At 41.1% G+C, this 144,179-nt stretch overlaps 1 protein-coding gene across 4 annotated transcripts; it reads right to left on the reverse strand.

Moving 5' to 3' along the window:
- Positions 1-70,534: 70,534 nt before the first annotated feature.
- PCGF3 (polycomb group ring finger 3) lies at positions 70,535-120,565 on the reverse strand. Of its 4 annotated transcripts, XM_027745166.2 has the most exons (11): positions 120,396-120,456; positions 94,693-94,735; positions 91,396-91,523; positions 87,589-87,706; positions 83,282-83,378; positions 78,383-78,438; positions 77,335-77,445; positions 76,728-76,816; positions 74,855-74,992; positions 72,979-73,059; positions 70,535-71,220 (listed from the first exon to the last, which is right to left on the reverse strand). In XM_027745166.2, the coding sequence occupies exons 4-11, from the start codon at positions 87,695-87,697 to the stop codon at positions 71,173-71,175; spliced, it is 729 nt and encodes a 242-aa protein (XP_027600967.1). In that variant the 5' UTR covers positions 87,698-87,706; positions 91,396-91,523; positions 94,693-94,735; positions 120,396-120,456; the 3' UTR covers positions 70,535-71,172. The 4 variants fall into 4 exon arrangements, with proteins under 4 accessions (XP_027600967.1, XP_039236866.1, XP_027600968.1 ...); XM_039380932.1 differs by lacking the exon at positions 94,693-94,735 and having other exon boundaries at positions 120,396-120,475; XM_027745167.2 differs by lacking the exon at positions 91,396-91,523.
- Positions 120,566-144,179: the final 23,614 nt, after the last annotated feature.

Below are 144,179 nucleotides of genomic sequence, written 5' to 3' on the forward strand. Positions count from 1 at the left end.
ATAAACAAAGGCAGCCAGATAATTCTAGACCAGGCTCGCATGCATTAGGATATTAAATGTGACTTTCCTAATGCCCTCTGGATCCAAGACTGAAGTCCTAGGACTTTAACAGTTTCTCAGCACTGAGGACTCCTGGAATAATGATGCTAGCAACGCTGAATAGCTAAACATGTTAGATTGACATAAAGAGTTCCTCCACTCTTTTTAAAGAGACGTAGATTAAAGAATAATGAAAATAACACAGTTTTCCCAACAAACAGACAAAATGAGATTTTAATTCCAGTTTAATTTCTAAATGGAGGGCTCAGGTGAGACCAAAGAGAAAAAGAAAGCAAACCTTTACAGCTTTCCCTTTCCTTAAATGTGAAAGGGTCCTATGATACAACTACTTGTCATATCTCTTTGGTACTGATAAATTGCACTTGCAGACTGTTTGACCTGCTGTACAAAATTGCTTGCTTATTATATTAAAATGATGGGAAAACCAAATTAAAACCTCTCTCCAATTTCATCTCTTTGCTGAAGAGCTTCCTGCCATTATGGAAATTTGTCTTCCCAACAGATCAAGCAAGGTTTTTAGGGTCATTTGTCTGCCTAACTGATGGTGATGGACCAGAGAATAACCCATATATGAACTCACAGCACAATTTTTTTTCTACTCCAAAGGAAAGAGAGCAGTGATTAGAGACAAAAACACTAGGAATGGTTGCACATGAAATCCAGTTCAGTCAGTGACAGAAGTTGATAGCCAAGTATAAAATAGCGAGTTCTGAACAACTAAAATTATAATTGATCTATCTTCCTTCTCAGTTAAAAAAAAAAAAAAAACAAACACACAAACACTCCCAAAAAACAACAAAAAACCAACCAAACAAAAAAAAACCCAACCAAACACCAAAAACACAACAATACAAAACCAAACCAAACCAAACCTCCCCAAAAAACAACTCCGACATATCATTTGGGGATCAGAGTCCTTTCTTATTAATGAAAGCCTCTTAAATTATGGTCCATATTGCACTACGTCAGCTACAACAACCTAGAAGAGACCTTAAACTGTTTATGTCAGGCATAAGGAGCACACATCAACACTGCTTGTTTGGCTACTGCTGTCTTTCACTCCACACAGGCAGTACATCTCTCTCGTACTCTGAGGCCCCATCATCACAAAGAACAATGCTTACCCAGTACAAATAGGACACTGAAAACCAAACTGAAACTAGAAAAAATATATCTGTTTTTGCACATGTTAAAATGTATGTCATTAAGTCCTCCATATTAGAATTAAATTGGTTGCAATTTTAAAGTTAAAGCCAAAAAACTGCATCTTTCCATTTTCTCAGCCATTGCTGATAAGACTCTCACTGTTTCAGCTTGCAGAAAATTTAATTTTTGAACCACAATCCCACAGAATGAAGGAAATATATCCTATCCTCAAAACCTTATGATATGTTGTTACAAACAAGCTATGAATAGCAGCAGTCAAATAATGCAGAAGAAAACATGAATTTCCGTGACAAATGGCTTACAAAACACTTGCAGCTTATTCCAGATAGCAAGATTTGCGTGCAGCTTAACAAGGGTGAATGTTCAAGTAAAGCTGTTTAAATGAAAATTGAGAAAGGTTTTTAGACATTGTCAAGGTATTCTTTCTCCACCCCAGAGCAAAACCAGACAGGATAAAGCTGATGGCTAAACTGAAAATCTGTCTATGGAGGGTGGTGCTGTCGATGAAATGGAGGCCAATATAACCTTTCAATATTTAATACGTAGGCATATGCCTTCACAGGCATTGAGGAGTGTGTCAATACTCAATAAATGCACTACAAAGAAATCAGACCCATTCCAGGAAGATAAATATGATTCTATGATGCACAGAGATACGGCGTAATCAAAGCATGGGATTGAGTATGTGACGGTCACAGCAGAGTCAAGCATTTGGAACTTTTCCTCAAAAAGTCTCCAAAATACTCCCACAATACACTGACCGTTATCTGCCTCTCATTTTCTCCTGCTATACCCGATACAGAGAGAGTGTGGCCTGTTAAAAAGTTAAAAGAGGGAGCTGCATTCCACAACTGAATTGAAGACCCCACTACCTTAATGTAGCTTACGTGACAGGTATCATGCAGCAACCAGGACAGAGTGTGTCACTTACCTGGGTTTTAGACACTTGACGACTTGAGATTTTTGATTGCATAAGTCTCATTTCGCATTAACATGTAAACCCTGAAAGAATTGAACTTCTATAAATTTATCAGCTCAGCAGGAGAAGCAACTGTGTTAAAAATAGCTTGGGAGAGCTGGCTCCAGGCTCCACCCAGGCTGTCAGAGCTTTCAGAAAGCAAACCTGGACATCAGCGTATGAAGTCTTCGGTGATAGCACATTGGATTAAAATCATATACCTAATGTCATTAAGGTCAAGTCACAGTTTGATAAGTAATTGAAAAGATCTGTTGGTGAATCTGGTAGTGCTTTTAAGGCCCTTAAGCTATTTGTACTGTCAAACCTGGTGCATGTGCACCTGTCACAGCAAAATTGCTCCCTCTTGTCTTGCTTATTCCTAAACTAAAGTGGGTTGTAAAGGTTAATAATCACACACAACCTCATGCATTACAAACCACTGTTCACCTCTGAAACACCCACTCATGCCTCACTAAAGTCAGTGAAAACCTTTTTGTATAGGCTTGAGATAATTCACTCATTAATTTCCAGTGTATAACAAGTGTCAACCATCAGCTGATTAAAGATATGCTCTTAATTCATGATTGTACACTATCCAAAAGGTTACAACAGCAGTTTGAGCTTGTTTCTGCCAGGCAGTAGGGTGCATTGTCTTGTTATCTAGACCATAAGAGCTCCACCATGACCTTCCTTGTGAAAAACAGAACTTGTTTTCAGATATCACGAGTGTTGCTCCCCAGCAGATCTTATTCTATTTCAACAAACTGAACTGGGTATTACATGTTTTCCTTATCTGGTTTCATAGTTCTTTTGAATTTAAGAGAACATGATAACATAACTGTAGAACTACAAATCTCTCGTGCCTTTCAAATTGCCAGTCTTAGAGATGAAGACTTTTCCTTCAGTAGTAGCTGGTTGCTAATAAATATCTATATTATATGCGGAGGTTTTTAGCTTGGTTTTCTTTTTGGGGGGGAGAGCTGTTTGCTTTGGTTTTGGTTTTGTGGTTTTTTGTGGGTTTTTTTGGGTTGTTTGTTTGGTTTTTTGTTGTTGTTGGTTTCATTTAGTTTCTTAATTGACAGTATTCTTTCTGACTTTATTTCTTTTCCTCTTACAGGTCCTCTGGGTTTTCTTTCGAGTCTCCTGTCTTGTTTCCTTTTCTAATGATGCTTTGGAAAAAAGCTCTATGGAATCTAGAGATTATTAATTATGATTTATTCCCTTTTGTCATGGATTACCACAGAGCTTTCTGTAATTCAAATGGCCCTCACTCCAGGCCATTTGCACAATAAGGAATCATATTTCATTTAAGCCTTAGAAGCTGGCATGTCAATTTTCATTAAAATACATTTATATTTATAGCTCCAATTTCAGAAATACTGTATTCTTATAATCAATGGTTGTGCCATATTAATGAATTTCATCAACTTGATAGTGGAACAGGAAGCTGAATAGCCAAAGTAAGGATATAATTTAATTACTTGTCATAGTGTCAGCCTGGATTGATTTAAGTGATCGATTTAAGCATTTTCAGGCAAACCAGCTCAAATTCCAAAGTGAAATTTACTCTTCAGTCTTTGGTCATTTGTTCAAAATGGCCAAAAATGGCTGATAATCTGTTCAGGTTCTCTAAAGGACAGTTTCTCTCCAATAAAGGGTAGCAATTAAAACCAGCTGAAAATACCAATATTTTTACAGTTTGCTGATAAAATTATGGCCTCTTACCAAGTCATGGATTTAGATATATTATGGAAAACTGTCAGCAAGACAATGCAGTTTGAAAACATTTAAAACATTATGACAGTGCAACAGTGAACAACTTGCCTCAAATTACTTAAGATACAGAACATATTGGAAATACAGCTTATACTTATCCCCGGCTCTTTAAGTCATACAACCTAAAGAGCCAGGGAAGACTGGCATAGCTGAATGCTAAAGCATATACAACTCATTATATGATCTGGCCCATGGTCTTAAAAGGTTATCAGCAGTGCTTACATCTCTTCTGCAGACCTGTGAGACCCCTTTTCCATTTTACACTACTATAATACAGAATGAGCCAGGCACAATTACTGAGGGCCTATGTGCTGCAGGCAGGCTCACAAAACTCAGAAAACAACATAGGCAGTGCAGACACTCTCACCAAAAAAGACATTGATCCCCAGGAGACAACAGGTATATATCTCTTCTCCTAGTTGGATGTGGATATTTCACATGGAACAGGGGCCCGGGCAGCAATTCTGCCCCTGGCTCCCACTGAAAGAAAAAACTACTGACTTCATTTCAGCACCTCTCATTCTTTCAGTCAGACTTACCCAACCCTTCCTAGAAATATGGCTGAGTCTCCTTAATACTTTGGGACACCACACTGAAGACAACACATTTGCACAGTGCTAATGAAGTCAGATTTTGCTTCACACCAGTCTCAGGACTGTTTCATCTCCTCCAGAATGTCCTCGCTCCTTGGTTAAAGAAGATTGATCAGTGAATTTCACCACAATATAAGAAAGATATTAAGCTCTTAGAGACATCCAAAGGACAGCCAGGAAGATGGTGAAGGGTCTACAGTGGAAGCCATACGAGGAGAGGCCAAGGTCACTTGATTTATTAATCTTGAAGAAGAGGAAACTGAGGTGAGACTTCATGCCAGTCTACAGTTTCCTCACGAGGGGAAGCAGAGGGACAGGCACTGATCTCTCCTCTCTGGTGACCAGTGGCAGGACCCAAGGCAACAGCATGAAGCTGTGCCAATAGATTTAGGTTGGATATTAAGAAAAGGTTCTTCATCTAGAGAGTGGTTGGGCACTGGAAAAAATTCCTCATGGCACCAAGCCTGAGAGCTTTCAAGAAGCATTTGGAAAATGCTCTCAGGCACTGAGTGCTCTCAGGAGTGGAGTAATTCTTGGGGTGGTCCTGTGCAGGACCAGGAGTTGGACAGAATTGTCTCTGTGGATCTCTTTCTACTCAGGATATACTTTGATTCTGTGTCCCTAGCATTTTCAACGTTGCTACCCAACTGGGAAACTCCAATATGGTGAGAGTAAGATGCGCACAAAGATCTGAAAAGACCTATCATTTTTCAGCTTGGTAAATACTCTTCCTGTCCTTGAAGAGGCAATAATTACACAGGAGTTCTAATTCCTACCCTACCTGCAAGCTCCCTTCTCAGCAAAACAGTAGTTCTGCTTGCATCCTTACTTCCACCCAAAGTCAACAAACTGAAGGCTGGGCAGAATTGTGCATGAGAAACAGAAATGTTCTTGGCACTTCATGGATTCTGGTTCAAAACCAATAATCACAGCATCAAACCTAAAAACCAGTTCTTCCAAGACTTCATCCAGGAGAGCTGAGAACTGCAAAAATGAGGTTTCTCTGCATCGAGGCTGGGCAGAACTCATCAGAAAGGGAAGCTACAGTGCAGGGAATTGTGACTGACCAATAAGCCCGTATAATGGGAGAATGCTCAGATGAGATGGATATGGGTGATGTGCTTATGAAGCTCAGAGAAAAACATGTAGTGTGATTGACCATGGATGTTGCAAAGAAAATCGACATCTTCTCCACACAAAAGGGACTCAAGAACAGCCTTTGCTTTAGAAAAACATCTTCGTTACCAAGATATAAACTTAACAACCAACAAAAGAATTTCAAAGAGAGCAATGGATTAAATCTGGCTTCAACCTATGTGTACCTTCTTGGTGAGACTGAGAACACCCAGCATCATGGTGGTGAGCATATTCTAGAGAAGGGTAATTGGAATCACATCGGTGTTTTGATAGAACTATGTATTGCAACTACTATATTTTGCTAACTTTAACTTACATTTTATTCTGATTTCAATATATTTTGTACCGCTTTCTAAATCAAAGTTCCAATATAATATCACCTTTCTTCAAATAAGCAAATTTGTTGTTAAATATTACGCCCTCCACGCATGGACTATCCAGAAGAACCTGGTCATCTTTTATAGTTGTATTTGTGTAATTCATAGTCTGTGTATCCAGAGACCTAAGATTCCAGACATAAAGGGCAGCACAGTGGAAAGAAAAAACCTTTCCTCAAGATGTGTAAAAAGCAGTTCAGACACGAAACAAACAAACGAAAAAAACTCACACACCAAAACCCCCCCAAAAACCACTCTTAGTCATCTGTTTGCTGAGAAACAGACAAAGGACAAGGACAGCTGCAAAATGAAAGAATGTGTGCTTGCATATTTCAGATTTCTGATGTAATTTTCAGTGGAGACTACCGTTCTTCCTTTTTGGGCGAGAAGTGAATTTAAACCTAAGTTTAGCACAAACTGTTTCTTGAGCCCTAGGGAAAGAATTTACAAAGGAAAAATAGAGAAGAAAAAAGGTTTTACATTTTTCACCAGGGTCAAAATGCTCAGAATTCATTTTAGGCATCTATTTTCCACGGATATGTGGGTAGTGTGCCACACAGCGTGGACATCCCAACAAAAGATTGCATTCTGTTTGCTTGATTCAATCATGCGAACAAAAGGCATGGAAAAAAACTCCACAATTGCAGCACTATGAAGGGCAGAGGGGATGCTTCTACACAGATTGAAAAATAACAGCAGCATCCATAGCTGTTCTGCCAGTAAATATATGGCATGCATTACTTTAAACAGTGAAATTACATAACCTTGAGATCTGGGACTGAAATATGGAAAAGGAAATGACCAAATATTGCTGAGGGCTTTGCAGTAGGAAATTGGAGGAAGGGAATGTTATCTACACAGGCATTAGAGAAATGCAACCAAAAGAGGCGTGGAAGGTAAAATGAAAGCTAAGAGAAGAGTAACACTGAAAGAACAACACAAATATTGACCATTTCCCTGCTGCCAGATAGGGGCCATTTAGACCAGACTTTTCATCCATAAACTCAGAATTAGGTGAAGTAGACTGAAGATCCAGGTTGCTTAAGCTGGGAAACCAGCAATGTGGCTGTCACAGTTCTTTTCTGCCCTGTTTTTTTTTTTTCCACCAGACTCAGATAGAGTGCAGGAGTGATCTTCCAGGGAAAAGGCTCTAAAGACAGACTGAATTGTTATAAAACAGCAGCTGGGATTATGGGAGCCGGTACATGGCTCTCTCACTCTGAACTGTAGCACCAAGAAAGGCGGTGCTTTGACCCACCTAGATGCTTTTGCTAATGAATTACTGACACAGGGATTGTCCCTCATTCTCCCATTCTTCTTGCAGGCATCACATATACACCAGAAACAGGTGAGGAAGTGCTGAATGGCAACTTGTTGGTAAATGGGCAGACAAAGAGGTCCAGTTCAGCAGAAGACAGGAATACAGCCACGAACAGTCACTGCTGGCAGAAGGACCAAAGGAAATATGCTTGAAAGTGTGAGTAGCTGGTAGCCCCTTCCCTAGGCAGGAATGCCAATTTGCAGTTACTGTAGATGTCATGCCCAGCATCCTGTTTGATGTGACTGCACTCAGACATGGAAACAGGTAGCTCTGCTCTTCCCTGATGCACAGTGGCAGAGCACAAGAGGGACATTTCTCCCCTAGTGATGAGGAGCTCTCAGGCTGCATCAACAGATGCTATTGGTTGTCTCCACTTTGTGTACAAGCAGGAGGCTTATTATTCTAAAATCCTGCAACGTTCCCTTCCAACTCAGCATATTCTGTGAAACACGATTTTGTCTGCAGGAATTTCACTCACATTTGCTAAATGAGTAACTGAAACAGATAAACAGGAAAAAAAAATATATGTGTGTATCCTTAAAAAAATGGCAATTTGCAGATCCATTCTAGCAGATCCATGGTTTTTCCTGGGATTACTCCAATCCTTGATTTTGAGCACAAAGGATAACTCCCTAACAGGCGCCCAGTCTTGCTAGGGTTATTGCATAATCTTCTGGTGTGTGCCCAAAAATGAGAACACTACAGCACTTATGAAAGCTTCAATGACTTTACTTCCATGATAGAGCTCTGTAGCCCAGCCAGATTTCCGTATGACTACCTGCAGACTTGACATTGAGGGATACCCCCTGAGTCAGTGTGTTGAGAAAGTACTTGGAAGCACCTGCTACAGATTGCATTACCCTTCAATTAATGAAATGCAGCAGGCAGAGGAGAGCAATAATCCTGCTGGAAAGGGTAGACTAATGGCCACTGAAAAGAGAGGGAATCTCATCCAGGATCACAGATCTTGCTTTAAGCATAATCCATCTTGGCTTTGCAAAAGTCAGCTTCCATCCTCACAATACCTGCAAAGCTCTGGATCTGCCCTAACTTTGGGGAAATTGCTTGGGAAGAGGGTTTGGTTGGTTTAAAGATGTACTAGGAATAGACAGCTTTTGAATTTCTATCTTTACCGCTTGGTGATTTGTTGTTTAATAAATCATCTTCAGACTTGAATGGTAAAAACTTCAGAGAGTAACGTCTTGATGTGCTTGATGTCAGCACTGGTTTATTGCAAAGAAAGAGATGTTTGTGCAGTGTCTGGGAAGGAGCATGCATGGGAATCACCACAGTGTCACCTTGAAATCTTTCCCGTTCCTTAACGGCAACTAAGTGATCACTGGATGCATGTAATCAAGGAAGCTAACAGAGATTGAGAGGAGCCAGACAGAGTGCGTGTGGCTGTTTGTGTGTTGATTATGAATATGGGCGAGTGCTGCACTTCTTTATGACACTGCAGAAGTAACACTCGGCTCCTCCCCTCTGCTCTGTCCCACGGCAGACAAATTTGAGTAACTACCCTCTCAAATAGCCTGGAAATAAAGTGCCCGTAGAGATTTAAGAACGCATTTAAGCCTATTCACACTGACATTTAGTACAGGAAGGCATGAAAAAGCATTGTGTTTTTATTTACCCTTCTACAGCATGGGGACCAAACAGAGTACTAGAAGCATGACACAACTTTAAAAATACTTTAATTAAGCAGAAGCCCTCATGAAATCCACAACCTTGTATAGTCCAATTTAAAACTGCTGACACTTCTTTTCCTTACTTTCATTCCTGTTTTGAGAGATAGAAATACTCTGCTTCTCTTAATCTGACAAATTATTTAAGCTCTGAGTTGTACTCTATGAAATAAAAATAGAATAAAGCTGACACAGTGAAAGGGCTAATCAAAATAAAACTGTGGAGGAGAAGCACTTCAAAGCAGATGTTTCAGGAAGATGACACCATTCTCAGACCCAGAAAATTTCTGCATGTTGTCAAACCCTGTTGAACTGTTCCTGGCTCTCTGTGGCCTGAAAACTGCTTTCCAAATTTCCAGATTTCTGATGTTTGTGCAAAGCCTGCCTCAATCAACATAAACCAACACATAAGTGAATTGCTTTCACCAAAGTGGCCACATGGTATCGCTTTGCTATACAGAGAAAGGGAAGGGGGAGCAGCAGACAGGAGTGACTGTGGGTCTTCTGCCCTTTGAGCATGTCATGCTCATTCTCTCACATGAGCCATGCTCATTCTCTCACACCAGCCAGGGGGAGGGCAGCAGTCATTTTCTTACCCTGAAGTACTTACAGAAAAACAGGTAAATTTAGGCCCTCTGCATCTCTGAGTACATTGTTTTCAGTCTGTCACTGCTCTACATTGACTGCAGTTAATCCCATCCATGGACAGAGATGAGGTTCTGATGATAAAGGCATTGGCTAACTATCAGAAAGAGGCCCTGAAATCACCTGCTTTGATTAGCAGAGCAACTTCGTTTAAAAATACTTCATTTTAAGGTACAGTCTGATCCTCTGTCTTTACAGCTTGGGATCTTTTGAATTCCTCAGGGCTCAGCTGATGGAGAGCCAATTGCTAAAGAGAAAAGGAGCGGAGGGCAGACACAGGAGCTGACAGGCTGTTACTTCTCAGGTAGAAATTGGGAGATATCTTCCCTGAGTAGTGTACAACTGACTACAGAAAGACTTCCTTGTTTGTTCTCCTTTGGAGATAGTGTGCAGCCAAAAGAAAACAGGCTGCCTGTCTGTTGGGGGCATCTACTGGAGCCCTGCTCGGGGCCCTGCAGCCCTGGGCCCTTGCCCAGGCTGAGGAATGTGGCTGCTGCTTTCCCGTTTTCAGGTTCAGCCAGTGTCAAAGCCGAGCACTCATCCCGGAGACACATGCACAGAGGACACTGACATGAAGCCGCAGACAAAGCGCTGCTTTCACAGCACCCACATAACAGGACTCACATAAACAGGGGCACAGACAACCAAGTCCCCTCCTCCTCATGAGCTGACTCGTCCCACAGGCACCCCACAATCATAGGTCCCCCCCAGACACCAGCCCATCCCTGAGGTCTCTCTGTTTGCCAGCTGGTTGAGCTTGAAGATTGTCAATTAATTGCACCACACAGACACACGCACAGGCACACAGACAGACACACACACACACATGCACACACATACACAGTTGTGGGAAAAGTAAAAACACTCCCCCCCTTCAGCAGCTGGCAGTAGGTATACGGGCTGTGACCTGTGGTCCCGCTCTAGTCAGTGGTACTCTGCCCTTCATTCATACTGGTTCCCTCAGTAGCTGGTTTTCGGGACAAAGGAGTTTCCTCTGACCTCGTTGAGAGTGGAGGGCCCTGGCACGGAAACTTCTGGGTCCTCCTGTGGCTCTTCTTGTTGCCCACAAGGGGGACTGGGGTGGAGAGGAGGCTGACAGGACCCACAGGGGCAGCAGCTGTGATGATGGGGCACTCCACACTGCTGCATCCAGCAGGGCTGATGGAGAGGGTTGGACTGGGGGCAGAAGAACTGCTTCGGGAATCTGCAGGGCTGGGGGCAGCTACAAGGCTGCCTTCCCACCCCCCAGCTGCACGGGTGTCCCACTGGCCCACCGTGTGCAGTGAGCTGGTGCAGGAACATTGCTGTGCGGCTTCAGAGGGAAACCCCTGCAGCTGACCCAGCAGAATTTTGTCCAGCCCAAAGGGGCACAACATGGATGTGATGGTGTGCTTCACCATGACTGCATCTGAACGATTGGCACCAGAGAGCTACCTCAGCTTCCTGCACAGCCAGGGCAGCTGGGTCCAGAGAAAAGCTGGGAACAAATGTTGAAGGGGTTGTACAGACATAAGGATCGAAGTTGCACACTAGATGCCCTGGCACCAGTTCTGCAGCTGATGACCAGGATAGTGCAGGTTGATGACATCTGTGGGTGACTAAGTGGCCAAAATCTTCCTCTTCTCGGCAGAAAATGTCTGACAATTCCACAAGTGATCTGAAGATGTCAAAATTGTCATCCCGCTGCACTGAGTGCAGGATGGATGTCACCCTCCTCTTGCAGAGGAGACACTCAGGCTTCGTCTCAGCCCACCACAGGATGCACACATAGCAGAAATGGTGGAGGCCTGGCAGCGAGTAGCTGGCCTCCTCCCAGCTCTGCAGGCAGATGGGACAGCAGTTGTCCAGCTCTGTGGCCATGCTCTCCATGTGCTGTGGGGTCTTGGGATGTCTGGTAGTCTTGAGCTGCCCCCTCTCACTGGTGCTGCAGCAGTGGGTGACATGCTAGAAGAGTTCAGGCCCCACAGCACTCGAATCAGGGAAAGGGGTATAGCATGTCCATGGTGCCAGGTTACATGGCACTTTCATCAGGGCATCTGGCCATCCAGGTCTTGGCCCCCCACAGCAACAGTTGTCCTGCTATGGAGGCTCTGGTTATGCAGCAAAAGAGAACACCAGCAGGTTCCTTCCTGGCTCTTTCCCCTTTTTCTGGCAAGCTTTTCTATTCTGCTCTTCATTGCTTTACCCAGCACTGGTCATGGATGGAGGTCACCTCCTTGGAGGTGGGGGAGAAGCAGACAACCTCAAACAGCCTGCCTCAGTCATTTACCCCTTGCAATGCCCTGAGAGGGATTTGCCTGTCTCCCCTTGGAGGTCTGCACACTATTCTCTCTCAAACACAGCATGGCCCAGTGGGACATCATGGGGGACATGACCATGTCATCCTTGACCAGGCAGAAGTTAGCTGACTTAGGGCTACTCAGCAGCTTCTGTGATTAGCCTCACCTGCACGATTTGCTTCTCTTTATATCCCCTTTCCCCTCTTCCTCTTTTTAACAAGTTTTTCTTTTTAACATCTTCATCCCTTTTCAAATAAGCAGTCGACCAAGCTGGCTCACTCCCTGGAGGCCCTGTGTTTTCTGTACCTTTGCTTGATCCTTATGATATGGTCGTCTTCTTAACACCCATCATTTGCCAGCAGCTCCTTTAAACTAGTACTCTCCTTTTTGGTGTTTCTCATTTCAGCCATTTTTCATGTTTCTGTCTTCTTAGTAGGTCAGGGCTGCCTATTTGCATGTACAGATACGTTGATATGTCATATATACAGACCTTCCAGCACCTTCTACTACCACTCTTCTCCCCGAACCTTGCTCTTCAGCGGAACAATTTCTCTCATGTTGCAACAAGGCTGGGCCATCCTGTGTAGAGTTCCGTGGATATGACCATGCCTTCTGCAGGGCGGTACATAGCCTATTCACAGGGCGTTTCAATGAGGGAAGGGAAGAAAAGAAAGAGGAGATCAAAGACATAAAATTCTGCAGTGTCTAGGCTGTAGGAGTTCAGCGGCAATCCCATCTAAGAAGAAAGGCAGAAACATTTCAGAGAACTGTCAGCCCAGAAGTACTTGGATTTTTCAACAAACCTCATTATTTTCTTTGTGGTAAAGAACAGGGGTAAAATTAAAATATTGAGAATTTCCAAAAAGCTGGAAGTGCCATTTGAAGGTCCACGTACTCTAGGACAGATGGATATGGTTCCGCGCAAACAAGACTTCTGTGCTTATCTGTATGTGCATGCTACTTTCCTAGGGTGCCTGTCCATCCTCCTTTTTACTTAGCTGATTCCACTAGCTGCAGTGAGCCCCTGGTGACCCAGCCATCCCCACCCTCCCAATGCTTACTGAAAGATGTGTACAGTGCAGGCAGTGTACCACAGACAAGGTGACTGAACAAAGGGTGCATGGAACCTGTGGTGATGCAAAGGGCAGAACACAGGTTCCCTGTGTTCCCCTCTCTCCATGCAGAACTCCCCAAACAGAAGTGTTCTCAATCTGCCTTCAGGAGCAATCAGGCATTTCAAAGCGGGGTGTTAAGAAAATTGTCTTCCTCCTCTGGCTCAGCCTGGACAGCAGGACATGCTGGTTAAATGGAATTTTGACCTGAACCTGTCTTCAGGCTCTCTAGCACCTCGCACCCAGTGCCATCAGAGCAAGGGTATTTCCAGCACAAAGCTGATCCAATACTGTTGATCTTTCTCCCTCCTGTGTAACTGTGTAATCCTCTTTCACAACATTGCCATTGCATAAGCTGTGTAAGCAATGTGCAAGACCTGTGCACTGAGACCTCTCAGGTTTGCCCTCTCTGAGCTTTCCTTGACCTGCTGTAGATTTGTTTTCCTTCTCTTAGCTCTGACAGCAATTTCTCCAGCTGAACAGGTGCCTGTGCCTGATCTATTTTACTTCTGTTTCTGCTTGTGAGATACAACATAGTTTTGCATAGACAGCAGTGACAAGCTGCTACTCCATGTGTAATGAGACATACAATAGCAACATGATGACAAAGTGCTGACCTGGCAGGACAGCAGAGGTCTTGGGAAGCTGGGCAACAGGACATGGCACAGAGGAGCACAGCAGCAAACAGCTTGCCCACTATCAGCTACAGAGTGAACCTGGAGCTGGACAAACTGAGTTTAGGGGTAATAAAGAGAACAAAGGGATAACATATTGAAATGGCACCAGGTATAGTAAATTTGGATGTAAAATGGAGCCGCAGACCAGTGGAGAAAGAGAGCAATAAATCAGCAAATGTATAAAAGTTATCCCAAGTAGTCCTAGAAGGACAAAGAAGAATATGAACAAATATCAACATGAACATCATGTTCTTGGTGAAGGACTCTGGATGCTGACAGCTCCCAGTAACATCCCCCATGACCTCCACCAGTGTGAAACCTCTAGGACACAGGGGAGCAGTGAAAGGATGAGCATAGAATCAAGGAAAAGGGGTTAAATGAAGGAGAAAGTGTGTGTGGCTGTGTGCATGTGCGTGACCATTTCACAGCAGTACTCTCACTGCATTGCTATTACTTCATTTTTGAAACAACTGGAGCTGGATTAAAATGGTCTCTCAATATTTCAATTATACTAACAATAGATTTCTAGTTTTACTTCTTCCTTGATATATTTCCTTCTTGACCATAAACAATATTTTCTGTATAACAACAGACAACAGGAAGTTCAGAATGTCTTTGTTTCATGCCCATGCACCATGAATTACAAGAGACAATGTGTGCTCCATCACCTTTTTTTTTTAGCAATGGAGAAATACAGGAGGTCTTTTTTTTTGTGTCATACTAATCCCACTGTTATCAATGCATTCTTCACTCCTAAATATCAACACATATGGAGATAATTCTGTTTCCTATTTTATGTTTTTCTTCCACATCCTTTTCGAAAAACACAAAAAGCCAGGGGGAAAAAAAAAGATGGAGAGAGGGCTTTGCAATATCAAGGGAGTAACTGCTTAGCTATCTGCATGATCCACAAGGAGAAATAGTTGGGCTTTTTTAAATTTGTCAATTACTTTCAATGTATGTGCTAGAATGCCTGTCCATAGGTTTTCAGACCCTTTTTCAATGGCAACGGATGCCCTCAGAGAGTAAGCACCAGCTAAAGATGCACTTAATGTTACAGTCACAAGAATGGTTTCAAGCTTCTTTTCCTTCCAGTATTGCACTGGTACTGGTACTTGAACTGCTCACAGCCCTACAGTGAACATCAGCTCTACACAGAACAATCTGTCTGCCCAGATGTGTCACTAAATAGATAGCAGTCCCTGTTGCCCTGTCAGAAAGACTCCTCTGTGAAATGTGCTGTCAGGGAAAGTGTTCCAAAAGCCCTGAGAATAATGTCCCTTCTCGATGTGTCTTTAAAAATGCTGGCAGATGGCTGAGTTTCTCCACCTTCCTTCCCTCCTTCCCACGTTTAGCTCAGAAAAGTCCTGCCTACATGAATCCAAAGCACACTGTGAAATGTTCTTCGACTAATCATTTGTGTTTCTGCTAGGAGGAAGCCAAAAACAGTGATACCAGAATGCCAAAGGGCTTCCTACCAACTGTGTGAGCCTCCCTCAACTAGTGCAGCTATATACGTGTCCCAGTGTTTCCTTACTATCCCTCAGGGTTTAGAAGGTTTGTGACTTTGCACCACACCTCCAGGAAACTTCCAAGGAAAACGTAAGATTGCAAGAAGTTTAATAGTCAATGAAGAGTCACTGTAACAGAAGAGGGAAGGGGATTTTTCTCTAGACCTCCTGCAACTCTGATATGTCTCCCCCACAAGAAAATATGCTGACACTGGGGAAGAATAAGTAAGCTAAGAGTTCAACGCAGACCATAGCGCTCACGTTCCCAGAGGCAGGCTATCAGCCCTGGGTGCAGAAGTGAGGTAAGGGAAGGGAGAGAAGTGAGAACTTCCTACTCTCTTATAAATTTCAGAAATTCCCCCAAAAGAGAGCAAGCATTAGTATCTCCATAAGGGATTGCACACACTAGGTTGGTAGTAACCCACCTGACAAAAAAAAAAAAAAGAAAAAATCCCTCGAAACCACAGCTTAGACTTTTTTGTTTTACCCTGCACTTTGCATTGCACTGTTAGCTTTCTGACTGCCAGCAGAGAATATAGGAGTTTTTTGAGTTCCATCAAAAGTATGATGAGAATAAACTTACTTAAGAGGCACACTGTTTATAGGCTGATAGAATTACCCTTCATATCCCTTTTGCTTCACAGTCACGCACAGGAAGCAGTACTGAGACAGCACAGCTGAAATACTGTAGGAATAAAAGAAGGCAACAGAAATTCTTCTCTAAAGTGGTACTGTCATTTTATTAGGATATCAGCAAAATTTCCACCTAGGGTTTTCAATTTCATCTCATGGAATAAAGTCATACTTGGGCACCAATTTGTTCATTTAGTTCTTCCTTCAATAAAACACAGGAAAGTGCTGACATGCCTTAGTTCATGAATCCCTCTATAAATCTCTGTGAATTACATTTACATCATCTCATGTCCCACTTGTGGTGTGCACTGTTGTTACATAACTTTTATGTCACATCTTATAGCATCACAGACACTGATGGTGCAGCATGAACCAATGTTGTGCCAGTGGTGAATTTTTGCTAATAAACTAAGCTGCCATCTGGGCAGCAAATAAAGCACACAGTCCACTTCTGCGGACAAATCTGACAGACACATAATTTTGTCTGGACAATGTCACAGACTTCTCATGTAAACAAATGATCTATGGACGAGATTTTCATGGAGGTAAAATTATTCCGCCCCTCATTCCATATTTCTGCATCTGTCTGATGTTGTCTTCCTTCTGCCAGTGTGTGTGTGTGTATGTGTGTATATATGTATGTGTATATATATGTGTGTGTATACATATATTTATATGTATGTGTGTGTATGTGTGTGTATAGATATGTGTATATATATACATATATATAGGCTCTGTCTATAGCAGTGGTGATCAAATAGAAATTGCTCCAGATGACATGGCTAGAATAAACAAAAGACAAACACAGGTTGCCACTACAGTAGATCATGCTATGATTTCTCTGAGGAAATCCAGTGTCTGCTATGTGACATGCACCACGGTCTAAAGCAGTATTTATAACAGCTGAAAGTCAAAGTAAAGTGAAAACAAAAGGAGCTTTTGCTAGAGAAAATTAAGAAAAGAAAAAAAAAAAAGAAAGAGCCATTCTGGCAGCCCTGCCTGGTTCTCACATCACATGGCTGGGCAATGTCACCTTCTATCACAATTGACAGCATCCTAGCAGTTATAAAACCAGGCAAACAAACAGTTGTGAGAGGTCATGTTTGAAAATAAATACCCCCAGGACTATATATTTGGCCATCTCTATGTACCTTAATCATCAGATGAATTCCATAAATGTTGTTATATCAACAACTTCTGCTATAATCAGGCCATTCTTTCTCCCTCTATATATGTATATGTGTGTGTATGAAGGCTTATATATCAGCCTTCCTATCTACAGTTATTTGTTTACTTGCATTTAAACACAGATATGCTAAAGATGAAACTTTCCTGATTTTAGTTTTGTCCTGCAGAAACTTGTTCAAGGTCCTTTGAAACTGTTGCTGCAGCACTGAGGAGGACACTGTGGAAATGATAAATGGCAAATAAATTATAAAAAAGAAATATAAGCCTAAGAACAGCCAGCAGCAGATAGTGTCCCTTACTTGACAATAAAACTCACATCACTCATGAGATTTTTTTTCACTTGAAGTAACCATGCAAAAACTCTTCTGTGTCATTCCTCATCAAAACCTGTTCTTACAAACAGAAGTAAAAAGCCATTCTAAGGTGACCATCCTTGTTTTCTTACAGTCAGCACTACTGATGTGGCATGCTATGCCCATGTGCCACGGAGGCTGTGGGGTGTAAGGGTCATCAATGTCCTTTACTATCAGATTGGCTGCTCAGCACAGGGCCCCTGTAACAATGCCAATTTATTGGAGCCAGGAATAGGCTCCTTTACTCCAGCCTGCAGAGAAGCATGAAGTGACTCACAGCTGGGAAAGTAATGGTAAGGTCTAGCTCTCCAAGTACAGTGCCACCTGCCAAAAGCAGGTTCTTGAAAAGCAATAAAGTACCAACTTTACTACTTACACATCCTACTCTCTTCACCCAGTGATGAAGAGCATTACTAGACTGGCGTTGAGTTTAATTAGAAGAGATGCTTCAAACAAGCTATATTAAATCCATAAAAATATGTGCAGGTGTGTATATGTATAAATACATATATTTGCATCTGCATTCAAGAAGAATGGATCAAAACTGCAATAAACAGCGATGATGTACCCTCGAACATTCATCTCTTAGTTATACGCCAACATTAATTTTTAAACTTTCCAGGCTTTGTTGGACTGTTCTTGCTCTATCATTATGCTGCAAATGCAGAGTGGTGAAAGGGACATAACAGACACCCTGCAGGGCAAATAAAAACAACATGCACAGCAGGACTCTCATGTTACACCAGGGCGTAAAGAGGTTTACTTATTTTGATTGTACCATTTTCTAGAATGTACTCTGAGAAAAAAAAAAAAATGAAATCAGCTACCGGAACAAGTTGCTCCTGCCACTTATCATTACTCAAGCTGAAATACTGTCTTGGATCAGTACAAAAATACCTGTATGTCGGCCATGGTTTAACCCCAGCTGCTGAGCACCACGCGCTCACTCTCAACCAGTGGGCTGTGGGAGAGTAAAGGTGAGAAAACTCAGGGGCTGAGATAAAGGCAGTTTAACAGGGAAAGCAAAAGCCATGCTCACACACACAGCAAAACAAGAATTAATTCACTGCTTCCCACATGCAGGCAGGTGTTCACCCATCTCCAGGAGAGCAGGGACCCATCACAGGTAACGCTTACTGGGAAGACAAATGCCATCACTTCAAACATCCTCCCCTTCCTCATTCTTCCCCCCACTTTATATACTGAGAATGATGTCACATGGTCTGAAATATCCCTGTGGTCAGTTGGAGTCACCTGTCCCAGCTGTGTCCTCTCCCAGCATCCCATGCACCCCCAGCTTCCTCAGCAGTGTGACAGCACAAAAACCAGAAAAAGCCTTGACTCTGTGTAAGCCCTGCTCAGCAATAACAAATACATCTCTATGTTACCAATACTGTTTTTAACACATATCCAAAACACAGCCCCATGCTAGACACTGTGAAGAAAATTAACTCTGTCCCAGCCAAAACCAGCACAAAGTCTCAGGCAACATGTGTCAGAGCAAGAGTTCTGCTTATGGGAGTGGATAAGGATAGTGGAATTCAAAAAATGTAGGGGGAAAGACACAGTGGAATTCAAAACATATAGGGGGAAAGATGCAGAAAGAATTGTTACCGTCTTCAAAATTCAGACCTGCTGTCATCACAAAAGTATTTTCAGCGCAAAAGCAAAGAAAAGGAAGAAATTTTCACTGTGGTGATGACTTGTCCCTCAGATGTCCCTTTGTGTGATTTTGAAAACCACAGACAAAACTCCCGGCCACGCTTCTGCTTTTCCAGGAGTCTTTTTGATATGTTCCACACACAGGTACCAAGCTGGTTTGGAAACAGTCTGTTTGGAAAACTTGAGGGGGATTATCTAAAAGTCATAGTTTATTCTTTGTGATTTGGCCATTTGTTCATAGAAGAAACACTTCCAACACATGCTGCCTGGTCACAACAGCAATGCCAGCTTTCATAGTTGCTTCTGTTTCTCAACACAGGCTGTTCCATGTGTCTCTTCCTATCCCAGCACACTGATGTAAAGCAGCAGCTACGGATAGGAGAGAGGATGCAGCAACCCTCGGAACAGCAGCAGGAAATGCACAGCAGGCACAACCAACAACTGTCCTACAGGCACATGGTAGTAAGAGGAAAGAGCTGAGTCTAAGAGAGCAGTTTTGAGAGCACTGGGGCAGTCAAATAACAGGAGTGAGAGGAAAAAAGAACAGATCCTGACACTCCAGGCAGAGACCAGTGGTTTTAAAACAAACAGGAAGAGGTGGAAGAATGCTAACACCAGAAAGTTGCTGCAGCATACCACGTTGCTTGACATTGACAGTCCTTGGTCTCCTCTGGTAAAAATATTGCAGCAGATCCCTTTTCTCAATCTAATGTTTGCACTCAACCTGATACACCATCTCTCCAGCCTCTGTATCTCCTCTGATATAATATCTCTGTTTCTGTGGCTAAGCTACAACTGTGTGCCTACAGTCAAAAGGCACCTATTTATCCCTGACCTGAATAGTTATAGAAACAGCAGCAGAAATTATATTCCTGTATGTGTATCTATTACATTTCACTTTTTCCTTTATTAAAGAATACCATAGTGCAATGTTGCTTGCTCCAAGGATCCAGAACACTTCTACATATCTTGACAGTTCACATGCAATTATGGGATTCTTCAAACTTTCTGGATGACTTTGCTCCACAGTCTTCAACCTGTGCTGTAATCCTAAGCCAAGAGTACTCACCAAAACTAAAGTGACCAGGAAAAAGTCAAGGCAGAGGTGAAACAGAGTAGAGAAGTGATATAGTTGGTCCAACAGAGATGCACACAAAAAGGAGATTTGCTCTTGACTAGAGATACAGAAGACAGAGCATACATTCCCTCACCATGCAGCCAAAGCAACACCTTTGGCAAGGTCTTCTCTCCTCTCTGTCTTGCTAGTCCTAACAGTAGTTGAGTCTCTTTATCTATAGAGGTACCACACAAGTTCTTGAAATGCGTCTCCACGTCACAGTAAAATACTAAAATAAGGCTCTGATTGTATCACAGGACAGCAGTGAAGATACAATGACCATGTCCTGAAAACTGAATTGTGTGCACCCATCATCCCTATTCCTTCTAGGGGTCATCCCAGCTTTAAGTCTAGCATCGATGTTCACAGAGGTCTTTTCCAGCCTTTATGATTCTGTGATTCATGATCTCTGAAAAAACAGCCTCCAAGTAGAGGGCAGCTCAGGCCTCTGGTATGTACAAGCTCACACAAAACTACTCACTCTACTAAACATAATTTCCTGACAGATTCTGTTTGCCCTTGACTCTTCTGAGAGAGGGGAGAGAAGCCTGGCACCCATCTTCACTACAAAGCAAATCAACTCAGCTTCCATCAACAAATGCAGCCTCATTTTACCCCAACTCTGTTCTAACATGTATCTACCCAAGAGACATACAGGAGAGAGTCTAATACAATTCACCCAGAAAGGCCAGTACTGAGGAGCATTTTGAACACTTACAATATTCCCTCAGAAGTATGAGAGTGAAACTTTGCAATCAAGCATTCGGGAAAGAAAACTTAGCTATGAACAGCTTTTATCAGTGATTGGTACCTTGACTACAGCACAAACTAAAGCTTTTCCCGTGATTGTTAGGTCCCACCTGAAAACATCTGGCTCCATGCCAAAGCAAGAGCAAAGCCACTCTGTTTCTGTGGTCCTGAACTGCCAATGCAGAGAGGGAGAAACAGCAGGAAAGCTGTTTACCAAGAGCACAGCACAACACAGCATTTCTTTTATTCTTCTACCAGTCACGTATCGCTTCCCAGGCGAAGCAGATCAGATCAAAATGTGAGTGAATGTTCTCTATCTTGAACTGCTATTATGCAGTAAAACATTAAAAGGTAAGAGACTGAGCTGGAAACACTGCAGTAAATCTGTTTTTACGAGGAAGGCTTGCCTCATCTCCAGTGCCAGATCAGCCATGCTCAGATTTCAAGCCTTCTTCAGAGCTCCTTCCACAATTCAGTCACATCCTAGTCAAACAATGTTGATTTCAGGACTTGCTTGGCTGTTGTTGTATTGAAGTAATGACTCACAGGTGGTTAAAATATTATTATGTTTTATACAGATTACATACTAGCCATTCATTAAAATATGGTTCAGTATTTTTTAAATGTCTGAGAAACAATTTAAGAACAGATTTAAAATAGAATATCCTTGCAGAAGATCTGAGAAATACTCACCTCTTTAAATATATATAAAATACAATTCCACATCTTATTTCCAACAGCTGACTACACCTTGGTTTTTGTAAATAGATGCTTGGCAACTGAACTGCTGACATCCATTGAGCTTATTTATAATGAAGAACTGAGTTTGAGACACTGTCTCATAACAAAAAAACATGAAATCATAGAATCTTTTAGGTTGGAAAAGAGCCTTAAGATCACTGAGTCCAAATGGGCATCACGGGATCCTCATTCAGGTTTCCTAAAGTGCTATCATTTTTGATAGGCATTGCTAAGTTACAAATATCCAGGCTTCTGTGGAAAATCTGAGAGAAGCAGTTTGTCTGGTAAGTGAATGTGCCAGAGAAGAGAAAGGACTGGGATTGAGAGAAATAACCAGTAGAATACTGTCTGGCTAAATTAACATTTTGTAAAGGAGACTGTTTGCTTGTTAGCATCGACAAAAAAACAGAGTGCCACTGACACTGGTAGTTGGTAGTTTGCATTAACACCTGTGGCACTGGAAGGCATCTGATTTAACTGGGGACACCAAAAAGCTCTCTGAGAATGAAGTCATCCATATCTGAGAAGACACTACCTATATCTGGCAGTAATGACTCATCTATTCTGCTGCATTCAGAAGCAATGGTATGGCTGCTTTCAGGGTTGAGAAGGGAAGCGGAAAAAGGGATTTTGGCTCTTCTCTAGCCTGCTTGTATTTTTCAATAATTGTAAGAATGGAAACAGCTGAAAAGGGCTGATGCAGAAATACAGCACTAATAGACATGCTAATGAGCTCTATTAATAGAGGATAATGCTAATAAAGGGAAATTAAGCAAATCTGCACAGTGTAGAGGAGAGCTTCAGGTGCAGATGAACATATCAGCAACTCTGGGATGAGGTCAGACAGGAAAAACCATGCTGCAGAAATCGATCAGTGGCTGGCTCTCTGGCTGTCACTTCCTGTAACTACCAAAAATTCCCTAAGAAAGAAACATCTCCAGAGTGGAGACTTTGGGAACAAATTGGAAAGGCATCTTGAAGGAACAATCTCTCCATATTTCTGTTTCTTTCCGTAAGTCTCTGCAGCCAATGTTTGAAAGAACAACTAACAGACCTCCAGGCTAACCTGGAATGGACTCTTTATCAGAACCATTGCCTTCCAGGTGCAGTGTTTTTACAGAGTTTTTAAGTGTTGTTTCTGATAACAGATAGAAACCCTGCTGCCTCTTCTCCTGACTTCTAAAAGAATCTTTTACATAAACCTATCAAATCAGGAGCTCTACTGAAAGACTGAAGTATAGCAATACTGCACAAAGGAAAAGGAAAATACCCAGTCTGTCATCTGGCCCATAATCAAGCCAACAGTAGACATGCCTTAGAGCAAAGATAGGAGCACTTCTAAAGGGGAAGAAGAAACAATGAACAATTTGTGTTTTTAATCACAGATACTCTATGACTGAACTGGTGTCTTTCCTTAATCACTTATTTTCTAGACAAAGGAAATGCATTAGTGTTCCCTTGTCTGGATTTCAATGAAGCATTGAGCAGCTGCCAGATATTCCACTTAGGATGGAGAGAACAAAAATTACCCAAAGAAGCTTCAGAAGTCCAAGAGACAACTGGCAAAAATAAGGATAGGCACAAATAACACCCAAAGAAGTGAGCTTGAAAGATATGCAAGACCTGAATCAACTCCAGGGAAATTACATTCACCACACTGATGCTGCTGTGTGGCACAAGGTTTCCAACATGAACAAGTTTGTTCCACGGCTGGAAAAAAATGGGGAGGGGATGACAACTTTCTTGAGTGGATTTCTGGTGCCCAGTTCAAGGGCTGAGAGTAAATATTTTTTTTTCTATTGGTAGTGACTCAGATTTGAGTCTCTTGCTTTCGTCTAACTGAGAGAGACATTTTGTTAAAAGTTGAAAGTAATCTTTCTTTGAAAGCTCTGTCCTCTTACAAACTTGGCTGAAATCAGCTGAAAAGTTCAAAATTTTCGTTTTTATGCACATTCCCATACATTATTTGATGGCCTTTTTCCTCTAGAAAGCCTGGTGTAAAATATTCATCTGTATATAAATAATGTACTAAATTATATCTAATGTAGCACATTTAATTATAATTAAATATTAATATGATATTAAAAAGAAGCACATTAAAAAGAGCATCTGAATCATTGGAGGTGTAAAGGCTGCTACATTCTCTGTTGCTACTAGATGTTCAGAGCTCTGATATATTAGCCCTCTCTGTTTGCAAGCCTTTCCTTTGATACTAAATTTGGGAACTCCTTTTGCAAAAGGAAAATGGGAGAGAAGACCAGGTGAGCTGGCCTGGATACCTTCTCTGTTTTGTTTCTTACAATGTTGACTCTATCTTCCTCGAAGATAGAACAAACAAAGACATAAAGGACAGAAGAAGGCCCACGTACCATTGAAAGTACAGCTTCTCTGGCTTAGCACCAAGTGTCCAGCCTTGCAGAACCCCTGTGCTGGTGGAGGGCACAACCAACACCCGTACTGATTGTCTCAAGTTTTGCATAAGATTGCTATCCTCACACACAGAGCCTTAAAAATAATTAAATTACCTACAAACTTACCTATGCACAAGCTCTGTTGACTGCACAGCCTCTGTCAAGCAGAGGACAGATATTAAATAGTGTTTTGCTGGCTGCAGTAAACCCTCTGTACCTGTACTCCGTGGGAGATAGAGAACAGCTTTTATCATGTCGAATCACTGCAAATCTAAGCCCAAATCAATATGGTCTACAGCAGGGTCCACCACCTACAACTTAGGTACCACCGAGAATAAAGAGGGAAAATGGAGGTAGAGAGAAAGGTAGTGAAGCCAGGCAGCCACAACTAACCTCTCCCTTTCCCAGGTTACTAGTCCAGGGTATATAACATACTGCATCCTCTCTAGTCAGAAATCATTATTTTTTTTTGGGGGGGGGAGATATAAAACAATGGTTGTCTTTCTTCTGCTGAGAGATTAGACTCCTAACAGCAAATTCTGTAACCCAGAGATTCAGCAGTTTCCCTGGCTCAGTGAGTTAATCAGAGGACCTCATTGTTCAGCTGAGGTCAAGGGCACAGTACTCAGTTAAAATGTGTCATCAGTTTGGTAAAACATTTTCGCAAGGATGAAATTGTACTTATTGTGGGGACCTGTCTTTCTTTTGGAACAACCAACAATATGATCACATACAAAGGAAATAGACACCTTGTAGGGCTTTCAGCTTCACCTACAGACTTTGTGTTCCTGGTCTACTCACATACTCACTTGGTAGATATTCTCCCTCATCCTACAATCCTTCTCCCATCCTGTTCCTTTTCAAAAGAGGAACTAGTTTTTAAACATACAATCAACAGATTCATACAATGGTTTGGAGACCTTACAGATCATTTCCCATTCCAGCAACATGGGCAGGGTTGCAACCCACCAGGTCAGGTTGGTCAGGGCTCCATCCAACCTGGTCTTGAACGCTTCCAGGGATGGGGTATTCACAGCTCTTCTGGGCAACCTGTTCCTGTGTCTCTCCACCCTCACAGTAAAGAATTTCTTCCTAACATTTAATCTAAACCTCTCCTCTTTCCATTTAAAACCATTGTCCCTTGTCCTGTTACTACATGCCCTTGTGAAAAGTCCCCCTACATTTTATTACCTCCATTTAGATACTAAAAGGCCACGAGGTCCCCCTAGAGTCTTACTTTCTCTGGGCTGAACAAATCACTCTCTCAGCCTGTCTACATAGGAGAGGTGTTCCACCCCTCTGATCATCTTCATGGTGCTCCTCTGGACCTCCTCCAACAGGTCCATGTCTTTTCTATGCTGAGAACCACAGACTTGGATGCAGTACTCTAGGTGGGGTCTCATGAGGGCAGAGTAGAGGGGCAGAATCACCTTCCTCAGCCTGCTGGCCATGCTGCTTTTCATCCAGCCCAGGATACTGGCTGCCCAGCATTCTGGGCTATGAGGGCACATTCCTGTGTCATGTCCAGCTTTTCATCCACAACAGCATCCAAGTCCTTCTCTGCAGTGCTGGTCTCAATAAGTTCATCTCCCAGACTGTAATTATGTCTGGGATTGCCCTGACTCTGATGCAGCACCTGGCACTTGGACATGTTGACCCTCATGAGGTTGTCATGGACCTGCTTCCCAAGTTTGTACAGTCCCTCTGGATGGCATCCCTGCCTTCTGTTGTGTCAGCTGCAGTGCTCAGCTTTGTGTCTCTGCACACTTGCTGAGGGTGCACTCGGTCCCATTGTCTGTGTCACTGATGAAGTCATTGAAGAGCACCAGTCCCAAGACAGAGCTTGGGGCCACCAAGTGAGGGCCACCACTTGTCACCAGCTTCCACCTGGATATAGAGCCATTGACCACAACTCTCTGGCTGCATCCATGCAATCAAATCCTTATTCACTGAGTAGTCGACCCATCAAATCCTTGTATCTCCTTTTTGGACATAAGGATGTCGTGTGGGACTGTGTCAAAGGCTTTACAGAAATCTGGGTAGGTGACACCTCTACCTCTTCTCTTGTCAACCATTGCTGCCACTCCGTCACAGAAAGTCACCAGATTGGTCAGGCACAATTTGCCCTTAGTAAAGCCGTGCTGGCTGTCTCAGATCATGCCCCTGTCTTGCACGTGCCTTAACGTCGCTTCCATGAGGATCTGCTCTGTGGTCTTCCCAGGCACAGAGGTGAGGCTCATCGGTCTGTAGTTCCATGGATCTTCCCTTTTCCCCTTTATAAAAATAATAGTGATTTTTCCCTTTATCCCATCACTGGGGACTTTGCCTGAATGCCATGACTTTTCAGATCTGTTGTGGAATGTCTTGGCAGCAGCATCAGCCAGTTCCCTCAGGACTCTGGGATGTATGTTGTCCAGCTCCATAGACCCGTTTCATAGACCAGTTTCATCAAGTGGTCTCAAACCTGCTCTTTGCTTTCAGTGGGAAGGACTTCACACCCCAACCTCCACCTGAAGGTTGAGGGACTTGAGAGACATGGGAAGCCTGACTGCTAGGGCAGACTGAGGCGCAGAACTCGTTGAGCCCTCGGCCTTCTCACCGTCCTTTGTCACTTGTTCTCCCTTCTCATTTTTCAGGAGGTACATTTTCCTTGGCCTTGCTTTTCTGACCTATTTGCCTATAGAAACTCTTCTTGTTATTCTTCACATCCATTGCCAAGTTCCATTGCATCTGTGTCTTAGCTTTGCTGATCCCATCCCTACACATCTGAACTGTGTCCTCGTACTCTCCCTAGGCCATATGTCCCTCTTCCACTCCTGCATTTCCAGCTCAATGGAATCCTCTTCTTAATAAGAACTTCTAGGGACTTGGATAAAGTCAATAATTAATACTTGAATAAAGCCAATAATTAATAAATAATAATTATGCACGCAGCACAGGACCATGGTGGCAGGGTTCACATTAACATTTCCCAGCTTTCAAGTGCCCAACCATGCAACATTTATACCCTTTTAACACAGGTTTTCTGGGGGAGTTTGAAATTGTTTATGAAGCACCTTGCACATGAAAAGTCCCTGTTGAAATGGCATATATTTATTATTAATGGTAATAATGCAGATGCAGCAGCAGGCAAGCACAATTGCCTTTTTGAGGATCACAACAAGAACAAAAAAGCTTTTAAAGTTCAACAGTAATAAACATAAGCCCTTTGATAGCAAATTCTTGGTTTAACACTAAATAAAGTATGAGGAAGCCAGAGTGGAGGAGATGCTGGCTAATGTCCTGTACATTTGGGATACTTGGTGATCCATGATAATGAAAGTCTTATGGTACTTAAATGGGAAGCAGAGTTTCTGGGTCCCTGTGCACTGTGAAATTAAGACTCTGGAATAGTGTGTTATTTCAGCTGACACAAATAAAAGTAGAAAAAAAGAAACAGCAAGAGATTCTCTAGCACAAACTAACAAGCAGCATGTCAGTCCCTGGCCCATTAATCCAGTCAACATCTCCACTTCTCCCCTTAGTCCCAGGAAGCAACATGTGAGAGGTGCCTATACTAGAGACTCATCAACAAGGTCTCCCTCCTCTTATTCTGCTCAACAGGGAAAATTGTGTAATATCCTACACTTTTCATCCTGTCCTTCCCCTTAGCCCCAACCATCTGCTGAAGACAGGCAGATAAAGAAGAGTCAATGTATTTATACATCACCTCACCCCATGGTCAAGTGAAGGGCAAAGCTGGCTTCTGCTCTCCTTCCTGGTCCTCATATCACATCCAAGTAACCTTCGGAAAAATAACACAAAGACAGCAAATATCCTCAGTGCTTGACTGCTAGGCAAGGCAAAGACATAAATCCCTTATTTGAAGAGTCTGGAAGTAAAGGAGCAGGGACCACCACGTGCCACACAGCTGCTGGAGCAGCAGGCCAGCTAGGAGGTTATGGCTCAGGGCTAGGACAGAACCACAGGATCACTCAGTTAGATGCATTACTGGTCACTTGGCACTAGATAGTTTCCTCCCCTTCCTGGGGGCTAGAGATCAAATCATCTTTTAATGGTTTCATTTAGCAAGCCACAACTACACAAGCTCTGAAAGACTAGAGGGGGGCTTGTGCCGCTCTACTTTCAAGCCCTGTTCTGTCCTGGCGTACTACCCTCCTTCAGAAACAAAAGCTCTCCCTCCAGACTCCACATGGTTAGTTCCTGAAGACAATGGAGGGAATACTAAACAGTGTTCATCCCTGGAGCTTCTAATTAGTTTTCTTCACCTGTGCTTCTTTAAATCAGTCTTCAAATCAGAGAAAATATTCATATTTTCTTGCTTTTCTTTCCCCTGAATATCTAATTCAGCCTCATGAACAGATCTCAACTCTTTTGTGCATTGGTAAAGACACCAACATGACTGCTGATGGGTGACAAGTTGCATAGTACATCTACATATGCCTCAAGCCAAAAATCACCAGCAATGTTGTTATGGCTCCAGACTGCTGTGGGGTGCCAAGTTAGAAACTAACTGGTATCTGTAAACAAATGCATGACAAAACTCCTTCCAGGGCTTTGGATAACAGCTTCTGCTGGTGCCCTAGCAGGAAAAGCTAGCCAACAACCACACTTGAGAAGGACTCAGGGCAGGAATGTGGACCAGGTTATGCATCATGTCTCACCTGCTCTGTACTCTGAAGCTCCATGGGGATATAAAGGAGTAAAAAAGATCCAAAGCTATTTCCACGATCCAGGTGGGTACAGGAGATACTGTAATAGGCTGGTGAAAGATACATGAACACTTAACAGTCTTGTGTTGATTACTTACACGGGATTCAGAGACTCGCTGGGGAACAATCACAGACCACCGCAGGCATTAATAGTGAAGACAGAGTATCAGAGGCCTAATTGCAAAAACTCCAACCCCAAGCTCAAAGTTAGACAGATTTTTTCTGATGACTTCCACACACGGAAATTTTAAAGAACCATTCTGATCTCTGTTTTGGAAACAGACTTAGCTACAGCTAACTGTGTAACAGCTATATAGCTACTACTTGAATTGTTATCAGCTGTTGGCTGTACTAAGTTCTGATGTATTCTTTCTGCAGGTGGACTTCAGGGATGAAGCTTCTTTCTGGTTTTGGAAACAAACCCTGTAATTATCTTACACAAGAGTGTTAACTCAGATCATCTTAGTTGTCAACACTGTTGCATAAATTTCAGCAACACGAAGGGATTCAGCATACAAAGGGCAGTGTTAAACAGCAGTGTATTAAGTTAAGCAGTAATATTTCCCAAAAGAACCAGATTGTAGTTCAGATATCTTCTAGCATTTTATTAATGAGCTGGAAGATTAGGGTCAACAGTGTGCTATTTAAAAAACTGAATTTGGAAGTGTTAACACCATCTCTGGGGCCTCAGAAGTGGTATGGAACACAAACAGGAAAAAGAAATGCATGGTTCACTTGGAAAGTACCATATTCCTATGTTGAAAAAAAGATCCAGCTCTTCTGTGGGGAGACAGTATTTCCTTGGGGGCACATAACAAGCAATACTTACTCTCCTCTACAAACTGAGCTTTGGTGGGGTTTGAACATGATTGTTGTGCTTAATTCACACTTTGAGAAACACTTAGACGTTTGTCCTGATTTCAGCTGAGATAGAGGTAATTTTCTTCTTAGAAGCTGACCCTATCGTTGTGAATGAGTGTCTAAGGTCACTGGAGAGTCGTGGGCAAAGGTATTGGCAAAAGCAGGTTTAATATAAAAGTGAAAGCACAAAAAGTTCATCGGTAAGCTTCACTCAACTACACACTAGATGGTTAAAGCACACAGAGAGAAAACAAACTAAAACCAAAAATCAATCAATTTAAAACTAAAATCAACGACAAAAAAATCATCTGTGTGGAGGCTGGGGATGGGAAAAGGGCAAAGATAGGAAAGGGTAAGGATAAAAAAGAATAAAGTAAACCCTCCAATTGAGTCACAAGGTTCAGAGTGGACCCCTATGTCAAACTTGGCCCAGGACTGGAACAGTGGTTTAGGCCTGAAGTTTCAACAACTATTAACAGCAGTTAATCAATAGCCTAATTTAGACACTTTAACAACGATTCTGTAGAATTTACTATAAGCACAACTGTTACTCACAGGCCTAACTTACTTACCAGTCTAATGTACTTAAAAATCTAGGAGAACTCTTGCTTAACTCCTCTTCTCTGTTCAAAACCATCTCCTGTCTCTCCTGCTGTCTCTCCTGTCATGTTCGAGGCTCTGGTACTCCTTACGACCGAGGTAGAGAATTGTTACTTCTCATCAGTGTTGCCCACTGAATGACTTGCTCAGTAGCTGTCCATGCCTGTTGCCTTCCTGAGGAGACTGAAGCCTGCACACACATCCCAAGTTATCTACTGTCAAATTTCCTACATTCTCTAAATGCAGAATGAGGAGTAGGTACATTAAGAGGAAGGACTTGCCCAGGTCAGCACTAAGTCAGAAAAAAAATCACATGCAAACTGATTCCCAGCCCCTTTCTCTGCTTGCATTCAAAGTGCTCACATTACAGGTTCAAAGTGAATGCAGAGTTCAACTGCACGCATTAAGTAGTTTAATGCAGATCATCCCCCTTTTGATTCATCATGTACAGAGCTGTTCTATGCTCTTTAAAGTTTTGTTTGTTTTCCTATTGGAGTCCTAAAAGCATTGAGAAATTTTTACCTGCACTCACATTTCCCACTCTTTTTTGTTTTTCAGTTCCTCCAGAGGCTTTACTTTTGTATACCTGTTTGCAATCAGAACCACTTCACAGTAATGTTTCCACTTCAGTGTAATACCCTCATCTTCATTAAAAGCACCTACAGCTCCCTGAAAAACTTTATCATTTATTTCAAGAAGGGAAACAATCAGCATAAGAGTATTATTAATCTCATTGTATTTTCAGTCACAGTGGATTTATGACTTACTATGGTCTCCTTAGAGTTTGATGTGCTTTTTGTTCCACAGCATGGTCAACCTGAAGACAGCAAAGGGAAATATGACCAAATACTTAGAAAAGCAGAACCATTCAATGGAACCTGCATTTAAATCAAAAATAAATGGGTTTTACAGAACACTGGATCCAACAAAGGAAGTATAACCTGATTCTTATCTCATCTCCTCTCCCTCCAGTAGGTTCATTGAGATTACCCTTTTTTGCCTTCTCATTTGTTTCCTAAGAAGTAATATTTATAATGGATATTAGTGGGCTTGAAAGGGTATCGGTTACAGATATAAAAATAAATTGAAGCAAGTAAAGCTACTAAAATTCTGATCAGGCATCATCCTTGGATAATCAAACTTGTCTGCACTAGAGTCATTAAAATGGGATACTCAGAACACTTTCCATCCATGCACAAGAAATGTCCTGGGTTCTAGGAGAAGTTTTACACACAGGCTGTTATACTTGATATGGGATAACTTTGTTTTGGATGGAAAAGCGTTTTATTAAAATCACCTATGGTGCTCTGGGTGTACTGTCTGGCTTGAAATTTCTCCCAGCATGCCCATGTTACAGGACTGCAGCTGCAAATGCAAATGACAAGTACTCAAGGGGTAAGTAAGAATGATTCTGTAAGCAAGACCACCCGGCCAAACAGTGCTGATCTGAGTGTGGTGCTCAGAAGGTGGCAAAGAAGATCTGTTCTCCATTATCAGCTGAAGCATCATCTCTTAGCATTGTTATATTTTCTGGCCTAGTAGAAGTGAAATTCTTGCACATCTTGGGAACAAAAATTATTTTACAGCATATCACCCTGCCTAGACTGTGAATGGTCATCCCCAGGGTGTCATATTTTAAAACTAATGATGCCTGTTCCCTCTGAAAACTGGTTGTAGTTTCTTACTGGAATACATTTGCCCACTGCAGACAAACCCTGGTCTCCTCCAGGCACACCCTGACCTGGAAGCTACATCCGTGATGTGTATTCCAGTTTGGGCTCTTGCAAATATGGTCCTCCCTGTCGTCCCTTCACCTAGAGTGCCCTGAAGGCAGAGTGACAGCACCTAGACCAGAAACAGAAAGCTCCTCTCCACTCCTCACAGGCACGAGAGGCATGATGAGGACATGGGCAAAGCAGAGAGGCTGAAGAAAGATGAAAGCCTAGACAAACTTTCTGGAAGAAAAGGAGGAAGAGGAAAGAAAAATGGAGGAAATAATTAAAATAAAAGGACCAAAGACAGCATCAGAGATGCCTTCCTTCCTTCTCCTTTAGGTCCTCCAGAAGTCTTACTGACTTCTGTTCAAAAATAGCTGTTGGCACCTCCAAACTTTAGAGAGAGAAGCTAATGATGATAAGGACAAGTCATTCCCTATATGTGAGCTTTGGCACAAGAATAAGCAGAACAAGTACTTTATGGCAGCCAATAGCTCAAAGTATGAACGGCAAAGGAGGTTAAGTCACTGCTTATTTTAATTTTTTTTCTGCAGTATATTAGTGAAATTTCAAGGTCTCTGGATCTTTTTCCACTGAAAACCCATGATTTTCTTACTAAGAATCAGTCTCAGTGAGTAAAACAGAGAATCTTCCAATCTTTCATTATGATACACAAAAAAACTATTTAAAGGCATTTGAAAATAAATGATTGGGAGAATTAAATAAGCACTGCCATTTTTCAGACTGGCTCCTCAAATCAAAAAGCTAGCCTACAGACCTGTGTTTCATCTCTTTATTATTCAATGGAATTCAAATCAAATAAAGCCATCAGAAATTAGAGTGGGTTCCTCATATTAAAATTATCACTCAAGTGTTAAATTTTAGTGCTGATTATATTGTATAACTTTTCAGGTTTCCTAACTGATGCAATACAAAGTCACAGAACTGGTGAAATGCCAAGAATAACACATTATCTGAGAACAAGTTCCAGGCTCTGAATGCAAAATAGCTGTAACCAGGAGCTGAAGCTTTAGATCTGTCATTTGGTGCAGAGGTTTCCACAGGTCATAGAGTACTTTTGGATCAAATCACTCTTTCAACGACAGATAAACATGCAAATTCCTTCAAATCCAACCAATTAATTTGATTTAAGCCAAGAGATTTAAGATCCTGTTTTATTTTCTGGTGCATTTTCCCATTGTTTTATTTATATACTGTTCCTCCTCAGGTCTTCATATCGGCAGTTCAACAAATCAGACAGGTCCTGCTGATAGAAAGATGGTTTGGATACGTCATTCAACCAGGTGGTAAAGTAAAAACAAATACTTCCTTTCTTCTTCTTTACAAATGTGCCGCTTTTCCAGAGGGTGTTACATACCACTTGTTCTTGGAATTAACTGTTGATTTCATAAATACAAAACTATTTACTTTGTTAACCTGAGAGAGGATGTGTACAACTGTATCAACACTTGATTAATATGCAAAAATAAAGTTGGTCACTGTAGAGGTCTATTTTCCACTTTCCACCTCAATTTGTTCTTCGCAGCTCTGCCAGTGGCATTGCCCCAGCTACAAACAACTGCAAAAGTCAGGAATTGCACATGAAGAAGACTTCCTATGCAGTACTGCAATGAGATCACAATGATCAAGGGAGACGTAATGCCCAGTCTGAAACTGACTAGGACAGTGGGATCATTATATTCTTAAGAGACCTAGAATGGCTGCTTAGATCTTCCCACAAAATTGTCCAGAGGCAAATGAAAAATATCTTTCCTGAGGAAACACCCACAGCATGTAAGAGCAGGTCTTACAAACTAAAAAGCACTGCATCTGCAGAGCCATTGAGCCGGAGCAGTCAGGTAGGCAGAGCAGGTTGGGTTAACTGAGGTGCGCCTGAAACCTTCACTGCATCCGTTCTCATGAGCTCGCTCTGATCGGTGCTTGCTCAGAGCATCAGTTCACTGTGTTTCTAGAATGCAGGAGAGAGGAACAAGTCTAGATACACAGCAGGCACTAAATATGTTGCCAGAGGCCTGTCCTAGTATTCCCAGCAAACCTCCAGCTTCAGCTCTGGCGCCTGAAGTGTCTCCTCCCACTTCTTCTGCACTGATCTCGGTGTCTGAATAGTCATTCCTCTCTCATGTCCTCACTTCTCTCTTCCCTGGCTGCAATTGCTTCTTTGCAGTAACTTTTTTTTCCTGCTTAAATATGTTACCACAGAGGCACTACTGTTGTTCTCTCTTTGGCTCAGATTTGGCCAGTGGGTCTGTCCTGGAGCCGGCTGGCATTGACTCTGTCAGACATTGGGGAAGCTTCTGGAAGCTCCTGTAGCTCCTCTCCCCCCCCACACCACCACCCACCACTGCCGCTACTAAAACCTGGCCACACAAACCAAATGCAGCATTTAATTTCCTCAGCGAAGTGGATAAAATAGAAATAATAAGACAACCTATGAAAGGGGTTTAAAAACAACAAATACATCTTACCGGATAAAAAGAATGTTCTGCAAACTGTCGGGCCTACTTGCTGCTCTTCACCTTCGTGGCTTTAATTGTACCATGAAAGGCTGGATCCCACATAGAAAATCAGGAAAAAGCAGAATTGATTCACTGAACTGCTGAATAAGTTACAGTTTTCACAGTTGTGTAGAGCCAGTGAGAGAACAGGTGAAGCAAGCTGGTAGGGTAAGGCAGACATAAATGTCTCATTCACAGCCTACAGCTTTGGCAAGCCAGCTGTGGAAAGACTGCCTTCAAGAAATTTGCTGAGCTTCTTTATATGAGTATCTGGACTCACAAAGAGAGATAGAAAATGACTGGTGAATGTGCTCCATTCCAAGCCAATGCACAGGCATAATTTTTCTGAGAGTGTATTTCCCAACTAAGGATTCTGCTCCCCAAACAGCAATACCCTAGGATGTTGCCCTGCAGTGAGCCAGACCCACCATCTGAATGCTTATGTTTCCAAATGGCTCCCATCATTGACTATTCCCCAAAAATTCTTGTATGTCATGGCAAAACAACTTTCCAAGGCCCATCAAAAAGGTGGTTCTGACATCAAATTGGAGAGGTTGGATAGGTTACCCACAATTCATAGTTTTAAGTGGGTTAGCTCAGATGTTTCTGTAGAACCCTTCTCTCCAATTATCAACTCCCAATCCACAAAGGATTCCTCAGGATCACTGTTCTGAAAAACAGCTCAAACTGCCAGAACACTTCTGAAGACAAAGCTTTTTGCTAGAAACAGCTCTATACTGGTGCAGAGCCAGATTTTCTGTGTCTTTCTTATTAATCCACAGTTTCATTATATAAAGTTACAAAGTATAAATACATCCAATTACAGAATTTCAAATTCCATCCAGAAATAGGAAGGGAGCAAGCACACAATTAACAAAGTCCTTAATGCAGTTTCATAAAGCCCATAGCAATTAAGTTGCAAAGTACCATAATTTACATGATCAAACAAAAACAGGAGTGGGAGTAGGAATGTTTGCTTCATAAACAAATGTCACAAACAGCTTTAATACAAGACTGTACAATAAGCAACAGCAGGGACAACATTGCTTTGTGATTCTGACTACTGCCTGCAGAGATTCAGGTTACGTCCAGATGGACAAGGATTAGTGAAAGAGAGGCTGAAAAAGGATGGACTGTTTCTATCAGAGGTTCCATGGCAGAGACAACAGCTAAAATATGCCAAGATCCACATAAGTGCCTGGCCACAGAAAGCGTATCAAAGAAACATAATGCAAATTGGGAACATCACATCACATTTTAGTGATACCCTGTGCCTATACCCCTGAAACGTCGACAGGAATGTTTAAAATCTCAGCATTTTCACACTTTACTGGATATGAAATCATTACAATTTCCTATGGGAAAGGGTTCCCGCAGGATACCTATAAATGCCAGCCTTCTGCCCTCCTTGCCGTCATGGTAAGAATTATCTGGGCTCCATAAGAGTGGGAAGCATAAATCCCTCTCTGAAGACCTATTTGAGGAACAGCAGTCCCTAACTTCGTTGGGAAAAGTTACTCTGCACCTTCATCAAGTGTCATCAGTCAGTGTTGTGGCTGCTCAAGACAATGGGACCAGTTAATCTCAAAGCTGCCTCGCAGCCTTTGGGCCATGCTGTACAATTTGTGTGTGTAGGGTAGGGTTTAGCCCAAGTTTTCCTATGAAAACTAGTCTTTCAGGAGCTAAAGAGAACATGCCAGTCCTCCAGACTGTCTCTCAGCTAAGTGCCTGACAGGTAAGGGCTCTGGGACTTCCAGCTTACTTCAGGCAGGCTGCTAAAAACTAGGAGAAACTTGACTCAAAGCCATGTTTCATAAACTGCAAGAGAAATGCGTCATTTCTCCTCTGCATAAGTGTGAAAATTATGTGAAAATGTCACAAAATCCCCACAGGAGAGAAATCTGAATTTTAAACAGCTCACCTCTGAAATTAATCAGCATTCTGATACACTTGATGCCACACCAGACAAAACAAGCATAGCTCATCTTTTCCATCTGTGCACACAAACTACAATAACCAAGGTTGCAGAGAGGAGTTATCTAGTGCCTCAATATCCTATCCCTTCACTGTTCCCTCATTAAAGTTGAGCAGATAGAGTACAATATCATCAGCTACAAGGAAGGTTTTTACTGGTGAAAAAGCGTAAATAATGGTGTTCAAGAATAGCAAATGGCCCTTGGAAGCATTAAATTCCCCAGCAATTTCACAGCTTAAAAATTGTAACAAAATCAGTTCTGCTAAAGTTCTGTAAATGTGACATCAGCAATTTAAGAAAATGTTTTCCAGCTGTTTTCCTCGCAGAACTGTAAATATCCTATATTTTAAGTAACACTAAGCATTCAAAGGCCTGGAGCACTTGCAGATGTCATGCTTCCCTAAAAGGGTCAAAATATTCCAGTAAAATGCTTTTGTTATTTCTAGGTCCTGTATAATGCCTCAACAGTTTTCAAAAACATGCATTGTGAAAGATGAATGACAAAAAACGTGCCTGAAATGCTTCCCCACTTTGCTGGTGCCATAAATTTCACACCAGAATCCTCCACCACTGCATGAGCCCTTCTATGAGGAGCACAAGGCATGGCAGTGTTGCCCAGAAAATTGGATTTATTACCAGCTGTTCTACAAGCCAATAATTACATACTGGAGAGAGGCATTGATTATTTCTTCCACATTTGTGCTAGCCTGTGTGCACGGAGGTTTTCCACAAGTGAAGAGCAACAGTAGGACCTTCTGCACCCTCATTTATGCTCAGAAATTCAGAGTTAGCAACTTCGCAAGTACAGCACTTTGATTACAATTGGTTAGTAGTCTCCATACAAGTCAGGTAATCCCATCTAACTTCTATGCATGCCCAAGGGAAAGGTTTTCACCTGGGCATGGGTCTTTTTGGCTCACAGGCATGATTTTCAGTATTATAATAAAGATAGTTCCATTAAGAGATACATGGACCTTGAGTCTTTTGACAAGTTGGCAGTGTATTCTCAGATGTACAACATCTTGATTTACTACATTCTTGTAGCTTATTAGTTCCAGGATGTCCTTGACTAAGGAATGCTAACTGTTTGTTCCACTAATTAAGAGTCCTTTCTTGCAAATTAGGAAAGTTTTAATTAGCCAACTTAAAGTATATAAAGAACATACCAACCTAAGATAATTTTGACATATTCCACATTCTGCAATGTTGATACTGAGGAAAACTGTCACTTTTCACACCCACAAATCAGTCCTGCTGCTTCAGTCTAGAATAAAAAAGGGGCTCTACTGTAAATTACAGATAATCTTTAAGGTAATATCAAGAAAAGACAAGAAAATTTGTCAAGACGTTTGAAGTTCAGTGTCTTCTCTGTGCTTAATTTTGCTGCTACGCTGTGCAGAGAGATTGGATGTATACATGAGTATAGTATTTGTGCTTGCATCCAGAGCCAGGAATATCTATGACACGTGCATGCTAATACCCACCTCCTGTGATCATTAAATTCTACTAAAAACCTTTCAGCTGTGAAAAAGGTTCCTTTCTAGAAATGTGGGTGCCCTGTTCAGTCCCCCTGGGTTTGCAAGAGAAATGAAAACTTTCTTCATACTTTGTAACTGGAAGACCATTGCTTTAGGCTTCCCACCAGTGCTGGTCCCGCAGGGATAGTTTGGCCAGGGGCTGAATACTGGATCCACAGTATAATTGGAGGTGACTGGACCATAGGAGACACTTGTGACAGCATGGTTAAAAAACTCCAAATGCACACATACACACTTCTTCAGTCTCCTAGAAGGGAATGGTGGGAATCACCTGTATGTGTCACTCACAGCTTCTTCTGGAGGAGACTAAGAGTAGTGAATACAAAAACCTGCTTTGCTGAGTCTAAATCTGTCAGATCATCAGAACTCTTTTTTTTAATTCCCTTGCCTCAGCCTTTGTGACAGGCACATCTGACGCCCTACTTTGTAAAAGCCAGCAACAATCAAGTTCCTCCCTCCCTGCCTCGCTGGTGCAGTTCCTAATCTGCTGTGGGTCAGGACAAACTCACCTTTACAGAGCCATCATTGCATTCTTAACCAAATCAGACACAAATCAACCACGTATCTTTTCCCCACCTCAGGTAGCTGTGCAGTTCTGCTCCTGTGACACACCAGGTGACTATCCAAGGAGTCATTGGCCAGGCAATCTCTACACCAACAAAACTTATCCTACTGGGTTCCCCACGGCATGTTCAATATGTTTCCAGCTGTTCTGTGTTTGTTAGCCACAGTCAGTGTGCAGGTGTTGCCTCTGTGTTGAGTCATCAGGCCAAGGACATGGGTGGTGCCTGTCCTCGAGGGGCATATCCAGCCATCACCATCCTGGCTGCATGAGATTCACCTCAGCCATCTGCTGCACCCTCAAGGCTGAGGACTAACATAGGATCCTACTCCCAGACCCTTCTGGGAGCACCCAAGACCTGATCCCAAAGGGGAGTTTGCTTGGTAACTCACTTCTCTGGAAGACAGCCAGCAACTAGAAAGCTAGAAGCCACTGGGAATCTGGTTGTAGGTGGCTCCCTCACAGCTCTTCACCTATCAACATCTGCGTACAACCTGTCAGAGAGAGAATTGGGTCATGGCTGACATTAAGAGGCACAAATTTCCATCCTGTCTCCTTCACTACCACCTGCCGAGTAGAAGACCCACGTCAGCACGTGCCAACCCACCTCAGCCCCAACCAAAACCAAAGTGCCAATACGGATATTATAATGCTAGTAAAGGTCAAAATCATCTAGAAGTAATTAAAAACTTAGAGCTGACTACAAACCCTGTGCTCATGGTCTGACATATCTGGCAGAAAGCACAGCTGTGGAATCACAGCTGTACTGGCCACGGCAACAAGTGGAGGCTGAAACAAATATTTGGAACTTTTATCTTTAAAATGCTTCACAAATGTTAAAACAGTCCCGGGCAGGCCTGTATCTTTTTACTATGTAGTCAGAGCAAATTCAGTGAGAAAAGAAAACTGACCTCCTCCCTGGTTAGCAATTTGACTCCTCATGAGAGACAGAACTCCTGCCAACTTAAGCAGCGGACAGATCTTGCTGTAGGATTTGATTTGAGAATGGCATAGATTGAGTAATCATATCCACTACAACTTTTAATCAGTTCTGCTGTATCTGAACCTCCTGCAGGATTTCACACATTTGCTGGGTGTGGCAGCTCGAAAGACACTCCACAGAACCTTCTACAGACAAATCAGCTGTGTTCACGCCTGATGCCTGTGTTTCTCAGTTTGGATTATAAGTTTTTTAAACTAGACATGCTAGGCTTGTGAAGATTCATAGCCCTCAAAGGACTGAGTAACTACAGCTTCAAATATGACCTTGGCACTGCACTACTGTCAGGCTGTTACCTCCTTGTCAGCAAGCTTCCTATTTATGGAAACTTTTCTTTGGCACAAATCACACAAGAGGCTACTAAAACTTTCACAGTCTTTAAAAACCTGGTTACAGATGAATGCAGGAGTTCATACACTATAGCCATCCCGCTGTACTGGTTAATTTGAGTTATTTGAGAATTTTGTTTTGCATTTAATCCCAGGATTTGAGATTGGGCAATGCTGCATTTCAATTACTAGACCACATGCTGGTTTGACTGGAATTTTTTAAAGTCTTTAATTTATTTGGGCTGAAATTTTCTGTGACTCATTTCATTCCCAAGGTGGTGTGAGAAAAGAAATCTGCTCATAGTTGTTTCTGAATTCTACTTCCATATAAGCTATAGCATTTCTTAACATGTTTCAACTGCAAACTGGTAACTCAATAGCTAAACATTTACTGTTTACTTTTTAGTTCTCCTGTATCTTGTGGAGCTGAGACCACTCCACTAAATGCTGGGGGTTATATGAAGGGAATTCACATAATTAATATGCTTTTCACTATTTGCAATTTACTGAACAGAAGGTTTGCTAAACTACACCTGTTCATACCCTGTCTGGCTCCAATAACAACACTATTCTATGAAAACATTGGGGTCTGAGTTGCTCTTTCACCTCCATCTCTCTCTGACTGTGGATTCCATGGTCCTTAGGATACACTGGAAAGTCTGTGGCAGCTCAGCTGGGGACTTGGGGCTCCATGGGTGTGAGAGTCCTCAGCTATGAATGATTATGCTTCACCAAGTAAGGAAGGAAAGACTTTACAGACTCCTATTTCTATTACTTTTAGGGAATTTTTATCCAAAAAACTTCTCTGAATTACTTTATTAAATCCAGAGTCTGAAAAATAAGGAAATGCATCATTAGATGACAAAGATTTTGATTAAATCAACACATCTACAACTTTCTTTATTAACTGCCTCAAGATTTGGCAAGGATCTTCAGAAAGAAGATAAAGATAAGGTTTCACAGTCCTGAGGCTGCTGGATTTAACAGAAATTCTCTTCTAATGTCTTTGAAATAGAATCTGTGCCTTCACACACAATAAAAGACCAATGAAGAACAAAGCCACAAGGCAAAGTTTTTGTTTTTCCACTCCAGTGTACTTTCAGATAAAAGGAAATCAATAGTAGCTGTGAGATTCACATCAGAAAGATCATCTTATTTAGGTATAAGCACAGCTCCCCGACCCCCTGAGGATGTTTGTGCCATTCCTAGGAGTAGGTCAGCCTGGCTAGAGGGCAAGAAAAGCCCATGAGAGAGTACTCAGCAGTGACATGAGCCTTTAGTTCAGCAGGGAAACATTTTGTTATTTGCTATGGTTGCGGAACCTATTTTTAATTTCCTCTCTGTGCAGCAAAACTCAGAGAAGATTTCCTTTTTTTTTTTTTTTTCCCCCAGCTTTTTTTATTCTCTAAAATACATTTTTCTGCTTAGAGAAGTTTTCCTCCTCACAGCAGAATGGGATTATCTTCCTTAGGAGATATGTCAAAATGTGTGTATATACAGCAAGCAGCAGACTTTGATTCTGTTTACCAAGGTAGTCTAAATTGTTGACTGACAAATATTTTTATTCTGTCCCATACTGAAGACCCAAAGAAGAGACCAGGTCTTTGCAGCAGACACCAGCAGCTTTAGCCCCTTCTGACATGTGGATCTTACCCATAGAGTTTCTCCATGGACAGAGCCATGGAGACACTCACCAGCAGGCTGAGCCTGGGAATCAGGAGATTGCTTATCAGACTTTGAGAAGCTACCCTGTTCTTCACAAGACTGCACCAAATTGTAGAGGTAAGGAACTGGGACACACCTTGCTCAACCAAGAGACAGAGGCACAAATACTGGTCACATAGTGGGTACCACACTAGAACTATCCTTTCTCAAAGATTTGACTGCTTAGAAGAATATTTTACATTGTGAAGTTAGACCACTCATTTTAGTGCTGTGAGCAATTGCCAGAAGCTCTTCCTTGTCATATTTCTGGATTAAAAAAAAACTTCAATTCACTTCAAAAATCTATTTTCAGATTGAAATTTATTATGAATCCAAGCTCAACTCCATCTCTGATCCACACATACCAAATGCTGTCTAAGATACTTGGCAAACAAAACCAGAAGACTGAACTGGAGGAAGACTGATCTTCTCATCTTCCAGATTGCCAGAATTGCATTTCAGAAAAGGAAGTATTTTCCTTTTTACAACAGAATCATTCATGACAGAGCATGAAACACCTGGGCAGGGCTTCGAACAGAGTACACATATCCATTAACATCTGTTAATTTTTGTCTTCCTTCAGTTTCCAGAGTTCTCTCCCTGAACATCTGGTGCTCATCCTGAAGACACTCTCTTCATGATCCCTTTAGCTTTGATGATAGTGTTGGTTCTGACAAGATTTGTTACATTTCATTTGAAAATTTATGAGCTAAATCTCTCAGACTGTAAAGTTATGAGCACAAGCACTTACAGAAGTTTACAACTTCTGTAAGTTTGCAACATAATTCAGATTGCATAAGAAGTAAACAAAGTTTAAGTATCAGATGAGAGACACAAATCAGCATTAAAGCACACTAGCTGCACTGATAAGCACTTCAATAAGCAATAGACAACATAATTATGTTTACCAATGTACTCTGAATTACTGAAATCTTCCCTGACTGTCTATAAAATGTTGTAGCCTTTAGGTTATAGCAAATCTCATCTAGAAGGAACCGACTGAGACTATTGAGTTTCATAAACCACCTGTGGGAAAGCAGACAAAAGACCATTCTTCCATTCCCTTGTTTAAAAGAATCAAAGTTGACTATTTGGGGTGATGAAGGTTTTTTTCCAAATGGTCCTTAACAGACAGATTGCAAGACAAAAGAAACAGTCCTTACCAAGAATATAGAAAAATGAATTTAGAAAATCACATGTTGTTCACACTGCTTCTCATAAAATTTGACCTGCTGGGGTGCCAGAAATGTCCTCCATCATAAGTATATGCCCACCTACGTTCTCTGCCAAATACCAAACTCCAGAACTTCAACTGAATGAGAATGAAACAGCTTTGCACATGTTCCAACCTTTCTCTAAGCCCTAAAATACTGAAGGCTCTGAAGAAAACATTACCAGAATGATACACAAACTCCCTGGGGGAAAACTCTGTACAACCCCTTAAAATTCCTGGTACAACCCTTTCATGCCCTTTTGTATGTAGCACATGATGACAGACAGACCAGGTGTTCACAGGTGCTGTCTTCTCTCAGCTACATATAACAGACAAAATGTTTTTTTAAAAATGCTGAGGGAGGAGCTTCCTAAGTTTGGGGTTAGGAAGAACCACTTTCTAGCAGTGATCTTTGCTCTTTGTGGTAAGAGGACTAAACCAGGAGAGACAGAACTTACTGGCAAAGGCAGGAATTGCTACACCAGTGTAAGCTAACTCCACAGCCTAGATGTGGAAACAGGGGCAACACAAATGAATGTAATGCCTCTCTCACAGCTTTGTACCTCAGAGCCATCTACGCTGTTGAGTGGGCACTGCAGAGAAAACTTATTGACCTGACCCTCTGCCAATGGTAGTGAAAAGCTTTCACAGAGTTTCCTCAAGATGATGCCTCACTGTGGCGTGAGCAGTGGATGTCGTGGTTTGACTCCACTTGGCAACAGGCAGTCAGCTGGGCATGAACCTCACCTGTGCAACTTAACCCTGGCCCTCCCATGGCAGCCTCAACACCTTTGAAATTCTCCTTTGGGAATCACCACTGGGCCAGCGTGCTGAGAAATGAGGAGAGTCCTGGTGAGGCTGGAAACCCTCTAACAGAATGAACCTGGATAAGAAACGCAAACGAATGAAAATAAACCAGGTTTTGTGTCCCCCAAGGAGACAGTATGGAAGAGGTGGCAAGTAGAAAGGAGGTAGTACCTTCCCCCATCTGCACACACACATGGCACAAGGTAGACCCATCCAAAATATAAAGTTGAGGGAAAAATTAAAAACCAAATAATTGCCAATGGTGAGGGAGGAGGTGTCTCTTCAGATCCTCATGAGGGAATTGGTGCAAGTCTCAAGAAAGACCAATGGGAGATTAATGGACAATTGCATCAATTAGCCAAAGGTTAAGTACTAGAGAACTAGTCCCATGGGGTCAGTCAGCCAAACACAAGGGCTGAAATGAACAGTGGATCCCAGAGAAGGATAAATACAACCCAAAAAAGTCATCAGCCTACAGCCTTTCCTAAAATCTCCATTTCTGCCAATGAGCCCCATAAGGACTTTTCAAGAAAATGAGAGTTTATAATTTTCTTTGTTCCAAGAACATTTGTAACTTGATTTTGGTAACAAACTCACTTCTTCTTTTGAAATGTGTGTGTTTGTGTGTAGGCTGATGATTTCTTTTTTTTTTCTGTTTCCAGTGCACTGTTTATTTTTAGACCTAACCTTTTGTTCTGAATTGGGAGGGAATAAAATGAAGCAGTGAAAATTCCCACAAGGCAGAAAAATAATAATAAAAAAAGTAGTTATATATAAAAAAAGGTGTTACAGAACACCAGCTCTTGAGGAAGACAGAGAATGACCTTAGCCCTTCCTCAAGCACCTATGAGATGATCCCTCTAACTTTTCCTGTGGCAGTATTTTAGCTTGCCTTCCTTCCCCACAGACTGCTGTAGCCCTGACCTTCGGAAGCCTTTCTCCCTGCCCACATTACAGTGTTTCTGTCTGTTGCTGTGTTCCTTGCAGGTTGTTGCAATGTGCAAAAGCCAAATAGCGGCCAGACCAGCTCAAACTTCCCCACCTAGAATCACCACCAGTGCACGGATCAGTGAAGACCAGAACAGTAGGTTAGAAAATCTAATTGTTTAGAAAACACTGCAGTCTTGAAACATCTCTTACTGATATAGGGAAAAGGAAAAATATTTTGCAGAAATAACACCAAATAAAGATATCTGCTTTACACGAAACCCACTCAAGCAGTTCTGTGTGCAACTGACATCACTGCTGACAAACTAAGCTGTTTACATTAGTGGAGTTTAGCTTGATTCCAGGATAGTATCACAGAAACAATAAGGTTCTAATTTTTGCTTCCTTAGTTTCTCACTTCAAAAAACATTTTTCACAGGGAGACTAATCTCTCAGTTTTCAGTGCAATAGGCACTTATAAATTTTGCAGGACAATAGATGCTGGCTTTAGAATGTTAAACTATGGATTGTGTGAAGATTTGAATAAATATAACTGTTCCAAATCACAATTTGCTTTGGCCTCCCAAGTTCTCTTCATGCTCAGAAACTGCACCAAGAGCCACTTACTGCCACGTGGTTAACAGACTGCATTGGCTCTGAAGCACTTACCCAGAATGATTTCGAAGAAGCAGCATTGGCTAGGAAAGGACAGAAGCACACACTGCACGTGGGCTGTGATTATTCAAGTCCTTTCACTTGGAAGAACAGCTACTCTCACAGCCCCAGTTCTTTCACAAAGGTACTGCCCGGACGACAAACTCGGTCGGCTCATTTGCCGCTTTGCACTTGGTGACTTAAAGCCTTTACAAGTGCAGGGGTTTGACTGTGACTCACATGCTGGTTGCTAAGTGTGCTGGTTTAAAGGTAAACCAGCAAGGGAAATGAACTCAAAAGAGAGATTATAAGTCAGAATAACAATTTAATAAAATAATACAAAGTACGATTATACAGACAAACAATTGGTTTTAACCCACAAAACCCAAATGTATAACCCAGCACCCTGGGGCATGAACAGAGTGGTGTTCTTTGGGCCCCCTGAGTCCAAAGTAAAAGCAGAGGGAAAAATCTGTTGGTGAGAGTGCTGTTGCAGTCCGGTCAAGAGTGGTGGTCTCAGTCTGGTTGAGAGTGGTGGTCACAGTCCTTCTCTGGATCCCACGACTGCTTAAAAAAAGTCCCAAGACTCCAAGATTATATATCCTCTGGTTCAGGCAGGAATGCTCAGTACCTCCCTCAGGGTGGGGAGTTCCACACTGGGTGTAAGGACAGGAGCATCCTCTTATCTCGCAGGCCTCTTAACACCCAGTTTATAGCCTGAGGAGTCAGGAGTGCTCTGGGCAGATGGTGTAAATGGTCTATTGATAACAGTTTCTGGGAAATGGCATGGAAGGCTATAGAATACACAGTTTTGGATTACACCCATCCAGTGATGAACTGGTCCCAGCTGTTCTAACTAGGACACTAAGCTGCACCTTCTTCCTCGAACACAGAAGCCATGAAACAGCTGCCTGAGTGGAGCAGGCAGACCCACTGCCCTCCCTCCTCTACAAAAGATCCCCTACAGTTCTCACAGGCAACGGGAAGTGGGAAGCTACCTGCTCAAGGGCACTTCCCAGGAAATGCAGTATTGCAGGCCGTAATGCAATCCCTAAAGAGCAAAAGCCTGACAAGAAGTAGCACTCTTTTCTTGTTAGTGAGCACCTTCAGATGCCAGCTTCCTCTGCTCTGGCACCAGAACAGAAAAAACAACGAACTAAGTGATTTTCTAACAGGGGAAAGTTCTGCCAGAGGAAACAAACTGAAGTAAAGCATTGCAAACACCGTTTTTCTGGCACAGAAACATCAATTTCTCCATCCGTGTTCCCAACCACTTTCAGTTGCTTCCTGAAATAAAAGAGTCCCCCAAGGTCCTCAGAAATGTCTGTGTCTTTGTTCCTGGCTCTCCTAAGTTTATCCAGTTTCTTTTATCATCTGCACACTGAAACTCTTGGCACAGTCAAGTGAAGTTGTTACTGCCCATCTGCTGGAAAAGCTCTGTTTGAAGGCAATAAAAACTGAATTTTGCATATACTTTTTTTTTTCTCACATATAATCCAGCAAGCTGAGCACATGGACAAGGTACTTCAAGAGTGTTGCAGTCAGGGCCAGGAGGTGGCATTTGTTTCTGTTCTGTGCAAAGTTCCGTCAACTGGGAGCCAAAAGATTCTATTACTAGAAAGCTTCAAGCTTGTGAGTTGTTTCTCCCATGGCACAACCTGACAACTCCCCATTCACAGTTTTCAGACAGGAGAGACTCCAGCTCCTGACATCTAGACACAATGAAGCTTCTGAAGAAGGACTTCCCAGAGCTTTGCAGAAACTTACTGCATATCATCCATCAGCACCTTTTTTTTTTTATCTACTACAGAAGTAGGCTCAAAGACCCTTTTACCCATTCTTTCAGATGGTTTATGTGAATTTCAGAAGGCATTGGTACCTAATGACTGAAAAGATTTTTTTTTCCCAAAACAACTTTCCAACTGTTTGGGGTTTTTTTCCAAGTGAGATAAGCCCTGGGATGACACAAAAGAGAAGAATCTTTCTCCACTGGTGAACTCCTACTCTGTAACTCTCTTGTGCACGCAGAGATTTTGCACTTTGGTTGGCTTTCCTCCTGTGGTTTCAAAGGTTCCAAGTTTCCATTTGATTGGTGCTGTGACTACATCTTTAGAGAAAGCCAACTCTACAGAGAAAGAACAATCTGGTAGCTGAAAAATTACCTAGAAAAACACATGTTGAGCCCTGTGACTTCTGGGGGAAGGTTGGAGATCTTAATATGTCTGTACACAAACACTGGTCATTTAAAGAATATACAGAGGACAGAGGAAAGATCTGTGGCGCTTTAACAGTTCTTTTTCTATTGCCTAAAAGAAAATGCCTTTGTTATTGTGAGACCACTGTTGCTGAAAACTGAGCAGGAAATTATGGAATCAGTGATAACAACTTTGGAGAGGGGGGAATTCACAGCTTTATTTTTTAGAACTTTGGAAGCCCTTATGGAGACAAGGTTATAATTTCTCTATTATATCAACCCAGAAATGATCACAAGGTGTTGAACACTAAATGCATCCCTAGGCCACAAGCTGTTCAAGGTGGCAGTAATTACTTTTTTTTCTGTCTGTAAGGCCTTTAGTCTAATGAAGCCTTCACTCTGTTCTTCACTCTATTAGTCACACCTAAAATGATAACTTTCTGCTATTACTACTGATGATTGCACTAGGCTTTTGGCAATGTTCTGTACTATGAGAGAAGTTTAACATCCTATTCTTGGGGCAAGAACGGTACAGGAAGTTTTCTCACAAGATGTACTGCTTCATGAACAGCAGCTGCTGGAAGCAGCCAGGAGGGCAAGAGCTGAGGCATTCTTAGGGCAGATGGGATAGGCAGTCATGATGGCCAAAGGTGGCTGTAGAAAACTACTCTCGATGCACCCCTGCAATTAACAGCTAAGCATTTGCTTGCTTGTACACAGGCAGAGAATTAGGTATGCAGGCAGCAGCTTGTACTACCATGGATCCTTTTTTCTATCTGCCAGAGTAGTTCTCCACCTATCAAAAGCCACCACAACAAGGGATAAATACCCTTACCACTGTGAACCTATCATCAATTCTCCTCTGCTGAAGAAAGTGACTTTGACCTGAAACCTAATAAATATGACCCGACTGTTTGTTTTGATGTTGCTGCTTCTTTATTTACAAATTGTTAACAAGGCAGTGGAAATTCTTCTCATTTTTTTCACTTTATGAATTAGTTTAACCAAAAATCAGACTATGGATACTTTTACGCCCTTCCCAAAATGCAGCATTCTGTCCCTAGTTTTCCCATTATCCCTGAATATCTTTTCATTTGTCACGTAAGTTCCTTCATGCAACTTCTGTCTTTACTCTTCTGCCACTCACAGTAGAGAATTGAAATCTCCTCTGTTCCTCTTTGCCTCAAGCTCTAAAGGACAATGAATACCCTACGTGGCTGCTTCTTCCTCTTCTTTTCTTTCCAGCATGTTCTCAGGCAAATCATCTATTATTATGGCCTAGTTAATGTGTCCAGACTCTGCTGCTGACTGGGAACCTCTCTAGAGAAGACCAGGTAACCAAGAGTCAGAATCATGAGATCTGGGGAGTCACAGACCTGCAAGCATGCTCTCTGTATTTCATAGAATCATAGAATCACAAAATCATGGAATCATAGAATCATAGAATCAGCTGGGTTGGAAGGGACCTCTGAGATCATCAAGTCCAACCCTTGATCCAACACCACCGTGGTTACCAGACCATGGCACTGATGCCACATCCAGTCTCATCTTAAAAACCTCCAGGGATGGTGAATCCACCACTTCCCTGGGCAGCCCATTCCAATGTCTGATTACTCTCTCTGTAAAAAATTTCTTCCTAATATCTAACCTAAAACTGCCCTGGCACAACTTAACACCGTGCCCTCTTGTCCTACTTCTGGTTGCCTGGGAGAAGAGACCAACCCCACCTGGCTACAGCCTCCTGTCAGGGAGTTGTAGAGAGTGAGGAGGTCTCCCCTGAACCTCCTTGTCTCCAGGCTGAACAACCCCAGCTCCCTCAGCCTCTCCTTATAGGACTTGTGTTCAAGTCCCTTCACCAGCCCTGTTGCTCTTCTCTGGACCTGCTCCAGCCCCTCCATGTCCTTCCTGAACTGAGGGCCCAGAACTGGACACAGCACTCCAGGTGTGGCCTCACCAGTGCTGAGTGCAGGGGAAGAATCATTTCCCTGAAGCTGTTGGCCACACTGTTCCTGATCCAGGCCAGGATCCACTGGCCTTCTTGGCCACCTGGGCACACTGCTGGCTCAAATTGGAAAATTAGCAAGAAGTCTTCTAATCAACAGAGATGACAGGGACATGGATAAAACACAGACACTGAGGACAGGTCATAGTGGCATTTGTGAAGGAAATCTGTACCTTACAAACTTATTGCTGTTCTTGGGCTGGCTTGGGAAACACGCCAGCTTGAAACACTTTTGATGGCTTGCAATGCAGTCCTCAATGGATATGACTCTACAGTGGGATTACAAGCTAAAGCCCTCACACAGACTTCAATAAATGGTTAAAAGAGAAAAGAAAAAGAGCAGAAGAAAGCAGTGGTTTTTTTCCAGCAGAGGAAAACCTCAAGAGAGGTGCATATTACTGACCTTTGCTTTTCAACACAGACTCAAATAAGCTTGTAAAAGGTCAGGAGAGAAGCAGGGAGGCCAGAGACTTCACTAGCCTAATCACAGTTATCCAGACAAGAGCTGACTTTGCATAAAGATCTGGCAATATTGAGTGACTAGGTAGTAAAAGAGCAGATTAAATTCTATGTGGATAAGCATTAAATTATGCATATGGGCTGGAAAAAACGCCATTGATTTAATGTATAAAATTATGGTGTTTTAGCTAACAAAAACCACTCAGGAATGGTATCTTGGCTGATGATACACCAAAACCACCTGAGCACGTTCTGTGCTCAGCAGTAGTCAAAACCATCATGTATTCAGAACTACTACACAAGAAGTAGAAGACATTGCAGAGAACATAATTATTATCTTCCTGTATAAGTGAATAAATCTTGAATGCTCTCTTCAAATTTTTCCTGGAGCTCAAGAAAATATCATGGATTTACAAAAGGTACTGAGACGGCGAGAGGGGTGATCAGATTCTGTTTAAGAAATATACCCCAAAGACATTTGGAACAGAGGGAGGAGCTTACAACATTGACTGCTAGGCCTTCTAATACAAAACCAGGAAAGGGGGAGCTAGGTAAATTGACAGGAGACTCAGAGAGAGTGTCCAAGAAATACTCATTCAACTGAGTATTTTCCTCTGGAAAAAAGTTGGGTATATCAGATGAATGTATCTGTCATAAGTTCAAAACAAATGAAAGGAAGTGACTTTCAAAACATATAATTTTTCTGTGTGAGATAATACCTGTGTATTATCTGTAGATTCCCTACTACAGGATGCTAGAGGTTTATGCAATTTTACCTGGAGAAATTTGCTTGTAAAAGTCAGTACAGGGCAGCTAACCTACATCTGATACCTGCTAGAGTCCAGGAAAGAGTGTTGAGAAAGAATCATGCTTGACCCATTCTTATAAGTCTCTTGGTATCAGCTGCTAACAGGGATACTGAGCCAGGGCCAGACCTTTGGTCTAATTGAGGTCAGTTGAACTTACTTTCTTAGGCTCTTGTGCTGGCAAAAAAGCTTCCAGAAGGATTAAAGCACTACCATTCTAAGCAATAGGATAGGGGGTTTGAATCTGCCAGAGCCCATTAGCAAGTTCCAAAAGATCCTCTCTGTTTTTGTGTCACATCTAAGGCTGAAGTTGACATTATTTTCTCCTGTGGACAAGCAAAAGTTGCAATGATAACTCACTACAACTGCAGACCTACAGTTAGATAAGTATATAACTACAGAACACTAGTCTAGCTATAGACCACCACTTGCTTCCCTGATCTGTTAACTGTTGTCATTGCATTTATTCCTTATGCACCAGCATAGCACAACATCTTAGAGACAGCAGTACAGAGCATGAAGGAAATAGAGGCAACAGATGGAGGAAGGAGGAATTTACGGGGTTAAATAACTCTCAATGACACTGTTGTCATTCTATGCAGCACATTTTCTATTCGACGTCCAAATCTACCTAATTACAGATTAAAATTATATTTATAATATATATTATATATATTATATATATATATGATGGAATAGCAACACCTGCCAAAATCAATAATGTCAAAAGGTGGACATAATTAAAAACAATACAATTGTAATCCCACCAGGAATCGGCTCTGGCATGCTGTAGGAAACAACTTGAAACAGTGCTGTTCCAGTGGGTTCACCAACATCCGGACTAAGCTACGGCCACTTTCTAAGTTTTGCAATTGCTCCAATTAAGTAACACTATTTTCTTCTTATCTGCACTTTCCCCTAAAGAAAAAAGTGCTCATTCCCATATAACCTCAAGGGGCACAGGTTCCATGTGTTGTGAGTCTCATCATAAATCAAACTGTCTCCCCCCATGCTATGCACCCCATTTTCACTAAAAGTTTCAAAGTTTTACACTTAAGTTGCTGCAGTTTGTGCCAGAGACAGGTTTAAAACAGAAGTGAATGCTGTGAGCAGCTGAGGTCTTTAGCAGTCTCCCCATCTCTTTTATTTCCATTTTCAGGTGCACTTTATGCTTTCTTGATTTAGAAGTGATGGACCAATAACAGCATATGTTATCATATCATGAGGAAGGCTCTAAACTTTACTTCTTCTAGATGAACCAGGAGAATTTTCTTTTCTCCCTCTCAGAGTATCTACTTTCCAGAGGTGGGAGACAAGCATACTCAAGCAGATCTCATGAGTGTGATGACAAATGAAATTCACTTATCAGACAGAAGAATCACAAATCTGAACAGGCCAATCTTCTGAAGCTCTCTGCAGAGTTATCATTGAAATGTGTACTTATTTCCCCTCATCCATAATGTGCCCTGCACACACACGTTGTGCAGTGAACCTGAAGGATCAGATTGCTGCAACAAGGTCCTAGTCAGGGAGGGGGAAAAGTCTCCTTGGTTTTGCTAATTAAAATTCTTCCCTTCAAATGTTGATATGGCTATCAAGATTTCCAAGTACCTTTCTGTCCACCTCCTCTTGTGCAGTTGCAGGAGAGCCATCCCAGGCAGTCCTCTCCAACTTCTTGGTGTCAGGACTCTTACACATGCAGAACAGAGCTGCTGATTACTAAACAAAATGTTTGCAAGATGGGTTATACAGGTTGTGGCTCCAACTGCTAGGCTGCATACCAAGCAACACTCCAAGTTTCATTGCTATGAACTCTTCTTTTGAACAGTGTTCAGTCTGTTACCCCACGAGGAAGAGAAGTCAGAAGGCAAGGCCTCGGAACAGCTTCCTCAGAAACTTCCTCCCAGCTCAAGGATTGGTCTTGGAGACCTAACCAATAACAACGGCCATGTCTCCATCAGGTGGAAAGGGCTGCCTTTGTAGATGTTAATTAATATCTTACAACATCAGCAGCATGGCAGAGGAGGAGGGAGCCAAAGGGAAGGTGAAATTTAAAGCCAGTCACAGCTTAGTGGAGGGTTAGTGTCCAATATTTGTCCACCAGCCTGCAGACCCTGGAAGGATTTCATTCTGTACCAGCCCAAAGGGACACAATTTGCCTACTGCATGTGACAAAGCTTCTGTGGAGGATGCTTCTCCCCAGCCCTCCTCAAGTCTTTTACACCCCCAGAGGGGTCAATTCCCTTAGCCACATCTATTGACAAGCCCAGCCACTCCTGCAGCAAGGCTTCTCTGTGATGTGAAAACAACCTTCCTGTGTTTCTGGAGATGGAATAAGAGGGTGCTGTCATGCTCCACTGCAGATTGCTTCAGGTTTGTCCACGCTGAATTGCTCTCTTAGTCAAAAGCCGTGTTGAGATTTCCGATGCTCCAAGCCAAGGATCCATCAAGCAATAACCAAGGAAGTGTGAAGTACAGTATTTCACTCAGAGCCACCCTGCGTGATTGGACTTAGTCTGTACTCCCGTGCTGTTCAAGGGAACTTGCATGCAGTCGTGACAGAGATATCACTTCCTCATAACTTTTATGATTAGTTTGTCATAATATGATGCTCTTTTTGTCTTCCCCCAGCAGAGAGCTGTCAACAACTCAAACACTTGTCCCCCATTTAATCCTCACCGTGACCAACTTTATTACTCATTTCTCTGGTAAGAAAGCAGGGCTCCAAACAAAAGCACTCAAAACTCTTCACCAGTACTCACTGAGTACTGCAAACTTAGCAAATAGTGGTTGTGACTGCACCAAAACATTCTGATGGTCACAAACGGAAATGATTTGTCCTTCCTATTTCTGAGCTTCTTTCTTTGTCTCTTGCTCAGTTGGAAATGAAGACCAGCTCCATAGAAAATGTGAGGATCCCATCCACTCTATTGCAAATTCCATACAAGAACATAGAACAGAAGACAAACACTATTCCTAACCAGAGAAAAATATTTTATCTGTAAGTCCATGAGCAGCATGTTTTAGTTCAAAGTCTAGTGTAACTTTTCCTCAATGAAAACAGTTATTTTCATCCATTTCTTACAGCTTGGCAGTATAATAAAAAAATATCTATTCTGATACTCAGTTTTTCTAAGGTATCTAGCAGCAATAAATCATAGAGAAATAAGAAAAGAAAGTATCAAAATATACAGTGGTACTTTCCCCTGTACTAAATCACCAACATGACTTCCTGGGTCTTGATAGGCTGAAAAGTTTAATTAAAAAAGAACACACTTATCAGACCAGTTGCAGAAAACTCATTTTAGCATGAAATTTAAGATAGGAACTGTCTCTCCTGGGGCAACTGTAATTCTCTTTTTTCAGCTGATGTCTGGAAGCAGACTAAGCAAAGCCAAGATATAAAGGAGTTAGACTAAAGAAGAGAGCCAGAAAAGGTGCAATGACATTCTCTGCATTAATAAAGCAATGAGACAATGGCTTGCACACTCAAATAAGGTGAATACACCACAAGTTTGCAGGAAAAGATTAATAAACTTTAGGTTAATAAGATAGATTAATAAACTTTGTTCTGCACTGAATTAAGAGATATTCTAACATAAACTGTAGCATCACACAGAAGAGATATTTCCTGGCTATACTTGTAGGGGTGATTTTGCTTTTTCCTTTTTTATTATCCACCCAAATGACATTACTGCAGTGTGACTTTCAGGCTCTGGCCAGCAAAATTAGGTAATGGAATTTAGGTGGCAGATAAAGTCATCGATCGGTGCCCAAGTAGTTTCGTCAGCGTATCTTGGATAATTCTGCCAGCCGGGCTGGCTCGTAGCACAAACCAGAGGCAGCTGAAGCAGCCGGCCACCCTCACAGGAGGATGGTGACAGGGGCCACTGCCCAGGGACCTGCGGAGGCGGTGCTGGCTCTGGGGGGAGACGCGGGGTGAGGAGCGCGAACAGCCGGGGCAGGGGCTCTGATCTTCCCCTTCCACAGGCGTCACCTCCCTCTTCCCTGTGGGAATGGGCTGGTCAGGGGTGTTAAAATTCCAGGACAGCACGGCGATTTTGTCAAAGGTGGATTTTATGGTGACTCAGTGAGATTGCTGGGGGTGGGGGTACAATGCAGGTGGAGACTCACAGAGATTGGAAAAGTCTTCTGAGATCATAGGGTCCAACCTCTGACCCAACACCACTGTGCCAATGAGACCACAGCACTAAGTGTCATGTCCAGTCCTTTCTTAAACACCTCCAGTGATGGTGGCTCCATCACCTCCCTGGCCAGTCCATTCCAGCGTCTAATCACCCTTTCTGTGTAGAAATTCCTCCTAATGCCCAATCTAAACCTCCCTTGGTACGTCTTGAGACTATGTCCCCTTGTCCTGTCACAATTCGCCTGGGAGAGGAGGCTGACTCCCACCTGGCTACAACCTCCTTTCAGAGAGTTGTAGAGACTGACAAGGTCACCTCTGAGCATCCTTTTTTCCAGGCCAAACAACCTCATCTCCCTCAGCTGCTCCTCATTGGACTTGTGCTCCAGACCCTTCACCGGCTCCACTGCCCTTCTCTGGATTCGCTCCAGAAGAAGGAGACTTGTGAGAAAGCAGTCTTGTTCCAGCACCAAGGGGAAAGCCCACAACTACAGGTTTCCCCAGAACCAGAAACAGTAATTTCTGTACAAAAAATACGCCTCCTGTATAAAAATACTCCTGGGCTAAGAGTCTTAAATGCCTTCCACACTGAAAATGCATCATCCAAAGTAGGTTGTATGGGAGAGAAAAGTTACGTGTGAATCACTGCACTACCATTATACATGTATTTAATTAAATACACTATTCTCCCAAGAGGAGATATGAGTATTCTCATGAGAACTGTAAGGAATGGATACGTGAAAAGAAACACTGAAGATTTTTATATAACTAAAAGCTAAGCTAATAACTAAAAGCTAAATGGATCACCTTTTTCCTTAACAGAAGATACTTTATTAAGTAAAAAAAGTGATCCAAAAGGGAATGATAATTTTTTGAAGCCCCAATATATTACTCAGTAATGTTAATATATGTTTCTTTGCCTGGATTTACAAAACAGCTATAGACTGCCAAAAGATATATATGTTTACTACTACAGCTCTGCTGGGAGATTCTCAGTAGCAGTTTATACTGGCAGGTCAGGGAACGCAGAAGAAATATTAACACTGAAAATGTTTGGGTGGTGAGCCTCCCATTTCAGCTGCCTTTCTAAAAGAAATCTAACACGAATTTTTGTTCAAGCAACCCATGAGAATCCTACAGCAGATCCGAATGAATGAAATAACCTAGAAACCAAGATCAGAAAAGATTCTCATGACAACGATACCTCAGTCATTAGGATTGTTTTACCTGTCCACATCTAGACAGCAGTACTAACCAGGGTCATGGGAGAAATCAATCAGCAGTGCCTGTGGACTTGCACCCCTCCCAGGTTATCTCTGTTAGAGGCTCTGACTGATGCACTCTTCAGTCTTTGCAGCCACAGTCTGAAAAACACAGTCTGCATGCAATGAGGATGCAGATCTGTGATGACAGGGAAGTTTTACTCAATTTTTCACCTGCCCTCTGGCCAGACCCCGATGCTCTGCATGGTGGCTTTGGCTGCTGATGGCACTATGCTGCTGGGCAACTGCACAGACATTCAAGTCAAGGGACTGTTTTCTTCTGAAAATCCAAAGGAGATGCATGTCAGTCAGTCAGCTTATCAAAGCATGGCACTGCCTAGAGCCTAGTTGTCCAAATGACAAGGCAAAGAGAGGAAAGGAAAAAGGACAATTTCTTCTACAATGTAGTAAACTTTGATAACTTCCAAAAAGTGCTGCTGTAAGTGGTCTCAGAGTCACTAAGAAATGGAGAAGGACACTCCACAGTTCAAATGCTATACCATGGCCAACGAGCTGGTGCCCTCTCTCTAGCAGTCATGTATCGGCCCTTTACCATAAAGCTATGGGAAGAAATCAAACAGGCAGTGGACAGAGTCAACTATGGATTTGACTATTCAGTGTTTGATCAGTTTGGGAAATGCTAAGGCTCATGTAGGTGGTCCACAAAAGGAGAAGTTGTGAAATAAATGCACCTTGAGGCTGAACCAGCCTCTTCCCTCTCTCTCTCTCAGAGAGAATCATGACTTCTCAGAGAGAAGTCAGTGTCTGATGCCTTTAAAATTTTCAAGTGCTGTCTTGTGTCTCACATGTAATACTACTGGACAGCACCACCATGTCACTGGTCAAAACATGAGACACGTCTTTAATTTTGCAGATGTCAATCTCTCAGTAGCATTTCTGACAGTTCTGAATTTTTATTTTTTCTTTTTTTTTTTTTCAAAGAAGAAAAGGGTATCCAGAAGATCTGAGGCCTTAAGAGAAAAACCTGGATTGTTTGTGTGCCTTCTCTGTGTTGTACCATCTGAAACAGTAAAAGCCTTTCAAAAGCACTGCAGGAAGGAACCTGCTGAATTTTCTGTGCTCTGGGAGAAGGTCTGAAGGGCAACAAGTAAAGAATCCAGTGATTCTTTCTTTCTATCATTACATGTCCTTTGCTAAATCTTGAATAGAGGTGTTGCCAACAGAGCATTCTGGTTCAGAGTTCATGTAGTGACATATAAAGGTAACTCACGACCTTGGTGATTAGGTCATACACTCCATCCCACTGTCCCATCCGATCATCCATCTGTTTGTGAATTTGCCTTCAGGGAGCCGCACAGCAGGCTTGATTCTCATTCCTTTCAAACAGTGCCACTTCCCGGTTTAACTGAACCATTGCACTTCTTCATTTCTAAGAAAAGCTGGGATGTGGACTAGACATGTTTTCCCAGACAGGAACCACTCCAGGAATCCAGTTTGCATTATTGTAACTGGCTGAAATCCCAGATCTGATGGTAAGTCTTCTCAAAACAGCAGAAAGTCCGACATTCTCCTGTCAAAGTTTGTTCATATCCTGAAGAAAGTTTCAGTAACTGTTTCAAGACCAGCCTAGTCAGTCCCAAATCCTCCATTTACTCTTGCTAACTAAATTTACAGAACAGCCACTGAGCTACAGCATGCTTCAAATGTCCCCTGCTAGCTCCCTGGGACAGATGGGAGATTTTCTACTCATTACAGAGCTAATATACTACTAGATTAGCCTCCTCAATTTTACATCTTTCTACTATCTTCACATCACTTTGAATATTCCTTCAGAAAGTTAAATAAAATTCACAGCTATGAAAAACTCAGGAATTTCTGCTGACATCTAAACTGAAAGTTTGCTAGGGCCAACAGTTAATTTGCTTCAGATATTAGCTATGAAACCTCACAGAATCCTGCAGTCCTCCAGTGTCTCTCCAAGTCAGGCAATGGTCACCTGCAGGTTTAAAAAAGAAATATTTAAATATGAAGGGACACTACACTATGAATATTTAATCGCTTGCATTCATTGCTTCTTAGGGTACCACAAATATTTGGAGAACATCGTCTCTGTCTTTCTCCAAATGTCAGACAGGTGGTGCTAATGAAACTGCAGTGGGTGGGTATTAAAAATACTTCTCTGCAGAAATTTTTAGAAGTGGTTTGTATGACTCTCTTGCAGCTTCTTCTACTGCTATTTATAACCAGCCCAGCCATCTGAGGTGCCCTTGAAATATTTCATCATGTCAGCGTATAACATTCTGCATATGCTGCTCATTCCCTCTGGCAGTTAGAAGACCTTGTCCTCCAATGAGGAGCTTTAGGTTGCATTCCAGAAAGCTCATGAAGGCCTGGGAGGAGCCCCAAAATGATCCAGACCTCCAGGACTGAACTGACTTAGACTCTCTTTCTCCTGCAAAGCTGGAAAAATCAGCTTTATTTAAGAACCTCCATGCTTACTGCCAAATAGATCATGAGAGCTCTGCTTGTTCTGTCTCCAGCCCCTTTCATTCTGTCCAATACTGCAATCAGTGAGCCAAACCCATTGAAGTACCTTCATGCCCACAGACTGCCCAAAGAAAGCATAGCTGGATGAGGGAAGTTTTACAAAATTTTAAAAGTAAGGCTGACCAGGCTGAAGGAAAGACATCAAACAACACATCCAACTAAGCTCTGCTTTTGTTCCACTCCCTGGACTAGGATGTGCTCCACAGAACCCACAATTAGCTCAAGAAAATTGGCTTTTGAAAGTATTAGTATGAACAGCCCCAGGATGTAAAACAGGAGGAGGCACAGCACAAAAACAGCCATTAGTTTAAGTGCTCACTAAATGTCAACCCTCCCTCCTGCCACACTACGCAAACAGTCCACCCCTGACTGTGACCCCACTTCCAGTCTGTCTAGAAAGCCTGTTGCTTTGAAAAGCCATCAGGTAGCTGCCACACTGCTGTTAGTGCACTCAAAGCCTGTGGGCAGCTCAGCTTGTACTTACTTTGCCAGCTATAATCCTTTATTTCTGGCCCTAGAGAAATATATTCCATCCCCAGCAAAGCTCAACATACGAGGAGAGGAATCTGTGCAAAGCACTTACCAAGCCTCATGGTGATCACATACAGAGGCTTTCCAGGGAGATTCGCTCTTCCTGCAGAGATGAGCACTGCCACCACATTATAGAGAGGTGGGAAGTATTTAACACAGGCATGCCCAGGATAGTGTTAAAAGCAATTCCCTTTTCCTTTTCTACAAAGTAAGTGGGGGCTTTAAACAGACCTTATTCAAAACGCCTTGGAAATTTCATAAAACCACGAAGTCTGACTACAGCTGAGCTGAGATGTGCTTTATCACCCATGCAAGCATGAGTTGCAGCAGTGACCATCCAGTCCAATCTTTCCAACATGAGAAGTGGGCAAGGCCTGCAACCAGCTCTCGTCTACTGCTATTCTGCATATCCAGAGCAACAAAACCAAATCACTTTTGCAGCAGGATGACTTATTTTTAACCTCTATTTAATTCTGCCACAATGACAGGTAAATTAAAGACCCCTGAGGAGCTTTGCCTGCCGCTCCCAGGGCTGTCCCAGGAGAACCATCAGACCAGTGTTCAGGTGTGACACCCACCATCAGAAGTCCAGGAGCAGCTCTCCAGATCAGGGATTTAAAAGGGTCAGGTTTGTGTAAATAGTTGGCTGGCCGGTACCTATATCTTACCATGCCCTGTGCCTGATCAGCAGCTGTCTTACCTTCATAGTGAGTTCCTTTCTAACCTCCTCCTGGGTGAGGGGTGGTCTGTTCTGTGTGCAGGTGTCTGAGGGGTGCTGAGAGGTGTGTGTGTAATGGTGATGTCTGGCCAAGTAACAGCAACTGGGGAGAGTGGAATCCACTGGGAGCCTGAGTCCAGATGCCTGAGGAATCCACCTTGTACTGACCGAATTTTTTCTGTGAATGACTACAGTGAAGTTCAGAGGCCCCAGCACACACAAACACACACAAGCACATGCAGTCTGCATGTTCTGTTACTGGTGCAAGTTCTGAGTCTTTGTTTCACCTTTCGTTTCTCAAAACTTTGCACTTCCCCAGTTCCCCAAAGACCAGTAATATCAATCTGTTCTTTGATTAACAGAATATTTCATCTACTTCCTCTTCTGTCAAGCACATACATCTCACTCGGTACTGTCAGAGCACCTCTTCCACTTGGAACCAAGCTCTGGGATGTGAGCACAGCTTTGTATGCTGGACTGCAATAATCAGTTTAGGGGCAGATTAAGATGAGGATAAGCAGTGATTAACCCCAACAGCAAGACTGCATCAGGAAGTTAAAGAAGGCAGCTAAAGAGAACTTTTCTCCAGCATGGACAGAGAGAGGAAGCTGACAGTATTCAACAAACTTGACTGAGCCTAAAATTTGCTTGTGTTACCATGGATGCACCACTGAAAGCAAACACAGTTTTGCAAGTAGGGTGCTGTTCAGCATCTGGTTCTTTTGCTACATAGCATGGATAACTTTGCCTGCTCTAAAACAAGCTGCAAATGTCCAGCAAGGAACACAGTTTTAGAACAGAAACCCGCTGCACACTAAGATATAAAACAAATGCATAAGCCTCAAGGAAAAGCCCATACAGGTGAGCTTTCATGCTTGCCAAGCAAGAAGCTGGGTTTATGCACAGTGGAGAACAAAACCAAGAGGCTTGCTGAATTACAATTCTTATGGTAGGAGAGTTGTACTAGCATATGTGGCAAAATCAATTGTCACTTGTGTGCATCAGATCATCTGCAGCCAGCATCTACCCCATCCACTACTCTGCAAATCCCTAGACCCTGTAGTTATAAGGGAATTTCTAACTGCTCCTATGCTGCAGTTCAGAGAATGGATCCACCACACCTTGGTGCAACTGCTTTCTCCCAGAGCGCTCAGCTGAGAAATCCAGCACTGCCCGGTTAACATTAATAATCTCTGAATGAACCAGACCTAAAAAAATCTTGGAAAGGAGCTGCCATAGTGTGATACAAGATGCCCTAAAGTGAAGCAGAAAGAGATAAGGGAAAACCAACTAAAGTGCTCTTTGATAAAGAAAAATTGCAGCTAAATCAGGAAAATCCAGTTCTAAAATAATCAGAGCTGGTTTTGGACTCCAAGACCAAGAAGACTTACAAAAGTGGAATAAGCAAAGAGCCTGATCACAATATAAACCTATGAGAACTTTGAATGCAGGAGTAGTACCTATTCACAGGTTAAAATCTAGCAGACCTGTGCTCCCAAGGCTCCTGTCAGCAGATGGGTGGGATCCAGCTGACAGCGGCTCTCTATCAGCGCTACAATAGCTGCGTGCATCTCTGACAAAACTGATCTGTCAGAGGGCAGGTGGATGACAGGTGGACCATTGACTTGCCAGCTAATGACTGCACCCTGGCTGTCACTTTGATGATGTGGCACTGCCCATTCTCTGAAAGATATGGCTTCTCTTCCCTGAGGCTGTCTGGCCAGTGGCCATCCATAAAGCTATGTGTTGTCCCGGTGTTTGAAGCCCTTCTTTCTACTTCCTGGGCTTACCTCTCCCACTGGTTGTTTGATCAACTCGAGGTGATCCAGTGATCCTGGAACACCCCAGGACACAGCTTCTTCCCCAGCAGCCATGACTGGCCACCTCAGAGTTTCTAACCAAGGATCTGACTCCCTTACAGCCACAGGACTTCTTGCACCGGATTCTGTACTGGGGCAGCTGAGTCACCAGGATGTTTGCAAGGACACATGCTCAGCACCTCGCAACATGCAATGGAAAATGAAGCAGTATTCAACACAAAATCCAAAGTGATGTTACGTACTGCAGCAGGAATTTCCCAACCAATCTCTCTTTTCCATTGTGCCCTTTTCCAACTAGCTAATTACATTGCACTCAGAAGTGTATAGACTTCTTAGTCATCCCAAGCAGCCCTGTGAAGCTGGTATTTTTTATGTTGTCTGAGCACAGACTTCACTGTTTCACAGTCAGCTCACCCTTTCCAATGACTTCCAGGATCTCCTGTAGAATTCCATTTTTTTCCTTTGACTTAAAATTAAGTCTATTATCAGTTATGTAACAGTGGCTGTTCTTTCAGATCCACAGCTACAATCAGTGCATCTCATATTTCCCAGGCACTTAGTGTGTTAGTCTACACGCAGCTCCTACCTCTTTCTTTGAATTGTGGAAAATTATGCTCCAAATCTTTTCACATTTAGTCTTTAGCCATTCTGACTAAAAGCAGCAAAGTTTCTTTGAGACTCTGTGAACCAGAGTAGAACTACGTAAACCTCGTCTGTCAAAGATATTCTAATCTTGAAAAGCTCTTGAAGAGAGAAATGGTGAAGCAGTCCCTGACAGATCAGAGTGCACACAGATTTGCGACTGCTTGTTTTCTAGGGAAAGAGGAGACTTTATCCAGAGAGAGAAGCCTGTTTTCTCTTCAGCCAGGGCAGACAACATCTGTTGAGGTGAAAATGATAGAGGGTCCGTTGTCTTAGTTTCAAACCGGCATTATGACCACTTTCAAGCAATGCTGGCTACAATAAAACCTAGAGAGAGCCTCAAAGCTGAGTGGAGGAAAAAATTGAAATCAAGTCTCAGATGTTGCAGCTGCAGTCTGCAACACTGATATGAAGCAGAGAAAGGAATCTTTTCCAGAGGATGTGAAAGCAGGTCCAATGGATACATACTACTCGACATCCAGTTCACTACTGTACTATCAGTCTCTTTGCAGGCACTCTCATAAATCAGCACATTTAAAACAATAATCCAAGTAATGCTAATACAGTCCACTGCAGATGGTTACAAAGACATTGCTTAAATGGGAAAACAAGCGTTTGGACAATACATTGTATTACAAAATATACCGATGCAGAATTTATGCTCTGCACCCTGCTGGGAACCAGAACAGACTAGAATTAGAGACATTATTTTCTGCATTAGCAGTCAGCATTGTGCACCACAGCAATGGAAACCTTCATATGGTGCAGCCTTAGAGCATCCAGAATAAAAGGCTTTGTGTTCTCCTGAAAAAAGGAGTCAAAATTCAGGCGAGGGACTGTGAACTTTGCATCAAACGAGAAAATAAATAAACAAATAAATAGCCTTAAAGAATTTCATGAGAATAAAGCTTCCCTTCCCTCGGGTGCGTGAAGAAACAAATACATGCTACAAGCAGGGGCCAAAAAGAAGAGGCAAGGCTGTAAGGGCAGCATGTCCCCAGGGAAACCACCCAGTCTTCCTGTTGAATCCAGTTGCTTAGATTTTTGTTCTGTTTTTATTTTCATGGATATGGTATATGTTTGGACACATCAGGATACAACTGTTACACACAATACACAGACATGTGCACTCCAAACCCTTCAATAAATCACCTCTACATAGCGTCAGTACAAATCCAAGCATATTGTCCTGTGAAAGACAAGACATATTTAGACAGATGTGGCCTGTGTCTTACTCTTAGCAGGGAAGGTTTACTCTTGTAAACCTTTTTCTCCAATAAAGCCAGGCCATTGCTTGAATTTCTCAAAGAAAAACTAATCAAAAGGAAGCTTTCGAAAAAAAAATCATGAATATAGAAAGCTAAATGAGGTCCATTAAAGACATGCAGGGACTTGATACACAGAGGTGCATGAGGAGTTGCACTGCAGCATACCTCTATTCAGACACTTACTCAGATGTGGTACTGGATTAATCTTAAGTGAGCTGAGATTAATTTAATCCTGAGTGACTGTATCTACACTGGGGTTTAAACAGCTGAATTTATCTAAGTGCACATATTCAATTAATATGGATTTTTTTTTCCTGACTGCTCCAAGCTCAAGGAAACCCTGAGGAAGTTATTGCACAGAGATATTTCACTGGAAGTACTGATTTTTATAGCAGAACACTCAATCAGTGAAGTAAGAAAATATCGGTTACATATAAAATAAGAAATACCTGTTAGAGTTTTCTCACAGTGAATTATCTCTAGGCTAAAAACGGAGTTAGGTCCTACTGGCTGCAGGGCAGGTTTATGTTTTCAGGGTTAGCTAACAAAACTACTAGCACAACTTCTTTTTGTGAGGCTTGGGAATTTCAGTCAAACTGGAATAGTTCTACTCTTTATATGTTAGATTAATATCAAATTCAGGTAAGGAGGGAAGTTAGTTCAGATCCATCATGTATTTCTGTTGTTTAGGCTTTTCACAAGTATATTTTACATGAAACAATATAACTTACAAAACAACTTCTGCCACAACCATTTCAAAGGTCACTTTTTCAACAGACGTTAATGGGGGTGCTTTAATCATTTCTGGAGTGAGGTGTACATGTAATCGTTCCTTCTGCAAACCTTAGCATTTTCTCAATGATATGTGTGCCAATTAAAGCGACCACAACTTGTGTATACAGCACTATGTACATCTGCTGGCAGAGGAGAAAGCTCCTGTCATCTCCTAACTACTCCAGTACTTATAAAGCTCAGAAAATCTATCACACTCTCGCGAAACAGAACCCCTGTGTCTGAGCACATCTTCTCCAGACTCCTGTAGTGGTTTCTGAAAACCCAAGAAGGAAAGAAGCAGGTTGAGCCAGGCCCACCGCTGGTTACTTCACAGAGAGATGGAAGCAACCAGTAGTACAAAGTTCAGGGAAATGTTAGAACCTCTAATAATGAAACCATGGAAGGTTTCACTTGCTGAACACTTGTAACACTTGCTGAATAAGTGGTAACTTTTATTCACTTTTAAGTGACAGGCAAAGGGACCTTTCCATGGTAAGTCTCTCATGCTGGTATCTAAATGAATCTAGTAAGTGGCAAATGCCTAATTTCCTTGGGACAATTACACATTGGTACCATGAGTATAAATAAGAAATATATGTATGAATAAAATCCTGACTTCAAACTAACTCAGAATTGGGGGCAGTTCCTAACAAGCCAACAGCATGAATAAGAGTGCTGGCCTCTCAGTATGTAGAGCAGTTCACAAACTATACATTTGCATTACTGCATGTAGATACTGCAAGAAATTCTACTACTGTAGCATCTGCTTTGGATTATTTTTTTCAATGAGGCATTTCAATTAATTTTACCTAAAAATTCCCCCCCCCCTCCCCCCCCCGCAGGTATTAAAATAAATCTCAGGGATCTTGAAGGAAAAAAGCTCTTCAACTTACACAGTGGGCAATCACCAATGTGACAGAGACAAAACATATTCAGTTCACCAATCAAAGCCTCCTACAAGTAAGAGACCTTTTTTCCCCCCCCAGCAGCACACGTAAGTAAAATGAAATCTGAAAAGAATGTTTCCACACATTCTATTTAGCACCTGCATAAGTGAATGTCTGTGTTTCAGGACACTGCAGCAGGTCCCTGTGCATCAACCCCAGGTAAGGTTGAAAGGAACGTAGTCAGGACATAAAGACACCAAGACAATGGTGTTTTTCCTCTTGGTGGCTGAAGCCATTTAATTTCCCATCTGGCAGTTACTTGCCACAGACATACTGCGATTCTATGCAGGGGAGAAACACTTTGGGCCATCCTTGTGTTTTGAGTAAAAGGCTGATAATGACAATGCAATGCCATACCACCTCTGCTTCAGTCACACTGCATTTATTCAGCACTGTGATGACTGCTAGATCCTTATGTTCTTGGGGGAAAACGGGACAATAACTTCCAGCCTGACAGTATTTCAGTTAGTTTCTCTGCTTTTATTAACAAGCATATAATATTCATTGGCAAAACACTGGATACAAGCTTCACTATCATAAAATCAAAACATTAAGCATTAATCCCCAAAAGGCTTATTCAGACAAAACTAGCCACCAGTAGTACAGAAATTACACAGTAACACAAAGCATAAAAAATTGTAAACTTTTAAATGAAGCTAAGCCAAAAATATGGTTTTACACTGTGACAGTTCCAGAATCTTTATTATGCCACATGTGAGGAAAAAGGCTTAGTGGTTGCACTGGCTTATTGTCCCTTAACTGTAAAACAATCTTGTTGCAGAAGAACAAACTTTCCTTTTGTCCAGACAGGTCACTTGAATTCAAGATTCCATCAAACCAATACTTTCAGTTTCAAATTAAAGTTAACAAAAATAGTGGAATATCAGCATTCAAAAATCACAGCTCCTTCCTTCAGCCATACCTATCCATTTGCATGAACGATCCCGCTGGTTTCTGTGGAACCATCCACATTAATAGTAAAAGTTACCAATATAAGTGTTCACAGAACTGGACATTTAGTTCCTACCCTACCATCAGGATGTGGACAGGTTGTTGTGGCCTCAACAGATTTCCAAAGAGCCCTAAGTATGATCAAACATGGATCAAATAGTGGAACCATACCTTTAGTTTGTACATAAATAAACCATAACTTCACAGTAAAACATTACCTATTGACTTGCCACAAGACCCAAGTTCCTAGATAGTTTTTGTCCTGATTGCAATTTTTGAACAGAGCAGGAATTGAAACATTGTTCCATGTTCTTTAATGTTGTTCTCTGCAGCTTTTACTTCAACAACAGATCTCATGACCTTAGTTGCAGTTAATTGTATCTTATGTAGAGATTTTCATGTGTGGGACAATTTCTTTCCCTGTTATCAACTTTAGGCAGATTAACTGAAGTGTAGGTTGCATTAATGTTTCCAGTGAAACATCCAAACTGATTACCTGAGGAAAAACAGAAACTTGATTTTTCTGTTCAGTAAAGCCTTCTGTACAAAATGCATTTTGAGTACTGAAGATTCATCTCACTGATGTACAGACTGGTTGGCTTTTTCCTATTATATTTAGCTCAATGTAAGACGCAGAATGCTGTAAAATACGCAAGTTATATTCATCATCCAGCAGAAGAAAAAAGATCAGTAAATCCCCTAGGACTAACTATGTTGTTATAAAGACAGTAAGAGCCAGACAAGCTTTCAAAGGCTCATAGCCTACTGGAAAATAGCACCATTTTAGTTGTAGTCTGATATTTTTTATGGTCCCATATCCCCTGAGGTGATAGTGTTGTGTATGCTATTGCACAACCAATAAAAATAAATATTCCCAGGTTTGATGGTACACAAATATACCAGACCTAACAATGGCACAAAACATTTTCAGATAGGCTGCAAGTCTTGTCGATTGCTTCCACAATTCACATTAAGGTTTCTTGCAAGATCATTTATTTTAAAATATTGCTGACAGATAGTTCTTGTACTTACACATTTTTTAAATCCCCTATTTCACTCGTAAAATAAAAAAAAAAAAGGAACAAATCAGAAAACACACCCTCCCACCCCCAAATAATAGCCCCAAATAAAACCCCATTTCAACAAGTGAGAAAAGCTGTCTACATTCCTTTTAAATGAAATGGTAAATAGATGCTACATTTACAATTTAAACATATGCCTAATAAATGCATGTTTCAAACCTATTGCACAAAAGCATAAGTAATGCTCTTTATCCATACAAAACAAAAACATACAAATGAAAGCTACTCAAACTCAATGTAAAAGGAAGAAGCTTGTAAAAACATATTACAATTTCATTTTATATGCCCGTAAATAAAGCTGGACCACCGAAACAAAAAAATATGTGGATGGTAAAATAAGACAGAAGGCTTAAAGTAGAATAAATAATTTTATAAAGTTAAAATTTAAACCTCCAAATCTTATTTAAATTCAATATTATATATTCTATCTGAATTCTTTATTTTTTAATGAAACTATATTTAATGAGACTTGAGCATGAATGATTCATCAGTCTCATTGCTGCTGATAATGCAACAAGATACTCCTTTACTGCAATGATTTTTCAGCGTAAGAAATTGTAAAAACTACTTCACAGTAATGGCATCTTCACAAAAGCCAAAATAAACCACCATGATCTCATCAGGACTAAGAAACACCTATGTCTGAGTCTAAATTTTAGTTCAACTTTGAACAGTATCAGAATTTTTCTACCCAATATAATCTTGATATAAATTAACTGTCCCTTAAGCATCACACAAGTGAAACAAGACTCTGACCCAAAGACAACCTCCCTCTGCATTGGAGTCTTTTACTGAGGCTAACAAATGGTCCAGACAGTCACATCACTCCCGAGGGAAAGAATTTTTGTAGTGAAGATGTTGTCACACGTGATTTAGAAAAATAACTGAGTAGCTTTGGATTTTTTTGTTGTGGTTTTTTTTTTTTTTCTCTTTTTACTTGTGAGGTTTTATCAGATTAAACACATTCCAAAAGCAGTTACACACAATTACAAGCAAAAAACCCAGCTGTAGGTATTAATGCTGGCTTGAATTTACGTATCCATATAGTTATAAACAGAGTTTTCTATATACTGATAGCACCATAACAAATTCAAGTGATTCTAAAGGTGGTTATAAACTTATAAGTTCTATACTGTTATTACAGCAAGAGATAGATTTGAAAGGCTTCAGAATTTGCGTGTTTGTAATTAATTTCTCAGTTGCACAAAGTACAGGGAGGTAATAAAATCCCAATGTACTTAAACAGCACTACATCAATATCTAGTCATAAAAAAAAATTTCTGCAATACACACACTCTGAGGTAGACAGATCTCATATATATATGTAGGTGTGTATATGTATATATACGGAAACCATATATATATACACACGTGTATATATATATATATATGGAAACCAAATATATACACACTCGTTTTTATGTATATATATTTCCTGGTTAAGGTGGTTAATCAGAATGCTGTCTGGCAGCTTTAATTTTATGTCTACATCAGGTACAGTCACTGTGTGTATACTCTGGGTGCACAGAGGGGGGGACACTTACAGTCCTGTCCATATTCTCAGTGCCTCAGTGGCAACGCTAGCCCCTTATTTACACTAGAACAGCAACAACCACATAAACAGCACCAGAAAGGCCCAGCGTGTCAGCTTGTGTACACATCCATACTACCTGCATTCACTGTTTCACGGAAAGTTTATAAAAATGGTAGACCTATGAATTCATTTGTTCTTTTCTGCCAGTTCAAGTAATGTTAAAAGACAGAAAAAAAGCTAAAATACACATAGCTGAGTCCACAAAAAAACAAAATCAGAGCCAAGTTCGATTCCGTGGCTCACACGCACGCACACGCAAAACCCCACGCAAGAATGCAGACGTGGAGTTCTGTGTAACCTAAACATTCAAATCAGCTATCTTATACTTTCACCTGCAAGGACAGCAGCACGTTTTGGCCCTTGCATGGTTCTCCTTTCCATCCCCACAATTCCCCTTTCATTCTCTGCTCACATACTTTTTGATTTCCTTCCCATTCACATCTGTGACCATAATCAAAACGAGGAACTCTGCTCTTAAAGGTAAACAAAGTTGGGGCATCCCTTCTGCAGCAGTGGAGCTGGGAAAGAAGGACTGAAGACTCCAAAGAAGGAAACTGAGGGACATGTGCTGACAAATGTGGTGCCTTGAAAACTCAAGAAGAGGAAGAAGATTTAAAATGCTTGGATAAATCTCTTGCAGGATCAGCTTTTGAGTTAGAGTAACACTTTCTAGCAGAAGAGGAGAAGGAGCACAGCCAAAGGAAGCAGGACAGTTACAGGCAAACTTGCTTTCTTATCCATAGACAATTTATCAAAACATAACAGGGTTTAACAACAGGAACAGCAACTAGCATTTTCAGCTGACTGGAAAACTCTTCCAGAATTAGGTTAACTATTTCCAGCTGCCAGTAATATGGCATAGACTGCTTTCAGTGACTTGACACCTGTGCCAGACAAATATTCTCACAATCATACTATATATGTCACACTGTATACAGCTTGCAGAAATCACTTTCAACTGCTGTTTTTAAAAAGCCAATTATTTCAAAAAGCCCTACAAAAAGTGCAGTGAACCCTGCTAAGTGCCATTGAGGGTGCTTTCTAGAACATATATAGTTATATGTGTATATAAATGTATGTACCCATATATACATGTGTGTGTATCACCTTGCATCCATTAGGGCTGATGCAAGCAAAATTATCAGTTAAGGCCAAAAGGTGCTAAAATAATCTTGTCTGACTCCCCCCTCCACCCTACCCTAAGTGAGCTAGGAATTGCAGTAAGGAAAATGCTATCGTTTCATCAGAAAACAGCTAAAGGAAATATAAAGCTGTTTATACTATCTAAGGAATTTTTAATCAATGAAATGAAAAGTCTGCAATACTCCCAAAGTTGTCCAAGAGCCACTATTTCAATAGCTAGTGAAAGCAAATTCTCTCTAAATTAAAAACTGATTTCTGCAAGCCACAACTACAAAAGAAATGTTTGCTTTTTAAGAAATTCACAAATCTAGCACTTGTGAGTATTTGTCATTAAATGGTGCAATTTATGCCATAGCAAAATATCAGGGCACATTAAAATCAACTGAAATTATTTCTACTACTCTTACCAAATTAACACGTATACAGAAGTATCAAAACTTTATTAAAACACAAGGTGAGGGAAAGCAATAACTGGGCAAAAATGACAAATTTATTGGTTTCCCAGATTTTCCGAAGTTTTCAATGCAGCATAATAAATTATCACCAGTCACTGTATCATTAGGTATGTTCAATGCTCTACAGAATAACTTGAATAAAGCCAATGCAATCAGGCATACTATATAAGACAATAACACTTTGCAAAAATATAGTTTTTAAAGATTCAGAATGCAAAAAGTAACTAAATGCAACTTGGTGTCAAAAGCAACATATTTAAATCACCCCACAACATTCTAACTTTTTTTCTGTGTAACTGTAAGAGACAAATCAGGCTGAGCTACATGGAACTGTGAAGTGTTTTCAGTATCTGTAAACTTAATGCTGGTAGTGTCTTGTTGAGTTGAGACTTCTTTCTTCCGTACAAAAAAAAAAGTATAAATATTTTCTGCCCAGGAGTCTAGGTTACACATCCATAGAAGAAATATTCAGGACAGTCCACTATGAAAGCCCTCGTCTTCCAAAATTACTCGGCTGGTTTGTGTGATGTGATTAGTGATGCACTAAGAAGGTGCCAGATGATAGTCTCTGCAAAAAACTCTGTCCAGAAGGACAATAAAGTTCTCTTACAGCAAGTCCATTTTGGGTCTATAATGTAGCAGTAGAGGTGCTTTCTGCAAGACAGAAATATCAGGTTAGTCAAGAAACAAACTCAGAACTGATCTACTCAGTAGGTAAATCTGCTATTTCATAAGCTAAATCTTCAATGAAAGACCAGAACAGCTATCTGATCTGTCAAAAATTCACCAAGACAAAGACAAGATGCAACTTCATCTATGGGGTTCAAACAAGAGATAAAGAATCATTTCCTCTTTGTCTCAGGAGCAGATCTGTTTTACTTGGAAAACTCATTCCCAGTAAAGGACATGTCCAGGAAGCAGCATAAGAGTACGTGGTACGTCACGTTTCACAGCTCTGGCTTGATTCCTCTTCTGTGAAAGTGTCCACTGATTTTTTTTTTACGAATAGCTAAACTTCTAACAACCATGACATCCTGCACCACGGATTTCTGTGTCTCATGAAAACAATTACTTCTGTTTGGTTTTGCTGGACCTCCCACCTCTCAGTGTCATTTTACATCCCCAACGTCTTTCACTTGAGAAGGCAGTTTATAGTTCTCCCTTCTCCGTATTACTCACAGTTTTACAGATCTCTCTGATAAAGGTGAAGAGTAGACTGTACAGACGCACATCGATTTGATGCTCCTGTGTGGTTCTCCCCCTAGCTCCCACATCCTAACCTTTGCTTTGTATCCTTTTATTTACACCTACATTCAGCTTCAGGTGTTAATCACGTCACTCCGAATTGTAAAGGCTTCATCCAATACTTTATCTAATCAACTTGTGTTCACTGACCTAAATGACCACAATGCTGCCAGTGCACTGTTACTGAAATACTCGAATCCATTTCCAGGTCATTCAGAAACATCGTACGAAACGGATTCCAGTAGGATTCCACTTGCAACATTTCTGCATTTTTACCTCTGATCACTGACTTTATCCTGTGACTTTTATGTAAGTTAATTGTTTTTCTACTCCAAGACAGAAAAATGCTTCTCTATTCCCACCTGCACCTCTTACAGATATGCACCTAAAGCCATCAAGTGGTTTTACCTCAGTGTACACTGTACACTCAGAATGTGTTGCTTGTCCACTACAAATCCTAACTTCTTGTTCAAATATCCCCACATATACATACACTGACTCTCTTCAGAGTTGACTTGCCTCCTAAGTGCTCCATTTTGCTATTCATCCTTACCACTTCACTTGAGGTCCCATTATTAATGCGATAAGTGATATTCAGAGTGAATTCCCAAGTTTACTATTCCATTGCAAGGAAGTTTTTTAAAGAAACCCCAGTGAGCAAGTCAAAGATGCACTAAAATATTTTTACCATGCCTGTTTATGCCTACTAAGTGCTTCTTGAAGTCTCCTTAACTAGGATAGATAAACACTGCTATTACCATTTCTTCTTTAAAAGTTAAATTCCCTTCTTGAGGTACAGAAGAGCACTGTGTTGAAAACTTCTGTCTTTTCTGCATCAGCTCCCCCACCTATGTGGACTAAAACCTGTTTTACCTGAAATGGTTAAAAATAATACTTTCTTGTAGCTTACACTTCCTCTGCCAGACTTGATAATTTGACTTCTGATGTAGTGCTCCCTTTTTCCTTGCAATTAATACTTAATACTCCTTTCCTTCATTTTCTTGGAAACAAATTAATACTTGGGTGCTTCAGGATGCTGTATCAGATATTTATAAACGTATCTTTTTATCTAGTTTGCAGTTACTGCAGTACAGTCCCAAATCATACCTATTTTATAAACATTTCATTTGGCCAGTTCATTATTTACTTGGAACCACTGTGTCATACCTTAAATCTCCATCTAGTAACAACTACAAACTTGAGTGTGTGGTCTTTGCCAAGAATCTCTTCATTGCATAATATGTCCAGCTGACAAAACAAAGGTGACAGTTAATTCACAGGGACATGGTACATGAAACAACATATTTCAGATAATACTACAAATGTTTGACAATACTTTTTTATTTGAATATACTGTACCTTTTCATCTTGCATTTGCTCTGCAGACAAAAATAATACCAGGAAAGAAAAGATAACATCTGCTCTCAACATAAAGTGCTGAAAGACCATGTCTGTGCCTACCTAGGAATTACTGTGTGATCTGGACTTAACTGCTTCATTTACCTTCCCAAGCAATACTAACGCCCTTTCCTGAAAGCTTTACATGCTTTTAAAAAGGTCCAGTAAAATGAGCAAGGAGACAGAAATCTCAAAGACCACTGTTATTTAACGTACTACGAAAATTTTTTTACCTTTTCTGGTATTTTGCCAGTCAGGTGGCATCATGAACTAAAAACAGGGAACATGCATGAAAACAGAAAATTCCACCAAGGTGGCTTATATCACAACACTTTACCACACAGCTCAGAAAGGCCTGAATGTGCATGCAGTCCACTTACCTGGCAGTAACTCAAACCTACAATAGCCTAAAGCAAGCAAACAAGCTTAAATCCTTCTACTTATCTACCTGTTGCTTGTTACCAGTACAGTAATTACACTATGATTTATGTACTCTTAAGAAGGTAGGAAGGGATAGCAAAGGAATAAACAGTATTCCCAAAAGCTTTTACTTCAGTAAAAGCCAAGTAGGTTGTTAAATCACAGACTGGCAAAGTGCATTGGAGGGCTTAACTACTCATACCAAAAAAAAATAAAAAACCAAAACATGCCCCTTTGAGCAATCATTGTAGCTATGCAGCTGCTGGGCTACAGCCAGGAGTCAACCATTTCCAAGCCAGCTGAGGATAAGACAGGATATACTGCTGTGTTTCAGGAAGACTGGCAGTGCTTGGGGGCATATTCCAATCAGTGTTGGTTTGAAGTGAACAGAAGCTAGGAAGGAAGGAAAAGTTACAGAGATGCAAATTCACTGTTGACAAGTCTGAGCAGAAAGATGTTGACACATTGGACTGGATAGCACATGAGTTGATTTGAATGAAAAGTCTTCAGTGAATCAGTGTAATAACATGGAATTCAGAGATGTCAAGCTGAGAGTCAACTGAGATGTCCAGAGACTGTGACCAAGGCCTAGTAAAGTGGCAAACAGAGGCTGGCTTCATAGTTTGCCACCGTTATTTTTTTAATCTGATCTAGAAGAGCAAAGAATTGCCTTTCTGTACCTTTCACCATAAATTTTTCCGATGGTTTCAAGTATCCCCTGCAAAGGCAGGGAAAAGTAGGTGTCTGGCAACACTCTGGTTGTGGCAGGCAGCAACTTCAGTTGAGCTTCACTGGGAGCACAGAAAGGAACAAAGTCTTTGCGGTGCTTTCTCTTAAGCTGGGCTTCAGTAGCATTAAAGTGTTTTTTTTTTCACTGCCTGACCCCTGCACAAAGTGTGAACTCTCTGAAAGGGTGGGGGTTATACCTAACTACAAAGCATTTTACCAGAGTCCATTTCAACACATGTGGAAGCACATAACCAAGCCTTTTAGCTCAACTATTTATAGATGGACATGAAAAGATGCACTGCAAACTAAGTGGCAAGTCCTGTACAGACCCAAGAAAGAACAAGAAAATGGCTATATAAAATAATTCAAGAAGCAGTGTATGCCTCTATTTTCTGAAAATAAAATCAGACTAAAAGACATTAATTTGCAAAGCAACAAACCCACCCCTTAAAAGCTTTCGTATATGTAGATTTATTTTTAAAAATTAACATGTTACCTCGTTAAAAGAAGAAAGGTTGAGTTTTTTGGCAATGAACTTCTTTAGATGCAAAACTGTTGCTTGTGCTGAGCAACGAATCCATTTTCGTTTCAATCCACGCAATTTGCTGCTATTGCACTCCAAGCAGATGCTTACCTTCAGGAAAAAGCAAACAATCAGGAGCTGGCTGGAATAATTTTCTGCAATCCCCATAATGTATTCCACATGCAGTTTTTATTAATACAATAAAGTCAAGAAGCACAGTACCAGTAGTCCTTAAACTGAAATGCCTTTAAAAAAAAAACAACAACATTTTCTAACATCTTGTAAGCTGAGTGATAAGCAGTAGACAAAAAAAGTTCAAGAAAGAATTTCTGATGTTGGAACAAGGCTGCTTCATCCCAAATTCATAGGTTGTCAGCAGTGCAAGAGGAGCATATGTTAAAAGTTAGAGCAACATAAACGGTAAAAATAACCATTGACAATTTTAATAATTACTTCTAATATCTTATTTTTAATGCAACCGCTAAATTCAGTTTAAAGTAGAATTTTAACACATTTAAATGAGAATTTAAACTTTAAAAAGAATAGAAAAATAGTAGAAATACAAATACTATTAAAAAATTTTCAAGTTCTAAATATTACCCCCCCCAGGAGGGAGGGATAATATTTAGAAATTCTCATGTCTTTTCCATCCAGCTATTCATTAATTAGTCTAACCCCTGTGATTATATACTTTATGCACTAAATGGATCTAGTGACAGGTACAATCCCTTTGAAAGTTCCCTTATGTGGCAGTTGAAAAGAAAATTAACCTAAGCTAGAGTTACTCTGAACACACATCGCAGGACAACATGAAAGGGATGCCTTTTTTGTTCCAAAAGGAGTTTTCACCTTCAGACGTGCTTTGTCTCCAAAACTTAACAGTGGGTTTCCGAGCTTTTACACTATTTTTAAGGTATAGGGTTAACACTGACTCAGCATTAGAGATTGAAAACAAGATAAATAAATAGTAAGTTACTAAAAGTGCTGCCAAGGAAACCTCCCTGTCCAACCATCCAAGACCCACTCTGGCAGTCATACTTGCATGACTTGAGCTGGGACGGAAGACCCTTCGCAGCTACACACCCCACTCCTTACCAGCCCAACCCCAGGTTTCCCATAGCAGAGTCTCAGATGTCCCAATCCTTAAAATAATTTAATCTTGGTGGGTGCAGTAACTAAATAACAAAAGGACAACTGGAGTTGGTGCCTCCAAGGAGGGACCCCGAACAAAGCAACCCCTGGGCTTTTATACCCTCACAGTCTAAGCACACCTAAGTCTGGGGGTCATTGGCTCCTGCTGTGTCTCAGTGTCTGGTCACCTGGCTGGGTCACAGGTCCCTTTGCCCTTTGTTAAGCAAAGGGTCGACAGTTCCTGGCCTGTTGCCTCGGGCTCCCAGCCAGAGCTCAACCTTCAGCTCCCACTGCAGCTGCACACGGAGCTACCGGTGCTGAATGTGTTCTTTAGCAGTGCAAAATGTTTAATTCATAATTACAGATACACATTCAGCTCAACGTATCACAGTAACACTGAGATACACTCCTTCAGAAGGTGAGGCAAATTACCTGGATTTGTTATGAAAGCTAATAAATACTTTGGAAACTCAAACAGTCAGAACTATCAAATCTTAATGCAAATGTCTTTAATGTATTCTTTGTTCCTTCCAAAACCCAAAGGTAAAAAACCTCAGGCTTACAAAAAAGCATTGGACAAACTGCACCTTACTGTATCGGAGAACAGAAAAAGCAGCTTGAAACAGTTATTTTCTTCTCTGTTAGATTACCAAAGTTAGCTTATCAAAGCACTACAGCTAAAACACAAGATAAAACTAGAGTCCTATAAGCTCACCTGTTCGTCACTTCGGTGGTAGTCATTATCTTCCTCCTGTTTTTCCTCTGAAGTTTCTTTATTTAAATTTTCATCTGCTTTAGTTTCACCTTAGATAAAAAACCCCAGACATATATGTTTTTTACATATATATATATATATATAATTTTCATATATAAGACCCAGAAATACTCAGCAGCAGTTTATAATGCTAATACAATTAAAACAGCCCAGTTCAGGATTGCAATATAGAATAAACTTTGCCTTTCCCCTTATCAGCTTAGGCAAAACTAGCAGCCAACAGCCTGTCAACATCAAAGAGGGGAATACCTGTGGAGCACAACCTTCAGTTCCACAGTGAGCAGCCCAGCAGCCAGGCAATTTCACAGTCCCCATGCAGGCACTGCTGTGGAGACCGACTGCCACAAGCCATGTGCCATGACCAGCTGAAAACAAAGACTCTGTGCACAAAAAAGGGACAAAGCAACAATTCTATGCTCACTGCATTCTTCACTGTTATGAAATAATTGTGACTGCAATACACTAACTAGGCACGCCTCCAACAGGTCTGTTCATCAATCTACTAGCCATCACCCAACAAAGACAGAGTAAATAAAGGACCATTTACCATTTCGATGAGAATCTAGGTGCTGTTTTGTGGAACATGTCTCCCCTTTGATGTCCCCTGGAACTTCCATGCCCAGTTTGTGATAAAACTCCCTTTGCTTTTTCATTTCCGCTGTTTAAAATTGCAAATATTAATCCCTGTAATAAAGTTCTAATGCAATATTTATGAAGTTATTCCAAATCCCTTCCCTCTTATGGATCGCCAGCAAGTAGTGGTGTTGTTATTATTTACTATCTTCTATCTCTGCTATTGTATCAAGTCATGCCTCAGAGCTTATTTTTCAGAGTTAGAATACCATAAAGTCATTTGCATAGCTACTACTGTAGCATTCCTACTAGAATGAGATGGCATTTAAAATACTGTAGTTACTTTTGAATATCCACCCACAACATTTCAGTCAAACCACTGGTTTTGAATTTTTATTTACAGTTCTGATTTCCAATATCCTAGAAATAATTTTTAAATAACCTATTTAATCTTACTGATGTTTGAAAATGTTCTGTTTTTTCAGCTTAAACTGATTAAAATCCTCTATCTAAATGAAAGTTTTAACACACATTAAGACAAAAAGATCACATTTCTATAAAGTACTTCTTTAGTTAAAACACATCTAGTGCCAAAGAGGATTACGAAAACACAAAATAAAGTTCCCTGATAAGGACTCACAGAATTGCAGAAACTAAAAGCTTTTCTGCCTTTTACCTCTGAGAATTCTAGAAAGCTCGCACAGCAGGTTTAAGTACACAGTTTAACAAAACCAAATCAGTTATGGTGTGCCAACACTCAAAAGATAAACAACTATTCCACCTTACATAATAGTGCTTTCGGAAGAAATATCCCATGTTGCCTCCCACCACCCCCACACTGAATTGCTGCTAGTACAGGTATGAAATGAATCATTAAAAATTACACAGATGAAAGAATATAGTTTTCCATTGTATTTTTCTTCAGTTGTCCTCCGTTTTTCATCACTTGAAACTTTCTTTTATCTTTATGTTAAAAAAGTATGTGCAAACTGACCTCCAGAAAAGGCCATGCCACAACTTACCTTCTTGGAGGCCTGGCACAAGTTTGTAAACAATATCTTGCATTGTTCTGTCATGACTAGCAAGAAGAAAAACAAAATCAAAAGCTTAAGTCAACCTTCTTGATTCAAAACATTTCTCTTTAAAAAGTTTAGGGTAAATTCACCTAAGACGAATTTCACTTCTCAAATCAAGACTTCTATCAAACCAGAAAGGACAGTGACATAAAATAAATTATGAAAAAGTACAGTCTAAGACAAAAACCAAATGGAAGTTTGAGAAAGAATAGTCTGTGGAGGAAATCAACCCATGGGATATGACCCCCAACATCAAGACAAGTATGTCACTAATAATCTCAAAATTCTTAGACAACTTTGAGGTAAACTCATTTTTATTACAAAAGAACCAAGGGATAGCCTATTTCTCACCCTTACAGACTCATCTCTACTAGGCTTCTCTAAAACGCATGAGAACAGTTGACAGAAAAAGACCACGACAATTAAATATTACTTTGCTCTTAAAAGACAGCATTTTGACTGTGAGAAACATTGTGTAGCTAAGTAGCCTGTACAGGTAGTGAAACTCGAGCAGTGGGACCAGTTAAGATTCTACACTTTAATTCCCAGCTCATCTAGATAAAATTCTGTTCTAGTCTAAAATAAGTCACTGTCTGAAAGAAATTAAGTATTACCCTAAATTCCAATTATTAACTTACCCTAAACTCCAATTAGTAACTATTATCAGAAGCATTTCAAGTGTCTGTCTTGGCTGCTGCAATGTCATTACCCCAAAAGAGTTAGCAATATCAAACTCTGAGTCTGACTTAAACAGAAGAGGCTTACGAGAGCAGTCTCAGGCTTCTCGTCCCCTGACATGAGCACTTCAAAGCAGTGGAGATCAATGAACAAGTAAAGAAATGATGGTAGATCAACACATTTACAACCAGTAATTATTTTAAGTAGCACTACAAGAAGAATCAAAATACCAATAGTTCTTAATTCATGTCATTTCAACCAGTAGCAATCTCATTGGCACAGGCTGGGATTATTAAGTGCCACAAGTGCCACGTACGGATTGCAGACACATCACCAAAAATGTTTCAACAAAAATAAGTAAATAAGACATCACTAACAGATCAGAGGTGAGAATTTGGGGGTTGGAACCAGATGAACTAGACGACCTTTGGTGATCATTTTTTTTTTTAACCTAGATGAACTATATGATCTTCAAGGTCCCTTACAACCCAATTTTATGATTCTATTTAACAGCATTAAGAAATGTGAAAAAGGAGATGCATTTGGTTTACCTATTTTCCAGACACAGGGAGATGAATAGAGGAGCTACATTTTAAGACAGCTTGTGAAACTCCTGTCAATTCTTTATTTAAAAGGATTCCATAAATGTATCCAAAAGCAGTCTGGACAAAGCCTGTTTCAGTTTTGAAGGGGCAATATTTTACAACTAGTTCAAGCAGCACTTGAAGCATATTCAACAACCAAGTAACAAATTGCTTTGCAGGTATTCTCAATTTGATGCTGTTTCCTGGTCCCTTTTTGCACAGGAAACAGGCAATGGTATACTCTTGTGGTATTACAGAAGGCAAATGTTGTCTTATATGTAATTTATTCATTCTTGCCTATTTTCACCTACTTGTCCCTTTAATTATACACTCATACAAAATATTATCAGTGTATCATATAACACATTATCAGTGTACACCATTATTCTTTAACTCCAGAGGCTCCTGAATGAGGATGAGCTTAAGCCATGTAAGTGTGTATAAAACATTGACAGTTTTCTGTGAAGGTGCAACCCGACTCCCTTGCTACAAGCATTGCTTCAGAAATTGTTACAGAACTGAGAAAGGCACGTGGGAAAATGCTACTGATAAATGCAAACTCTTTATAAAGGTAGATAAAACACTACTTGTTATGCAGTAGCTAATGCAAACATACTGTCACAACTATTTTCATCAGCAAGAGTTACTATACCGCAGTAAAATGAAAAGAAAGCACTCAAGGAAAAGAAAAACTAACAAAAAGACTTGGTAAAAAAAGAAGGAAACTGGTGAAAAATACTAAATTCGTATTAGAGATCAAAACAGAACAAAGGACAAGGTCATCCATTCTAGAGATTAATGCCACTGGTCTAATATTTTTGCTGCCATACTGCTGCCTTAAACAATGCAGAAGGTTCTTGGAATGCACTGATGGTAACTTCCTTCTCCAAGCAATAGAGAAGCCAACAAGGAGAGATGTTACCCCGGACCTTGTTCTCACCAACACGGAGAGGCTGGTGGGGAATATGAAGCCTAAGGCCAGTGTGGGCTGCAGTGACCATGAAATGTTGGAGTTTGACACCTTTAGGGGAGTGAGGAGGGTGCACAGCAAGTTCACTACCCTGGGGTTCACAAGAGCCAACTTTGGCCTCTTCAGGGATCTGCTTGGTAGGGTACCATGAGAAAAAGCCCTGGAGGGAAGAGGGGCTCAAGAACACTGGTTGATATTCAAGGATCACCTCCTCCAAGCTCAGGAGTGATGCAGCCCAATAAAGAAGAAGTCAGTAAAAAATGTCAGGAGATTTTCATGGATGAACAAGGAACCCCTGGACAAACACAAACATATGAAGAAAGCCTGCAGAGGGCAGAAGTAAGGACAAATAGCCTGGGAGGAGTACAGAGAAACTGTCCAAGCAGCCACAGATAACGTTAGGAGAACTAAAGCTGTGACAGAATTAATTCTGTCCAGGGACATCAAGGGCAACAAGAAATGTGGGCTCTTTCTGGCAGTAAGTAGGAGACCCGGTTACCTGGGATGCAGAGAAAGGTAAAGTTACTCAATGACTTTTTTTGCTCCAGTCTTCATCATTAAGTGCTCCAGCCACACTGCCCAAGTTGCAGATGGCAAAGGCAGAGACTGGGAGAATGAAGAACGACCCACTGTAGAAGACCAGGTTCAAGACCATCTATGGAATCTGAAGTCCAGGGGACCTGATGGGTCCTCAGGGGACTGCTGAGGAAGTAGCTAAGCCACTATCCACTGTACTTGAGAAGTTGTGGCAGTCCAGTAAGTTTCCCACTGAAAGTAAAACAGGAAATGCAACCCAATTCATAAAAACGGAAATAAGTAAGACCTGGGGAATTATCAGCCAGCCAGTCTCACCTCAGTGCCCAGTAAGATCATGAAGCAGATCTCCTGTAAACTATGCAAACACACATGGAAAATAAGGAGGTGATTGGCAACAGCCAACAAGGCTTTCCCTAAGGGCAAATCATGTCTGACAAATTTGGCCCTCTATGATGGGGTTACAGAGGTGGTGGATGAGGAAAAAGTGACTGACGTCATCTTCCTGGACTCATGCAAAATATTTGACACTGTCCTGAATGACATCCTTGTCTTTACACTGCAGAGACATGGATTTGACAGATGGAGCACTTGGTGGATAAGGAATTGCCTGGATGGTCACACTCAAGAGAGCTGTGATCAATGTCTCAAAATCCAAGAGAAGACCAGTGACAAGTGGTGTTCCTCAGGGTCAGTAATGCCACCGGCGCTGTTTAGCAAATTTGTCAGCAAAATGGACAGTGGGATCGAGTGCACCCTTAGCGAGTTTTCCAAAAACACCAAGTGCAGTGGAATGGTCAAGAACATTGGAGGGAAGGGATGCTATTCAGGCTTAGAAGGTGGGTCCATGTGAAGCTCATGAAGTTCAACAAGGTCAAGTGGCACCTGGGTGCTGGCAAACCCAAGCACAAATACAGGCTGGGCAGAGAATGGACTGAGAACAGGCCTGAAGACAAGGACTTGGGGGTGTTGGCAGATGAGAAACTCATCCTGACCCAACAATGTGGGCTTCCAGTCCACAAAGCCTACTGCATCCTGGGCTGTATCAAAAAAAAATATGGCCAGCAGGTCGAAGGAGGTGATTCTGACCCTCTACTCTGCTCTCACGAGACCCTACCTTGGAGTTCTGCATTCAGCTGTGGGGCCCTCGGAATACAAAGGACGTGGGCCTGTTGGAGCGAGTCCAGAGCAGGGTCATGAAAATGATGAGAGGGATGGACCTCCTCTCCTGTGAAGACAAGCTGAGAGAGCTGGGGATTACAGAGCTGGACAAAGAAGGTTCCAGGGAGAACTTAGAGCAGCCTTTGAGTACCTGAATGCAGCCTACAAGAGAGCTGAAGAGGGACTTTTTACAAGGCCACGTAGTGACAGGACAAGGGGAAATGGCTTTAAACTGAAAGAGGGCAGGTGTAGATTAGATAATAAATAGAAATTCTTCACCATGAGAGTTTGAGCCACTGGAATAGGTTACAGAGAGAAGCTGTGGATGCCCCACCCCTGGAAGTGTTCAGCCCAGGCTCTATGGAACTTTGAGTAACCTGATCTAGAAGAAGGTGTCCCTGCCCATGGCAGGGAACTACATGACTTCTAAGGCCCCTTCCAATTTGACCCATTCTATGATGATTTTATGATATTCTTACCTGCTCCTATGACCTAAACAGACCTTTGAAAGATTAACTGAATGACAGTGATGAAAATTATTTCTCTCATTACTGTGAGACACTGAAAAGCACTGTTCAACTAAGAATAATTATTGAGGATTTTGTAAAAGTGCAATTTCTACAAACGTTTCATACAACCCAAGCATACAAAATGTGGAATGACTAAATCTTATTAAAATCAAACAAATTAAACAGTGAAGTGCATACTTTGCTTGTTTTTAACTCTAGAAGAAGCTGCCATGCTAAGGAGTTGCAAATTCATAGCAAAGTTTGATCCTGTATCTCCTCAATCACCTTCAAACTTCCTTTTAAATGTTTAATATGATGATAAGCAAGAAAGAAAATCTGGGAAAATCTGTATTAAAGGAGATGAACCAGTTTAGAGTGAAACTACTTGCCCTTCTGCTTTTATACTTACCCAATATACTGTAATGGGTGGCTCTGATGTATAACAATTCTACAGGTTGGACAAGTGTTGTTTTCCTCCAAATATTTCACTAGGCAGCTTCTACAGACTGATAACAAAGACATTCACAATTAAAAAGTAATAAAAGTAGCATAATAAAAGTTTGTTTTTCTGAAGTCACAGAAATGCACCTTACTGAAATCTACACAAAGCTCATTTTTTTTCCCACCGTATATGCACGACGTTTAATCATGCAGAATACAGTTTTCATTATCTTTCATTAATTTTTTTTCATACAGGAAACTAGAATTAAGGCATTCGTGCCTATACAAAACCTTCCTAATACAGCATATAACATAAGATCCCACCCTTAAAATTTGCTAGAGCAATTTCTAGCAGCTCAACATTCAGTTTGCATGGCCAACATTACAGGAACTGTACACCATTAAGATACTAAGCATATTTGCTTTAACCAAGGTTTGTTCCACATATGGAACAAACATGTGTGGTGGCAATGAACCCGATGCAAAAAAAAATATTCCAAAGCTGAGTACTTTCTTAAGAGAACAAAAAACTTTCAGAAAATGGATAACCAGGTGTTATTTTACTCCTAGCTTTCACAGAGTACACAACAGCTAAGCTTCCACCAGAAAAAAAAAAAAAATTACATTCACAGACCTTCAGTATTAGTAAAATGCCTGGGAGGGAGCTCCCAAAGTAGTCATTCGTTATAAAGCTGCATGCTTCCAGAACTGTTTCCATATGCATACATGCAATCACTCGTATCTCTTTCACAGGGAACTATCTACACTCCACTCTCCTCTGTCCTGCCCCAAAACAGTACCCATAAAATACACTACTACATGATAACCTGACTCACTTGAGGTTACAACTCGTAAGTTAGAGGGGAAAAAATCCCAGAGGACTAGCTTTTTCTTGAAGAGCAGCAGCTCATGTAGTCTTGATATTAATGCACTTATCACATAAAATGAAAGAACTTCTGTAGCTACAGTGCCACCTACCTCCCAAACAAGATAACAGTACAACTAAATAACACCAATTAATACCAAAAAAAAAAAAAAGTAACAGCAAATGAAGCATTTTAAGTTTGCATTGTGCTTTGTATTTACACACCTAGGATGGCAGCACTGCAGCTGGCAGAGGTCTGACAAAGCCTCATAGCTTTGCACACTACACACAGATCCTGCAGAGCAGTTTGTTCCAGTGGAGTGCCAAAGCAGTAGATCCGTTCACAAAAGCGAAGCCAAACCTAAGTCTTACCAAGTTGATGAAAGCAGAATCTGACAGTGGAAGCAGGGACAGATATGCTGGAAAGAGTACGGGGATGTTGCTGGCTTGTGCACGAATGGGGTCAGGAAGGCCAAATCGCAGCTGAAGATGAATTTGGCAGGGGACATGAGGAGTAAGAAGGCCTTCCATAGGTACGTCAGTCAGAAAAAGAAGGTCAAAGAATCTGTGGTTCCCAGATAAACATGACTGGCAAATCACTAACAATGGATGAGGAGAAGGCTGAGGTACTCAACTGTTTTGTCTCACTCTTCCCTGGCAATCTCTCTTCCCACACCTCTTGCATGGATGGGGGAGTAAAGTCCCTTCCACTGTAAGGGAAGATCAGGTTCATGAACACTTGCAGAGCCTGAACACAGATAAATCTACGGGACCTGATGAGATGTCTCCCAGAGTCTTGAGGGAGCTGGCTGATGTAGTTGCCAAGCCACTCACAGCAACAGTCATGACAGCAATAGTCAGGTGAAGTCCTTGGTGATTAGGAAAAAGGAAATATTGCACCCATTTTTAGGAAGTAGTAGAAAGGAAGGACAACCTGGGAAACTACCAGCCTGTCAGCCTCACCTCTGAGCCTGAGAAGATCATAGGACAAATCCTCCTAGAAGCAGTGCTAAGGTACAGAGAGGGCAGGGGAAGTGCTCTGGGACAGCCAGCACGGCTTCACCAAGAGCAAGTCCTGCCCGGCCAATCTGGTGGCCTTCTATGATGGAGTTACTGCATCAGTGGACAAGGGAAGAGCTACAAATGTCATCTATCTGGACTTCTGCAGCGACCCTTGACAAGGTCCTCCACAACATCCTTCTCTTTAAATCAGAGAGACAGGAATTTAATGAATGAATTATTCAGTGGATAAGGAATTGGCTGAATTCAGTTTTAAGAAATTTGGCCCTGTCCATCCAGAGGGCTGGCCTTGGTCCTCCAAATGAGTCTCTCCAAGGGACTCAAGAACTTCATTTACTACTGAAGAGACTCTGAATGGCTAAAGGTCAAAACATTAGAGAAAAATGAAAAAGGAAAGAAAACCGTGCAGTTCTGAGTAGAACAGAATGAAAGTCTCAGAGTGGTGTAACTCTGAAGAGAGTTCACTATCTCAACAGGAACGGAAATTTCATGATAGATTTTGGAAGGCTGCTTTTCCAGGAACATATATTATTAGCATCACCATGCACAACACAAACAGTGCCAATATGTATGAAGTTTTTTTACACAGACAGGGCTGTGTGCTTTTCTCACAAAACTGTAATTCTACAGGACACACAGTGAAACACTATTCAGAAAATATCGACTGTCAAAATAAGAGAGGTACAAGCCAAAAAAAACCCAAAAAAGCAGCAGCAGAAGGTAGTAAGGCGCATGCCCTGGTTTTGGAAGCAAGCACTGTAGCACTGCGGATTAATCTACAAATTTCTTCCATGAGCAAATGTAAGAAATGGTGCAGATGATGTCAGCTGAGGGGTATTTATAGAATTTTGGTTTATTTTAAAGAACAATGAAAAATGACCCCCTACCTCTGTGTCAGCCATGTTAACTTGTTATAACACTGGTTTTGTATGTAATCTTCTTAATAGCAGCAGTAAAGAAATTCTGGCAAAACTAATCTAGCTTTAAACTAAACTAGTTTTCTAGTTTAATCTAGAAAACAACACTATGGAAATTAGGATGTGAAACAAATGCAGAAGGGACACAACACACTGATTGCTGCATCCAGATCTGGGGCTCCCAGCATAAGGAAGGATATGGACCTCTTGGAGCAAGTCCAGAGGAGGGCCATAAAGTTGATCACAGAGATGGAGCACCTCTCCTAAAAGACAAGCTGAGAGAGTTGGGGTTGTTCAGCCTGGAGAACAGAAGGCTCTGGAAGCAGCCTTCCAACACCTGAAGGGGGGCTACAAGAGAGCTGGAGAGGGATGTTTTACATGGACATGTTCTGACAGGATAAGTAGGAATGGCTCTAAATTGAAGGAGGATAGATATTAGAAAGACATTTTCACTGTCAGGGTAGTGAGGCACTGGAACAGGCTGCCAAAAGAAGCTGTGGATGTCTCATCCCTGGAAGCATTCAAGGCCAGGTTAGATAGGCTTTGATGATAGGCAACATTATCCACTAGATTGGAATTAGTTTCAAGAACCTTTCTTTGGTTCTTGGAATCATAGAATGAACCGTTCTATGATCCTATGACCCCATAAGGACACCCAAACCAACACGAAATGTGACAAGAACAACAAACTCATTAAAGCTGATGAACAGAGCTTCTAAATGGAATATAATAAAAAATGTAATCATTGACCAGTCATGAGCACTGTGTTTCCCCTTTTTTAGACATATTAGGTGAAGAATAAGTCTACTGAAACTTTTCATTTTATGATGAAGACACTGTCACCAAATAATTCCCTTCCAAGAAAATTTAGCACTGTAAGTCATTCAGACAATTCAACAACATATCAGCTTTGTGACAGAGTAATTTTAAAACATGAGATGCTCTGCAAGCCTCTAGGTCATACCTCACTGACATGAAATCAGAAATTTACAAAGTAACCTAACAACAAACACCTATCCTATCCCAGTATTTTGGAACACAAGCTTATTTCTAGGGTACAACACAAAATACTATTCTTTATCCAGAAACTACAGCTGCTTTCTGTAGAGGAACAGGAGAGTGAGAGACACTGTGAAGGCTCCAGGTAGAGAACATATGCTATGTCAACTGTGACAGAAAAGTAGGTATTCCCCATTCCTTTAGTAGGAAGACAGACTGCATTTGTAAATGCTTACATTACCACTAATTGTGTATGGCTTCAAGTTTGTGCAATACAGCTTTAATGTTCCCTTCATTTGCTTTGATAAAGAAGCAAATAATCTGTTAAAGAAAAGCAGTGTCTAGCAAAGCACAAACTATTCTGGATGATGCACAATAGATTTTTTAAATTTCAACTCAAAAGCACTACAACATGTTGCATATCAAGTTAAAAAAAAAAAAGGGCAACTTTAACTTAATTATACTTCTACTTACAAGTATGTAAGCATTCTGTTACAGTAGTAGCATCAATCAGGTATCCATTGCACAGACGACAGGTTATATGGGCATTAATGTCCCAAAGCTTAATCTTTCTTGTTAGCATCTTTGGTGCCTGCAGAAAAGACACATCATAAAGTAACACAGTTGTAGTGACAAGGCAAAAGTTACTTAAGAATAAACAATCAGCTATCATTAACCCTAAAGCTTTTATACAACTTTACACTCATGTAACTTACGTGCGTGTGCACATACACGCACACAATGACAGCACTAACTTTCATGTCACTTCACAGAAATGAAACAATGTAAACCCCACGCTATTTTGCAGGTCAGTATTTCAACAGCATAGAAAACGGTGCTATTGATAAGTTCCCTTTACCAACCAAGGGACCTGGATTTAAGGTGAAACCCTATTATTCTTAAGTAACTTAAGTCATCACGTTCAGTCTTGTAATAGTGAAAACCTCACAAAAACATGGAGAGAGAATATCCTCAAAGCAATTTCAGGATCAAAAGTGTTTTGACAACCGAAAAGTCAAAATAACTAGGTCTGATTTGGCATACTATATTTAACCACACTTTTAAGTGTTTGCCTTGTGTCAGTATGGTTAGACCACAATTTTGAATCTGTCTCTCAATAACGGATCTGAAAAGTTAACCTTTTGAAATTCCTTTATTTAAACACAAGTAAATTAAAAGTTACATTGCAGATTAAAATAATTTCATTGGCAGAGCTGCAGTTTCTTGTACTAAGAAACTGGAATTAGACAGTTTTCATTTCTTTTGAGCGTGGGATGGCATAATCACCTTCAAAAGGAAGAAATATCAGACATTAAAAATGAAACAGCTCATTTAACTTTTTTTTGCAGCAATTTCAATTGCTTATTGAGAAAAAACCACATAAAGCCCATGTCTTAACAAATAAACTCTTATCTTTTAAACACAGCTATGTTTTTTAAAATATGCTGAACATTGTACTCTTACTGGAATGTTGGCAGCATTCTAGTTAATTAACAGAGCAGGCTAAACTTGCTTACAAGCTACTATCTCTGGTTCCCACACTGCAGAATTCACCAAATTACAATGTTTTCCATTAAACTGATTTTACTGTCCCTGAGTCACAAATACTGGTTTTCATCTAGCTTAGTTTGGAAAACATTTCAGAATTCAAATGGTAACATATGTTCCCCAAATTTCACATAGAAATATTGTAACAAGATTGTTTGATCTTTGTCATCTTCATTTTCTATGTTCAATGAGTGGTACTAAGCAAAAAGAACTATCAAAAGGCAAACTTCCACACCAATCTGCTGAAAAGTACCTTATATTCCACTATAAACTATGGGAAAGCATATCCAACACCCACACATTCAAATCTGCATTGTCCTATACAAAAAAGACTAGGAAGACTTCCAGTTCTCATGGTTAAGAACAAGTGATGGGGAAAAAAAAAATCAAACTTATTTTACAGTATTTGAGATTTATTTATTAAGCTAGTGACTAGTCATTACAGAAGAATGAAAGAGCAGCATGGTTTTGCAGTATACAAAATAGGTCAGGATTTATGCTTGGAAACTGAATTACTTCTCTAAATTGTATTCTATAGATTTATTTCTAACCATCTGAAAACCAGACACATATTAAATCCTTGCAAGTTAGTGCATGAGGTCACCAGGTAAAAGCTACTGGATGAGGCAGGTACCTTTCTGTGGCACAGATGAGAGCCTTCAACATCACTCTTTTAAAACAGTTCTGGAGATGGCTTAAAAGCACCAGTTAAATAGAAAGTCAGCAACATCAGAAAACACAATCCATGACAAGCAAATGAGAAATTAACCTCCACGGATACTTAAAAAGGCTGTATTAATACAACTCTAGTTACTTCTGTAGGCACGAATTCAGAAGAAAATGTTCAGGATCACAACAGACTGGATCCAAACACTAAGGCAGAAGAGTCAAAGATACTACAGTGAAATGTGAAACAGGGAAATTATTTATTTTCTAGAAAAAGCATGACAATTTTTCTTCATTATAGTACACACAAGCACTGCCACTAGAAGAACCATCAACAAATAAAAACCAGTTCAGATGGGGTATGATATTATGAGAACAGTGAATGAACCACACGATGAAGAAGATAAAAATAATACAAAATAGTAATAAACCCCATTGTGCTAGAGAAAGAAAAAAAGCTAGCAAGGATAATACACATTTCACCAACTGAATGGGATTTTTCCAGTACATTTCGGTACTGAAAAAATTAATGTCTTCTAGAACACCTAGAGCAAGCCTGTCAAATCAACCTTATGAAAATGTCATACACCTTTCAAAAAGGACAGAAAAACCCACTCCTTATATGTTTAAAGAACTGAAAATGAGAACTATTGGAAGAAGCAACACAAAGGGAACAGGTTTTTCCAGAGCAGAGGACACTACAGTTTCAAAACATGATAAAACCTACAGTAGGAGATTTCTCCAGAAGCCTGTCCCACACTACTGTGTTGCAGCTGCTAAAACATGAGAAGGATCTCTTCTCTGCTCATGCAGAGGTCCAACATGGTAGCTTCAACACAGCTTGAATCTCCAACAAGCAATTCAACTTTTTAAGGTCTGTAAGCAAACTGTTTTAGCCTGCATCTTGTGCAATTGTGACCCACGCCCTTTAGTCTTAAGAAAAAGAAGACAATTAGAATGTCTCACTTGCTTTTCCAAACAGTTACCTGTTACAACAGGACTTGTTAAAAATTAAAAAATTAAAAAAAATAAAACTTAAAAAAAAAACCCAAATCAGACCAGTTCGTATGTATACAGAAAGGCAGAGATAAGCTCACAACAAACTGGTGTATTACCAAGATGTCTGTTCAGTTAGACAGTATACTTAAATACTCATACTTTGCAGAAAACTTGTTGCTTTCCAGAGGGAAACACAAAAAAATTTTTAGCAGAACTAATGAAATATATAAAGAAAGAATAGAAATACTAATGTTACAGCCTCATATAAGAAATTAAATTCATTAATCACAGCAACAAATTGAAACCATTAAGTAATTCCGCATTATGCAAAGTAATTCCACATTTATCACCTGCCCGTTCTGTATCACTTCAGAGGAAATGGAACGTAATTGCAAATTTCACCACTGACTATTTTTTTTCTCATTATTATTGCATTTGAAAATTATACACAGTCATACCACGAAATGCAAAGCTAAGCTACCATTCACAACGCTTAAGAAGAAACTCTCCATGTGGGTAGATGGCTAATACAGGATGTCTTTCATGTTCCTGTCTGGACCAGACCAACTATCTGCCCAGATATTCTATCTGAACCACATATCTGCTCTTGGGAAGGAGTCCCAACATTCCCATGTTCCTACAACCTACTGCCAAACAAAAGTTAAATGCCACTTTTATCATATAAGACAGCCAAGTTCTTATCACCCCACCAAAAAAATCCCACACCAAACATTCATTTGAAGTTAACCACATACACTCTAAAGGACACTGCTGCAGGGGGAAAAAAACAGGGATTAGATCTGGAGATTAGAAGCAAGCAGAAGTCACAAAAAATTTCCAAGACATGAATGCTGACAAGTATATCATAAATGATATGTCAAGTCCTATTTCTGTGTCATCTTAACTCCATCTTAACTGTTTTACAGACATTATTTCAACATTATTAGTACAATAATGAATTAAAAAAATATTTATTAAATATTTTTAGACTTTACATCAGTCCAATCACCCTGAAAATGTCAGTTGAAATACTGAGTTTATCAAACAAGCAACTAAAAACCTACTTACTTTTTTTTTAACTGCTGGCCTCCCAGGAATACGAGAAGACCTCTCTCTCGAGAAAAATCTCAGTATTCTTCAGACGTCTCAGCATCTGTTTTTGTTATTTAGGTAGCACTCTCAAGGAGCTACTTTTACTATATTAACATGTAATAACATAAAGAAAGAAAGAAAAGCATGTTTACCAGGTACTAGATTCCTCTGAACAACTGTGAATGAAGTGACATCCTTCTGCTTAGACTACTGACAGCTTCTGCACATGCAATTAATCCATATCAGTAATCTTATACAAATTAGAACAAAACAGCAAGACTATACAACATCCAAAACATCAAGTTTGACTAAGAACCACCCAACCTACTTTTCTGTTTTTTAGACAAATACACATCTCCCTTAAACACTTTCCCTTTGAAAACGGGAATGAGATTTTTTTCAAATCTGAACTCCAGGTGGTCTCCACAGAACTCATCTTCCCATTTCTCGAGTAGTGATATGCTGAAAAGAAAGCTAAAAATGAATGCATAAGCTTCCGAAACAAGTAATCTAACCCCAAACAGAAAAACAATAAAAGTCCAGAAGTCCACCTCTGAACACACATTCCCAAGCAACCTTGTAGCTTAAGAGCATGAACTGTTCAGGCATATGGATAAGGCCTCGAGCCACCTGGTCTGACCTCAGCTTATTCTGCTTTAACCAATTGGATTACATAGAATAACCTGAGTTGGAAGAGACCCGCAAGGATCATCAAATCCAACTCCTGGCCCTGCACAGGACATCCCCAACAATCCCACCATGTGTCTGAGAGCATTGTCCAAATTATTCTTGAACTCTGTCGGGCTTGGTGCCGTAACCACTTCCCTGGGGAGCCTGTTCCAGTGCTCAACCACCCTCTGGGTGAAGAACCTTTCCCCAGTATCTAACCTGAATGTCCCCTGACACGGCTTCATGCCTCAGGTCCTGCTGCTTGTTACCAGACATGATCTCCTGATGTCTTTTCCAACCTGAATTATTGCATGACCCTATAAACTTACTACACTATCACACTACCTCAGCCTATCCATGTCACATATAAGCTGAACTTATACTATTTTGACTATCTCAACTGTTGCCCAGTCATAATCACAGAGACATCAGAACAATGAAGTCAGTATGAGCTCAACATCTAAAATTGGTTGCTTTAAAAAGAAAACTCGCAGAATCAGACTCATGTTAAAGTCACACACACATTAGCTTGAAGGAATAACAGGAGGAGATGGCAAGTTTACTTTTCCAAAGCACAAGCTAGGCTAATGTCTTCTTCCCCAAAAATTTTTTACAAAACAAAAACAAAAATGCATCCCCAAATTGAGACTTCCTTTTTTACAGAGACTTTATAAACTCACCAGGCTGTGCATGAATAGCAAGCCTCTAGAACAGACTATTTGAACCTGCCATTAAACCTCCATGGCTGTTAGTGGACAACAGAAATGTCAGACCTTGATTTAGTTTTTAGAGAGTCAAAGCCAGGAAAGGAAAATCTGTACGACACAGAATCCCATGAGTTCTTCTAAACAGATTTACCTGCTCAAATAGTAACCTACAACAGCAAGCAATCTCCAACTTGCAAGAACTGTAGATAACTTTGAGACTTTAAAATCACTGACTGAACAGTGACATTTGATTAAAAAAACTTAAAGAGCCTTACTCTATACGTAGCCAACAAGTGAACACTTGAGCCAAAGCACAATCCTTCTCCCTCAAAACAGGTTGTGGAATAGGAAGAAGTTGTTCCTCAATTCTATAATCACAAAACACTTCTCAACTCGACAAATGCTGCTTAAAAACGCCCAACCAACCAAAAAAAAAAGCCCACCCCAAAAAAGACACACCACAGCACAACAAAACATAGAAACCTGAGCCTCAACTGTTTTTATAGAAAATGTAAAGTGCAAAAAAACATCCCATCAGCAGGTTACATAAATTCACAGGATGATACCATGGATGTAATCGAGTAACCTCTCCAAGCTGCTCTAATCCAGCCTTGTACTCAAAGCAGGACCACATAAATTGAGTTACTGAGGACATACTCCCACTCCACTCAGAAAACCTTCAAGAAAGGAAACTCCACAGCCTCTCTGGGCAACCTGTTCCAGGGTCTGACCACCCTCATTGGCACAAATGCTCCTACTGTCTCATAGAAATGTCCTGCATTGCAACTTGGTACAATGCCTCTCATCCTACAAGAGTGCACCTCCGGGAACAGGGTAGCACCATCATCCTGATTTCCATCCACAGGCTGTCTTGAAAATAGCAATAATAAAGTCTTCCCTGACTCTTAGCATCTCTTTCTTTAGGAGTTTGTAAATACTGCACAAAAACCAGTAACACCAAAATGTCAATCAATAGCTGAAGAGCCACTTTTAACCCAAGTTGTTAGCACTTCATCCTGGGAACTGTTTTTGAGTCAGAACAAAACGAATCAGCACTGTACCGCTCTTTAGAGAAGCTAGAACCCTTCTTAAGTGCCTAAAAAAGAATTAAGAGGTCCTGTTTAAAAAAAAATAAATTAAAAGGGGAACCTTTTCTAAGATCTGCCACTTAGAAACCCTGAAACGGATGGTAGACCTGGTAGAAGAATTCCATTTTGAAGAGACTGTTTTCTTAACAGCTGCCAAGCAACAAATTACTCAGAAACAATATACCAACAACGGAGAGAGAAGAGGCAGTTTCCTTAAGTGCTGGAACGTGAAATCCCAAAAAACAACAGAAAATGTTCCAAACATTCAGCTAGTATGAAAAAAAATCATAATTTGCAAAAATATTAGTATTTCTTCACATTGGTTCCAGCTGACACTATTTTAAACCACACTGTTGGCATGGTGTCAGCTTCTTACTGTCTGCTGAGTCTTATATTACACTGAAGGGAAGTGGATGAAGACAACTACAAAAGCATGTGGACTATATTCCCAATTAAAAAACAAGCGAACAAAAAAATCCGCACACAGAGTCAGGAGAGGCTGGAAGGGATATGCACACGTCAGAAAGTCAACTCATTTTGTTCATGCTTCATCCACTTCATCCACTAAGGCAGTTATCAAGATTATCAAGCAAAAAGTAACGTATTACAGGTCTCTCTACTAAAATTGTGTCACCACTAAGACAACCCTGCATATCTCTGTACAAGCTTTCACCTTTCAGACAGATTTCAGCGCTGAAAACTATTATTCATGCAAGATTACAGAGAGGACCAGCAGAGGGACTCCTCAAAAGTATGGCCTTATTTATATAGACACTAGTCTGGAATATTTTGGCCTACATGAGGCATACCTCTTAAAACAGCATTTCTTTTCAGAGTCTGCCATCCAGAGACCTGAAAAGACAGAAAAATAGTCTGAAAGTTAACATCCGAAATTCCTCAAAATACAGCTGCCACAAAGAAATACTTAGCTCACTAAATTCACCTAAAAGTATTTAGGTATCTATATTAATTTAAGGTAACAGTGGGGCAGAGGCACTTGTGAGCAAGAAAAGGGGAAAAAGACTGTCAAAATTAGATCCTCAGGGGAAAAAAAGGGAGAAAAGAGATATAGTCTCCTAGGAAAGAACACACTTAGACAAGGAAAAATCACTCAAAAAACTAAGGAATCCTGTCACCATGTGACAGGATTTTCATTGCAAAATGAAAAGAAATTACTTATCTTCACAAATGACAGGGAAAATAACTAAATAAATAAGCAGAAACTTTGAAGCACAACTTATGGACTAGACAGAGATTAGTCTGCAAGAAAAGAAAATATTTTGGATTGAAAATCCACAGCCAGATGAGCAGTATTCTTAGTTTTCAAGCTATATTTGCAAGTAATCTGCTCTTTGTACCTTAATCTTCAAAAAATACTTTCAAGGAAATAATTCGTGTTTCCAGAATCTCTAGACATTTTCCAGAATAAAATTATATTTTAAAAAAATAGTTAAAAAGAACACCTTCATCCCCTGGCTAAAGGTGACACAATCTCACATGAATAGGTAAGTTTGACAGAAGAAGAAATTTTTCTTACTGTTTCAATACAGGGAACGTTCAGATGTTACAGAAACAGGTAAAGAGTACTACCAGTTTCATCTTCCTGCTCCAAAAAATCAAAGGTATATCCCCTAGTTACTGATTTTGCTGTTATACTGCTAACGGAATTATAAATAAAATGACACAACAAGATACTAATGAGAGAACTAGACAAGAACTTCAGAACAAGTAAAAATCTCTTAGCAATTCCACTGTGAATTTCTTTGACTGCATTCAAATAAATAAATTTCTATTAACTGAAAGCAGTGCAGAGTTGCACAGGATGCTCTTTTGTTGGAACCCACAAAAAAAAAATCCTCATTGAGGATGGAAAGCCTCGCATACAGACAGTAGAATAAACTCCATAAGGCATTTTTGCAGCAAAATGTGGAGATCAGAGCAGTCAGTGACACTGCTTCTGAAGAAACCAACTCAGATGTGTTCCAAGAACACATTGCAGCAAAAATTCGAGCAATAGTCTTCCAAAAGGAATTGTCTCCCCTCACTGCTACTTGAAGAGGACAAGGCTACACTTCGATTAATCTGGAAGAAGAAACCGGCATTCAATTTGTGAGGAAAAAAAACCAAAACCAGTTGGTCCTAAATCATCACCATATTCTTCATACTCTGGTTACAGCAGGACAGTGATGCACTAAAAAGCTAAAGACAGGCAAATTCAGTTCATTTTTATATACAGATGGTTGATGGAGACTGGGCAAGTAGATCGTTCTACTGATCCTGATCCACACTTGCTACTGTGCACACTAACAGAATTGAGTACTAACATTTTCTTTAAAGGATTGCTCAAGTGCTGTGACTGCTCTTGACAACTTGTCAGATTACCAGCCACTTAGAAAAGAAAACAGTGACTTCAAATACATTAGCAATGAGAACATTGCCCTGGGTTTAGGAAAATGCAATACCAGAAGTAATCTGTCTTTCAGACTGAGTTTTAAAATATTGCTCACTCCCACAAAAGTCTTTTATGTTGTGTTTGCAAAGCACTGCTTAATAAAAGAAACTACTAGAAACAAACCTTTCTGTTGAGCAGAAAGAAATAGATTAAAGATTAAATTTGGTCTAGCAAGCCAAGTTGTGAGTGCATGTATAGCCTTTTATGACTTAATACAACAGCATAATTACATTCTTTTAGTATCCTGCCAGTAATTTCTCACATCTCAATGGAGTTGTTTTTTTTTCATTCCTGGCAATGTATTAACACCACCAGATGGCACCAGTATCCTAACTTCAGTAAAGCAGGTATGTATCTTAATAACTGAAAACACACAAAAAAAGAAATGGAAAACACACATTCACCAGCAGTGCTGCCCATAGAGATTCCCACATCCCACGGTGTCCCTGGCAGCCAGCCAGACTCACTGGGTCACTCCAACAGCCAGCTCATCCCCTGGTCTGCCCCTTGCAGACGCACACACACCTGGCCACTTCACCTGTCCATGGAGGCTGGCTTGGCTGGCTCTTCAGTAATAACACTCGCTGTAATTGCTGCCACTGTGGACACACAGGCCTCTGTCCTACCCCCCTGTCTGGCACTTGGTTTCATTCACTCCAGCCTCTGCAGTTACTGGCAGCCGAGAACAGTCCCTCCTGCATGCAGCCCTACTCCAGCTGCATAACCCAGACCCGTATTTGCTCCAGTTCCTGGCCCCATGGATGTATGGGCTCCAGTGACCTGAGGTCCCACTCCTGTTGATGGCTGTTCAGTCCACTCGTGCCTGCCTCTCCAGCTGCTGGCACCCTGGGCCACCTGAGTCATGGTCTGACTCGCAGTTGTTGACCCTCAGGCCCCTGGTCCCAGACACACCTGCACACAGAACAGAGCACCCCTCACCCTCGAAGGAGTTAGAAAGGTGTTTAAGAAGGTAAAAGAGATGGCACAGATCATACACTAGGCATAGCCAGTTACATGTACTGACTAGCCAACTATCTACACATGCCTGACCTAAATCCCCTCGCTCCTCTTTACCCACGTTTATTCCAGCCCAAGTTACCTGCCTGCCACAACTGGTGTTGTTAACAGCCTGACTTTTATGACCAATCATTCTCCACAGAATTTCTAGCCAGTTACAGCCCAATGTCAGTTCCTTCATAATCGCTATTTTAAAACACAGTTGTAAGTTAATTTCATTAAAGATCAGTGAATCATAGAATCATTAAGGTTGGAAAGGACCTTTAAGATCGCTGAGTCCAACCGTTTGCCCTAACACTGCCAAGCCCACGACTAAACCATGTCCCCAGCTGTCATGTTTACATGTCTTTTAAATGTCTCCTGGGTTTGTGACTCCACCGCTGTCCTGGGTAGCCTGGTCCAATGCCTGATCACTCTTTCACAAAGAAATTTCTCCTCATATCCAATATAAACCTCACCTGCCACAGTCTGAGGCCTTTTCCTCTTTTTCCATCACTTGCTACTTGGCAGAAGAGGCCAAACCCCACCTGCCTACAACCTCCTTTCAGGCAGTTGTAGAGACCAATAAGGTGCCCATGGAGTCTCCCCTTCTCCAGGCCGAACAACCCCAGCTCCTTCAGCTGCTCCTCATTAGACCTGTGCTCCAGACCCTTCACCAGCTCCACTGCCCTTCTTTGGACACGCTCCAGCACCTCAATGTCCTTTTTGAATAGAAGGGCCCAGAACTGGACCCAGAAGTTGAAGTGAGGCCTCACCAGTGCCAAATACAGAGGGACAATCCCTGCCGTGGTCCTGCTGGCCACAGTATTGCTGATACAGGCCAGGATGCCACTGGACTTCTTGGCCACCTAGGCACACTGCTGGCTCATGTTCAGCTGCTGCTCACCAGCACCCCCAGGTCCTTCTCTGCTGGGCAGCCACTCTGCCCCCAGCCTGTGGCACTGCACGGGGCTGTTCTGGCCCAGGTGCGGGACCTGACATTTGGCTTTATTGAACCTCATACCATTGGTCTCTGCCCATCGATCCATCCTGCCCAGATCCCTCTGCAGAGAATTCCTGCTCTCCAGCAGATCTACACTCCCACCCAACTTGATGCTATTTGCAAACTGACTGAAGGTGCAATTGATTCCCTGGTACAGGTCATCGATAAAGGTATTAAACCGAACCGGCCCCAATACTGAGCCCTTGGGAACACCACCTGTGACTGATGCCAGCTGGATTTAATTCCATTCCCCATCACCTTCTAGGCTTGGCCATCCAGTCAGCTTTTTACCCAGCAAACAGTACATCTGCCCAAGCCATGACCAGCCAGTTTCTCCAGAAGAATGCTGTGGGAAACAGTGTCAAAGGCTCTACTGAAGTCCACATAAACAACATCCACAGCCTTTCCCTCACCCACTAAGCAGGTCACCTTGTCACTGAAGGAGATCAGGTCAGTCAATCAAGATTAAAAACTAGAACATTACAAGGCCTATATAATGCAGTTATCAGAATGTACTTAATCATTCATGAAGGGACTAGAAAGTCACCATACTTTCCAAGAGCAAGCTAATATCAGCACCTATTTTGTTTTTACATATCCCAATACTTGGGGTTTTGGTTTGGGTTTTTTTTGAAGGTGGGGAGGAGGTGGAGGTGGGTGGGCATGCCGGGATATTTCACCATTCCCTAAAAATCAGAAGTTTTCTTTAGAGGATATAACTTCATAAAACGCAGGCACGTTATTGATTTCTCCCCAGTATCTTGAATTATCGGAGGCTTGTGTCAGAGGTACTGTCTCCTGGCATCAGGAACACTGCCTACAAAACACATTCACAAAATCTGAGTCACACAACCAAGCAAAAGGAAAGGTGGAAAGAGAACAACTGCACCAGTACCTAAAGCTCTAGACTGCTACCACATTTTCCATCTTGAAATATTCCCAAAGTCTGTGTCTATTTGTTTAAAGCACAGTTTTGAAGAAATAACAACAAAAAAAAAATAACAAGGAGCAAAAAACCACGTTATTTTGTAGACAGTAAGTAAAAGTATCAAGACGGACATCTTAAAGTTTTTAATTCGTACAAGAGTATTACTATACCCACAAGAATACTAGAGAAAAAAAATTAAAACCCCAAAGCTTATAATCCTAGTTTTAAAGAGACTATGTGAGCTGGTAACTGAAATGGCTGCTTTGGTTTTGTTGTTTTGGTTTGTTGGGTTTTTTTTCCATCTCTAGCCTTGGTTCCATAACTAGACAAATGAGTGAAATGTTTGTTCTCTCCCTCCCTACAACCACCTGGCAAACTAAAAAGGATCTCTCTGAATACTTCTGTAGTAAAATTTCTTACACATAGTAAGTATAACTTGATCTTCAATATTGCTCCCCAAGAGACTGCTTCAGTGATGAGTTTTATGCTAGACAGACTCTTAAGTTAGAAATTCTTACTATTCACTAGCCATTTCACACTGCTCTTATATTTTTAAACAATTTATTCATGATCAAAAGACAAGACAAGTAGACAAGCCAAGCAAAGTATGAATAATGTAATCTTCAGCCAACTTATTTGAAATTAAATTTGTTATGTTATTTTAGAGAATTTGGATCATTACTAATGGTAAGGCAACAAAAAACAAAGAGGAGTCTTCAGTATCACACCACTTTCATGAAAACATCCTCTGAAAATGACCGTGTAGTATTTATTTCTTTAATCTAGTACATTCAAGAGAACTTTGCTCTTTTTTGAGGAGACTTGCCTAACAGGTTAAAGAGAAACTACGTGGTGTAGTCGCAGCATTACTAATAGTTACACTAGGGTGGCTTAAGAAATGTTCACCCCAAAGCAAAACACATTCACTTTTACGTTTCAGTGTAAAGGAAAAGACAGCACTGTTAACAAATGACATGTAAAAACAGACAAAAATGTTTGAGATAAAGTAGAAGCAATAGTCAGGGCATAGTAGAATTAAATCTACCCACTTACTCTTTACTCACAGCACATACTTATTTTTTTGTGGTACGATGAGAGACTGATGTATCTGATATTTTCCATAAAATGCCTGTTTTTCTGTCCACAAAAAATGAAATATGCCCTGCAACAAATGGTCAAAACAGCCAAAATGTCTGCCTTAGAAGTCAATAGTAAAAGACACAGTGAGGAAAAAAAGGATTTCAGTAAGGCAGCAGAAATAACAATGGAGTTGAAGTAAACTGAGTGACTCAAAACTGGGCCCTACACCCCTCATACAAATTCTGATAACATTTTCTGTCAGTTCCTTTTGAAGAAAGAAATGAGGAACATCAAGCTCCACCTCCTCCTAGATGTTAACAGGAATTAACTTTCTTTAAAAATTCACAAAACATAACTACTTTTAAAATGATAAATATATTGAGAGTAAATTAAAACAAAACAAAACAAAAACCCACAAAACCATCACCACCAACAAAAAAGAGCCATTCAATCTCAGTTTGGCAACTAATCTTAAAAATCTCAGTTACTAGACATGTTTTTAATACCAGGGCTGGATACAAAGACATTTTAATATAAGGTTTTATTTAAATATTTTCTCTTATATATTACCTAGATTTGGGGTTTTCATTAAAATTGACTATATTAGAGTTCTGAACAAACTATTTGTTAAATTTTAGCTAGAAATGGTTGCACAATAGATCCCTCAATGTCTGCAGCCAGAGACAAATAAAAGTACCCAAATTATCAATTAGTTTTCTTCAACTTTTCAACTGACAACAGATGCTTACAAAGCACAAAATTAAGGAAGAGATATTGAAAATTAAGTAAATAATTAACTGTTATTTCTCTAATAATTCTCTCTTTGTTAGTAAAATGGCAAAAGAAAAGAGAGTTGTAATATGCAGTATATTACTCTACTTTAAAAACACATCTACATCTTTACCTTTCCAATAATGTAATAGAACATTGCAAAGAAGATGGACATCATCCCTGCATTGAGACTCATTTCATTTCTGATACATGTTGAGTTTTATTAGATTCACTGCAGATTTGAACTCATAGTCGCCATGACTTAGCAGTATAAAATAAAAGCCCCCATGGACAGTGCCTTCCGTCCAAACATTAACAAGATTTACTGCAGCTATAATCAGATAGAGATTAACCCAGAATGTATCAGGGGTCAACTTCAATAGACACAGCCTGGTCTGCTGTCAGTGCGATTTTGTAAACCACTGGTAAAGCATCTTCTGAAACAATATTCAATTCTAGATGAACACATTAAGGAAGAATTGCATGAAAGTGGACCAAGTACCAGAAAGGGTTATCACAATTGGAAGGGCACGGTCTGTGAATGAAAAAACTCCTCTGTCTTTCCTACATTCACCTATCACATCCTGGGCTGAGAGGGGTTATGACTGCTACTTATAAGATAAGGAGAAAACAGTTATTTAAATTAAAAGTATGTGATGTAAAGAAAATCCAGGCATAAACCATCTAAGAATTATGTTTAGGAGGGCTTTAGAAGAACGTCCCCAAATATGTGTAATACTCTAACACTTCACATAATGTAGAAATGTAATCATGCACCTTGTTTACTTACTTAAAGAGTAAGTAAAGACAGTGGGAGACGGTGGAAACAAAAGCAAAGTTAACTAAATGATCCAGACAAAGCTTCAGGCTTTTACAATTCCTCTAAGATGCTGCCCCTGATACAGCAAGGTCACAGCAAACTCGGAAAAATGACAATAAATGTGTTTTTTCTTCTGCCAACTCCAGATCAACAAATGCAAACAATGTCATACCCTCAACTCTTTGATCTGCAGCACAACCATTATTAAATCCCCCTCGTAAACACCACCTGTAACCTCTCAAAGTCTTTCCACTACAGAGTTTTGTTGCAGGACTATGTCGTGAAGAAAGAAAACGATAGTGCATTTACAGTGTACAAATGGGAATTCAAAAGAGGACAGAAATTAACCACCCTGTATCTATACAGAGAGCTGGAGACAGATTTTGGCATTAGCTGCCTTCAGCTCTGAAGGCGAAAGCAGACATAGTGCAAAGAAATTCAACACTAAGGTTCTCCTGATGTCAAGCAACAATGATTAAAAATTGCTTTACATTAATATGCATAAAGCATCTATACTAAATCAGAGCTGGCATTTTTAAAGGCTCTGTTTAGGAAGAAGAGTAATAAGAGTGAAAAATAAGAGAATGGCAGATTTTTAAAGTAAGAAACGTGTACATACACACTAAATGCAACCTGGCCTACTTACTTGATTGCTTCCCACCTACCATCACAACTGTCAGCCCCAGCGTGTTATTCCCCATATCCTTCCTCCTCCACTTTTTCCACTGCCTCAACATTTCTTACAGTCAGATAAGGGATAAATATGTATTACATCCACACAAAACATACTGGAAGTGTAATTAAGGAAGAGATCACATTCCCGTATTTCAGCAATAGGAAGATTTTCAAGTGGCAACAGATGGCAGGCATCTCTTATCAGAAATAAAGCTTGATAATGAACACAAAGTAATACATGATATGAGAATTTTTTATAGGTACTTTGTTTTCTTTCAGAGTATTAATTTAAAAAGCTACTTTAAGTGCAGTTATAGTGATCTACATTGAGCTTATAAGTTACAATACAAATTTCATTGTAAAATGATGTCTATCTTCAAATCAATACTTAAAAGTTATTGAAACTAATCCAGAAGACTGCTGCTATGTTACAAAAGAAGGATTTAAAAAAAAAAAAAAAAAAAAAAAAGAGCTGGCTACTGGCAAAAACATCCTAGAGAAAGAAACATAAATTATAAAAATCATGTATTCCTGTAACTTGCCAAACATGTAGAAAACAGAAGATTAATCCAGTTCTCAGAGTGCTTTCAGAGAGGCTATTTTTTTTTTCTGTTAGTTTACTGAAGTGTATTAAAATATTAGGGTTTGGGGGGTGTTGTTTGTTTATGTGGTGGTTTGCTTTTTCGTCTCCAAGCAGCCACCTCAAAAGCAGCACACTACAGTCATAAATTGTCTTGGTCTTACTTACTAACACCATAAAGCCAGCCTGTAAATTTCAAAAAAGGGAAAAGAAAGTGATTAAACTTTTCAAGGTTTCTTGAATGGCATTTGAAATGACAGTAAACATACCGCTACAAAAATACAGGGACATTTAGTGTTACAAATTTCTTACCATTTAAGACATCCTTGTCCTACATCAACTTTTTCTACATCAGGCACTAGGGGGCACGTAGCTAGCCGGTCAAATTTCAGATGCAAGACTCTGAAGCACCTTAGCACGAGACTCTAATCACTCTGGATCAGAATTCCAAACTTTTGAACTGTACCGAAGTTCTGCGTCTTGGTGGGACACGTGTCTGGCAGAAGATCTGCAATGAGCAGCGTGTCTGGAGACTTGCAGACTGTGAGCATATGAGGTGGCCCTACAGCAATAGCATGGAAACTTTTCAGTTTCGTTGTACCTGCAGCACCAGCTGCTAAGGGAAATGGGATTTTCTCTTTTTCAACTCCAGCCTTCTCAATCATTCACTCCTTTAAAGCTCTGAGACAAGTAATGTAGTGGGCAGAGTAGGAGTCAGCAGCAGCACAAAAGCAGAGGGAAGGAAAGGGCGAGACAAAAAGGGTTTGAAAACAATAAAACACTTTTAGAATTTGGTGTCTTGCACTGGTTTTAGCTGCTCTACTTGTACTCAGTACCACTGAAATTAGGGCTGTGTACTTAACTATAATGTCAGTTTATTACACTACTAAGCCCACTTAGAAATAGGACAAAATTTTATTACCAAGAATTTTATGCCCATCTTTCACACACCCCAACAAACTAAGTACCATCTCGGAGAAAAAGGTATTGAATATAAAGAATCATAGGACAAAGAATTATCTTTTGCAACTTTTGCACTCATATGTTAATAAGAAGGGCAGAGTTTTTAAAACTCACTTGACTGCCGCGTTCAAACCTCTACAGCTTGTATTTAAGTTTAGCCAGTACCTAGCCCTCCACAGGAACCATTTGCACACAGATGCTTTCACTAACAGCGAGTATTACACATACCTATCAGAAATCATGTTATGGTAATGTAAGCCATTTCCACTTCATGCTGGTAGAGCTTAGGCAGCTGTAGCATAAGCAGAGAAGAACTACAGCATGAAAACACTGCCCCAAAGCAGATGTTTCATTTAACAATAGAAAACCTAAAGGAATCTGACACATTTGTAATATAATCCAACTAGAAATGGTGGTTTAATGGTTTCAAAGTGCTAAAATATCAATACTATTATTCTTCATTTTTATTTTGGGGAATCTTTTTAAATCAAATGGACTTACTACTGTATGTGGTCTATTGTATAATATCTGTATGTGCACAAAGTTCTTCTATATAGATTAGTAAGGCATACATTTAAAATACAATTTAGTTAGTGAAACTTTTGTTTAGAAAAACTTTGAGAGATTACATTGTCAGTAAATTTCCTTGCAAGAAAAAAATTCTGTTGCACTTTACATTGGAAAATGTATTTCCTTAACTGCCACCTAGCTGTCTTGATTAGCAGAACTTTAGAATTTCATCACTATACTGTACAAAGCAGCTCTTAATAAGGTCTCATTAAAACATCTTCCAGACAGGTAATGCTGTTTCAAGGCTTAGGGATGCTTTGGGAATGACTCATAAATCTGCAGATGGTCTTCTGCTGGACTGCTAAATCCATTTATTCACAGGAAGGTTAACGGAGAACTTGAGAATGCCCAAGGCAAGAGGATGCACTGCACGGTGAAAAACTGAACTTTGTTTGGCAGTAACACACCATTAGCTTGGCTCCACAGCCTGTGAAACCACTTCCTTGAAAACTCTTAAGTCAGGTCCATTCCACACACCTCTACCAATTAAAATATACTTAGTTGTTCATATCGTGAGTTGGTCATGACAGGGTCTTGACATAGTTCTTAAAAGAAACTAACAAATACTAGGGCACAGAAGAGTATCTGCGCAACAAGAAGTTAACATTTTCTGCAAGACAGCTTGAATGAAAATGTCTGACTGGCCAGATTTTATCCTACTACACATTTTTTGCTGTTTCTGACAAAAAATCGCTAGCTTAATTACATTCAAATTACTCTTTACATTCTGTTGTTTTCTTTATTTAGGGCTGAGGGTAAAAGATCACTTCCAATCAACATGCATTTACAACCATTGATAAAACTGGGAAGAAGTCTTAAAAGTGTCAAAGATTTTAGAAGTCTTTAAAAATATTATAAAAACAGAGCATTATAGCAGGAGTGAACTTCATTTCATAAATGAACATCACTAAGATCTTCTCTAAATACAATCTGGCTCATTAGCAGAAATCAAAATCACTGCTAGGGGCAGGCGGCTTTTGAAGAAAAGACTGCTCTTGAGTGCTATCCCAGATTAAGTCTTGACAAAATGGTATAGACACATTTGTCATACACTGGAATAGTATGTTCCAACATCCTCCTTGTTGAGAATTTAGAGACCTAATTTACAAGTCATTAAAGGGGCACTTCATTTCACATGGACCAAAAGGAGACTAAGAGATTCTTGACTTCCAGTAATTTAAGTGTGAGATCAAAACCAGCCCTGAGTCTCATGAAGAAGAAAGTTCTTTAGAACCAAACCTTCAGTGAGACTCTGCTATCTGAACCCACATAATTTCCTTGAATGTTTAAAATCTGTGCATTTCAGAGAAAGTAATTTAAGGTCTTAACCACAGCTGAAACAGACTGTAGTCTTCCTCACAAAGTCTTCTGCAGAACAGATGGGCAACTCAAAACATCAAGTGGCTTTCAGTTGCCATTTGAACTGATGGTGTACATTTGCACTGATTGGTCCATTGGTATCCATGCAAGATACCAAGGGCTTGAAAGGTTCACCACAAAGAACTGTGGTCCTGTGCCATCAGCTCTTAAAAAACTTTAAGCTTTTGTGATCTTCACCTTCCTTCTTCCCCTTATATATGTATATTTTAACTTTCACTGTTGAAAAATCTTAATCCTACAGTGAACACATCTAGTTACATAAAATGTTAAATGCAATTCTAGAACCCAAGAAATCAACAACAGAGACAAGGTAAACGTGTATCCCTAGTGAGTAACTGTATCATAACCTGAGTACTAGGATTTTTGCATCTTCATCTGAAGTAGTTACAGGTCTCTACCAGAAACAACAATTTTCCCTATTAGCTACTTATGAAAAACAGAGGAAGAATCTTCATGTAACACAATTCCTCTTGTTATTTATGAAAAGGCCTTTAAAAATTCAGGTTTTCAGTCACCTGACTGCACACATTGGTCCAGATACATTGGCACAGCAGTAAAACAGTAGCTGTCAAAATGGAAATCTGTACTGAGAAGCCAGATGCTACCAGCAGGTAAGAAATAGAAAGGTGCTACAATTCAGCTGAATGCACATTTTACCAGCAATCCCTTTTTAATGTTCCTATGTAGTTTACGCTCAGATAACAGTTAACCCGATGGTTAACTAATCCAAACAAAACTTAAAGATTTGGAAGGACCTGAAAAATTACATATCCATTACTTTGGTTAAAACAATTCAGTGACCAAAGCTTTACAACTTCACGGATTTATCCAATAATTGCCTCCGTGCTAATACAACAAAGGATGAGGAAATGTTGCTGGAACTGTCCCATAACTTGCAAATGGTTAGCAAGTATTCTGTATTTTTTTCTGGATTCAAATGTATGGATAGTAACTTACATAAAGGTAGCTACCCATGTACCATACAACTCTAATGATAAGGAGCCTTGCAAAATCATGTTATTGTTCCTGAAACCCCGGGAGGGCTTTAAGATGCACTCTGCTCACACCTTTCCCATTGTTCTAACGTTCAGCTCTTTAAGACACAAATTGCAGCAAAGATACAACAGTTACTCAGTCTCCTTTGAACTAGCTGCTGCAGCCTTCTTACCTCAGATGCAATCCTCACCTCTGCAAGTATGAAAACAAACCTGGTAGCTTGCATTATTTACTTAGCATTAACAGTATATTTAACGGAATATTAATCAATAGAGCACAAAAGCTGTTTTTATTTCTACCAAAACCTGTTCAGTCCTCCATATCTTCCAGTATTTGATTCCCTCAAGACCTCTTAACCTGAAGTCTTGAAACTTCAGTTTTGAAAACACTTTTCATGCTTTTTCCTCTCTCAAAAGAAATACAATTGTCAAAGTGAAAACATGGAGGAAGGGTCACAAAAATGCAACACAAAATCAGGACCGTGTGATCTGCGACTTGCAGGTGTCAAAATAAAAGCACCAGTCTTTGTGCTGGTTTTGGCTGGGGTAGAGTTAATTTTCTTCACAGTGTCTAGTATGGGGCTGAGCTTTGGATTTGTGCTGAAGCCACGGTTAATAATATAGAGATGTAATTGTTATTGCTGAGCAGGGCTTACACTGAGCCAAGGCCTTTTCTGCTTTTGTACTGTAGCACCAGGGAAGAAGTTGAGGCTACATGGCAGGCTGGGAGAGGACACAGCCAGGACAGGTGACCCCAACTGACCAAAGGGATATTCCAGACCATGTGACATCATTCTCAGTATATAAAGTGGGGGGAGGAAGGAGGAAGGTGGGGGAGGATGTTTGGAGTGATAGTGTTTGTCTTCCCCAGTAACCATTACACATGATGGGGCCCTGCTCTCCTGGAGCTGGCTGAACACCTGCCTGCTTGTGGGAAGCAGTGAATTAATTCCTTGTTTTGCTTTGTTTGTGTATGTGGTTTTTGCTTTCCTAATTAAACTGTGTTTATCTCAACCCACAAGTTTTCTAGTGTTTGCCCTTCCGATTCTCTCTCCCACCCTGCAGGTGGGGAAGTGAGAGAGTGGTTGCCTGGGGCTTGGCTGCTGGCTGGGCTTAAACCAGGACAGTCCTTTTTTGCACTCACTGTCAGGCAAAAACGGCTCAAGATAATGACGGATTTGACCGGGATGTACTAGATTGAATTTACAGCTGTTAGTGCTGTTTAGCTAGTAATCAGCAGGCTCCTGTGCTTGCTATGGGGGTGGCTTTCCTGTCTGTATACTAAGAGTCTAGTGCTTGTTATTGGCTGCTTTTTGCTTTTGCTGCTTGCTGTAGTGCTGTACTGCTGATCACCTCACCGAATTGTGCCAGGGAACGTTCTGACAACAGCCATGGCAATGCCCCTGGGCTGGCAGGTGGCCAGGGTGTTGCTGATGTTTTGTGCTGCTGTACTGGACAGGCTGGAACTTTGGTCTGCACTTGAGCTGAAGGGACTGCGACACTTGAATGAGTCCAATGGAAGAGATATCCACCTGCAGCCCACAGAGGACCCCGTGCTGGAGAAGCCGGATGCCTGAAGGAGGATGTGACTCCGTGTTTCTCATGGTAAGTCTTTCGTTCAGATACCATTCCTTACATGTAACAAACTTCCCTTGAAAGACAGTGGACAGTCACTCACAGTGCTGAAGGCCCAAAAGGCATTTCCATCAACTGCAACTGAGCTGCAGAACTATCCAGAAACTCCGAGACTCTCTATTCCTCAGCTCTGCAAAAAACCCTCAGGGCCCTCTGTCCTCTGCAGAATCAAGGGCAATGAATAAGCTCCTGTCAACCCTACAAAGGCAGAGGAAAAACAGCAACCTGGACAAATCAAGCTTGGCAGAACTCTTCTCCCTTTGTACTCCTGTCAACTGCACTCAAAGTACAGCCCCCAATGTAAACAGCACTTAAAATGAAGACTGCCATTAGGGTGCCATTAGAGTGACAAAAGCATGTAAACTACTAGTAGGAGAAGGAATAGTTGAGAGGAATTAGGAAAGAAATTAACACATTAACAGGTAATAGAAAGTGAAAAAACAGTGGTTTGAACAAAGGAGGATTGTAAAGACAGGGCAAAAAACCCGAACTCACCCAATAAGCACAAAAAACCATTCCTCCAATACAGTAAAACTCTAGCTTTTTAAGCTCTGAACTTATTTTGACATGCTGACCATACCACTCTTATCATAATAAATCAGAATAGGAACATAAAGAGCAGCACTAAACTACTGATATTCTAACCCAGCCATAACAGGTTTTTACCTTTTCAACTTTTCAGCAATTAGATGCTTTATCCATTAGAAACACCAGAAAGCACAGAGGTTTGAAAGTATCTTCTACCAAAACACAGAAGACACTCATAACTAGATTTCATTGGCCATGTCTCTCCCATTTCATATGTTCTGAATTTGTCTTAATATGTTTGCATTTGGGATCAGTCCCATTTCAAGACGGAAAGATTCCACTCATGCTTGTGGCAGGCTTAATGAAATTATGATGGAGACATGAGACTGGCATCTCTGGTTTCCTTAAGCTGCTATGTGTGGTCATGTAAAACAACTATTACACTTTCCAGCCTGAATTACTTCAATGACTGAAGATTGCTCCAACATTCCAGTTCAAAATGCTTCACAGTATTTTCAGCAGAATAACAGTGTTTGAAAACTTGTAGAAAGAATTATACCTTTAAAGCCATCACATTCCATTTATTTTCATTTTCTTGTCACCATTAGATCTAGTGTTCTGCACACATGTAGGAATGGAGGGAAGAAGTTAAATGTCTAGCAAACGAAAACACACATTATCTTCCACAATGAAATGACAGTTCACATAAAAAAATATCTGCAATTATCAAACCTTTTCCTGTTTTGTTGGATTTTGGTTTGGGGGTTTGTGTTGTTTTGTTTCAGGTTGTTGGTTTCTTTGTGGTTTTGTTTTTATGTTTCGCTGTCAGTGTTGCAGCAAAGATTTCCAAAGTTTATGCAGTGAAAAAAACCATCTTAACAGATAATCTAATAATACGTCACAGTTCAAGAAAACCTCATAGTACAAATGGAATATCATTCAATCATCCTAAACTTTGCATCAAAGTAATTCTTAACAGGTAGTTCTGCAAACTCTAACCAAAAGGCAGAGCAACACCATTACAACATCACTATCTTGTCTGTCAGTGTCCTAATACTGCAACATGACACTGGTTTAGGGGACAAGGACTCTAGACAGAAAAATCCAGTGGACAACAACAGCATCAGAGACTTCAGCACTTACAACTGAATTCCTCGCTGTGACCCAGTCAATGCTGTGACATGATATTTGCTGCTTTATTTAAAACAGTAGGCAGGAGCTGAAAGGTCTAAATTATTAAGGCAACAAAATAATTTCACCATTTGTGCAAGGGCCTCGACAACCTCACTTCTGCAGTGTTAGAAATGACAAGCTGCAACTGTCCGCACCCCTTGCTGGAGAAGGCCACCTTGAAGCTAAAATTCCTTACACATCAGGTGATTATTTTAACAGAATATTAGCATAAATCACTGATGAAGGCAACTTTATGGTAGTACAGGCTTAATGTAGCAGAAGAGCAAGGAAAAAACTCTTCAGGAAAAAAGGCAGGTGTAATGAGAGCTAGATCCACCAACTTGCCTGACAGGCAAAATTCTCAACTGCTATTCTTACAGCATACATTAGTAAGATCTCTCAAAATGATAGGCTGTACTCAAATTCAGTAGTTTTAGTCCATAACCAAGTTGAAGACATGCTCTGCGTTTAGATCTTTGCACAAAGGTCTTCGGAATCTCTTAAAACAAGGCACTGATGTGGGCAATTACAGGTAATGTTAGTGAAAATAAATAAGTTGAAACAGAAAACAAATTGCTAATCAGTTAGATCTTGCCAACTTCAAGTACAAAAGACAGCACTTACAGAAAAGTGAAACAAAGTAATAGACTTAATGAAAAATAAAATCTGTAGAAGAATGGAACAGTGGACCAGCTTCTTGGTTTTTTTGTAGAAGAGACACCTTGTGAAAAGCCAGTATGAAAGCAGACAAAAAACGACTCAATGGCTTTAATGCTGCCGCAAGGAGTCATGACAGCATTTCACATGGACATAATGATTCTATGATATACTCTAGAACCTTTCTACTCCACAGTAGCAGATCAGAAAGCAGCAAATTACAAAGAAAGCAGCGTCTTCTATTAACTAAAGCTTTTTATGTTTACCTTTGACTCATTCTGTATGAAAGGGTATCCGTCATTAGAAACATCACTGAACTTACAGAGTGATCAAAGAATTGATGATTAGCATTCAAAGAGAGAGCTGTAACCAACAAAACTGTTCAGTCGCACATTGATACAAACTACTCAAAAACTGCAGAAAGAAAATATTCTCTGAAAAGGCTCAGCCTAAACAGAGTCTGACAGTCCATGCAAGGTATAAGTAAATAAACAAACACCATCTCTGCTACTTATCATAATAATTGTATTTCAGGTATACTTTAAGTCTCCCCATAGGAATTTTTAAAAGCAAAATCACTTTCATAGACCCTTATTGCTTCCTACAACAAATTTCAAACACTAGATGGATGTGTGACATGCAGTAAAAAGAGAAGAAAGTCCTTCAGTGCAGAATATTAACTACTGCAGCCTGCTAGTAGCCTCTATAGGGTTGAATTTGGTTCCTCTCTGCAATTCACCGAGAACTACTTTTGGAGATTGAACTGCCATAAGAGAAAATCAAAACAACGTACCAACATTAACAAAAATGCAATAGTGACATCTACACTGTCACTGTCTCCCTCCATTCTTCAGAACACACCCTAATAATCATCACAACAAACAGGCATCAGTAGAAGTTTGGTTGACAAGGTCAGAAAGGACCATGTCTCACAGAGATCTCCACACAGCAAACCCCAGGCATCCGAAAGACTTTTTGTTCTCAGTATTTACCGTGTGTAGGTCTCTTCATACTTGAAAGAAGTAATTTCAGAGGGGAAAAAAAAGATGAAGAAAAGCTCATTCCTTTGGTTTTGGATTAAAGCTGTGAGGAGAGAGCTGAATTTTGGGGTTTTTTTTCCATTTGAATGCTAAAATTGTCAAACTCTGCAGATGGTGATAATGGATGAGTAAGTCGAAAAAAGGTTACTTATCATGGGAAGCCATAAGTGGTTAAGGAATCTGAGGGAGAAGCAAAAGCAGCTCATTTTTCCTTTGTCTTCACTCTTCCAGTGAATATATTTTATGGTAACATCAGGCATAATAATGAAGGTTACAGAAGAGGATTCCAAAATCTTTTCACATATGCTGACACCCCGTACTTCCCCATTCTAAAGATCAAACAAATGTCTATGACACTTTCCAAACACCTCCAGAAATTCAACTCACTGTCAACTCATGCTTGTGCTTGAAGACTAAATGCTCTGACAGAGCACTGGCTTTGGAAGTCTATCTGAGGTTCCAATATGAAAGTCATGGAGGGAGGAACTGAAACCTGGGGACAGCATGTACTTCCTCTTCCCAAAGGGAAACAGCAAAAATAATTCATTTGAAGACCATAATTCATTTACGTACTTGATCACAGAATAGCTTATATATAGGATTAGTCCTACACCTATTTTCATCCCATGGCATTGAAAATTCAATGAATACATATAAAGGCCAGGGTAAAATACATCTTTGTTCAAACAAAAACCAAAAAACCCACCAAAACCAAAGGGAAACAAACCAAGAAATTATCCTGTCTGTATCTGCAAAAATTCATCCAAATTCAAGCCATTGTTAATCATTAAATCATAATTACACAACCCAAGAGCTATTATTACCTAGGAAAAATAACCTTACATAATTTGAATAACTGTTACAGATTAGAGCAAATTAACTCCAATAAACAATTTCCAGTGGTAGCACCTAAGATTATACCTAAAAAGTTACAATAAAAATCAGAGCAACTAACACAGCACTTTTTCTGCCTCTGTACTTTGACGATAATGAAAAGAAACCTTCAAGATTCACTTAATACCACGTGGATCAATCTGCACAGACAGCTTCTGGTAACTTCTATCAAAATTTGAAAGAACCTGACAAGTAAGGTGAACTGAAGAAAACTGCTCCACTAGCTACCCAGAATCCTTTTTACCTGGTCTGGTGCCATCTACATTACCTCAGACACACGCCTATACAAGTCTAGACTACTTTTCTTGTGGCCAGTGGTCAAAGAAAGAAGGATGAATGAAGCATTTTACCAATATAAACACAAGACTTCTTTATGGAATAACCTGATCTTTGAAGGGATTTCGACCTCATTCTAGTCAGTCAAGAAAGAGAAGTACAAGATTAGAAACACAAAATTAATAAATTGGTATGAAAATGAACTATTTACTCTGGTGCCACCAAGCATAATGCTACTGTTAACAAGTATATGTGTTATTAAAAAGTACATTTCATTTAAACTCCTCTTAGTCAATAATAGTTAGATTGAAACTTTTGGTAAAATAAGGTATTGCTAGAGTATTCCAATGACAGAAAAAGCATATATGGATTTTTCCAGAGAAAAATACAAAAATATTGGTCGTCTCTCTGCAATTTGTCTGAGAACAGTATAAGCATAGACCAAAGAACTTTCTTCTACCAAGATTTTAACTAAAAATCTGTGAAGTAATCTTCGTCTCATGGTAACCCAACATAAAAAGCATGATCTTAAAGCATAAAGATGCAAGGCTACTTTGCAATCAGTTTAAGAAAACCGCTATAGGAAAAGACAGTTTAATTATTTCATTCAACAAATAAAACACCTGCATGGAAATGTTACTAAAACAGGTAAGTATTTATCTGTAAGCCCATGAATTTCACTCAAGAGTGAAATTTTTTTACTGATCTCTTTACACACCGAAGAACTTCTCCACAAGTGCAGACTTTTGCACAGGGAAAGAGCAACTTGTACTTGTGAACAAGAAATTCTAAGCGAGCGTTTAACAAGTGATGACGTTATGCTTGCTTTCCCTGAAAAAGACTGAGTAGAGCTTAAAAAACAGACAGTAAACAACCAACTAGAACAATGGTAAAGAAAGACTAAACCTTTGCTGTAGCACTGCAGCTGGAGGGGGTGGGCAGCTTTCCTAAGTGCAGCCAGAAGCAACCAGGCAAACGTTGTATATTAGCTGGGGGTCCACACCCGAGAAGAAAGGAATAACTTCAAAGATGGAAGGAAAAACATTACACGCATCAAGAAGACTGGTTTGAATACAGCGTGTTAGCACTCTTAAGTGAGCAAACAGCATTGGAAGTATCTTTAACAGATACAAATTTAACAAAAGCTACACTTTGAAATATAAATAATTTGATATGGAAGCAGGGGCATATGTATTCTTAGCAGTGTATATGACTAGGTACTTAAACGAGCACATAAAAAATTCCCTTACCTCTTCCTATTTTGAATATGAATAGTTCATATTTTAGGAAAAAATATAAATTAAACAAAATCCAGTGATTATCACAACACAACAGTACGAAATACAATCATCTGAAATGCAGGAGTTAAGATCCCAGACCATTTTGACCTTAGTCCCAAGACAGAGCTTAAGCTTCCAGATGTCTCTACATCCAAATGATTTCTGGAAAAAGTTGCTCTGAAGGAACAAAGCGCGGCACTATGTAAAAAAAAAAAAAAAAAATCTCATTCCTCAAATTTATTCTACTGATTGTCACTGCTTAGTGCAACAAATAAATTCTTTTATAATAAAAAAACCACTTTGTCTAACAAGTTAAAATTTGGCAATGTCCTTTCACTAAGTAACCAACTGACCCATGGCTTTCATGATGCCAATCTGTGTCCTCAAACTAATAGTTCAGATACCACAAGAAATGTCAGAGATAGCTATTCATAAATAAAGAATATATAACTTGGCCAGCTGTACTGTACCTTTCAGCTTGCTCTTTCACGTGACAAACTAGAAAAAAATGTACAGCACAACACATTACCTGAAAACTCATCAAACGCTGCACTGATGTGTTTCCATGAATAAAGGACATGTATGATAACAAACACTATATTCATGTTTGCATGCATATTGCAAAAGTGTAACAGAGATGACCTGTTCTGGCATAACATCACCCGTAATTCACACAAAATTTATATTACATATAAAGTAACTGTGATGTTACTCGACAATAATTAACTAAAGATAGTATCATATACTGTCTGGTTATGTGGAGAGCAAAAAGAAAGTTCTTAAATAAAAGTAAAAAGCTTGACAAGATGGCCATTTGCAAGTCAGCAAATAACATCATACTCGTTCTGGTAACTTGAAAAAACTTTTCCTCTCTTGATTAAGCAAATACTGCACAGCATATTTTCACTGACACCAGACATACACAGAATGCTTTCTATCTTAAATCAAAATGAATTTATGGTTTCCAATAATAAGGACAGTCTCGGTTTCAAACAAGAAGGATCCTTATTTTGCTGCCAAAACATGAGCCTTTCTAATGTAGACAAAGTTCTAAATTATTATCAGTTACAAAGTCAGAATACAAGTTAGTTATCTCTTAAGATCCTTCCAAATAAATGTCCGTAGGGATAAGTCTCCTCCTTGATACTTTGCAGAGATAGAAAATAATGGCAGACCTAGTTTAAGTGAGTTCTTCTACTGTCAGCAAAACTACTAAAAGGACTGGTTTCCACACTTGTGTATTTCTTCCTTACAAACTCACCATACCTTATACTAATGCCACTACATATACCTCTTATTTTCACCAGTTCTCACCCCTACCCCCTCAACAATTTCCCCCACTGGCTCTATCTACTTATAATTGTGATTTAAAAAACAGGCAGTCATAACTGTGAGAACAGTCATTTTCTGGCACAAAGAACAAGTAACTTGAGCTCACCATAGTTCGTCGTTCCCCCTAATTTTGAATGATCTGTACCACTCCCTACTCTTGAAAAGTATGTGTTGTGTTTGTCAAAAAAAATAGACCCTTAAGTTCCTACATATAGTTTGAAGTTCCTAGTATAAAGTATTGCTTCGAATTAAGGAGAAGGAGAAAGAGGGGGAAAAAAGAGAAAGTGCTAGTTTATCCCTTCCTACAATGCTGGCTCTCCAATATGACTGCAAGACTTCAGGTCTCCACAGTAGTAACCTTCAATCAAACTTCCAGTGGTAAATAAGACTTTCATTCTCACTAGTTCTCACCACGCTGGGTATTTCACTTTCATAGTCTGCTGATTTAAGTACAGGCGCACTCATTCCATAAAATTAACTTGAGAAAATCTAATTTTAAGCCCATCTGCGAGGCAACAGCAGCACCAGCGGTGACTGAGGTAAGTCAGGGGGTGAGCATTAAATCAAGCTGTACAGGGGGGTTCCCGAGCTCAGGGACTCCCAAGCAACAGCCCAGAGCCCCCTCCAGACAGGGAAGCCCTCACAGACAGGGAAGCCCTCACAGACAGGGAAGCCCTCACAGACAGGGAAGCCCTCACAGACAGGGAAGCCCTCACAGACAGGGAAGCCCTCGCAAACTAATCAGGCTGGGGATGAACAGACCGAGAGCAGCCACGCCAAGAAGGACTGGGGGTGCTGGTGGGTGAGAGGCTGGACATGACCCAGCAATGTGCACTCACAGCCCAGAAAGCCAATTGTGTCCTGGGCTGCGTCAAAGCAGGGTGGCCAGCAGGGAAAGGGAGGGGATTCTGTCCCTCTGCTCTGCTCTGTGAGACCCCACCTGGAACATTCTCGGGTCCAGCTCTGGGGTCCTCAGCACAGGAGGGACATCGACCTGTTGGACTGAGTCCACAGGAGGGCCACGAAGATGATCAGAGGGCTGGAGCACCTCTGCTGTGAGGAAAGGCTGAGAGAATTGGGATTGTTCAGCCTGGAGAAGAAAAAGCTTCAGGGTCACCTAATTGCAACCTTCCAGTACCTGAATGGAGCCTACATGAGGCTGGAGAGGGACTTTTTACAATGGTGTGTATTGACAGGACAAGGGGCAATGGATTCAAAACGAAAGAGAGCAGGTTTAGATTAGATACTAGGTGTGAGAGTGGTGAGGCACAAGAACAGGTTGCCCAGAAAAATTGTGGATGCCCCACCCCTGAAGTGTTCAAGGCCAAGCTGGATGGGGCTCTAAGCAACTTAGTTTAATGGAAGACCTCCCTGCTCATGGCAGGGGGTTGGATCTAGACTATCTTTAAAGTCCCTTCCAACCCAAACAATTCTATTATTCTATGAATTTAGATAAAATCAGCAAGTTTTCCGTTGGCTTTTTAGAGCAATTACAGAACAAACCACTGTTTACAGTGTTTCCTCTTTTAGCAATGAAGCAGTGTTACATATCACAATGGAAAAGATTGCTTTGAACACAAAATAACCTGTTTCTTTTTTCCCTTTTATTGCATATATGACTTTCACACCCTAGCTAAACTTGCAGTCAATAACAAGAAGTAAACAGCAAGCTTACATTTTAAAAAGAGAGGTGCAAGGAATACTGTAAGTTTACTTCAAGACAGAGCTTCAAGATAAGTCTTGTATAAACTAAAACACATGGGCAGCTTCTGCCTGGCTTTTAACCTACTACAATCAAACTGCCCTGAGCAGGTTTTCCTCTACATTTCCTTTAAGTATGACAGCACACCTAACTTGGCAAATCAGAGAAGTTCCAACTATCTTTAAACATCTTCACTAGCAATGAAAAAAGAGACCAGAGTTTAGATTAATAAACTCTCAGGAATGCCGACAGTTTTAAATCCACTGCACATCCAAACACCATTATCAGTACAGGCTTACACTTGGTAATTCTAATTCCACACACGTGCCAAAGGGAGAAGACATTTCTTTTATAACATACAAGATGTCCTTATACTTTCTTGTAAGCTGGTATCATATCTTAAGACAGTAGCTGAAGAGTGAAATGCTATCAACATGCGTTTCAAAATACCCTGTCCACGTCTACCTCAGAGGTAGTACCCAGCTTGGAGCTTTCAATGCAAATGCTCCTACTGCTTTTAAGAGTGTTTCCCAGAGAGTTCAGGAATTTAATCTGGAATTACTTCAGTCCTGGGAGATCATTACTTGACAAAAGCTAGAAAGGTCACAACACCTACATTAAACAGCCACGTGTAAAAAAAGAAATTCAAGCTATTAAAGCAAGTGTAGAATAGTCCTGGAGGAGAAAACTTACCTGTATCTCAAATACAAAGCTTTGAGATGACGTCCTCTAAATCACTTAAGTAGACAGGAGAAGTAAGAGCAGGACAGCTGCAGTGACCAAAAGCTGTACTTTACAGTCTCTTAGTAGCAGAAATCTTTCCTAGCACGGTAATTAATTTCTGTCATTCTAGGCATTAGTATTAGGCTAGGATAATTACAAACTCTAAGTCGACTTCATTACAACATTTACAAGCGCTAAGTCTTGATTTTCTATGGTGACAGCAGAGTAACAAGATCAAGCAGGCCAGATCAGCCCACAGAGAGAAATCAAAATAGATTTTCCTCAAAAAGTGGTTTATGAAATGTTATATTTCCAAGCTCTCTATCACAGTACACCTAAGCATCTCTAGAAAATCGCATGACCCTCTTCTAATGCATCCTACATGTTTTCACCAAGTACCTTTGGTTCTGCACAGGTTCTGTACTCTCTTAAATATTCTCAAATTACCAACAAATACAACTTAAAAAGAAACAGAAAGGCTGCTGATTTCTGTTTCTATTCACCTTTGTAACCAAACAAAGAATTTTATGAATTGCAGAGCACCTTTATGAGGTACATGATGAGTACTGCAGTTGAGATTCTAACCTGACTTGCCATTAGAAGAACAAACATAAAGATTCACAAGTATCCTACACAACAATAATCAACAATAATTTTTAAAAAGCACATTACATAGTACTAAAAAGACTCAAAACAACATATTTAGGATATACGTAATTTATGCTAAATTTATGCATAAAGGAGACCAATCTACATTGGAAGACACATATATGGGATGCCCCTTAAACATAAAGGTTCACTCGACTTTTTTTTTTTTTAACTCAAAGCTTTTCATCCACAAACTTAACTCTTCAGTGAAACACATGAAGACAATTACACAGCATTATTTTGCAAAATGCCAAAAAAAAAATATTTTCAGCAAGTTCCAGACCACATAAAGGTAATAAAACAGAATTTCTTTAACTGGTTTCTCAGAGGCACGCATTTCATACAGAAAGCATGAAAGGGCTAAACTGATTTGACAGAAAGCATGCACAGACTAACAGTTTTGTAACAATTAAAAAAAAAAAAAGAGAAAATGTGAACATGCAAAGTAACAAAAGAACACCTAAGTACATCATAAGTCATAATAATCAAACCTCCTGTGAGCCTTACTAACTTTGGGACATGCTAAACTTTCCACACAGGACACTGAAGTAATAATCAACACTTTCAGACTAAAAGTGACCAACTTAAAAGGCCAAATGTGACACCACCACAACTCACTAGAACTCAGTGGCTTAGAAAACTATCAGAACTTTTTAATATGAAATACATATGTATGTATATATGTCCTTACACCTTGAAACAATTCAAAGCACCAGCATTCCACACTTTACCTGTGAGTATCAATTCCTTCCCTATTTCTCACGACTTCAAATCCCAGACACACAGCACTGGCTCCACATACCTGCACGGCTGAGGTCGCGCACCCAAGGGACGCGTCCCCCTCTGTTCTCCAGCTTACTGGAAACGCCATCCACACCCCTCCCCTCAGACACCCTTTCTCCCTAAGCCTGGAGCCTTGCCCAGACCCCCCCACACACAACAGGCAACTCCTCCCGAGGGTAGGAAGGTGTGGGGCGGGGGGTGTGGGGGTTTCCTTTCCCCCAGCAGCCAAGAGCCACCTTCCCCCGGTGCGGGGACAGGGACAGGGACAGGGACAGGGACAGGGACAGGGACAGGCGCTCCCGCGGCCCGCGGGGCGCTCCCTGACGAGTGAACCCCACAGAACCCCGACCCCGCCTGTGACCGGCCCCCGCCCGCCCCGAAAGTTCGAGCGCAGCCCCCCCAGCCCCCGGCCCGCTCCTCCGCAGCCCCCCACGCCCCCGGGGCGGAGAAGACCCTCGCCCCGCAACCCCCCCGCCGCCCTTCCCGTACCCCGCGGCCCCCACCGCAAATACCCCGCGGAGGGCGGGGGATCGCCGGGCCCGCCCCGCCCCCGAGCCCCTCAGCTGCCCTCCAGCCCCTCGGCGGGGCAAGGCCGGGACCCCCGCGCACCCCCCGGCCCTGCACTGACCTGACGGGGGGGGGCGCGGCCGCCGCTCGGGGCTACAGCGGGGGCTCCCCCCGCCGCCGCCAACCCTCCGCTCCCCGGCCCGTCCTCCCCCGGGCGCCACCGTAGAGCAGAGAGCAGAGGGGTCGGAAGCGCGAGGCGGAGGGGGAACACCGGTCCCTCTTCCCCTTCCCAGGAAAATTAAAAGGAAAAAAAAAAAGGGGGGGGGGGAATTAAAGGGCTCGGCCCGGAGTTTAAAACAAAGAGGCGGAAATAGCCGAGCGCGGCCCGACCGGAGCCGAGCGGGGGCGCCGCGCTCGCGGCGCATGCGCGAGGGGCGCTCACCCGGGAGCGGCGCCGGCCGCCCCCTCCTCCCTCCCCCGGGGAGAGGGGCCGGGAAAGGGGGTCCTGGAGTCCCGGGAAAGGGGGTCCTGGAGTCCCGGGAAAGGGGGTCCTGGAGCCCCCACCGGGCCGGGCCCCGACCGCGTCACCGCGGCATGGAGTCACGGGCTGCTCCGAGCTGGAAGGGACGCGGAGGCATCATCGAGTGCGGCTCTTACCCCTGCTCAGGACCATCCCCAAGAGTCACACCGTGTGCCTGAGAGCACTGACCAGGCGCTTCTTGAACTCTTGCCAGGCTTGGTGCTGGGACCACTTCGCTGGGGAGCCCGTTCCAGTGCACAGGCACCCTCTGGGGGAAGAACCTTTTTCTAATATCCAGCTTAAATGTCCCCCTGACTTCAGGCCATTCCCTTGGGTCCTGTCACTGGTGACCACAGAGCAGAAATCAGTGTCTGCCCCCCCTTGTGAGGAAGTTCTAGACTGCAATGAGGTTTCCCCTCAGTGTCCTCCAGGCTGAACAGACCAAGAGACCTCAGCCACTCCTCTTACGGCTTCCCCTCAAGGCCCTTCATCTCCTTTGGACACTCTCTAGTAGCTTAATATGTTTCCTATACTGTGGTGCTTAAAACTGCACACAATATTCAAGGTGAGGCCACACCAGCAAAGAGCAGTGATAGTAAGTCCCCAAGGTGCCTGGCCTTGAAAAATCCATCCAACTTGTGAGCAGGAGGGTGAGGTCAGCAAAGCTGGTTGGCTTTCCATCAGGATGTGGCTCTGCGCTGCTCCAAGCTGCCTCCTCTCTCTCAAAGGTTTTCCTCAAAAGCGCACAGGTGTGTTTTCAACCGAGAAGTGCAGAAACTTGAATATGAGCTGGGTGAATAGGAACACTGGTGGCAAGACACACACCTTAGTGTCAAACTGCGGATGACTCAAAACACTTCCAACTGATGAAATGACAAATATTCAGTCTTCCAAAGGTGCGAGGTCTTAGGTCAAGAAGTACGCACAAAGCCTGGGAAGCCCATGCTAAATTCAAGTTCATACCAAATAGCTGAATGCTAAACTTGTGAAGACAAGTACTTAAAAATTCACCTGTCCAAACTCTTAAGACACCAAAGCAATCTTTACTTTGCCAATTATGCATATATTTTCCATGTAATGCATTAAAATACCTACTTTTCCCCTCTTTCTTTCTTCCCTGCCAACAAAGAACAAGCCACAAGGCAGTCTTCCACCTTGTCTGGAAATGCTACTGAAAATGGTCTGTCTGACATGTCTCAAGCCCTCCTTGTCCAACAAACTACCAAGCCTTTATTGCGTGCCAAGACTTCAGGGTCTGTGCTTTGCTCTAGGAGCTGTGCTTTCCAGAAGCTAAGCCTGTGTTAATGGAAAATACGTCAGCACTGTTGATTTGCTTTGTTTCACTTGAAGAGTTGTGTAGTTACACAGGTGTACCTTGTCTATCAAAATATGAATTCTGTTTCCAGTTTAACCACAAATTACTTTGCATGGGCCTTTGCTTACAGGCATATATTAGAGAAAGTAATGGGGCCTCCTGCTTGACCTCTGGAATTGGGGTTCAAGCAGCCAGAAGCAAAAGTAACGAACTGTAAGAATGGGTATGAAATTATAAACTGGATGCCTGCTTTTTTTGCTTGCTTGTTTCTTTTTGTTCCTCGTGTTTTCAGACCAAACACTCCAGATCAGGAAAAACGTTAAGACCAGAGTCTATGGATGTTGGTTTTCCCTTACTGTAAAACTTTTTTAGAAGTTGGCACCTGAAGCAAGATGATATGGCCATGCATATTCAAACAGTTAATCTACTATAATATACCTCTTATGACAAGACTGTTGTGACTCTTGGAGAGCTCAGGCAGTGGTTTGCTCTCTTCTCAACCTCATTACCTAACATCATTTCTAATGCCTTTGGCTATATCATTAAAGTGTGTGTTAGCCTATAAGTGATGATTCTGAAATATAAGTTTAGCCAGTGACTATAGTACCTAAGATCATACTAGTGTGCCTTTTCTGAGCTGCAACACCTGATTTTAGAAGAGAAGTGAAACATTTTATTTGAATGACAGTTGTGAGCCATGGTGAAGCTACAAAAGTTCAGAGAGTGACTCGAGGAGAACTAGAAACTGCATTTAAAGGATTCTTTCAATTAGCTTTACATGCTTTAGTCTTTACAGTTTTCACCCAAATAAAAGCATAACATGAACACAGGTGAATTGAATCTCTAGCTTCTAGGAACATGTATTTCCTAGCTAAAACAGTTTGTGGAACAGAATCTATCTGAGACCTCTTGGCATGAAAAAAAACCTCAAACATTTCAAGTAAAAGAAGTTTTTTGCCTCCTCTATGTGTTCTAACAGTGAAAAGGCATTGGTCAGCATGAGGACATTAACGGTAGTGGTATAAACAGGAAAATGACTAGAAACTGAACCAGCATATTTTCATGAACAAAGCACAAAAGTAGCTAATAAAATTAATAAAACACAAGGTAGGCAAACATATGACAAAATGATTCTAGTTTAAGACTAGGTGGTGTTTAAAAACACCAACGTTGAGAACTAATATTTCCAGTAGTTTCTTAGAGCAATAGAGTCATATCGATTCTGTAGGTCTGTGGACTAGACTGTTTCCATCTGAGAGTGCTGAGAGAGCCTGTTGACACCATTGCAAGGCTACTCCCCAGCTATTACCTTTTCAAGATCATGATGACCGGGGGACTCCCTAGAGAGTACTGGAGAGTGGTAAATATTCCACCTGTCTTTGAAAACAGCAAGAAAGGTAATTCAGGGAACTACAGCTTCACTTTGATCCCTGAGAAAACCACGGAGTCATCAAAGGTCTCATAGCTGTGCTCAAACATCTTACGGCCTATAACCAAAGAACCCAAACATTGACCAGCTTTTGTCTTCCATATAGATGTACCATAAACAATATTTTGAGTACTCTATTCTTATGGGAAGTGTCTGTAAGACTTGGACATTGTCAGAACACGCACAGAGCATGGATGAGTTTGGAAGGGATCTTTGGAGCTCACTCAATACAGCCTCCCTGCTCAAAGGAGGATAAGGTAGAGCAGACAGTGTTGCTTCTTTAGTTATCACCAGAACAAACACTGCCATTCTTACATTGTAGGTTCTGCATGGACATCCTAATGACTGAATGATAATTTCATTCTTGCTCAGGAACCACTGGGAAACAATCTTCTGAATGCTAGTTTTACCAAAACTACGTTCTGGCTTCAGTTGTGGTTTATTAATCCTCTGATTAAAAAAAAAAAAAAAAAAAAAAAAAAAAAAAAAAAAAAAAAAAAAAAAAAAAAAGACCTAGAGGTCCTTTATAGGAGGAGCTATGACATGCCATCCCCAATGGATACAGCTGTATAGGTGACAAGCCAATCAACCAGTGAAACTGATTGCAAGAGACAATTTGGAGGTTCACTGCCCCACAAATTCAGACATTCTGACAATTCAGACAATTAATCAGCATTTTGTTATAGGTTTACTTTAGCTTAAGCACAGTCCCTAACAGTTTTTAACTTCATAGCTGTTATACAAGCTCCTTCATCTGTAAAATAGTAGGATATTTCTGTTTCTTTCAATAACTTTTAGTCTCTGGGTTTTGAGAAGTTGATACTTTTCTCTCTGTTGTCCCTTGTATAGAATTGCTAAAGCATGCTCTCAATCTCTAGCTGAACAGTTTTATTCCTAAACTGATCTGCAGCATTGGGTTTTTTTTTTTTTAGGATTGAAGGATACCATAAAACTCAGAGAGACTTAAACCCAAGAGGTAGATATTTAACTATAACTTCAGTCATTCCAACCCACTTGAGCTCTTCAATATCCTCACAGTTACTTGGCTTTCAAGTTCCTCCATTTCCTATGGAAAAAAAAAATTCTTTGTTTTCTCTCCCGTCTCAAAGTCAAATAAATCAGGTTCATTCTCCAGCCAAATCCACTCGACTGTATAAGACATACCGATTCAGCAATCATTTGGAAAAGATGAAATAGCAAATACCAGACATTTAAGTGTCTCTAGGCTTACAAATATTCCCACTGCTAAGTAAAAGATTAATGCTTTTGCTGGAGCATATAAGTATTAGCTAGCAATTAGAAATTTCTGGTTATGAATTTTTCCTCACCAGAAGAGCTCTTATTTATTCAAAGATGAGCCTTAGATAGAAAAGTGGAAATAGTGAGGGACTTACTAACTCAGAAAATAAGAATCTATTATCACTAACTACTTACATAAACAGAACTTAGATTCCTTCAATGATATGTTTTTTAAGCACAAAAGCCTCAGCTGTATCCTTACTTTTAAGTGATGAAATTTATGCTGAGGGCAGGGGGTAACAGGGAGAAGAAAACCAGAAACCCTCACTCAGTTTCCAGGAGTTTTGCATCTGGGATGTTCCATTCTCGGAACTTGGAGCTTGGTCCAGCAAGAGGAAAGCTGTCAGCAACCTACTGCATTGTGCAAGTCAATATGTTGTCCCTGTGACTGTCAGCTGTAGTTTCTGCATTAAAGCTGAGGAGAACATTACTTTCCCGACTGGTGCAGTTCTTTATGACCATTGTTTGTCTCTAACATACCAGACTGAGCACTGATGAGAACACTGGTGAGATTTTTTTTTATTGCCTGTAGAAACCATAAACATCAACACTTAAATTCCAGCAATTCAATTTCAGATACATTTCCAGATAACCAGTACAAAATCAAAATCAGAGGTGGAAAACCAGAAGTAAATTCTGGAAAGAGGAGAGGGCTACAGAGAAAGTGACGTTTAGAAAAAGGGGTAAAAAAATGTCTTCTTGCATATCTAGCATGTGCTGATATACCAGTCCTGGCTAATGGAGGAGGTCCCAGTTGACTGGAGGTTGGCCAGCGTGACACCTATCTACAAGAAGGGCTGGAAAGATGATCCAGGGAACTACAGGCCTGTCAGTCTGTCATTGGTGCTTGGGAAGGACACAGAACAGATCATCTTGAGTGCCATTATGCAGCACGTACAGGACAACCAGGGGATCAGGCCCAGCTAGCATGGATTTAGGAAAGTCAGGTCCTGCTTGACCAACCTGATCTCCCTCTATGACAGGATGACCCACTTGGTGGATGAGGGAAAGGCTGTGGGTGTGGTCTGTCTAGACTTCAGTAAAGCCTTTGACACCATCTCCCACAGCATTCTCCGGCAGAAACTGGCTGGTCATGGCTTGGCTGGGCATACTCTTCGCTGGGTAAGTATCTGGCTGAACAGCTGGGCCCAAAGAGTGACGGTGAATGGAGTTAAATCCAGCTGGCAGCTTGTCACTAGTGCTGTCCCCCAGAGCTCATTATTGGGGTCAACCCTGTTTAACATCTTTATCAACGGTCTGGGCAAGGGGATCGATTGCACCCTCAGTCATTTTGCAGATGGCACGAAGACGGGCAGTAGTGGTGGTCTGCTGCAGGGTAGGAAGTCTCTGCAGAGGGATCTGGACAGGCTGGATTAATGGGCCAAGGCCAATGGTGTGAGGTTCAGCAAGGTGAAGTACCAGGTACTGTCCTTGGGTCACAACAACCTCATGCAATTCTACAGGCTGGGGGCAGAGTGGCTGGAAAGCTGCCCAGCAGAGAAGGACCTGGGGGTGCTGGTCAGTAGCAGCTGAACATGAGCCAGCAGTGTGCCCAGGTGGCCAAGAAGGCCAGTGACATCCTGGCTGTGATTATTAGCTATTGTCTTGTGGGCTGAAGTGCACATACTTCCTTCTTGGGAAGACACATATAGTCTGTGCTGTGATCTCCAGCATGGCATGGGGATTCCTTAGGCCTTTAATAGTCTTGGTTTTAGACCCTTCTTGAGCTTCCTTGGACTTTCCCCCATAGCATTTTTTACAATGGTGTTACACAAGATTTATGAATTGTCTTGGAAGTAGCTGGACATGTCAAGTATGCTGTCAGAAAGTATTCTTCCTGGTAAGTATGGTCAGTTGGTAAGCATGGAAGCTGGACATGTAGTCAGGAAAGACCACCACAGGTTTTATAAAGTTATGATCAGCTTTCTTGTGGTAGGAAAAATATAGGGACATCCCAATGATATGCTAAAGTTTGTCAGATTAGTGGCAATAGCAGATGTACGAGAAGGCAAATGTTTCAAGATGATGCTACAGCTTTTGAGTTGAAGTATGCTGTGTATCTAGGAATCAGGAGAGAGAGATAGGGAGGGAAAAAAGCTCAAGAAGACCCATTCACTACCATCAAGACCTCAAGAATTCATATGTTCAACTTCTGATCATATCCATTTGGGAGACTAGCATATTCCTACTGCACCAGCTGCAGCCACAAATAGCCACCTCACTCTGAGGAAATACTCACTGTCCATTATGAAAAAAAACTATGTTATGATATGCTACATCAGATGGCTGGACTTGAGTGTGGCAAGAATGGGCTGTACCTGCAGGCACAGGGGGAAAATATGTTCTGAGCAGGTTTAGATGGCATCAAACTGGACTTTCCATTGTGACTGTGTTCAAAGGGTTACAGGGATTCTGCATGAGACTTTCTGTTCTAAGCGACACAGAGCCATCCCATGCAATAATTAGCTCTTCGGCACATAGGTGGTTTTCACAGCCTTTCTCAAAGCGAGAACTACTTACACCATCACCTCATTACCATGAGGCTCCCTGGAAGCATGTGAGACACTCAGCTTTAGGCAGAGGCTCTCAAAACTGGAAAGGACTCAAATGTTTATATGTGAAGGGCAAGCAGGATGTCTAAACCTTTTTGATAAACCAGTTTCTTAGTGACCTGGACTTACAGAGAGCTGTACCCACACCTAGGAAATACTTTTTATAATTTAACATTTAGTTAGCTAATGTGACCCAGTGAAAAATAACCACCTTCCCCCAATGAAGGCAAGGCACTTCACTTTACTGTAAGTCAATTTCTTTCTGGTTGATCTTTGTTATCCTGTCTCACAGGGGAACCAGTGTCCTGCTTCTATGATGTTTTCTTGGAAGAGTTTATACCAGGAAGGAAGAAGAGACACAGCCTATTACAGAGAGATTCTTAATGGTGAGTGTAAGTCCCTAAAGTAGCTACTTCTTTCAGATGTGATGCTGATATACTTTTGTGAGATAATTGTCCAAAGACAGTCTTAGACATGTCAAGTCAAGGCAAATCTCTTGTAGATATTAACACTGGAAGTGTTTGAACTGTACTATTCTTTTTAATCAGAGTACCTACTCATAAATCTTTATCTGGTTCCTCCACTTCCCCATCGTGGGTTACTGTGTAGTATTTTTTCCTTTTTCTCTAAGAGAAACAATATCTGAAAACACAGGCACAAGTGAGAGGTGATTAAAGACAAGGTCCAGTCATCTCATGAACTATTTGCAACATAACATCCTGAAGAGTTTGAGCCTTCCCTGAACCCTGTGGCCATTGGGGATTTGGCAGGAAAGGCAGAGAGCAAGAGGAAAAATTTGCCTCAGCAGGGAGAAATCTGCACTGGTTTTTTTTGCAGAGATGACACTGCTGTCGTGCTTGAGAACTCACATTTAAGGTTCTCTGATTGCCAGGTCCAGTAGAGCCCTGCTGCCATGTACCCAGCAAAGAAAGTACGATCTCTCTCGAGGAAAGAAACAGTAAATCTGCAATTGGGGCACACACAAATTGAAATCTCAGTGTTTCTGTGGATCTCTATGATCCTGGCTCTACTAATTCTGTGCCTTCAGCTCTCAGCTAGATGAGGAGGAAGAAGAATGACTGATCTTCTACTCATCTTGTCTGATCAAAGGTTTCCAAACTTTTCTGAGGTACTACTAGGTCAACATGAGGGAAAAGACTGCAGTCTGCTATGGCAGAATACCACTCTGAAATGGTTTACATACCACCAAAAGGACATATAATTTAGGAAGTCCTGAACTACAGAAAGAGGGAGCTAGAGAGATTCTGGATTCTTAGGTCTAACAATTTAGTGGACAAATATTTGCCTCCACTTTGAACCCTAACAGTCAAATTGGCATCACCCACTCCCTGGCACACAATTTTTGTCCTAGGTGACATTTTGAAAGCATTTCAATTTCAAGGACTCAGCAAGATTTAAAAAATATGGGGCAGAGATTCAGATCATCCTTGGAATTTTGCAGGGTTGGTAGGCAGATAAACAGAAGTTGGGATTTCAGCAATGCCTTCAAATCATTGCAATGAATAACTACCCCTTCCAAGAGGAAGAATAGTTCACCAGAGCATCAGAAATTATTTTTTTTTCCTGAAGTCAGTCAAGAGTTAGAAAGTACACGAGCTTAACCTTTCACAGACGTAAAAGTGGCTCCTAATTTTCTAGCAAGTCAGAAAATGCTTCATGCTATGAAGAATGAGGGTAAAACAGCTGGCTATACCAAAGGAATACTGTATATTGACCATCCCATCTATCACCTAATCCATCAAGAAAACTAAACAAAAGTGAAAGACGAAAACAAAATAAAAGATCCTTTTGAAAGTATTAAATGCAGTTTAGTTACAGTAGTCTGATTTTCAGTTTGGTACCATTTTATCTCCCTTTTGTATCTGCACAACTCTTTAGTTAGCAAAGTTACTTATATTTACATTCGTAACAAAAGAATAACAGTTCTGTCCTAGTTTTGGCTGGGATACAGTTAATTTTCTTCTTGGAGCTTGCTCAAGGTTATGTATAAACATACAAAACTTTTAAAAAATTGTTGTTCTCCTGACAAAGGGCTTTACTTGTACTACAATCTTGATACCTACTCAAAAGCCTTGGGAGCAATACAAATTGTCCACTTTCTGAACAGCTTCCTTGTTTAGGTCAGTACAGGTGGTAACTGGTGACCAGAAGCAAATGGTCATGTCCATTGGCCATCCCTGTTAGGGGGGAAATCACGTCCGCTGAAGAAGCAGGATTGAAAACTGGAAGGCGGGGGAGGCCACTGTTTCATCTGCATATACCCACAGTCTTGATATTTGCCACCCCTTGCAGACTTTTGCCTTAGGCAGAAGGGTTTTGTATTTAAATTATTAAGTAGTTGTATAGTTTCTGTCTGCACCAGTGGAAAAATAAGGTCCAACGCCCAAGCCACGGAGAGGTTTCCTGCAATCTACTCCCTGAATTCAAGCAGACATTATCATAAATCAGGCCAATCACCTTGTTAAGTAATGCACACCTCAGAACCAGTACCACACTTACTCTTCTTCCAGAAGCTTATTTCAAATATTTCTCCTTTTTTCCCCTCTCTTTCCTGTTTTCTTCAGGTTTCATTTCTGCTTTGGAGGAGTTTGCGCACCACTCTGTTTTCATCTGGACATGTGCAGTGGCTTGAAACAAAGGAAAATTCTCTTTTATTTAATACACTGCAGAGAGATTTAATACACTGCAGTGAGAGCTTCAGTAAGTTCTGCTTGCCACTGCACCAACATGTAGAGTTTCCAACAGTTCCTCAAGGATGCTTCAGCTTCAGCCTCAAGAGCAGTTGTGCAGAGCCGACTCTTGCTGGTCTTTCTGAAGGGGACCACCACTGTCAGTAGACATGTTTGTTCACAGGTCAGGTGCTAAATAAGTTATCTGCTTCATCAGAAAATCCTTTTGAAATATTCTTGTTCAAAATAAAAGCTGAAAATTGTCAGCTTCACTTAAGAGCAGCTCTGATTCGACGAGTGCATCTCAGGTTGAAAGAATAGGTCTGCTTTGTTAAGTTCGTGTGCTCCAAGACCCCAGATCCAGTTTTGTAATTCTACAAAAAGAAAAGGGTTTGATAAGAAAAGGATTATTTTTGGAGGTTGTAGGTGGACTTCCCTCAGTTTCCTAGCATTTATTACCCTTAGGACAAAGAGGCAAATTAAAATAATTTGTAAGGCCTCAGCTCTGAGTGAGATCCTGGATAATGCAGAAGAACAAAACATGCTTTTCTAAGTAGAGCAGAAACCTAAGGCTGATCAGCAAGAGGTATACGTGCTAACCTTCAAGCTACTGAAGAAATTTAGCCAGAACTGCTACACTGCACAACATGGGCAATCTGGACAAGCTTGCTACAACCACAAGACTTCCTGAAAATGTATTACTTATTTATGGATACAGGCATCAGTGTTTCCTTTGACAGCTGTGAGGACTTCTGTTTGAAAATAAATCATAAGACCGTAAAGGGACAGATGTAGCTAGAAGCCACGGGGGAAGCTTGAATTCCAACAGAACCAGCTGTTAGACCAGACAGAATCACGGAATTGTTAGGGTTGGAAGGACCTCTGGAGATCATCCAGTCCAAGGCAGGGTCACCTAAAGCAGCTTACCCAGGAACTCATCTAGATGGGTTTGAATGACTCCAGAGAGGGAGACTCCATGACTCCCTGGGCAACCTGTTCTAGTGCTCTGCCACTCTCAATGTAAAGGAGTTCTTCCTCATGTTGAGGTGAAAATTCTTCTGTTTAAGTTTACGGCCATTACTCCTTGTCCCATTGCCAGGCACCACTGAAAAGAGTCTGGCACCATCCTCCCAACACCTGCCTTTGAGATATTTATATGCATTAATGAGATACCCTCTTAGAAGGCCAGGAGGAAATAGAAACCACGTCCTAAAATGAGTTCTGAGCCACTGGCAGGCTCCAAGGTGATGTCTCCAATGACAGATCTGAAAACTGGAGTTCTGGAACCTTATATGAAAACTACAGCCTAAGAACAGATATTCAATCTCCCTAATAAGAAATATAGAAAAGGCTCACAGGTTATTACATATCAAGGGCTTGGCAACGGCCAAATAAAATAAAGAGGATTAGAGGATTTTATCAGAAACTTTTAATTGACTGTGGGCTTGGAGAGATCTCAGGCAATGACTGTTCCAAAGAAGACAGAATTTTCCAATTCTGCTCCACTGTATCAGCCTTTCTTCCCTACTCCAAACTCCAGTCTCACCATATTTTCTAGTGTCAACATCACTTTGCCTAGAAAGATGCTGTGCGTCCTCCCTCCTCCCTGCAAGGCGAGTTAGTTTATGCACTGTTTCATTCCAGCATTGATCAGTCTATGTGTTCTGCACTGGCCTGAAAGAACTGGCTAAGCTAACATGCTTGTAATATTCAGTAGCAGGAGTTTGAATCAGCAAGCTCATTTTCAGGGACGAGCAAACAAAGTTCCTCCTTGCCTAGGAGAATTACTGCCCGTGTTTCTAACATGGATGTGCTGTGATCACTCCTTGCCCAGGTGGCTGAGTAAAGTGAAGTCTTTTTCCTCACTGATGCTAAAGAATGCTTGAATATGTATGTGGTGTGGGAAAGGAAGAAGGTGGTTAACACTTTTGTCCACTCCCCTAGGGTAATCCAGCCCAGTCATGACCAGAATAGGATTGTCTACACAGAGTGGTGTCAGCTTTCCCATAATTGCTTTCTCCAGATAGAGCAGTCAGCGTGAAACAGGATTGCCCCTAGATGTCACCTGTTGTAGTGGCCAGGAGAAGCTGCTGTGATGCCTTTTCCTCTGTACCTGGCTGTTAGTGTCCAAGGGCAGCCAGTCCTCTGTGGAGCTAAGCAATAGGTGTGGGCATGGGATTATAGTGAGTGGGAATGGTGCAGGGGAAGTTTGCTCCATCAGAGAAGGGAAGATGGATGCCAAGATGAAGTTTGAACTGGATTTCAGAAGGCAGCTTGTTCCTGGATGTCCTGGGACAGAGAACCAACAGTGAGAGAAGAGCTGAGCACAGATTTACCCAGGTGGTTAGAGTTGCAGTGCCACATGAGGATGGGACAGCAACAGCATCCTGCAGCCAACAGGCAACAGAGAAGTCAAGCAGTGAATACCAAAAAGTGCTGGGGACAAAGGAGAGAAGAGCTTTGAGGACAGCTGTGGTGAATTTAAAAAGAAGGAAAAAAAAAAGGAAGTAATTGGGCGAAGGAGGATGCCCAGTTGAGAGTGGCCAATCACCAACAGGACAGGGTAAGAAAATAAGATGGAAAAGTTCATGGATAAAGGCAGGGAATTTGCTTGCCAGTCACTAGCACAGTCAAACATGGACTCAAGTTGGTGAAAATTACATAAATTTCTTGCCCATTAGAAATACAGTAGGGTGTTAAGAAACAAAGACAAGCACTTTCCCCTCCCCTTACCCCTTCTTCTCAGGCTCAATGTCACTCCTTCATGCACAGCTCCTCTTCTCACCCCCGACATTCAGGGGTATGGGGAACAGGAGTGGTGTTTCGTCCATAATGATTCCTTCCTGCTGCTCCCTTCTCCCTACACTGTTGCCCTGGTTCATTATGCAATTCTTTCCATGGGATAAAGTCTTTAACAGACTGCTCCAACATGGGCCCTTCTCACAGGGTAGTTTTTCAGGTACAAACTGCTCCAGTGGGTGCCTCCTATGAGGTACAGTAGCTCCACCGTGGTCTTCTCCATGGGCTGCATGGGAATCTCTGCCACAGCACCTGGAGCACCTCCTCTTCCTCCTTCTTCATTGATCTTGGGGTCTTCGGGGATGTTGCTCATACGTTTTTTTCCTTACCAACTTTGCCTTTGTGGCATTTTTCCCCTTTCTTAAGGTGCCACCATCTTGTTTAAATGGCTCAGCTGTGCCCTGTGATGGCTCTGGCACAGAGCAGCCCAGCCCTTCCTCACAAAGATCTCCCTGCACCCCTCTGCTACTGAAACCTTGTCACATAAATCCCATACAAGTGAAAAACTCTACAGCTTGGGTCTGGGTAGATAAGGAGCACTTGTTAAGTAGGGAGAAGGAAGGAAAGCTGGAGAGAGGTCAGGGGTACATGGGAGCCTCAGCCAGTGATGGGAAACAAGACAGAAGGAAAGAAGTGGGCAAAACCACAGAAGACTAAGGAGAAAGGAGGAAGGATCAAACAATAAGGACTGAAAGGAGGCAGAGAAATGGAGGAGTGTCAAATTAATGGGCCCATGGCTGCAGGGAATGAGGAAGAATGGCCAGGAGCAAAGCAATGGGCTGTGTGAGAGGAGCAAAGGAAGGCTGGGAGATGTGCACTGTGGGATCTACTAGGCAAACGAAGCAGGGAAACATTAGGCACAAATTAATAGTGAGGGAGAGAAGAATACTGCAGATAATGGGGAAAAAGTTAATACAAACTGTTGTGAAAGTCTGCAGTGGGGGAGGAAAGGGAGGAAGAGAGAAAGTGGAGACAGCATATGAAGTTTGGAGTTGGTTTTTTCTTAAGTTTTATGGAAAGTGTAATAGCTATATGTAAAAGCTGATTCCCCTTTTGTCGCTTTCAGATATCCATTCCACAAATATAATCTTCTTTCGCATGCAGCTTGAAAGCAATGGTAGGCAAAATAAAATGAGTGTTCCCCCTTCTGTTCTGTGTGTGACCTGTGACTGAGCCCAGAAGATTACGTGACAGTGTCTCAAGGTTATGTGCCATAACCTAAAGCCACCTGGCATGTTGGATTTATTGTATTTTCAAACTGACACAAGTGCATTGCTCTTTCGTTTTCAAAACAAAGTATGCTGAACTAAGGTATAGTTGAAGCTGTGAATTTATGTCATTTTTTGAAAGGATGTTCGGCATGTGGGCCTTCTTCTAAAATACAACCTCCATAAAATCCAGGAATTTCTGAGTTGAGTTTTTTCAGATTTCTTTTAAACAGCTTTAGTTAAGGAATGGCCAATCTGGGGCAACTTCATCCATCCCTGTGTACCAAGCCCTGCAATACTTTCAGACTTATGACTGAGATAACTTTTTAACGGTAGTTTATATTGGAGCATCCTAAGATTTGAATAAAGTCTACTAACTCTCCTTTCCACACCTGTAGTATCTCTCCCATTCTGTAAATGCATGCTGGGATGTAGAATAAATATTTACCTCAAAAACAAAGAAATAAATGAACTGGCTGAGTGGAAAAAATGCAAGTAATTCATCGGGAGATCTGTAATTGCATATCTAAAAGCCATTCTGTATGCAGAAGCTGTGCAGGAGGACCTGCCTCAAGCTGTGAGGCACTCGCCGAGACTAACAGGGGAAGTGAGGGCCTGGTCCCTCTGCTCCTTCTTCCACCAGGGTTTAGTAAGGACTGCAGCTCTTGTCAAGAGAGCTACACTGATATAATGTCTCTTGAACAAGCCACCTGTCATAAACCTTGTGACAAACAGAGACTGGGGTCACTATTGGTGAATGTATTGGAGGTGAGCGAAGGAAAGCAAAGATTGGGGGAAGGCAGAGAAAGACAGGGACTGTTTGCATAGCCATGTTTCTTAGGAAAACAAAGATCAAAATGAGAAGACTAAGCAGACTACATCTTAGTGTAAGACATGCTGTTATTTCCATCAGGCGTTCCCATAAAGGAGCAAATCTGAATCATGGGTTTGTGGCATGCATAGTAGTCATCCACTGATTAACAGTCTCTGCCCAGGGTTAATGAGTCAGCCAAATCACCAGCACATATGAAAACTACAGATAAAATTTAGAAGTGCTGTCATTTTCCTTGAGGAAAAGGCAATGCTGAATAATGAATCTTAGTCTGCTGAGGTTCCTGGTCATGGGCAGGAACATATTTATCCCTTCTGTGAACTCTGAAGATGATGTTATTCACCAGTGACTAATGATTTGGGGTGTTTCAAAGAGGTGCAGTACAAGAAATATTGCGTGCTCACTCTGAAAGTCAGGCATCTGGTTTTGGTTTTTTAAATCAATACCTTTAGTCCCTTTTGAAATATTTTGGTCTTTAATTTTTCTTTTTTTATGAGAAGCAAAATTATGTCAGCAACCTGCTTCCATTCTTAAATCCCATTTTGGATTCCCTGAAGTTTTTGGCTTGAATGAAAGTGTGCCGTGTTTCTCTGAGAACAAAGTAGGTTGCCTAATCCACTTGAGTAAAACTGCAAGCAGTTCTGAAGTACCAACCATGTTACTAGCCCGCTTTGAAACTATGGATTTTTCCTTAACATTTTTCTTCCTTCTTTTTATCTCAAATGTTAGCTTATTAGCACTGTTTAGGTGGGTTTGGAGAGTTAATCCTCACTGTTAACCTGGGAGAAAACACAGCTGACAATAAAGGACTTTGGAGAAGGTGAGGAGTTAACAGGGCCAACACCAATTACATGGCTCCATCAGCCAGAGATCTCTGAAGTCAGATCCAGATATCAGTGTCAACCTCACCAGTTTGAACACAAAGTTTTGTGTCTAAATCTATGCTTAAGATAGTTAAATGAAATTTCTATTATACGTAAAGAGAGAGTCAAATGTTCACATTTATCTCCATTTATCAAATGAAGTGATCTGCTTCCTCAATGGGCTGGGGCACGGACTGAGGACAATGCTGGGAACATCTGGGCGATGGACTGCAGCTATCCTGGCCTCCTCATTTACAGATGAGCAGATTCCTCAGCAGATTACTACAGGAGGACCTTCCACTTCGCAGTGTGTGGCTGTGGGTGGTAACAGGTCCCACCGTGGAGCACAAATCTCTGGCGAAAAGAATTCTGTTGAGTGCTGCAGGTTAGAATTTAATCAATTACTGAAAATAATTCTCTAATGGTTAATGTACACCCATTTACTTAAAGATTCATCTTGACTCATATAGCACTGAGTAATTGAAAGATCTGTTGCATGCTACTGAATACAGTTCCCCCACGGGTGCTTTTCACTTTCCAGAGTCCAGTGTCATTATGACATCTGCATACTGAGCAGCCATCCACCACTTCATTACAATAACCTCTTTGGTCAACAGCACCAACTCAATTACCATATTATCTGAAATACATATAATGCTCAAGTATCATTAAAAAACATAGCAATAAAAAAAAAAATCTGGAAGAGCTCAGAGACCTACACTTGAGTAAGTGGCCTCAGAAGTAATTCCTCTTCATTAGCCCCATGCCTAACACCAGATGGACATCTGAAACTGTCCTGAATACAAAACATTGCATGATTCTTCTTTGAGGAGGAAAAATTATCTCACAAGGATTTTTGGCACATCCTGATTTTGTAGTATGTGTAGCCTTCAAGTGGTGCAGCATGCAGGACTTACTGTGTCCTCAGAATAGGAGCTGTGAAGAAATAGGTCTTCAGGGAACAGTAGCAAAAGACAGAATTTACTTCCATTTGACCTGATCTGATCCTTTTGGGTCCCTGGGTTGTAAACTTGCATTCCATGCAAATGCAAAGCATACATAGTTTGACTTCTTTTCCTGGCTGTCTTTTGCTCATTAAAAATCTACTTTTCAGCCCCACTTACGGCCTTCCTAGAGGTGCTAGGAAGTCAGTTTCCACTGTGGGCTTCCAGAGGTACCTGTCTCTCTGCGGTCAGAAGAAAGCCTCTAAAAACTGTGCTTCCCTGCCTGAGACTGGACCCAGCTTAGTGCTGGGATGTCACAGCTCTTCGTGTTCTTTTCCTCCCACTCACCCCATGAGCCTCCAGTGAGTGGGTTTAAACACTAACAGGGTTCTTGTGCGTAGCCACTCTCCCCCAGTATGTAATCCCCACAGACAGCACAGCTCCATCTGTGCCACATTTCCAAGCACATGGGGGAGGATCTGGAGGCTGCAGAATTATTTCAGTGGCATAGAACTTCCATAAGCTTTTTCAGCCCTGAGTAGGCAAGAGTTTGAGGGCAGTGAAGGTGTCATCCCACTTTTCTTCCCTCCTCCCAAGTTAGCCTTAATATCAAGGAGCAAACTGCAAACACCGGATGCCAGGCTCCCACAAAGCAATGTCAGTGATTAATAGTGTGATCATGCCAAGTCATTTGTGGGTTAGCTTACTGCAGTTCAGATTTTAAAAAGAAAATTGAGAAATGTATTTCCATGATGAGAAATGCATGAAAGACTCACAGTGACAGAGTATTTCTATGGTGACCAGTGCAGCATCATATTTAGATGTGATATAGTGATAACAGGTGTCAGTGGTGGATTCCTGGCTCCAGGAAAAAAGCAACCAGATCTTTAAGTAACCTGAGTACAGTTTAAAAGAAGGATGAAGGAGTTTCAAACAGATCACAAAACAAAAATACAGACAGAAAGACTGTCCTGGCCATGCAGAAATTTGGAGCTGAGATATGAGCTCTTGGATTCCCAAGTACAGCTCCGTGACAACAGCACTACTTTTTCAGTATTTTTAGTGCAAAAGGCAGAAAACAAGCAGAAACAATGGGCACATTTGTGAAGCTGGATATCAAAGGAATAAAAAGACTGTTTTGAGCTGCTCACTAGGAAAACATTGCAGCTCAATTTTTTCAGCATGCACATTGAAGTTTTGTTGCTAAGGAAGCCAAAGCAAATCATGGGACATAAGGCTCAGACCTAGGAAATAGAAAATAATCCCAAAGTCCATATCTAGATATAAACCACACAGTATTTCTCAAAAGAGCTAACTATAAAGGGAAACACATTCTCCCTTAGCTCTGTTTCAATTTCCTCTGAAAAAACTTCATGTTCTGACCAAGGCAAACTGATAGTGTTCTCCCATTGTGACAAACTGAAAGCATGTATCCATGTTAGACTTCGGCTCTGTCCCTTTCCTTGCTAAGCTATTCTTTTTCCTCAAGTAACATGTTCATAAGAATCTTCTTGTGATACTTTCCTCCCTGGATTAGACCATTAGTGTTTTCTACCTGTTTGTACATGGTGCTGCTACTACAGACTCTACCATCAACTTTTCTTCTCTCTAGTAGCACTGTCTAGATTTACTCATAGAGGCCTCAGACTCTCTTTCTTCCTGTAAGGCTTTATACCTGGGGAAATCCCAGTTTACTTGCCTGACTGTAACAGGATGCATTAAAAGTCTCTTAATTTAAAACACTGCTAACTTCTGAAATCGTGATGAATCCAGGCATCATAGTTTAGTGCAGAATGGAAAATAGAAATACACTTGGTAGCCTGCAACTCGGTCATTTGTCACCAATACTACAGCTCCAGGGCAAAGCCACCACACAACAAATTATCTTCTATTGCCTGTATTTGTCCTCCAGGATAAGGATTCATCCAACACACTGACTACTACTCCCGTTAGCTCTGAAATGCTAACAGGTTGCAGAGGATATTTCAGGAAAATGAGCTGAAACAATGTTTGGGAAGCTGTGAGATAGTATTGTAGAATAATTCTTTTTATTTCACAAGGGACTTCTGGAGGTCTGTGATCCACCATTTGCCCCATCACACCTTTAAGATCCGTGCTTAAAGCAGTGCCAGCTGAATCAGGTTGCCACAGACATTGTCTAGCAGAGCTGGGAAGATCCACAGGAGTGGAGTTCCCATGGCTTCTCTGGGTCTCTCTTCTGGGTCAAGCATCCTGCTGGGGAATAAGGGGCCCCTTTGTCTCTGCCAAATGTCTTTGGTGCTATCCCTCTGCACCTCAGAGAAGAGTCAATCTCTTTCCTTTTTGTTTCCCCACCACAAAGACGTTGAAGACATCCAAAAGAATCCTCCTTTCCCTTCTTGTCTCCGGATTGAATAAGAGTCTTTCTCTCCCTCTCTTTCCAGAGGGGCTGTGCTCCAGCACCCTTCCTATCTCTGTTGGCACCTGCTGAACTATTTCCATGGAGTCAGTGGCTGCCTTACTCTGGGGAGGCCAGAGTGGACGTAGGTCCCCAGATGCAGTCAGGCTCAGTGATGCTGATGCAAGGATAAAGACACCTAAGACTGGGATGAAGTGGTACAGAAGCAAGTTTAGGCAGCTGAGTCTATCAGGGCTATCTGAAACAGTGGCCTTGTTTCTCTCCTGAACTTGACAAGAGAATTCTTGGGTCAGAAATTAGTGTGTACAAGATAATGATTTTTCCAGGAGGAGACATCAGAGTGTGAGTGGCACAGAATAAGGTGTATAGAGTAGTTCCTTAATACTGTGCCAGCCCTGCAGGGGAACAATGTTTAAAACTGTCCTTAAGGGATACCAGAGTAGATGTGTTCCTTTCCACTGTCCTTACCTTAAGTTCTTGTACCTGATTTTCTTTGGCCTCATAAGAGGGGAAAAAAATGACAGGTTTAAGGTTGTAATCTATTTTGTGCCATGAGATTATCTCAGCTGGTTAGAGCATGGTGCTAATACCACCCAGGTTGTGGGTTCAATCCCTGTATGGGCCATTCACTTAAGAGTTGCGCTTCGATCCCTTCCAACTCAGAATATTCTGTGAAATAATTGAACTTACTAATTTTGGTTTTCTTTTCTGACAGATGCTGATGTGTGAAACAGTGATCCAGAGTCTTGCATAATAAAATGAATAACGTCTCACTGCCTCTCTGCCCAGGGTAGAAGGTTTTCTTGCCCAGCAGGAAACAACTGAAAGGCTCCCTAACCTTTACCTTGGGGTATCTACACACACCATACTAATACTTAAACATTGATGAAAGTGTTTTATTTCAAATTTTTGTAGGTACCTTTCCAAAACTACACCACTGTCTTTGTGCAATAAGCTAAAGGCTTTTCATTTCCACTGAAACTAATTATTTTCAGGAGGAAAGAATTAATCTAAAACTGTCTTTAAAAATTTTTTATCAAAAAGGCAGAATTCATTTTAGACAGAAAAATCTATGGAAATCATTTTAAGTTCTTTTAATAAACTATTGGATTTGGAGCTTGACTCCAAAGATGATCAGTTATAATCAGTAAGTAGCTTGAGTAAGATCTAAATCTGAAAAACTAAAATCAACCACTTTAGCAGAGTAAATATTTTGGTTCAAACTCAGTCCTACTGTAACCATTTTAGATGAAAAGTACTTACAAACAATCCTAGAGGAGCAGAAAACAAGAGCATCTCTTTCTTTTGAGTGGCAAGAACTTATTGTCACAAACATACAGCGTCAGTTTTCAGATGAAGGGGAAGTAAGAAACCACATATAATTACTGTCTGCAGTCTGAGAGCCACTAGCTGCCTTTAATTGCAGAGAGTTTGCAGACTCTGTCTAGTATAAACTCCCTCAGCAATTAAATCCAGCTCACTCTCACATCTCACCGGGGCAACCGGCTCTCAGTGACCTTGCTGGAGCAGGGGTGTTGGACCAGACCAGGACCTCCAGAGGCCCCTTCCACTCTCCGCTTTTGCAGCCCTCTGATGCAGTTTTCCCCACCATGGCAATAAGGAGCAGCTCTCAGCTGCCACCCTAAGACAGCCCTGCACAGACCTGCAGACAAACCCCAGGTTGGGAGGTCTCAGCTCCTTACTCCTGCTCCATACCAGACCCCAGCAAGACCCCTACCATCTGCAATGGCAGGGTGAGGGCAAGATTTCCTGCTGGGCTGAAGTTGCTTTGTAGGAGCTCACACTGAGAAGAAAGCTGAAGAGGGGTTGAAAATGGTGAGGCACTCACCTCATCACGGAGTGCAGAGCTGCAGAGCAGAGCTGCACCACTGGAGCTGAAGCCCTGTGCATGAAGGGCTGTGCCCTGTGCCCTGACCTGGGGGATCAAAGAGACCCCAAAGCTTAGAAGCCCAGAAAGCACAGGCTCCCACAAGAGATGTGATAGAAGTTGCTTTCAGGTGACACAGGCTGCTTCTCTGGAGGCCAGTGCTGGTGGTGAGGGTGGCTTCACGTTGTTGTGGAAGAAGAGAAAAATGCTTGGTGCTGAAGGCACAGTTCTTGAGGAACTCACTGTTTGCTGCCACTGCATGTGGGAGGGAGCCCTTTGTAGAGACTGAGTCTTTATGTGGCCTCAGTGTAATAGCTATGATCAGTACATGGGACATATTGGTGAGACAGAGAAAATAAAAGCCCACAGGCTCCCAGGCAGCATGATTCAAGGGCCAGAGCTGTACTGTGATGGTAGGGTCATTGACAGAAGACACAAGTGCAGCCACTGTGATGAACGCAAAAAACCCTACCACAGACTCTGAGAGCCCTTGCTTTTGGAGTCCTGACTCGCCTCTGTAATAACATTTCCATGCTCCAAACAGCCTCCCATACCCACGCACAGCAAGCCACCAGCAGGAAAAACAGGCTGCACATGAGAGGTAGAACATTCATTGGAATAGGAGGAGCTGATGTGAGTTCATTTACCATACCCTTTAGGACACTGTTAATGTGAACAAATACATTCCTCCTCTGAAGTTACTTTAAAAAGCAATTTTACAGATTATATGCAGAAACGACCTGAGCATGGCTGATCTAATTTATTATGCTCTTTAATGTTCTTCCAACAAAAACAATCTTGTCATTCTCCTCTCTATTCAAACCCTGTTCAAAAGGATGCTAAAAAAAAATAGCCTAACAAGTCATTCTTGCTGGACATAAATTGAACAAACATAATTCAACTGCTGACTCAGATTAACTAGAAGGAAGAAACAAAATTCCCGAAAATGGAGTGATTTAGATATGTGAGTATGGCAAGAATACATTGTCAAATTTTATGCTAAGAATGAGTCTGGGTAAAAAGACCCACAATGGAAAACATACTGGACAATGCAGAAACTGCTGCAAATAAGGGTTGGGGGTACCATACCCTATTTTAGTCCAGATCTCACTGCAATTAGATCTAGTTCTCAAGGTACATGTGACTGTATGTGAATGAAAAATTTTCACTAAAAAGACCTCTTGAAAATATAGAAGAAGAATTCTAGTCTTCTGGAAATAATGTGGAAATCAAAGAGGGGATCCTAAAAGCTTGATGATCAGGAGACAATTATGAAGTTCCCCTTTTATTTCTCTTAATGAGTGATTTAACATCTGGGTAGCATTGAGGAAAATGGAGCAGAGTAGGGATTATCTTTTCTTGATAAGTGAATGTTTATGTTAGGCAGATACAGGGCTGACCACTAGGCCAAAAAATGTTCATGTTTTGCTCTTGTTACTTTGTCTGATAAAGGAAATTGTAAACCACATTGCCATACCAGATGTGCTATTGTCTGAAAGTTGTTCGTTTCCCAGTTTACTCAGGACATAGCAGAGTTTTATAATAGGCATTTTTCCACTTAGGCCAGGCTTGTAAATTATCTTGTTAGAAGTCTTTTTTTATGAGGATTTGTTGGAGATAGGTATTTGGCTGTATGAAAAGATTCATTACTATGATATGTATGCTTTTGATCCTGGTTTTAAATTGCAAGCCAGACCTTGCCACATGCTCTGCAGAGGGGATGGAACAGATTTTTGAAGCTTTTCTACCTATTTCTCAAGCAGCAACCCTGAAGCAGGCTAGAGACCTTGGTTACCAAGTTAGTTTCCACCCATCCATCTACACAGATAGATAGAAACCAGGTCTGCAAAGAGGCAGGCAACTTTCAATCAGAACCCTCTATGGCTTAATTAAAACCAATATGCCTGTATCAAATGTTTCCACCTTGAAAATTTGGCACATTACATCAATTTTTTTTTTCAGACATTTAACATCAGCAACATATGACAAACATGCTAAAATAGTAGTTCTTTTCACACTGGGACTATAGAAAACTCCTACAATTTCATGCAAACTAGTTTTATCCTAACAGTTGCCCTCCACTGTGTGTGTGGTATGTGTTTTCGTTGTGTTAGTAACAAGATTAGTTAAATTGTGGTATTTCTGATGTGCCCCTGAGCTACAGGTCGAAAGGGATTTGACTGCCAGTGTGCGACTGATTCTTAATCCACAGTAGTTGAACCATATTTCTAAGGCAGGCCATTTGTGTATTTGATGCTGTGATCCAGAACAATCCACAGCAGAAGGAAGCCTTCAAAAAGAAATACAAAGCATCACCAACATCACAGAGCATGAGAAGCTTTTGGGTTTTTTGGTGTTTGTTGGTAGTGCCACATGCACATTCTCAGCAAGAGGAAGTCAGTGCTGTTATGGTTTATCTACCTTCTCCCATCAACAGTCTTCATTATAACAGGTATCTCCATTTGCAGTTTCTTCACTATTAACTTCAAAATAGTTACTCCAGTTAAAACATTTAACATTATTAGAACACCTACTGTTCAGTGATACTATTCTATCTAGCCTTTTATTTCCCTAATTACTTAATATGCTGTCACTTGAAATGGTGCCACTCCAACAACTTAGAACCAGATTAAAGAACAGAACATGAACTATTAATATAGGACCTAAATACACGCTTGAAAAGCTCGCTGAGATCTTCAGTGATTATTTTACTATGAAGTCTTTTATATAAGTGAACCTCGATGTTGAACCTAAATAAAGGCAGAAAACTCATTTGGACATTTTACTATAGAGTTAGCATAATAGGTTTACCTTTGAAGCTGCCCACTCTTCTATAAAACAGTCAGAGGCCAGAGAAGAAAATTAGTTGTTTGAATGTATGAATGAATATGGTTTTAAGAATGATATCAGTAAGACTTATACAAAATATCTCCCCTTAGGAAAATGAAAATATGAAAGAAAGGTTATATAGCTAAGTTGCAGAGAGATGGATTTTTGCTTTCTCAAAGGTATTTGAAATATTTATAACAATAGAGAGGGAAGCCTTATCTTTTAAATAAAATGCAGACTGCTATAGATATAGCAGGGGTCAGAGGAGCAAACCTGGCCTACATGTTTTAGAAATAGATCTCAGAAGCAAGGGTCTTAACCCCATCCCAGGAATCTGGG

The sequence above is a fragment of the Pipra filicauda genome, unplaced genomic scaffold (assembly GCF_003945595.2).
Source record: "Pipra filicauda isolate LSUMZ 115617 unplaced genomic scaffold, ASM394559v2 scaffold208_size1342795_pilon, whole genome shotgun sequence".
NCBI lineage: Eukaryota > Metazoa > Chordata > Aves > Passeriformes > Pipridae > Pipra > Pipra filicauda.

Excerpts from the sequence above, each read along its gene's own strand:
- PCGF3 (XM_027745168.2), bottom strand. The coding sequence starts at position 87,697 with ATGCTAACAAGAAAGATTAAGCTTTGGGACATTAATGCCCATATAACC. Across the intron at positions 78,439-83,281 it reads CACCCATTACAGTATATTGG|TCATGACAGAACAATGCAAG; the intron begins GTAAGTATAAAA and ends TCTTCTTGCTAG. Across the intron at positions 71,221-72,978 it reads TTACTAGATGGAGATTTAAG|AAAGCACCTCTACTGCTACA; the intron begins GTATGACACAGT and ends TCTGTCTTGCAG.